The following is a 144,179-nucleotide window of genomic DNA, read 5'->3' as shown; positions in this document are numbered from 1 at the left end:
ACAGGTAAAGTGACACATTTTCCCTACAGAATCACTGTGCAGTAATGCACACATACCTAATTTATAAGTGTACACATTGAGAAAAAGTTCAGTATTAAATGATAGAATTATAGCGGGTCTAGAATAAAAGCATTCTAACCTGGCCTTTGACCCTTCATCTTTGACCCATGACCCCAAAAGGTCCCAAGAGACTCACTGTCAGGCAATGCATACATATATGTACTACGTTTTTACGAAGATCTCATACCTTGAGCCATTTCCAAGATATGGAGAAAAATTGAAATTTTAGCATATCTTCACTTGATCTTTGACCTTTGACCCATGATCTCATGGCCTAAAATTTTCCCTAGAGAATCTTTATCTGCTAATACATGTATACACTTAGTTTTAAAAAAACACCTGTCAGGCTGTACATGCATATGTACTATGTTTCATGATGATTTGTGAGATATGAAGAAAAACAATATATATTATAGCATTTTCACTTGACCTTTGACTTTTGACCTCATAGCCCCAAACTTTCCCTAAGTAGAGAATCTATATCTGGTCATACACATACACACTAAGTGTCAAGAAAAAGGCATTGCATAGACATGGGGGATATAGTGAAATTTTATGAATTTTACCTTGACCTTTGACTCTGAGCATGTGCAACCAAACATTGCTAGGCACAACTTCTACCACTCATACACACATATGCCAGGTTTCATTTGGATACCTCAAATGGTTCATAAGTTACTCTGACCACAAATTTGATTATGGACAGATGGACAGACAGACTGACAAACAACCCGAAAACATTATGCCTCCTGTGACACTTCGTAGCGGAGGCATAAAAACTATATTTCACAAAAATATTATGCTATTACGAGTATGTGAAGACAGTCCTCTCATCTTAAAGTATAGCTTAATGTGTGACAACCATCTATAGTCTTACATGTGTGCATTTCACCTTGTACGTAGCAACCTATGGGCATCCGTTTGTTCTTGTTGTTGCTGTTGTTGTTGGTGGTGGCGTTGCTGCTGCTGCTGCTGCTGCTGCTGCTGTTGTTGTTGTTGTTGTTTCTACTTTTTGAGATTTCCGGTATCTCCTCATAACAGGTTTACCTGTATACATGCCGACTGTTTAAAATATTTTTCAATATTTTAGGTCTACTTTGAAACTGAGGCAGACACTAAATCTTAGCTTGATGCAACAAGGAAGCTTTGGTGTGAATTCATGTGATCAAACTTATGTAAAATAACTCTTGAACATAACACAATAATGTGCAAAAAGAAAAAAAAAACAACAATCATTAATTCACTCTGCAAATGAAAATGTAGGATGTGCAGCTACTTTTTCACTTGCAGAATGTACAGTATAAGTCAAGGTTGTAATATTACCTGCATGGACTTCACTGAAGGAGACACTGCATTGATGCACTGTACAACCACTTTAAAATGGTTACAAAAAATTCCACTGTGGAATACATTCCTTGGGATTTTGATCACAAAGCCCCATCATTAGAATATCCCTTACCAAAGGTTTCATGAGTTTTCAACTAAGTGCATATCATGTGTGCTGGCTCTCGATCATGTCAGAAATTTTCTTTTAGAGAATGGTAAAATCTCCTCCAGCATTAGTCACAAATGATGGAAATGTATGAGGGAAAACAACATGGCCATATGCTTGAGAATGGGGAGGCAGGGAAGGGTGCATGGGTGTAGTGGCAGACGGCGAGGAAGATGATGGTACCTGAGGTTGAGAATGAGTATGCATAGAGTTGTGCATGTGATCCCGCGTTTGACTCTGGTGCAGGCTGGGGTGGGGAATCAGCATGGACTGGCTTGGCTGTGAAGGCAGTGTAGATGGGGCAGGAGGAGCAGGAGGAGGAGGTGGAGCTGGAGGGAGGAGTTCTGCTGGCTGAGGAGCAGCTGTGGCAGTGGGGCGGTTCTTGGCAGCAGGTATTGCAGAACCTGTCAGATGCTTTTGTCTATGGTTCTTCAAGGAGTTGATATTTGAAAACTGTTTATCACACTGCTCACAGGAGTATGGCTTTTCCCCTGTGTGTGTCCGCTTGTGCAGCTGGAAGCTCTTGAACCAGACAAACCCTTTGCCACACTCCTGACATGAATATGGGCGCACCTCAAGGTGAAACTTTTCGTGTTGCTTCAGGTTCTTATAGCTCTTAAAACCTTTTCCACACTTGTCACATAGATATCCCCGCTTGTCTGAGTGTGTTCGCTTGTGGTCACGTAGCACGCTGGGATTAGAAAATGTCTTGCCACAGATGTTGCATGCAAAGGGACGCTCACCTGTGTGGGGTGCCTCTCCTGTGGTTTTGCAGACTGCGAAGATAGGAAAATGACTTACCACATATTTCGCATACATGTGGTTTGGAAGCAGCATGGATGACCATATGAGCTTGAAGATTGCCCATCTGTGCAAAAGGTCTGCCACATTCCTTGCACAAGAAGGGTTTCTCACCAGTGTGTGTGCGTCTGTGAGTCTTCATATTCCCTAGTTGCTTGAAGGCTTTCTTGCAAATATCACAGGAAAATGGCTTCTCATCAGTGTGAACTGTCCTTTTGTGTGTGAGTAAGTTTTGCGCTGACTGAAATTTTTTGTTACATATGTCACAGATGTTTGTCTGCTGACCTGAATGGGCCCCCTCATGTCTCTTGAGGTTGCCTTTTGACTTAAATTCCTTCTGGCAAGTTGGGCAGTGGAAGGTCTCTTTTTTTCTTGTGAGTAACCTTGTGCTTTCTGAACTCTTTGCCATCAGCAAAAAAATTCAGAGCACTCTAAGCACTGAAATACTTTCGGTGGCTTTAGCACTTTCTTTCTGACTGGGGCTCTATTAGCTGGTGGCTTTACAAACTTGATTGCTGACAGCCTTGTTTGTCTGATAGGGGGAGAAACTTTTGCAGGTTTATTCACTGCTTGCTTGTTTGACTTTGCTCTTGTGTTTTTTAAGATCCTATCTTCGGGGCATATTTGCTTAGAAGTTGAGGGAATCCTTGCCTGTGTCTTGCTAGTTCTTGTAGCTTGGCTTCTCCTGGTCAGAGTCTTCACTATTGCTTCAACTCTCACTTTTTGTTCTTTTGGCTTTTTTCTCAAGGACTTTTGTCCCACTGTGGACTCAACACACCCTGCTTTGCCTTTGACAACATTTAACTTTGTCGTTTCACTTGAGGCACGGTCACACATGTGGTCATCTAGCTCAGCTTGCCGTGAAAATCCAACCCCACACATTTGGCAAACAAATGTCCTCTGATTTGGCAATAAGTGAGTCTGCTTATGGGCCCGCAGCACTACAAGGCTGTCACATTCCTGTCCACAGCGATTGCATAAGAACATTGCTGATGTTATGTTCTGACAGTCATCACACAATGACAGCACTATCCTGTTAGCTTCTGTGGAATAACGAATGGCTGCTTAAAGTTTTTTCCACAACCTGCACACTTTACAGTCGACCACTCCCCTTCACTGTGGTTTAAATCCAATTGAAGAGCAGAAGCAAGCACTCTTAGATGTTCCACAAGATATGCTGCTATCCTCTGGACACTATGCTCTCTGACTGGTCTATCTGCCTAGCTGGAATACTTGCACATTCCAATAACTGACCCTGTTTCCAACCCACGAGAATTCTCCTTGGCACTAGACGAACTTTCAGATCCACCCAAGCTATTTTGGTGATTGCCATATGGCCCAGAGTGCCCTTCCTGCCTCTGGGACATGACCCGTTCTATCTCTCCCTCTTTGATCATCAGATAAGGTACTCTCAATAGTTCTCGCAGTGAATTCACAAGAGTTTGGGCAAGGTCTTGTGTTGCCCTCATTGTCTCGTAAAGCTTTCCCCTGGCTCCATCTTTTTTGCAGTCTAGCATTCCTCACAAGCAACTTCCATGACACTCCACTCTACAAATGAAATAAAGAGAAATCATACTCATCATACAACTAACCAAGGAGAATATACACTCTAAAATCATATTGGTGTGTGTGTGTGTGTGTGTGTGTGTGTGTATGTATGTGTGTGAGTACAAATGTAGGGTAAGCTGTCTAAACTTCAACTGCCTGCCAAAATCTGACCTGCTATAAACTACTGTATTGCACTGTCTCCCGGCTCATGAACAAACGTATGTAGGGCAATTACCCCGGACCTTCTCCTGACCCTAACCTTAATCCTAATCCTGAACCTAATACTAACCCTAACCCAAACTCTATACCCTAAACCTAATATTTACTCACTAACCAGTATTTAGCCGGGGGGGTAATTGCCCTGATATGGAATAATCATTACAATTTGTAGCTGAATTTGGCATTTAATTTGAATCAAGTAACCCCTAATTCACCGTACCAAGAAATTTACAGGTGGGTCTACTTTACAATCTCTCTGAAAGAACCACCTTCTTTCCTCTTGTTCCTATGAATACTGCAATTTCGCACTGCATTAGCAGGTGACATAAAGCTCCATAGCCACAGCCTAATTCCAACATAAATTTCCCTGTGAATTAAAATTAACTGTACAATTTGCACTCTATGTAGGTAGCAGAGGTGCATCTGCACTCTATTGAAACATTTGGCAAAACGGCTGTTGCTGCTATGAGTGAGCCATATGTATCTAACACCCTTGCCCTGAGATGCCCTCATGCCAAAATTCGATCACAGCTAGATTTGTATTCCATCTAAGCCACTACATGGCAACTTGTAGAGATCTGTTTTTTCTGTGATGGTTGAGGAGCCCTTTTATAATCTACTGCAGGAGATTCTACGGTTTGGGGGTAAATATTTACAGCTTTTTCCTCATCTTTTAAAGTTACATGCACATATGCAAATGCAACCTTGGCAAAAGACCATAAAGCAATATGATGTATGTGAATATAATCAGACTCACATAGACTAATTTTGTGGGGTCAGAAATTTAATCTGCCTACTCTAGCCTGCAGTACAGGAGACTCAGAGGTAACATGATTCAAGTCTTCAAAATTACAAATGGCTTTACTGATATCAACTGTTCCAAGCTTTGCAAGACAAAAGATGAGAGAGTTTATTTTCATGGTCACAATCTCAGACTCAAGATTCAGAACTTAACAAAATGAGAAGCAAAATACATCCAATTACATGATTGAACATCATAAAAATAATTTCACCCACAGAGAAGTATCTCAATGGAATGCTACCAATGCCAGCAGTGGAAGCAACTGCAGTACAATTAACAGTTTCAAGTCAGTTGATGCATTCCTAGGCTAGGGTCTGAAATCTAATCTTTTAAATTACATCAATCAGATTAACATAAATTTACTATCGTCTCTGTACTGCAGACTGCACATAGAACTTCTACTGATACTGCTAGTTAGACACTATGAACTTAAATTAAGAACTAATGCCATCATGGTTAGATCTAGACTAGACAGTAGTTTTCTCAAACAATGATTACTTAGCAGTAAATTTTACTGCATTAAAGGAAGCCAAATGTAGGTATTCAATCAAGTTGACATAGAAAGTCTAGTGGAAGGTATTAAACTTACTTACGATAAATCACATTAATGGGACTGTTACTGAGTGTCGAGTGTTAGTGTTACAATCTGGCTAACTATACACAGCACAGCCCAGTCACTGAGTAGCGAGACAGGCACAGCGTACTAACACCGTCTGGTCGGGCTACAATCTGGCATATTTTTACACGACCGGGGTGTCTACAGGAATACAAAAAAAAAAATGAAAAAGGATTAGGTCTAGACATAGTTAGACTCCAGAGAGACACTTTGTATTAAACTTACTTACGATAAATCATATTAATGGGACTGTTACTGTTATTAGTGTTACGTGGTAACTGTTAGTGTTATAATCTGGCATACACGACCGTGGTGTCACTATTTGTCTCTAATCCTGATGGATTTAATCTAAGTAGGGGCTCTTTATCGAAACATACACTTCTTTGGAATTTACTCACGTTCTATCTCCACAGAAACAAGAAATGTGATGAGGTCACAGGCGGATTTGCAGAATGAATTTCTGCATTGTCTACCCTGTCGGGCGCTAGTTATCATGATTACTCTATTGTGCTAATGTTGTTTATTATTATCAGAGAAGATGTGCTATCATGCCTGCTGCCATCTACGATTGGTTGTGCCCAAAGGGCTCATACGGGTAAATATTTCCCCATAGAGACGCGTGTTAAAACTCAAAATTCAAAAAAATTCTGTAAAATAACTGGGAGAAATGAGGTGTTTCATCTTCACTAACCTAAAAAAGTTAGATATACCCTTTCATCCATCAAATTTCCAAGACGGGTTCTTCAGCTCAAACTCTGTCCAAGCAAAGGGTTCGCAAAGCCAGACTACGAGTTCTTTTTACTTAAAAAATCACTTATTTTCTGTGCATGCACCCAATCAAAATAGTCCCTTCAAATTCTATAAGAAAAGCTCTCATTTTCCAACCAAAATAAGTTTGTAGAGGAATTCATACTCAATGTCTGCAGCTATTCAGTTTTTTTGCCAAACTGCGTTTCTGATTTTTAATTATTTTTTCCTTCATTTATTTTAGTATCTTTGGTATACGATCTTAATGCGGTCCAGGATATTCCATTATATTTACACGTGTGAACCCTCAAGCTCCATGGTAAGACCAAGAGGTTCAAGAGAATGGAATCACAATTGTTTTATTTCCTTTGAACCCATATTCGATGCCGCCACTCGAAATTATAGGCCTACTTGAAGCATTGCCGGCGACATGTTTTCAAAAGTGTGTGTGTGTGTGGGGGGGGGGGGGGGGCAAGGGGGGCAGAGGGCCCACTTCCGCAACTTGTGGTGCCACTTCCGGGTTTCTTCAGCAGACAAGCAAAAAAAAAAAAAAAAAAAAAAAAAAAAAAGTCTTCAGAGCAAAACAAACCTTACCGCGCTCACACTTCAAGGTTTCATTCTATCGTATCATATTTTTGGTGCCACTTCCGGGTTAAAAGAAAAAAAATGAGGGGGCCCAAAGTGGAGACGCCCGTGTATTCCTAATGTCTGGTGCCAAACAAAAAAAAAGGGGGGGGGGGAGACCCTGTGAAGCATTGTGCCAAGCTGGATCTGCCGCGCAGACAGGAAGTTAAGAAAGACAATTGACCCAACATTGTCTTGTTGCATGATAACCAGCCACTTTCAAAGGAAGATATGTCTTTGTGATGTTACTTTTCGCCATCCCTGCTTATAAAATATAGGATATAATGTTAAAGGCATGGGGATGAGCGAAAAGAAATTGGACGAGAATTTATGAAAAAAAGAAAGAAATGTATTCGACTGGGCATGCTCGGGCACTAGCCTGATGTATCTATTAACAAAGAATTATACTTGCATGAAGATTATTCCATACCAGTTTTATTTGACGGAATCATTTAAGTAATGATGAAAGCGGCTTTCCATGGAGGCAGGAGGGTACAGATAAACACTTTCACATGATACAGTTCTGATTTGTAGGCTCCTATTATACTTTTCCATATATTTCTGGACGGGATTGACTTTTGTTTTATTATGCTTTATCATTAAGTGAGATTTAATTTCATTTAATAAATGAACAAGCAAAATACAGTCAAACCTGTCTATAGTGGCCATCTAAGGGAGACGGAAAAAAGTGACCGTCGTATAAACTCTTCAGCATGCTTTTTCTCTCGGAGGGATTTGATTTTAGTGATCGTATACGGCAGGTGGTCGCTATAGACAGGTGATCGCTATGACAGGTTTGACTGTATAGCCAACATACTATGTTAACGTTCAAAATGAATCCTCGGATTGCTCAGGGTACAACATCGATCATCAAAGGCTCAAATGTACCTATGGAATTTGTACATCAATAGAAAACTGACAACTGTTTGAGCAACAAGACAGTTGAAACTCCATCTCTTAAACCTCCTTGGTAAAACCGGGGATCTCTATACTGTATTCAAATTGATCTCTATAGATCTAAACTGTCAGAAAGCTTAGATCAGTGTTGAAAGCTGTTATTTTCGTGAGGGCTTAGTTTTTGCGAATTTTGCGAATCCCACGGTTCTCTTTCCGTATAGTAATGAACAAAGATATTCTAAAAAATCACCAATAATATACTAAAAAGTAGCCATACAACGATCCGAATTCTCTGCTTACTTACAGACTCAGACATTGAAACCCTCCTTTGGAATTTCAAGGGCAGTAAGTGTCAGAAACAATCTGTATAGGTCTACTATTATTGAGTGCTTCTCATAAAGAATTTCAAAGAAAAAAATAAATTGGACTGGTCAGGGCTAGCACAACGGCAAACATCGTAGTGTATATCATAGAGATATAACCGTACTGTCTTAGTATCTCTTATGGTATGGATTGATTCCATTAATTCGAAATCATGTGTACAGGAGCTCGAGGAGGATAAATATTGCCAGGCGTGCTTGCCCCGTCTGTTTGTTTGTTTGTTTATTACCTCCTCTCTAAAAAAAAAAATCGAGTGAAAATTTTCACTCTAAAAAGAGTGAATACAAAAAAGAGTGAATTTCGAGTGAAATTGGAGTGAATCTTGAGTGAAAATGCTCATTTTGACTCATTTTGGAGTGACGTCAGGGATCACTCCAAAATCTTCGAGTGATCCCTGACGTCACTCCAAAAGGAGTGAAAATGAGCATTTTCATTCAAAATTCACTCAAAATTCACTCCAATTTCACTCGAAATTCACTCTTTTTTGTGTTCACTCTTTTTAGAGTGAAAATTTTCACTCGATTTTTTTTTAGAGAGATCCGCCAAGGGAGGAGGTTATATATGTTTTCGTTACCGTTGGTTTGTTGGTTTGTTGGTTTGAATGTTGTCCGTGCGCAAAATAACTCAAAAAGCAGTCAACGGATTTTGGATGAAACTTACAGGAAAGGTTGAGAATGACACAAATAACAAACGATCGAATTTTGGTGGTGATTCGAGAATTTTTTGGGAATAATTATGAAGGATTTTTGATATTTTGACAGGTAGGGTCAATGAATTTGGGAGTTCAAGCTGCGCATTTTTGAGGTTTTCAAACGCGCACAAAAGTGCGTGCTTTAGTTTCTGCTTTTTTAATATTTTTGTATTTAGGAACAACTTTCAACTACAACAATAGCTTCAAAAAGCTATAAATAAACTAGTAACTCAAGCACAAGGAGCTATGTACTCTATGAAGAGCAAAATTGCATCTCTTTGTCTACTTGTCGATATTCAACTTGAGCTATTTAATCAATTGATATTGCCAATACTGTTATGGGTGTGAGGTTTGGGGTTTTGAAAACGTAATTCAAATTGAAACGTTTTATTTGAAGTTCTGTAAAGAATATTGCTTGGTCTGAACAAGAGAACTCCCAATTGTATGACTTACGGTGAACTTGGGCGCTACAAACTAGAAAAAACTGTAACTAGTCGAATGCTAATGCATAGTATCGTCTCGTAAATGGGAAATCACCTAAATTATCAAGCATCATTTATAGCTTTGAATTTTCTCCTTTTTGAAAGGGAAAAATCAGATGGGTTGGATTCTCAAAGTGAAGAATATTCTCGATAGCTTAGGCCTTTCTGACGTGTGGAAGAGTCAAGCAAGTAACCTGTCTTTATCTACATTCAAAAGAATAGTAGATACAACAATTAAAGATATGAGTCAGCAGGAGTGACACAGTGATGTTGAGCTAAACAATCAATGCACTGTTTATAGAATTTTAAAGCAGCGATTATGCTTTGAAAAGTACCTGATTCGTCTTAATGAAAATAATAGGAAATCTCTAACACGCTTTCGTTGCCTCAATCATAAGCTTCCAATAGTGTCTGGGCTTTACAAAGACATTCCAAGAATTGAACGTCCATGTGTACTCATTGTTCTAAAAACGATCTTGGTGATGAATTCCATTATTTGTTTGTATGTCCCTTCTTTAAGACGGAACGTAAAACATTTCTCGAGAAGTACTATAGGAAATATCCTAACACATTTAAATATGATCAATTGTTCAATTCCACTAAGAAAAAGACTTTGTCAAATATTTCGAGGTTTTGTAAAGTAATAATGTCCTTTTTTCGTTAGTTGATGATGATGATGATGATGAAACAGCATTTGTATGGCGCCATTTATCTGTTAGAAACATTCAAAGGCGCCCAGCTCCCCAAAAGTGTCACACATCATTCACAAAGTTGCCGGAAAAGATGAGTCTTCAGTGTAGACTTGAATGTATTGAGGCTGCAGCAATTCCGAAGCTGAACTGGTAGCGAGTTCCACAGACGTGGTGCAACAGAAGAGAAGGCTCTATCCCCATACATCTTTAGGCGAGTATTGGGAACATGGAGTGTCAGTCCAGTACAGCGTATAGCCCTGGTCGTCGCTGACGTACACTGATAAGCTCAGACATGTAGCTACTGTACTTTATTATTTCGTTTGATTTAGTTTATTTTATATGTATCCTTTGTGTGATTATTTGCATCAGGCAGTGCCTGCATTGTTTGTAATTAAACTTTTTTATGTGATAGATTTACATTTGTATAATTATTAACATACTTTTATGCAAATTGTATTTGATAATTATGTTGATATCTTGTATACATTAATTGTATTATACATGTATGTTAAATCTTATTTGAAATTTTTCTATTTCGTGTATTTTCAATTGACAATGTACTCCCATATCCCATGAGGGTCGTTGAGTAAATAAATCAAACCTCAAACTTCAAAACAAACTTCAAAACTTCAAACTTCAAACTTCAAACTGCTAGGGCGAGGCGCGCCGCGCAGCTAAGGGTTTATAACGTAACAAAAGGCTTCTATATTGGGAAATCGGGCGATTTTTCAGCATGTATACCTATGGGTGTGAAAATCACTGATCTCGATATGGAAGAGCCCAAAGAGCTTTTCCCCAGTGGTGGAGAGCACTGGTGGAGAGGAGAAAAATCTCTTTGGGAAGAGCAAGATCATCGGTGGAAAGTAGCTGCTTGGCGGAGGTCTGCGCTCTCAGAGTGCTTTTCTAATTTTTTCTTTAATTGGGATAGTTTTTAAATCTTTCCGAGCAATCCTGAAATGGGGTTCCGAAAAGAGTTTTTAATACAGTATAGTTAGTTTTGTCCCCCCCCCCCCAATACTCCCGAATGTATATAGGCCTCCTTTAATATACTGTGTGTTTTTCTGCGAACCATGACAGAGTTATTCATATTTTCGCAGGAAATTTCGCCATGTGCGATGCGACATTTCAATAAAAATTTACCAATCAAGAAAATTTCTTATAATGCCTGCACCTTTGATACAATCAAGTACTGAGTATCTTTTTATATAACCCCTGCATGCAATTATCGTAATTATTCTGTCATCAATAACGAAAATATACCGGTAGTAAAACTTTGGGCTTTTATGTAGACAGTGCAAATGAAATAGAAGTTGAGCTCACATGCTGCATCACAGAGTTGCCAATTTGTTGGCATCTATCAATGATCACAATCTTACGGAAATCATTACGTTTTCATCCCAGTCCATCAGAATTTGCTCGTCCTGACGAGACTTTCACTATTCCAGCTCCTAGTCTAATTTTCTGCTTCTAATCCCCAAAAACACACAAAAACAACAACGAACAAACAAACAAACAAACAAACAAACGTGGCGAACAATAGTTTCATGGTGGACTTCAGTATAGGTTTAAAGGTCACAGAGCGTCTTTTTCTGTATAGCCACAAACAGTGCAACAACACTTCACTAATCCCAGTTTCAATTACTTTCATTTTTGTAACGTTATAGTTAACTCAAGTTGTTCTATAAAAACCAAGTTGTTTTTTGATATGTTTCACATAATGTCATAGGGCCTATTGCTAATTATAATGTAGCGTTACATCAACGTCAACTTAGTATCTATGTGACTCTACAATGAAATTATGTCTTGAACATCCATAGGCCTATATAGGCCTACTGAACACAAATGTGCGCTAAAACTACAAGTATCTAACACAAATTACATTATGTCTAGTGCGTTGATAGTTTCACCTGCAAATATAATTTTACATGATAAGTGGAAATCTGAAATAGTTTTCCAATACATTTTCATATATCACAATCAATTGATTATTGACTGTTTTCTATCAACTGTGTTAGCGATAGTTTCCGTAAAAAAACCCAGCACCACCACAACTATTGGGGGGGGGGGGGGGGCATAGGCACTCAAAGTACTGGTTGAGGTGAGGATTCAGGTTTATAAAATTTTTTGGTGAGATAAAGAGAAACCTCTTATGAAATATCAAAAAGCATGTAATTTCAAGAAGGATTCAACAACGTTTATTTGATGAAAATTGACCTTGAAATGGCTGAGATATCCAATAAAGCGATCCTCATAAAATTGACAGGCCACGACTTTAATTAGGATTTTCCCCCTTGTTTTTAGATATCTCAGTCATTTCAAAACCGATTTTCATCAAATGAACTTTTGATTCCCCTTGGAATATTATGCGCTTCAACATTGCATAGAGTGGTTTCTAAATATCTCGCAAAATATTACAAGCTGAATCCTGCACATCAACCATTACTGCAGGGGGGTGTTTCATCAATTTAGTCAGCGCTGACAAGTTGTGAGTCTCTGACAATTTCAGCAAAATATGTGGATTTGATTGGCTGAGAAGCTCATGGTCACTGATTGTTACCATGGTGATTGTCAGAGACTGACAACTGACAACTTTCATGAAACGGTCCGGCCCCTGTGATAGGGCCCTACAGACTTTCCGCCATCCGACTCCGTGATGATGACGTAATTGCTATTTCTGTACTATTTTAAAACTGACATTAGACACTAAAAATTATTGTAGAGGTAGATGGTAGAGGAACGAAACTCTCACATTCATTCCAACATATCGTGTTTTTATTGACACACAGAAAACACACACACACACACACACATACACACGACAAGTTCATTTATTTGTCTCTCTTCAAGACATATTAACAGAGAATACACATGCATCATTCTTGCAAAAGAAATCAATACACTAGTACAGAAATACACCACATCTATAAAGAAAACACGGGATGAATTGACATGCAGTTAGAGTGACAAGTGGAGATATTGATGTGTGATTTACAGTAGATTTTAATCCTGAGATATAAAACGGATCACTTTATTGTTTATTCCTAAGAATAAATACTGGAGGGCCCCTATTAGTACTTAAAGGCGTTTTGAGAGCTGCCTGCCCAAGTATTGTGCAATATAATGGTCGGCAATTTCAGGCGAGCATATTTTCTGCCTAGTCTCAATATATCTATACATTTTGCGTGCGCTTGCGTGAACCTCGTCCAAATTCCGTGCGGTGCGTGGCCGCCGCCCTCTGTATTCTTATTCTTTTTTCTCTTTTTTTTTGTTTTTTTTTTGCATGTTTTATTCACAAAATCAAAGATAACAATCATAGTACAAGCAACAAAAACATTCTTATTCTAGTACCGGTATGTAGTAAAAGAGTCTGGCCAGTCGATACTAGTATACCACTAGCAAGCGTACAGTATACTAGTACGTCATTCAATATGGTGCCTGCCCGAATCTAACTGCGTGTGGATTGCAAACGCTGTTATTTCGCATCGTTACCTCCATGTTTCCGATTCGATTCATTCGGAGACGCTGGGTACTGGCTGTGATATTTCTGCTTTCGTTTACCTATTTTATGAATAAGACGTTAAATCAGGTAAGACAAAAGTTTGTGAATGGTGAATCAGTGGAACGTCTAACGTTTACGACTCTTGACAGAGTCTTGTATAAGTTGTAACTTCTTTTGGTAGAACCTCTAACGTTAGCTGTACTCTGTGCTGCGTGTATGTATGATGGGGGGTTGTGTTTACGGACCCGGACACTTAAGTTCACGCGTGAAAACTTACCTATTTTACATAGAATATGCACCCTTCCTTACCTCAAAGACTTGATATAGACTCCTCATATACTAGACAACATACTCTGTGAGAATTAACCTGCTAAATCGTTGGATTTTCCCCTTCAAAGTGACTCCGCCCATACCAAATGCATACAGAGTCGAATGTATCAAAGAGTTGTGCACGCGTTGATTTTGTTCATAAAAATATATAGAATCATACATGATAATGATATAGAATCTATGGGGAGCGAGTGGCACGCAGAGCTACCAAGTCTCACGCATTCTGAGTGAGACTCAAGCATTTAGGGGCCATCTCACGATCTCACGCATGGCATCCATTTTTCTCACGCATTGGGAAAAGTCTGCTAACTTGGGCCTAGGCCCTACACTATAATCCTATTAATAATGAGCATAGCCCAAAGGATTAAAGTGATAGTTGCAATTGAAGGTTTACTTCCCTTTTCTCTTTCAAAATAGGTAAGAATAGTCACTTATGTATGCACCTGATCGCACCATAAGAGCTAAAAATTGAAAAAGGTCCCTACCGTGGGAGGGGTAAAAAACTCCTCCCACCCTCGCTCGCGTGCACATTCGCGGGCCGAGATGCCGAGTCATGAAAATCTCACTCATAAAATTTTTTTTGAACTTGGCATCGCTGGGCACGGTGTTTACATACAACTTACAAGAACACATCTAATTCACTTCAGTGTTTTCTTTTGCCTTATTTTCACCGTACGATCGACGCTATCGAACATTCGATCGAACTGGCCTAATGACGTGTGTATAAATAACTCGTTGTCTACTAACAACTTGTGTGAGACTTTCACTTCTGTACCGGCAGCGAGAACGACACGCATCGCAGCCAGCCTAGTGGGAGGTACTATAAGTGCCATTAAATGGCATTATCGTGATATAGTCTCCACCTAGATCCCCACCACAGTGCACGTGCACCCATGCGTTTACAGAGCTACCAAGTCTCACGCATTCTGCGTGAGACTCAAGCATTTAGGGGCCATCTCATGATCTCACGCATGGCACCCATTTTTCTCACGCATCAGGCGAAGTCTGCAACTTGGGCCTATAATAATGAGCATAGCGCAAAAGATTAAAGTGATAGTTGCAAATGAAGGTATATTTCCCTTTTGTCTTAAAGTCACTTAAGTATGCACCTGATCGCACCATTAAGAGCTAAAAATTGAAAAAGCTCCCTACCGTGGGACTCGGGCCACAGGGGGGAAAACCCCTCCCACACCCTCGCTCGCGCGCATATTTGCATGCCGAGATGCCTAGTCATGAAAATCTCACTCATAAATTTTGTTTGAACTTGGCATCCGTGCGTTTAGGGTTAGGCCAGGGTATAGCTAGGGTTAGGTAGGGTTTTATTTAGTACGGACACGCAGCGGTGGGGACTATATCACGGTTATGCCAATTAAATTACATACGTTAGCAAGAAAAAAAAATTTTTAGGTGAGAAAATGAAAGAATTATCATATTTTATGAAATTATGAGACAGCTACTTGCATTTTTGCGTCGCATCTTGTACTGTCCATGAGAATTCCATTCCCAGGGTTGGTTTTATTCCTGGGTGCGTCATTTTCATTACAGACGCACTTACAATACGCGTCCGGTCCCACAATGCTTGGTCATGCTGGTACTGACTGACTGTTTTATTGATGTTGCTGCAGTACAAGCTTATTATACATGTAGTGTGCGAATGTGAACGGCTGTCATGAGACACGGAGTTCAACATGCTTTTGCCTAACCTTTGCTTTATCCTGCTTCGAACAGCACGATCAGAGACAGAATGCAGTACTCGATACTCGTGTAAATTTAATCATAAGGGGGGATTGCCCCCCCCCCCCCCCCCGCCCTTAGAAAAAGGGAAAATAAGCAGGCTGTCTCTGTTTATTTAATTTCTTGGCACTCTATCGCCATCGCATCGGCATCAGGAAGCCACCAGGCCCTTAACTTTAAACCGCACATTACTTGAATATGAGACCATTCTGAAGCAAATAATTTTCACACAACAATAGATAATGTACTCTTAAATGAATCCCACAAGGATTGGAACAATCATCGTCCAGCATTCCCACTGATTTCCAGTGATCAGTTACTAGCCATCCCCTTTAAACTACGGTATGTATATCATTAATGTTTTAATTAACTTGATTTTCCTGCTCACAACAAGAACATGTCACTTTCGTGTTCTTTTGTTTTGTAATGTTTATATTTCTGATATTTTTTATTGTTTTCTACTTTTCATGTACAGTGTATGTTATTCCCAAACTTTGTTCAGTTTTTATCTGAACTGAAAAGCCCCCCCTTCATCTGCAGTGGGAAAAACATACTAGTAAGGTGGATAATTAGGTGATATGCTATCGGCGTATCACATATTGTGTTTGTACTGAATCTTCCTTTTTTTATTATTCTTCTTTCTTTCTGACGAATTTTGTTGACAAAATATCTCAACAATGACATGACCAGTTAACATGAAATTTTCAGTCAACATACAGTATCTCATATCAATATCTCTGCACATGAAATGATCATAACTTCATAACAAAATGTCATTTCTTTATCATTTACGATAGACATAAAGTTCAAGTCACGACTGATCATCCTAAACTATGCTAATTACCCAGGTCATCACGACACCATGCGCGTATGCACGCGTCAAAAGTTTAAAATGCTCAAAACGACTTCCCAATGGGAATTCTTGAAGTTTCAGACAATTTTAAGCGTTTCAAAAAATTCCGCGCGTGCGGGTCCGTCCGTGCGTTTTGAGCGTGTAAGCAATATGAAAATACTCTTTCCGACTGTCTTGGGTTTCTGATACATCCAGTGACAATATCCATTGATTTTCGATCGATTTTGACCAATAATAAAGCAATGCACTTGCATCAGAGTTAATATTCCCGCGCTTCTATGTGCAAATATAGTGAAAAAACATGCCTTTGTTTATTTCGCCATACATCTTTAAGATGTCCAGCAACCCTATGTTTTCATCGCATGTAACGAAAGCATACGACTTGTAAATAACATTCCAAGTATCAATATTTCGATGAAAACTCTATGACGTCATCATATCGTCATCTGAAATCAAAAAGGTGGAATTAATTTTTTTGAAGTACTCTTTCTGTCATTCATTTGCGTGTATCTCGGTCATTTTTGCTCAATGTTATCCCAAATTCGGATATGTTGTACTTTGAACAACTGTCTTTCAAGTCAAAGTCTTTGTTTTGCAATTTGACGACGTCATCATAGTGAAAATTGTGATTAAAGGCAAGATATCAAAATCAGCCGAGTTTACGTGTTATGTCAATGGGACGCATTTTTTCCCCAGTTGATCCAACCAACCCCTTGCTAGAAATGGTATAGCGCCATTAGTCGTCACATGGCCGCATTGCCGTCTAGCAATACAATACATGTTCATGCAGGCACGTTTGTTGTGCGGGCATTGACTTTTTCCCCCGTCATTAAAAAAATTTTATCAATATACTTTTTTTTTGCCTTATCATTACCGTGGATGTTCCTTGGCTGAGTGGTTAGAGTAACTGTTTCGTACGCACGCTTTTGGGGGATCGATGCCCGCAGGACACTTTTGTTTTTAATTATTTTTCTTATAACTCTTTTTAGATAATGTTTCATATTCAATAGCAAGTGTCTTTTAAACAACAAGTAATATCCTTTTTTAGTCTTAGTTCAAGGTATTCCTAATTTTTTTTTTTGCATTGCTATACACGTGTGTATAAACTTTATTAGAATTACATGTAAATTCATTTAATAAGGGAAGACCAGCTTTATATAAAAACTGCATTGTATCACAATCTGTAGGCCTACTCCTTTTATTTCACAACGCTTCACATTTTGTGAATTAGTGCAGATATTGTAAATCTTGCTTGCAGAGTTTATGGTAAGTGAAATCTGCCTGTGAAACAAATAAAAACTGGGAACCTATTGGATTCAATATATGTAATAAAATCTGTGGTTGTGCCCTATCTTGTACACGAGTGTCCTCAAATATTTATGGTTTATTGAATTGCTGACCTCGACCTTGAAATTGTGTGCTCATAGTCTATGCTGAAATATATTGGCATCATCATTACTTCTTCCACTACCTTTTCATGGTCGCTACACCGTGTAACTCATTCATATTGCCTAATGCATTCGGTTTTATGTCTTGGCTGTACACCTGTTTCCAGTCGGTAACACTGTACATTTAGACCACAAACACGTCCATTCGAATGTAAATAAGTAAACCCCTCGCGTTTCTCTTCCCTTTTAGTCCATGGGCCAAGACCCGAAAAATGGGTTGTTGGTACCATCTGAGGTGGCACAACCTTTTTGGTGTCAGTTTGTTTGTCGGGCATAGATATGCTTATCAAGCTATGATAGCATTTCCAAATGAGTAGCTTAGTCATAATAAATGAATTTTTAACCAGTTTGGTCTCGTATTTATATCCCTATACCTCTGAATCGAAACTAAACCGCTATACAAAGAAGAGCACTGCCTTCATGTCCACAGGTGTTCTGTTGTAAACGCGGTGCGCTTAGTCTTTATTCAAGGCAGCGAAGGGAATATCCAAAGGGTTATGATGTCCACAGCTGTCACGCGGTGCGCTTAGTTCTTTATCTAGACCAATGCACCGTTATCATATCTAAAGTTCCTCATAAAAGGGATTATCCATACTGTTTTTATACTACCCTATCAACAAATACATCAGTTTTAACAAAAATCACTCTGTTCATTTACAATATCATTCATTATAATGTATCGTAGTGTACCGTTACATTGTTTTTGCATTATCTTATATTGTTGGAGGGAAATAAAGCGACATTGGCGTGGTATCAGCGTTTTCACCGTAGCATTTTCACCGGAAAATGATAAATGATTGAAAAATACGATAAAATTCACTAGGAATTGCTTTTGTTGTTGTTGTTGTTTTTAGATAAAAGGATATACACTGTATCATACGCTTTGGATATTCCCTTCGCCGTCTAGAATAAAGACTAAGCACTGTGGACATCATAACCTTTGGATATTCCCTTCGCTGCCTTGAATAAAGACTAAGCGCACCGCGTTTACAACAGAACACCTGTGAACATACCATACAGCTGCATTTTACAGCTCTATGGAACATACAGAAGACAGTGCTCTTCTTTGTATGGCGGTTAGTTTCGATTCAGAAGTATAGGGATATGACAACGAGACCAAATTGGTTAAAAATTCATTTACTATGACTAAGCTACTCATTTGGAAATGCTATCATAGCTTGATAAGCATATCTATGCCCGACAAACAAAATGACACCAAAAAGGTTTTGCCACCTCAGATGGTACCAATATCTGGCCTGGCCCATGGACTATTTCATCCCTTTTATTTAGCTCTAGAAAGTCTTTATACATTTGCTTCATTTGTCACACTCAAGGTTACAAATTGCCCTTATGCAGTTTTCCCCTTGCCACCTTTCATTTTCTCTTCCCTTATCTTTACAGTTGTTTTTGTTATCATGTAGGTGGGAACTTGTACATTTACATAACCCAACTTGAGTAGGAATGAGAACTGAATTACCGTAATTAACTCTAGGCCAGTACCGGCCGCACAGAAACGCTGTTAATGTGAGGTTTGTTAGCGCTAACAATTCACTAACAAATCAGCCACTAACAGCACGGGTAAAATGAACGCACAGAAAGCGCTGTTAGAGCGCTGTTAGACACGTGCGCTGTTACAGTGCTGTTAGTGGATTTGAGCCATAGAGTTAGGCAAAATCTATGCGATTTGTGCGTAATGATCTATTTATAGATTGATGCATCTTGTTGATGCAGCGGCAGCACAACGCAGTGCATTGTTGTCTTCATGAGTGACGTGTATTCATATCTTTAAACAGTTCTATGTTATCCATTCATTATCGCCTTCTTGAGAGCATGGCCGGTGCCACGTTTTCAAAAGTGGGTGGGGGAGGGGCCCAATTCTGGGTTTTCATGAGCTAACAAGAACAAAACAAAGCAAAACAAAACAAAAAAGACTTCAGCGCACATCGGGTGCCACTTGCGAGTTTCTTCAGTTGACAAGCCAGAAAAAAAGATAATAATGCTTAAAAAAAATATGTAGGTCTTCAGCACATCTTTCTCATTCCACTTTTGGGTTTCTTCTGCTGAAAGGCAAAAAAACAAAACTAAAAAAAAGAAAAGAAAAGAAAAGAAAGAAAAAAAGAAGGTCTTCAGGGCAAAAACAAAGGCCTTACTGTGCTCAAAGGTTTCATTCCTTTTTTTTTTCCCTAGCGTCACTTCCGGGGTGACCGGGGCCCAAAATGGTGACACCCTATGTCGGGCCATACTCCTATGTAGTCCTACGGGTGCAAAAAAAAGCCCCCTGATCTGAATTATGTAGGTACAAAAAATTCAACTTCATATAACTTCAAGTAGCTATATCACATTCTTTTCGTTATCGATCAGGAATGACCAATATCTGATGACACCCCAGCGTATCACCTAACTTGTCTTCAGTGATGAGTTTCATGTCTCGTTGTATTTTGATCTTGTTTATCTGAATGGACATTTGCTTTGTAGGTTCCAATAGCAATCTCAGACCAGTTCCAGGATGTGCCTCCAACACCCCAGCAGATAGCACTGAGAACCAGGACGAGTGCCCAGGCCAACAACCTTACAGCATGTCGGAATTCCCGGCAAGGAAAGAATTATGTTGTAGATGAAAAAGGTATGATTACAGTGCAGCAGTGAAACTTTTTAGAATTTCAAAATACTGGAATACTCTTTCGACAGAGTTGAATTCAGCATGAATACTGTGCTTCTTGTGTGTACAGTATTTACATCTTGATATATCAGATTGAAATGTTTCTTTGACCACATTATGTACTGGCATGCCATGGCTAGCACGTGGACTCTAATGACAAACTTTTTATAGACTGGCTCAAAGGAGATACAATTGTATGATCCATCTCATTAGTGTAAATACTGTAATGCCTGTATTTCAACATGTCTTTGTTATTACCATTATATCCACATCAAACTCAAAACATTTCTTTTATTAGACATTGATATCATGTGTAAAAATATCTAATGTACTGTACATCATAATAATGCGATCAACATCATGTCATGTAGTGTTGTAAGGGAAACTCCATTGCATGTTCAAGTTCACATCAATGCAAAGAATTAAATCAAACAGAACAGCATTCTCAGCAAGCTGATTATGGACAAATATTAAGCAACATGGAGTCAAAAGGGGCCTGAGCTTTCGATCGTAGCAGAATCTTTGTCAGAGGCAAAATGACAAGCAGGCAGGGAAAGCAATCACATGCATAAGGACAACAAGAACAGTCATGGGAGGGCTAGAGACACAGAACAAAGAAAACAAAAGGGAAGGGTTGGTGGTCATGGGCAAGGAACCCAACAGGTAAAGGGAGGGGGATTAGAGCAGGAGGGTGGACAGACAAAAGGCAGAGGAAGGCCAGTGATGATCCCGAGGACCATGGGGGCAACCTGTGAAGGATAAGGATGAATAGGGAGCCAACATCAAACAAGATAAGGAACAACGGAGGGATAAATTAAGGAAAAGAGTGAAATAGCAACAGCATGGGGGGGGGGGGGGGTGGGTGGTGAAGCAAACAGTGAGCCCTAAAGTGGTGTACCAGGAAGAGGCAACAAATTGAAAGCGAGAGTCGACCAACAAATGCAAGTTACCAAACAAAGTATATACTTCAATCAGATAAATAACAGATCAAAAAGATACGTTGATCTGTTTGGTAACTTGCATTTGTTGGTTGACTCTCACTTTCATTTTGTTGCCTCTTCTTGGATACACCAGGTTAGGGCTCACTGCTTGCTCCCCCCACTCATGCTGTTGCTATTTCACTCTTTTCCTTTCTTTATCCCTCTGTTCCTTATCTTGTTTGTCGCCTTTCTATTCATCCATATATACTGTAGGTAAAATAAAAGACTTTTTTAGGCAATGATTTCATCACTTCAATTTGCCATTGTGAATGGTAATAATGATAATAATAATAATAATAATAATAATAATAATAATAATAATAATAATAATAATAATAATAATAATAATAATAATGAAAATGATAATAATAATAATAATAATAATGATAATAATAACAATGACAATAATAATAATTATGATAATGATAATGATAATAGTAGTAGTAATAATAATGATAATTATTATTATTGTTATTATTATTATCATTATTATTATTATTATTGATATTCATTGTATTTTCCATGACATGCTCAAATGCACTTAACAATAGAATTATGAGCAAAACAAGTGAGTTTAAAGATGTTTTTATGAAGGTATGATGGATTGCTGGTTGTGGAGAGTTTGGGGTAGAATGTGCCTCATACTACCATTCTATGAAAATGTGACATGGTACACCTGAAGTGAAAATCACTTCTGCTGTTCTCTTAATTTCATGTTTCATTTTCCATTACGATCAATTTTGAAGATTGAGTAGAATTCACTTTTACACTCTATTTACCAGAAGGCAAACACTAAGACAAAGAGCTGGAAGAACTGTGTTAGTAGTCATATCTACAGAGTCTATTAGACTTTGTCTTTTTATCATGAGTTGAAACCAATTGCATCACTGACATTGTACACTCAGAACTGAAGAAAGGGAAAATCTTTTCATTTCAGGTTACGTGTGTTCATGGAAGGACCTCCTTCCCAATGGCTGCTGTAATTCAAAGACCCCTGCAGCTTCTATCCACAACTGTGATGGTTGCTCCAACAATGGCTGTTGTGCAGTGTATGAGCACTGTGTCTCGTGTTGTCTCCATCCAGAGAAGGTGGGCCCTAAGTGAAAGTGTTAGATATCTGTCCAGTTGTCTTGTGCTATACAATGCATTGTCCTGAGAAGGTTAGGGAAAAGTCCTCAAACAAGTTGATCTAAAAAAATCCTGATTCCAAAAGCAAAGTTGAAAATCCAGGCATGTCTGAGTCAGAAAATCTCTGTTGCATGAGCAGAGCTCTGCATCCAATTTGTTGAGAAGGTGAAAGGAGAGGCAGTGTGGATGACAGATCCTCTCTTTATTCCTCTGCCTCAAAGGGTGCAGGAAGCCTGTTTATGGGTTATCCATCTGTCTATCCCACATCTTGTTATTGCGATTTGATTGCAAAAATGTCTGTGCATTTTCTCTGGACAATGTACCTACAGTTGTACCCCCCAGATATAAGTGAGGTGTAGATATGCTATTGAAGGTTTTGGGCAAAGTCTCCCAAGGTAAATTTCTTTGAACTTTGGCTTCAAGATTGAATTCTTCAGCTTTACCTTCATCCAGGGATGTACAGCTGTTGATAAGTAAATAAAAAAGGGAAAGAAATAAGTTATTGACATGAAACGATAGTGGTGAAAGGTCAAGGTGAGTTTTCTGTTGTGCCCCCCCCCAAAAAAAAAGAAAAAAAAAAAGAAAAGAAAAAGGAGTTAGCTATTACCTCAGCTAATAATTATCAAATGGTAGTGTAATTTGATGGGAAGGACTAAAAATATATGGACAAATGTTTCATTATGGAGAGTGGTGATGGGCGCAAGGTCAATGGTTGCTGTACTTTGATTCATAGTACATTGTCTAGCCATAATTTCAGCCATTCAGATTGTCCAGTGGTAATTAGGCACTATAGTCAATCTTATTTATTTTTTTCACTTATTGTGGTTTTGCATTGGTTTTCCACAACCATCCTTACTTAATGATTTGCTATCTTTAACTTGTAACCCTTCAGATATTATTTTAGTGATATTTCATTTTATTCCTTCTCTCATTGCAGTGGTTGTGCCATGCTTGATAAAAAACAACGAACTTTTCTTTTAATTTATTCCTTAGCAAATGGTTACACAAGTTAAAGATGCCATGTCATGCATTTGGGTGATTTCAGGTTTGATGCTAGCACTGGTGCTGGTGATATCTTTCAGACAACTGCATTAAATTGAGCGCCAACACCAACAGTCAGATTAATGCAAGTAATACCGATCATGATTGAAGACCCCAACATTAGTTTCATCTTCACATCACGGCTAAAAACTAAAAACGATGATTGTGCTTGGTTCAATAAGAAAAGATGCTGCCATGAATGCTTTGTATTAGACAAGCGATGTGGAAGAAACATTAAAATGCCACAAATTTTGTAACATCTAAAAATTACGATCTTATTTTTTTTTTTTTTGGGGGGGGGGTTGTCTTCAGATACATTTTTATGGCCATGTCTAGAGTGTTAGAGTGCTTTTCAAGGGTGACTATTACATGAGCATTGACTATGCTCATCCACGTATGCAATTGATGCGAGTAGAGATGACAATGTGCACTGACGTGAAATGTGTTTCTCACACGTATTGCAATGCTAGCACCAGCATTGAACTTGAAATGACAAATTTGATAATCCCTAGGGGCTGGTATTAGCCAATAGGGGAAAAAAGCATGTACAGTGTAAATCACCAGTCAGAAAGGTCACTTCAACAGGCAACATTCAGCACCATGCCCAATGTTTGCTACCAGAACAAGGTCATAGTTTGCGGTCAACCTGCTTACACTGACTGATTTTAATCTGGATTATTGCTGGTGCTAGTGTTGAGATAGCACTGACACCAGCACAAGCATCAAACTTGAAATCACCAGCTGTACTGTGAAAATCTGTGATTGTATGTGAGCAGTTATCCACCAGTCTTCAGTTTTATTTCTGATTAATGTAAGGATGCAGACAATGTCATAATCATTCTTGGATCTCCCACTAAATTTAGTTGATCTGGTTCAATTTGCTGTTTTGAATGTGAGAGAGACAAGAGTCACATAGACAGGGCTGCACACTAACCAATTTTTTTCTACTGGTCTGACCTGTCTGTCAGACCAGTAGGTACCCATTCCCCCCCCCCCCTTTTTTTTAAATAGTCCATTCCTGAAAAAGTTTTTGTTCCAACAGTGATTTTTACTGGTCTGGACCGTTGGACCAGTAACAGTGTGCAGTGCTGACATGCTTTTAGATTGTGTGAATGTCATGAGTTCATACGCAGGAAGGAGAAGTACTCTGGTAGTCCAATGCCCTCTGCTGCTACTTTGTGCTGGATGTTGTCATTGCTATGCATCTACACTGTACTGTATCCCAAAATGTGGCCGGAGGCATGAGTATGTAGACAGTTTGTAAACACTTAAAGGGAAACTCTGGCTGATTTTCAGACTTTTACTTCGGAACAACTGTAAATTGGTTACACTGGGTACAGAGTCTTAAAATTTACTGTGACTGGGATAAGGAATAAGAATGTTTTCAAAATTTTTAACAAATTACAATGAACAAGGATGATGACAGCAGTTTCACCATAAGAATGCATGGGTGGGGGCTCAAAGAAGCAGAATGTAAGAGAAAAGCATGCTTAAGTTTTACACAGGTGGCCTTGTTAAGCGAGCGGCATTGTAATGAATTGCATTGCTACATTTCTGAAATATGTGAGCTTCCTACTCATGCATTCTTACACCAACTGTATGGTGAAACTACTACCTTGTTCAATGTCATTTGTTTTAGATTTTCAGAATATTGGTTTCTCTGCTCTAGGACCAAATTAAATTCCACAAATCTGAGCATGGAGCTGTCGATTTATGTACTACATGATGTGAAATTATGAAAATTAACTGGACTTCCCTTTAAAGCAAATGTCAAACCAAGTCATTTTCTCTTTCCATGCAACAGGAACATATTCTTCAAGATATGCTTGGCAAGGCCAGTAATACATTCCGTCTCCTGTTCCAATCTGTAGCTGACCATTTCGAGCTTTGTCTCACAAAGTGCCGTACCTCTTCTCAGGTTAGTCATTATTGGTAAATTTTCGATAATTTAACTACTTTAGACAGGTATTAGGAGGTAATTTTCCATTTTGTGCATTTCAGTGTTGTACAAATCCTTCAGAAATTAAATATAGATGTTTCTCCGTGATGTCATATTCCATCTGTTACTTCAAAAAATTATGTCATCCAATTATTGTTCATGTTTTTCAAAAGAGCAGTAGTCATGGTATCAAACGTAATATCAAGTTTGAGTCAGCTGGTTTTGTTTAAAGTTCCCTGTTTTCCAGATAATTTGTCAATGCAAAAAGATCTCATGCTGAAATTTCATAACTTTTCTTTTAATACACATCTACATTCACATCATTTTAAGAACCGATTTGCAAAAATTGGGGATATGGTTGCAGAGAAATAGCACATATTGATGACCAGTGTCACAAAAAATTGGTGGCTTCCAATAACTTTGTGTGTGTAAATTGTATGGGTTTTATAAGTAGAGTTGTCTAGAAGAATTTTTAGTTTTTAATTTTTATGCCTCCGCAACGAAGTGGCCGGAGGCATTATGTTTTCGGGTCGTCCGTCCGTCCGTACGTCCGTGCTAACGAGAGTATGCTTGTGTGGCTAGGAGAACAATAGTGCACAATAGATGGCTTTTATTCCGTCAGGCTTGTGTGGCTAAAATTTTTGCTTGTGTGTCTATTTTAACAAAAGGGAGAACAAAGGGGTAGACACACAAGTATATCACCGTGAGGTTGTCCGTCCGTCCGTACGTCCGTACGTCCCGTTTTGTTTTTGTCGATATCTCAAGAACCGTGTGGTGGTTTTACATCAAACTTGGTATGAGGGTATATCCTTGGGGGATAATAATTTGTGTGGATTTTAGGGTCACAGGGTCAAAGGTCACAGGTTATTTTGTGGAAAAAAAAAATTGAAATTTCATGTTATATCTCGCAAATGGTTCAAGGTATCTTCATGGAACTTAGTATATATGCTTGTACCGATTGTCAGTGATTATCTAGGGAAGTTGGGGGTCATGGGTCAGAGGTCAGGGGGGTCAAAGGTCAAGGTCAACTCCTCAAAATATCACTACTTTCCTTAAAATGCAATATGCCTGAAGGTTTTTTTTTTTTTAAATTGATGTATGGCATGTATTACCCAATATATATTTTTGGGGAAGTTTCTTGCCAAAAGGTCAAAGGTCAAAAGGTAAAAGGTCAAGTGAATGTGCTAAATTGCACTTTTTCCTCCATATCTCGAAAGTAACTCAAGGTATCATCATGAAACTTACATATTTATGCATGTTCAACCTAACAGTGATTCTCTTTGGAACTGTGAGGTCAAAGGTCAAAGGCCAGGTTTAGATAATGCTATTTTCCCATTTGATACTGAAATTATACTTTTTCTCAATACCTTGAAAATTACTCAATGCATAAACTTATAAAAGGGTCAAAAGTCAAGTAAAAATCATCAGTTCCCCAAATACCTGCACTCTGACATTTTAATCATTCATCCAATTGAACCTAGTTCTAGGAAAGTGAACATTCAGCACATTTGTGTCAAACCTGTCATTTTGATATTTTGCCAATTGTGTGAAACTGTCATCACACATTGTCAAGACATTGTACTATAGACCTATTAGGAGAACCATGCATTATGGCGGAGGCATATCAGTAGTCGTAGCGATATATCTAGCCCTCGGATGACACCCTTTCGGCCATCATAGATTATTCTAGAGAACAAAGCTGTTATAAACAAAATATTTGAAAACAGAGAAATACATAAAAGAATTAAAAACAAAAAATAATGTTGAGATATCTGCTCTGATGTAATGAAAATCCAGAAATTCAAAATTTCAAGGAAAATGGGCATTTTTGCACATGAATTAAAAATTTCATACCAATTTCAATACATTTGACTAAGCTATCTTTGAAATTACTTGACAAGCTACAAACATGCAAAATTTGATTGCATTTCCTCTATGAATGGGGAAAACAGGAAAATATCAAAATTTGTAAGAATGAAATGTGCATGATTAATTAGATGACTTCAGAATAACAGTAAATATCATAAATTTAACTAGGCATTCTATACAATACATCGGTCACAATCGGTCCATAAGTAGTCAAGATGTGGGGTGGTCGAAATGAGCCCCCCCTTGGGCAATGCAGTTTCAAAATAGCGCAAGATGTTTAGGAGTAAAAGTAGTTGTGGAGATTGTTTAAACTTTCCTCATGAAATTACTGTCTCTAGTACAACAGTACTTCTGTGGTAGAATAGTGAACTTTTAAGTACCAGATTTTCTTTCAGGTAAAGTGACACTGTTCATCATAATCACATGGGATGTCTGTGCACTGCTGATTTTTCCTCAGGAATACATGTATGCTCTCTTTTTATGCTGATATAGGATAATGTGTCTGTAGTTTTGCAGTTCAAATGTTCACCTGTGCAACAGAGCAAATACACTTGCATCTCTTTTCTTTTTGTTTGTCTGTCACAGAGTGTAAAGCATGAAAACACCTACCGAGACCCCATTGCCAAACACTGCTATGGAGAAAGCCAGCCAGAATTGATGCCCGATTCATGACCCTTTACCATCAACCTGGCCATTATGTAACTGGAACCGTCCCTGTGAAATTCTATGCAGCTCTATTTCATTATTTTCTGTCAATCAGAGGAGACTTTAGCACAACTCTTTCACTCCATTCCAACTTAAAAGAAAAAAGGACAAACAAAAATAATAATGGAGCTGTATGTAATTCAAACAGTATTCCGACTTCCCAAGATCCATAAGCTGGAAGAGCTGGCATCTGATTGGTTGACTGGATCAAAGTATTATCAGGTGACTTGTTAAATTCTGTTGTGTTTGCTTTGTGTTTACATTGCATTCTCTTCTTCCCATATGGTGACTGTGAGCATACTCTAACATTTAACCCAGTCTTCTAAATTCATGCCAACTTTCATTCCATGCATGCTCTCTATTTCATTTGCCCTTTCTTCGCTTCATCCACATGTTGATTGGAATGCTATACATTGTACATGTAGTTGAATTCACATTCCTGTAGCAAGCAGTGTTGGATGGATCTCTTCTTAACTTTTCTCTCTATTTAAGGAATGTGTACTGAGAAACTCAAATGTCGCACTCTTTCAGTTTGTGCAAGGAGGTTCGAGAAATGGGAGTTACAACAGTCTTAGTCCATGGGCCAAGACCCGAGAAATGGGTTATTGGTACCACCTGAGGCGGCAAAATCTTTTTGGTGTCATTTTGTTTGTCTGACATAGATATGCTTATCAAGCTATGATAGCATTTCCAAATGAGTTGCTTAGTCATAATAAATGAATTTTTAACCAATTTTCTTCTCGTTTTTATATCCCTATACTTCTGAATCGAAACTAACCGCTATACAAAGAAGAGCACTGTCTTCTGTATGTCCTCAGGTGTTCTGTTACAAACGCGGCGTGCTTAGTCTTTATTCAAGGCAACGAAGGGAATATCCAAAGGGTTATGCTGTCCACAGCTGTCACGCAGTGCGGTTAGTCTTTATCTAGAACAATGTACTGTTCTCATATCTAAAGTTCCTAATAAAAGGGATTATCTATACAGTTTTTATACTACTCTCTCAACAAATACATCAGTTTTTAACAAAAATCACTCTGTTCATTTACAATATTATTTATTATAATGTATTGTAGTGTACCGGTCCATTGTTTTTGCATTATCTTTCATTGTTGGATGGAAATAAAGCGACATTGGCGTGGTATTAGCATTTTCACCATAGCATTTTCACCGGAAAATGATAAATATGATAAATAATTGAAAAATACGGTAAAATTCATGAGGAATTGCTTTGTTGTTGTTGTTTATAGATAAGGGGATATACACTGTATTATAAGCTTTGGATATTCCCTTCGCCGTCTTGAATAAAGACTAAGCGCTGTGGACATCATAACCTTTGGATATTCCCTTCGCTGCCTTGAGTAAAGACTAAGCGCACCGCGTTTACACCAGAACACCTGTGATTCCAGTGTGAACATACAGAAGACAGTGCTCTTCTTTGTATGGTGGTTAGTTTCGATTCAGAAGTATAGGGATATAACGAGACCAAATTGGTTAAAAATTCATTTATCATGACTAAGCTACTCATTTGGAAATGCTATCATAGCTTGATGAGCATATCTTTGCCCGACAAACAAAATGTCACCAAAAAGTTTTTGCCACCTCAGGTGGTACCAATATCTGGCCTGGCCCATGGACTATCTAGGACCCCGTTTACAGTGCGGGGCTGGGCCGAGCCGCGGCCGAGCCCAACCTCAATTGCGAGGCCGAGCCCCGCAATTTTGTCCATTTACACTGCTGGGCTCGGCCGCGCTTTTCATTCGAACCTTTCAGTATTTTGTCGTAGTGGCGCTCTGCTTGTAAACAAACGCAATTTGGTATTGTCTGGTTTTCAGACCCTTTGCCAACTGAATTCCATGGTGGCAAAGTTGCCGTACGGGCAAAGGCCTTTGCCGAAGGAAAAAATCCTTTGCAGGACAAAACCACCTTAAACTATACTAGTTTTTGACGTTTATTTATTTATTTATTTATTTATTCATGTTTTCTTTAAAAGCAGGGTTGAGGGGGTTAATATCCTGAATAGCGAAAGATACAGGCAGAGGGTTTGGAAGCCAGACTAAAATTGGCTGTGCAGTTGGCCCAGTTTGCGTTTACACTTTTACACTTTCACAAAATACAGCTCAGATTTACACTTTTGCACATATTTTTGAACGGAATTTATTTTTGTTTTATATGCTTTATCATTAGGTGAAATTTCATTGCATTTGATATATAAACAAGCAGCATATACCCGATGTTATGTTAGTGTTAAAAATGAATCTTAAGATTGCTCAGAAAGATGGCGGCTTCAAGCATTAAACATCAAAGGCACGAATGCACCTGTGGAATTCTTTTGTCCATCCTTAGAAAACTGACAGCTGATTGAATAATTATAGTCAGTTGTAACTCCATCTCTCGAACCTCCTTGGTTTGTGTTAGGAATTTTAACTAACTGCAGAAGAAAAATGGGGAGTGGAAATGGACACTTCTCATTTCCCTATGCTGTTAAGTTGCATGTTTTACTATTACTTTTTATGAAATGCCTAAGTTTACAAGTTTATATTTCATTGAGCAAGATGCATAATCCACTGTGAAAGTTTCACAACTTATCCCAACTTACTCTTTCATACTGATACTATGTTCATTCTACAATTTCCTCTGTATATGTGCATTCATTGTAAAAAAAAGAAAAAATATATATATATATAAATATATATATATATAATATATATATATATATATATATTATATATATATATATATTGGTTGTCCTTGTTTTAAGCTGAAATGTTTGTTCTCTCTGTGATTATCCCTGTGTAAATCAGTGTTTATGAACAGCATAGGGCTTGTTCTGTCACCAGTGAAACTAGGAAAAAAAAAAACACTTGGCTATGTGCATGCATAATTTCTGGAAAAAAAAAATGGACATTGCCATCATTTCTGAATGATGAGGCCCAACCATCTATTGATAAATCTTGCACAGCACAAGATATGTGTGGTTAGTAGCAAGACTTTTTCCTCCAGACAATTGCCAATAAGGACAGTTTCCCCTCCAACAATGACTTTATCTTCCTGGCTCAGTTATCCTGTAGACAATTCTCACCCAGGTTTACCCCTCTGGACAAGTTGCTGATTATTACAGGCAAGGATAAACTATCTAGAATAGGTATCCAGATGTCATCTTGGTGTCCATTCTGATGGTGGTAATTATCCAGAAATTGATCGTCCAGTGACAAATTCCTGACAAAGCAGTCTAAGTCTTGCTGTGAAATAATTGGCATAAGTCTATATTTCTCTATAACAAAAGTCCACTCAAACCCAACATTCGTTCAATTTTTTTGTAATGTATATAGCAAAGAGCGTAACAAAATATTTATCTCCTTTGTAAATACAATGTGAATATTGTAAGTACACTTGTAATTTTGGTTTGTACATAAGAAATCTTCCATCCTTTTCTGCTAAGTAACCTGTTGTTTTATCCAGGTTAATTCATAATTCACCAGAGATCATGGTGGTCAGGTATTGTTTTGCCACCCAGTTTTTCTTTCATTGAAGATTATAAACACTTCAAATTTTTACAAGATAATTGTTTAGTCTTTTCTTGGTTTACAGCATTCTTTATTATGTGAGATTGATAAGTTCTTGTGATCAAGCTAGTAGAATGAAGACAGGCACAACATGATTCTACTAAAGTGTCATAAAAATGTAATGATCACAAACTGAAAGTTCAGTTTGAGATATGTATGTATGCATGCATACAATGTATGTGCGCTGAATTGAACTCTGACTATTGGTCTAGGAAAACAATAAATTAATGAAAAATGAGGATTTTTGCCACCCCCTCCCCCATAAGCCTTTATACTATACATTTTTGCATTGTGTCAAAAGCTAGATTATTATACTTATTATTGACCAGTATCATATGTAACATGGAAAAATACTAGTTCAAAGGTCTTGTGAAATTATTCTTTGATAGAACTGGCACACAAGTGCACAAATTAAATTTCACAATTTTCTATCCATGGTTAATATGCTTTGTAATATTGGTAAAGATGTATATGAAGCTGAAGAAAACTGCAGGTGAATATATTTGAACTTAATTTGACATTCAGTTGTGCCACCTGCTCCCAAACGCATCAGTTGGGTAAATTCAAATGTATGCCAAAGTGACCATGGTCACAAATACGATGTAGTTTTATGTACCAGTGATGACCGATAGGTTGCATTTATCTCGTTGCTCAGCTTTCACTCAAATAATTTGTGAAGCTGTATTCTCTCTTGGAGTGTCATCTCATATGCTCCTTTCTTTCAAGTATTTCCCTGATTTAAGTTAAAGATGGCTTAGCTATGTGTAATTGCTGTCTAGTGATTAATAAGGAAAGAAATTGTTGTTTTTTGTATTATTTACAACAAATTTGCAATTCAAAATTGTTCCTTTGTTTAACTTGTGCTGGTTGAAACTACTATGAAAATTTTACATTTTAGTGCAGATGATACGTAGGTATATAGAATACATCTTTTTGTTGGTGAATTCTAAGTGTTTTTTTTGCAGAGTAAAACGCATCGAAAATGAAACTGGGACATGAGACAATATGACACTAATGCACACAAACTCACAAAATGTGTATTTTCTGAGAACTGTCAGATGCAGTTTTAGTTTTGCTTGCATTGAGCTTGACCAAATAATCTTGTGAACAGCACAGTCTGTGCATCAAGTGGTATCATGGCGGTCCTGAGAAGTATTTTATGAATAACAAGACTTTACGTAATATATAAAGCAGAATGTCAGGTACCAGTGTACAGCTGATTTGATGTTTTGCACAGCTGACATCACACTGGTTGCTTTGAATAGAAGTTTGATTCAGGAAAATGAATGAAATGTTAGCTGTGAGGAAATTTTCATGTAAGTGAAAAAAGAAAAAGGGAAAAAATTATGTGTTTCTTAACTATGATTAAAGACTTCTTGCATTGCATTATCTAGTTTTTGATAGTTAAGTACTGGTACTCACACTTTAAATCAGAGAAATGTTGCTCTTGGTGGTATAAACAGACATTCAGGTAACCTTGTAATGGTATTATTCATGTAGAGTAAGTTATGCCCAATGCTGTGCTGTAACATTCTCTTGTGTCATAAAGACAATCACACATCATTGTTATCATTCAGATGAAGCCTACAAAGTTTTGTGTAAGCTGAACATACTTTCTTTGACAAACAGGGAAAAACAAGTGCACACTGTTTTTGCCAGAATCATGTCCAAGGTATTACATGAATCCTGAATGTATGATGATACAAGTTTGGCAGTGCTTCTGAAATTCAGGATGAAGTTAATCTCAACCTTTCACAAAAATTATTGTGCCCTTTGACTGAATGTGCTTTGTACACTAGTTGTTCTTCTCATTTTTTTATACCTTCACCCCAAGAGGTGCTGGAGGCGGCATTATTCTCTTTCTGGGCTGTGCAAGGAGATGTTAATTGTGTAGGGTGAGATATTTTGTCACCAAGGTGTTTTTTTTTATTCACTGTGATGCCAGTGCCAAGTAACTAATGTGCTACTGCAAATGTGTATGATAAAGTCTCTGTTGTTGGATGTTATTCAATAAAAACAAGTCAAAAGGCAGGAAAGAAACGAGAATTTTCACCACTATATTTGCACCTAACTGTTTTTGCATGGTATTTGGATTAACACAAAATCCTGTGCTGAGCAGTCTTCATAATTCATTTTCTTGACATGCTCCTTGTCTTTTTTCTCTTCACTCTTTTTAAGTGGTCAGTGTCATTGCATGAAATGGTGCTTTTTAGTTGTGTCACGAGTGTTCTTCAGTTCAAAAGACTCAAACTAATATTAATATATGTTATTTTCAGTGGAAGTTGCAAATCAATGATTCATGTATGATGGGGTACAATACATGATCAGATCCGTCATTGGAGCATGCATGTGCAAATAATGATTTGAACATCATGCTGTTACTTTTATGTGTTTACTTTTATGAGTACACAGAAAGTGACTTGTCACTCAGTTTTTCATATAGATCACAGTATTAAAGCTCAGTCATATTGTTTTACAGTAAATATATTATACACACTGATAATGAGAGGAAATATGAAACATGGAAGAGAGTGAGACATGCACATTCAGAACAAGTTCACGACATGTTGTTTTACATGTCATTTTATTTCAGACTTGACGCATGGATCTGACAAGGCCAAGTGAATGCCTCCTGCATGTATGAAGATGGCTCTTTTCCCTCCTTTGTAGGCAGTGCATGATGGAGTATGAACATACAGTGTGCATGCAATTGTAAGCTCACGCCTTGACAGAGTGCAAACCGACGTGAGAATTGAGTGCCAGAAATGTGACATCATTGTGGGCATGTTGTGCTGAAAAGTAATGGACAGCTGTGGGCCTGCAGTGTTTCTGATGATATGTAGGCTGTTGTGAGATTAAAAAACAACAACAAAGCTCCATTGACACACCTTCATTGTATAAACATGATAAGAACAATGTGATATGACAGAGAGCCTTCTTCAGTGTGTATGTTGGAGCCTGGATCATAGATATTACCGTGTATCTGTAGGGGTGCATGCAACATAAAAACATTGCTGAACTTTTGTCTGAGATTGTCTTTCAAAGGAGCAGCTGCATTCAGCTTCTTGTCTCTACAGAATTTGTGCGTGTGCCTCGATGGTTGGATTTTTCACACTTGGAAGGAGACAGACTATTGCATGAAGTCTCAATTTTTGTTTTTTTTTTTTGCTTGTTCTTAGACTGGTAATCTTTTCATAAGTCAATTGTCAATGAGAGAGATATTCTTAGCTTGGCATTGTGGGTTAGCTTGGGCATTCTGCACATTCAAGATAATGTGAGTTCTTCCCATGGCAGTTTGGGACCCCACAACATTACCTCTGAAAGGCAGACATTATGTCCATTGAACCAACTGAGAGAGGAAATCTGCAAGATGGAAGAACACCTGCAGAATGTCACACAAATTTGATGAGTATTCATAGCTATAATGCTGGATCATAGTGGTGATGACATCAACAAAAACAACAATCATGCCACCCAGCATTGCCCACAAAGAGTATTAGATGCTACAATACACGTAGGACTGAAGATTAACGTGTAGTGAAGGGGTATTCCCTTTCATGTGACTGTATTGACAATCATAGCAGCAATAAGAGGGAGCATCTCAATTCAAAGTGACAATGGCACTGAATGCCAGTGATGCCATGAGCCGCTATAGGCCTTTTAACCATGTGTGGCTAGACTCTGCTGTGCAGGAGACTCTCATGCCTGGGTCACCATGGCACCAGGTGTATGACAAGCTAAGCCAGGCCCTGGCCAAGAGGATCCAGCCAGAGCTGTCGGATCCACTCATGAGAGCAGCCATCTTTGGTTTCTTGGGAGTAGGGTTCCTGCAGAAATATCTCAGCAAGTGGTCATGGGCTGTTCCTGCAAAGGTAATAGGTTTGGATTGTTTCCCTAAGTTCTGGTATCATTCAGTCTAGGGGTGTAACCTTTTAGTGTACATAGAGTGGATAGTCTGAAGCCTGCTGCACACTATACGATCAGACTGGTTGTACGACCTGAAGTGTGACATCACCAGCCTGGCTAGTTTCTAGTCGTGTGACTGGGTCAGGGTCTTAGTGCCAGTCTTAGAGATTTGACATGTCAAATTTTCATGACCGGTCGTGGGCTTTCAGCCAATCACGAAACAGTATAATGTAAGCGCTCGCTGTGCAAACTGCGTATGTTTCTGTACATACTTTTCGGTATGATGTACTGAAGCCAGAATGGTCGTAAGCCTAGCTGTGTACCTGGTAGTCGGGTCGTATATTTTGCAGTGTCGAGTCATACGAATGGTCGTATGACCTGGTTTGCCTCTCTAGTCGTAAGACCGATCTGATCATGTAGTGTGCGGCAGGCTTTAGACGTGTCATATCCTATTTTCAGCTTGAAATATGGTTGATTTGGTAACATTTAAAATTCATTTCATGAGCTGTATCATTTACATCAGAAAGTTATTGTTACCACCTGAAAGTACAATGCAGTTTTGCAAGATCAAAATAAGTGATTGTGAGCACATGCATGATATGAAGCATTATCCATTATGAAGTGAAGAAATCAACAATTCCTAAAACTTTTGCAATTTAGAGTGATTAGCAATCAATGTAAAAGTGGTAGTTCACCAGATTTACCTTCATGGATCTGCCAGACGAAGCAAGACAAAAGACAAGAAACAAAGGTACGGTACCAGAACTTCAAAGAAATAAGAAGAGCGGATATGAACACAGATAAGCTCATTCAATAGAACTATTTTGGAAGAAAAAGAGTCATTTAAGATGTAACAATGAGTTTAAGTTGAGCACTTTATATCTAGGGATGTTGGTCGGGGATGGGGGGGGGGGGGGGGGGCAAACATATTTTGCCCACAATTATACACATGTAAGACAGGTACTGTTGATAGACTGCCAGAACATAAATGGCAAATTGTAAGCAAGCATTGTTTTTTAACTATCAATACTTAACAAAGCCGTCATAATTTTCCAAATATTCCATAAGAAGAGTGCACCAGATCATGTTATTTCAATCCACCATATCCCCCCCCCCCCCTTCACACATGGAACAAGGGGTTACAGATAACACAATTTTCCAGTCATTGACATGCATTTATTTACCTTAAATGCCTATTTTCCCTACATTTTGATTAACATTTTTCTAAATATTTCCTGAAAAGTGTGCACCAGATTGTTAAATTCTAATTCTGAAAATGCAAAAGCTCCCTCTTGTGCAATGGATCGGTGAATTTCAATTATGAAAATGCAAAATCTCCTTCATGTTGGAGGGGGATACCCTCTCCCACACCACTCCCAACCCTTAAAACAGATTGGTGCCCCTGACCATACAAGTGTATATGTGTACTCACTACTGGCATACATGTGTCATACATGAAATAAAGTTGATCTACAGATATGTATACACATGTATTCTAAAGAGAATGTGTAATTTCTTGTACCTGCAAATATGTATTGTGTTAAATTGTTTATTCAAACATTCAGCTCAGTCCTACAAATTTTGAAATGTGTAAAAATTTAGTGTAAACGAAGATGGGAATGTTTGATTTTGCAATTATAATGCAAATAAAAAAAAACTTTTATAGACGTGAGAAATGACATGCTTTGGATTAGCAGCTCCAAAAATAAATTGCTACCCATGCCAGTCACACTCACATACATTGAACATGAACTGAGTTCACAGGATCTTGTGGAATGTAGTGATGATGAACGTCAGCAGATCCTCCAGTCCACCCAGCTGCTTCTCAAAGAGAAGATGGACTTGGCAGCAGCAGACTGTGGATACCTGGTTCCTAAGAAGAGTGCATCGGCCACTGAGTCATCTATCACACCACCCACAGACCAGCCTCCTGTAGCCAGACCTGTACCAGGCGAGGTCTTGGATACCATGTCCAGGATGGAAGCCGTATTCAGCACAGGCATGCATAGGTATGAACCCAAAGGCTTTGCCAGAAAAAAAAGAGAATAAGAAGAGGAAAACTGCACATACTTTCACCATAATATGCAATATACAAATACCCTCAGAGTGTGCAAAGCTTTATTGAACACTTCCAGATGGCATGTGGCATTCTTCTCATACTGGTTGCCATATTTAGATCATACCACCCTTCACTGGGGGAAAAAGAAACTTTGCGCTATTCTATCTGCATTGCTTGAGTTTAACAAATGATTTGTATTTCAGTAATATGATATGCACAAATGTTAGTGCTTGTTTGCCATTAGTTTCATTGCAGTGAACATTGAGCATTTGCACAGGCAAACATCTCTTATGATTGAGATGTGAGTTTTCTTGTCTCCCTCTAAAAATGATTGTGGAGGGAAACAAAATTGAAGAAAACACACACCTCAACCTTCACCCCTCTACTTAATAATCTCTTGCTTTCATCTTTTGTGATATCAAACAGTGTTCTCCATGTAGAGTACATCATTTAATGCACGTGTACTTATGCATTCAGAGAATGCTTTGCATGTCCTCTCAGTGGTGTTGTTTCTGTAATTTGCTCAAAGAAAGGAACACATTATACAGTACCGGTAATTAGAATTCTGATGTTTCAGAACATACTGGTATAAAGTCAAGCCCTAATCTTCCTGTTAGTTGTAAGTTCAAACCATGAGACTGAATTTTCATCTGCATTGAAAACATCATAACAATATGCTGTTTCTACTGGGAATAAACTTCCATATTGTGTTTTCCTCCCTTGTGATTATGGAATTACAATAATGACGACAAAAAGATATCTGGTGCAAGAAGAAATGACAATGCCAACATCAAGTGAGGGGGAAGAACCCATACTGGCAACTCAACTCACACAACTCCAGAGGGTTAGCACCGTCAATCATCCTGCTGACACCCCAAAGGACACTCCACTGGCAGACTTCTCACGGTCTGCCTCCAAAGTGGGCACTCGGGAACACCCTGTCCCAAACTGCTGGGGTCAGACCAGTGACCTCCTGGGCAAGTCACTGTGTGCTGTGCTGCGGCGTGACCCCACCCGGCTGGAAGAGGTGTGCCGGAAGCTGTCAGGAAGACCCCTCCCTGGCAGTCTCAGGTACAAGGTGTGGAATGAGGTGATGCTGAGGAACTACAAGGAAGCTTACAAGGGACAAAAGTTAGTATATATCTCACAGTGCCTCTGTGCAGGTTTTCTTCACAGTGTCTAATTTCAGAATGATGTCAGATAATGAAGTAGTAGAAAAGTAAGGTTGTTGTCAATGTGAATCATCCAATATTTCCTTTTATATCCCTCACAAGTTGCTTCTCGTCCTCTGATTGGTCGAGAGCACTGTAAACAACAAAACATAATTCTACTATACAAATACGCGTATGACTATTCTCCCTAGGGAAAATGGTAAAAACTATACCGCGCTGGTGATTTTCGCGCCTTTTTTGCTTCGCGTCGCGACGCGAAATATTTAACGTGTAAATGAATGGGTATCGCAGCACCTTCGCTTCGCGAGAGATTTCATGTACAAATGAATGGGTATCGCGGCGCCTTCACTTCGCGAGAACCACAAGGCACGCATACACTCAGTACCTGTATCGTTAGAGAGAGAGATCAGAGAGACTCTTATAAAGCCTTCATTCTACCTAAAAAGGTGATCATGGCATTGTATTACGTTAAACAACAGAGTAGGCGATATCGTAGATCTATAATTAGACAACAACAATAAGCAAGCTAGGGCTCTTCGACGTACCGTAGGCCTAGATTTATTCTAATATCTAACGTTGGTTAGGCCTCATTTGGCCCTGGTTTTGAAGATGCATGTCGTGACTCGTTAGAGATATATGCCCATAGAAGATCGTTCAAAGGATTTGGTGCAATGTATGAGAAAGTATGATCCCCTAACTACGGTATGCTAGATTTAAGGTAGTGTCTATGCCTATATCCCATTGTAGGACTGTCTAATTTTGGGGAGTTCATGCTTCGCCGTTTGAAAGTTGGTCTCGCAGTTCACTAACTCGAGCGACCCACCAAAAGATGTTGACAAACTGCAGTAGATAGTAGGCCTGCTTAAGCCATTATTTCTAACGTTAGCGCAAGTTAGATCTAGTTAAGCCTATAAACGTTAGTTCTACCTGTTTAACAGTAGACCCTTATAGTTCCCGTAATCTCATCCTAATAATTATTTTTTAGAGTGTCTAACGAGTTAGAGTCTAATGTTAACTGTTTACGTTAGAACACGAATCACACGAATTTACAGTGGCACTCGATGCTTTAACTGCTAGAATTTTCCAGTGCCTAATCTAACCTTAGACTCGCTGTTACTGAATGCTACCCAAATTTACAATGTATACTTGCATTTTTAACAGGAAATGATAGTCCATATTCATGTACAGACAGCTAGAAAGACGACAGAAAACACAATCAAATGCAGCTCACAGTCACATCGTTGATCAGCTCGAGCACGCACATCACTACACCAACGTACTTGTTGACAGATCGGATACTAGTAGGCGTATTGCATGTATGAAGCGCGTAGTGAGTTTGCAGTTTGCGCATGTTTACCAGTACTAGTACGTTGTACAGCAATGCACCGAGTACACTTTAGCGGCTGAGCGCGCAGTTGTCTCTTCATAGTACGCATACGCGCTGCCCTCCTGCTGAACTGCTTTCCCGAGCGTGAATGACTTGTCAATCTTCTTGAATAGAGTAAAGCAAGATTCCCTAAAAAAAGGGGGTATAATTACAGAATACCAGCAGTCGAATACTCTTAAATTCATTGGGAGGGATATAAAACAAATATACCAGGCCATTTTTTCGAGGCACCGGTTGAAACTATGTGCCTTCGGTGACTTCAGTAGCACTATTTTCTTCCGGGCACCTCATGCGCATAGTTTCAACCAGAGCCTCTCAGGCCTGGTATATTTGTATAATAAACCCAGAGGGTGATTGACCCATTGTGTGTCATGCACTGTAACTCCAGATGTGAGTGTTGTGCAAAAGCACAATCAGTTTGCAACATTTTTTTTTTCTTTTTATCTCCGACCCATTCACCCAATTCCAGAGACTCCAACTCTCCTGTTTTTGACAGGAGATCTCCCGCCGAAAGCCCATTTTTGCAAAATCTCCCATTCTCCCGCTTGAGATTTAATTTCTCCTGCCCTGGCTCTGTGTCTCCCGCTTGAAATGATTTCTTACTTTAATAATATCATTGTACGTTGAAAAATAAGCCTTAGATAGCACAAGAGAGCATCTAGAACCCTAGAGCTTCCAGGGCCCTTAAGTGGGCCCTGGACCCCGGCCGCAAGGAACTTCGCGCTTTGCGCTCGTGATGTGCGCTTTGTGCACATCAAATTGGAGTCTCCCGTTTGCTAGGGGTTTCAGGCAGGAGAATCTCCCGATCAGAAGGTGCTTGGGGTTGGAGTCTCTGCAATTCTGTTTTAAGAAGAGTTGAAATTCATAATTTCTACCTATTGGAGAAACATACTTTGTAGATGTTTAGCAATTTCTATTGTTTATCAACATCTTACTTAAGCATGTATTAAAACATCTTTCCCTTTCTTTTTTTCCTTTCTTTTTCTTCTTGTATAAGCATGAAATATTACCACTGCATGTTGTCCCAATAACTTTCAGCAATGTAACCCCCAAGGATGTGATCATCAACAAATTTCAGAAGTTTGAAACATATTTGGCTGCAGAATTTTGTTGGCATTATCATACATGCATGCAGTCTGTAGAATTCTCTGGTTGCTGTAACACTGATATTCATTTATACATATATCTTCAAAACCTAGTCTCTCTCCGCTCCTCCTCTTCTGCCAGATCCCTCCGTTCATCTTCCTCTCTCCAATTACTTCATGGCCCACGTACAAAAACCCGTTATGGTGACCGAGCCTTCTCTTCCATTGCTCCCACTCTTTGGAATAAACTCCCTCTTTATATTCAGAATGCCTCATCTGTCGAATCATTTAAAATTCTTCTCAAAACTCACCTGTTTAATCAGTTGTAATTTTTTTTTTCTTTTTTTCTGGAGGCGCACACAGTTATCAATTATTGTACCATTGTATCACATGTATTTTTCTTTTCTTTTCTTTTCTTTCTTCTTCTCTTGTTACTGTTAACGCTGATTTTGTTAATGTTATTGTGTTTTCTAGTCTATTTGTATGAGTAGCAAAAGTGCGCTTAGAAATGTCAGTATGAAGCGCCATATAAATGCAATTATTATTATTACTGTCATGATGCATTGTTACTTCAAATATTTAATCATAGTTTAATCGAATGATTTGATTGTATTATAAAGAGATGAAATGACACAAACTTGATATCAACTTAACAGCTGATTAGTCGAAGGATTTAGCATTACAATTTCTGTTTGTGAAAGATCATCATATTAACATATTTTCAGATTTATTGTTGATTCTCAAGTCTAGTATTCAATAGTGTACTAATGATTAGACAATAAATGTGGACTATATCATGTGAAGAAAGATTTAGAAGTCAGATGTGAAGTGGTCCTAAATTTTTGTTTTGTCTTTTGATATGCTGGTACTCAATTTTTCATTGTGTGTCTGTGGCATGTAATGTGACAACACCGGGCACGACTGTTACAGAGCATTTTACAAGCAAACAGAGAGGATATTGATTTGACTATGATATGTACTGACAACATTCAGTTTTGATAACATATTTCATTATCAATATCTGCATGATGATGAGTGTAATCTACATCAATAGATTCCAGACAACCTGTTAGTCTAAGTTGTGCTGACATTTGTGGGTTTTTTTTTTCTCCCTCTCTCTTTTTTTCTACATAGGAGTGCTGAGATGTTCCTCAGAAAGAATTTTGCCAAGTTGGTATTGAGAGGGAAGGCAGAGTTAAGACTGATGTCTACAACTACTTCACCTATAGATGGCCTTATAGAGACAGCTGTTCAAGAGGTTTGTGCTACAATAAATGATGAATACATTACTGGCATATGAACTTTAACACCCACGTAGAGATTAGATTTGTGAGTTTTGTTTTTGTTTGGTTTTTAATGCAGCAACTTCATCATTCCTCTACACAATGACAATATGTTTCCATTCGGCAGTGCATATCAACAAAGAAAGCACTCCAGTGTGCATGCCAATCAGTGAGCAAAGCACTGTAAGAGTTTAAGGGATGTGTTCACAATTTTACCTTTAAGCAACCAGAAAACAGAAGAGAACAGCAGTAGGCCTATCAGTTTTTGTAGAATCCTGGCAAACTAAGAAATATTACAATGCTACCTCTTCTTTCTCGTGTGTGTTTGTGTGTGTGTGTGTGTGTGTGTGTGTGTGTGTGTGTGTGTGTGTGTGTGTGTGTGTGTGTTTGTGCATGCACACATTGTTATGATGCGTCCATTTTCTTGTGTCCAAGCTATTTACACTGGACCGACTTGCTCAGTCACTGAAAATAGTATGTAACACAAAGTCCACACATATACTACTCGTATGTTCTAGGGGAAATCATTAATAAGCAATGTGGGGTTATTATTCTCACATGTAAAAGCTAATGAGTGAAACCAACTTAATATACTAAACCTGTTGAGGATGGACTGATTTTGCTACAACATCCATTTCCCATAGACACCTGCCCGAGTATACTTGGGACTTGTCAGAATGCAGCAACATTAGTAGAACACATCAGTGAAAGTTTGAGAGAAATCTGACAATCTGTTTAAAAGCTATGGTTGGTTTTTTTTTTAGATTCAATCCTGCCATCACTGGATGAGAAGACTACTACAGCTTGTGATGTCACATGTGTAGAATGATATAAAGAAAATGTAAGGAAAATTCAACATATTTTCACTTTTATTGCATTAGAAAAGAGCATTTGACTTGCCTAGCTCTTTCAGAAGGCAGGGAGAATGATATTACCCTGTATATATGTCAGTTACAAGTCGAGGGAATCTGTACTTTATTCACAAGAATAAATTTTGGGGAATTCTCTGTATATTTACCTTATCTTGTTCTAAGCATGTGACATCATACTCTGTAGTAGTCTTCTCATCCAGCAGTGACTGCACAGAAGCTTTACAAATTCATAACTTTTGAGTGGATTGTCCAATTTTCCTCAAACTTTCACTAATGTGTTCTGCTGATATATTGCTGCATTCACTCAATCCACATGTACATTAAGGCTAACTTCTCCTTTGACGTGGCAGGTGAGTGCACTTATGTTGCTAAGATAACTTCATACCTTGTTCAACATTTGATTGACAGAAATACAGCAGCACACCATGCTTGTTGAAGCACAGAGATCAGACGATCGTCAGGGAAGCCAGGGAGACCCTCAATGTCCTGTATGTGTTCAACAGATCCTACCAGCCTTTCTTCATCCATTGGCTCTACCCACTACAGCTGGCTCTTCAAGACAGGAACCCTGCTGGGGACAAAATTGGTGAGTTCAACTTTAACTGCCCTTATAGAGGTATAGGTAGGTTTTTGCACTTTTCCATGGAATGTAGAACATGTTTTGTTTTTAGGATTGTGGATTTATGATAAATTGAGTTGGAACAGCCATCTTGAACTGCATTCTCAAGCTTTCATTGTTTGATTTTCTCTCTCAGGTCAATTAAAGTGAGATGATTTAACTTGAAATGATCTATGCATATACATCTAGGCTTAAATCAGGTTAAAAACAGCATATACATGTCATGTCTTTCACACAAGGCTCGTACCAATGACAACAATCGGAATCACTGGTGTCATTTAAGATGTATGCCCTCAGAATGATTCCCCATGAACTTAAATGTTTTGATGTGTTGAACTAGATAGATAGAACCCTGGCTATTCAGAAAAGAAGTATGTGTCAACACATCAATGTTTGTTCAATCACATAGAGAATTCGAAGCTCAAGCTTCATGACCTTCTCTCAGACAAATAAAAGAAAGTATGGTTTGATAAAATTTGAACCTTTGTGCTCATAGTGGCACATAAAACAGTTTTTATACATTAGTAACGTATAAAAGCAAGACTCTTTTATTTCATGGTGTTTGTGTAATTTCAGGCTTCTGATTTATTTTTACTTTTGAATGTAAGTTTGTTTTAGTTCTCCTGATAATCACTTCCTAGTATTGTTATGTAGGCCCTACCCATTCTCCTGTCACTATGCATGATATGATTCCATAATTCTATGTCAATCCCTCCTCTCTCTAATCCTTCCTCAGTGTTAATTATTTCTCTCCCCATCTTTTGTCCTTCTCCTTAAAGGTAGGGAATCCCATTTGCACGCCTTAAATGAAGAGCTGTATAAATACAGTGGTATGTTGAAGAGAGTATCATTTTAGAAACTCCCATAAAGTATTGAAAGTGGAAGGTAACATTTAGTACATTTTTTTGACCGTTAGATTTTTAATTGAATTGTTTTCGGGGCTCACCGTAAATTCCTGTACATTACTAGGCTACCTTTGCAGACCCATGTACTGCATGTGTGTCCATCATCATGTATATTTTGTGAAGAAAGTTCATCAACACTTACAAACATTTCTATATACATTCTTGCCACACAACAAGAGCTGATGTAATAACATATATGTTATTACATCAGCTCTTGTACTTTTAGATTTGTGTTTATAGATCACAAATACAGAAGAATGCAACAAAAAGGCTTAAGTGTGGCTGACACACAGAACTACTGAGTAGTTGAGCTTTGTGCATTATTCAAATTTTAGATAACTGTTGACTTCCAAATTTCTAAGCAATGGCCTAAGCAAGTCCCCTGAGGTTCACATTTAATGTTTTGCTGCATTTTGGGAGGTCTGTAAAAGGTATCCCCTACCTTTAAGCTATTTTGGTTTCTTGTGCTCTTTCTTGCTTTCATGCTCTCCTTTTCCTGGTTCCCTACCTGCCATACTTCTTATTTTCTTATTTCTAATTCTATATACCTCAGTAAAATTTCAGAAATTTGACAGATTTATGATAACTTGTCGGAGACAGCAGTGCTGGAAATGTAGTGATTAAATTTGTAATCATAAAACATGAAATATAAACAAATTCTTAAAGTGGTGGGAAAATCTATCAAAGCAAAGGCAAGTTAAAAACTGCAACACAATGGTTGGATGAATTTGTGGAGCATGGTAACATTACAAAATAGATATTTGGTGGTATTTTCTTAGTTATATACTTGTTTCTCTTTACATGCATTTATTCAAATGACATTTTGTATGTCTGCTATTTCCACTGTACCTATCTTTCCCTACTCCCCCCCCCCCCCCCCATGCTATTCTCTTTTCTCCAATTCTAGTCTATCCTTTACTCCATTTGTTATTCCTTTTCCTCATTATTTCTACAGAGGTTGATGCATTTACTGTTGGTCTGTCACTAAATGCACATGCTTGCTCAAAAGTAAATCAGTTTTAGTATGCGTGCTAATGCATTGTCACTTTTACCAAGAAAACTAAGATTTTATGTTGCCACAGTTTGAACTGTCACTGTTCCAACAAAACAATATTACATAACTTGGTCATTCTGAAATAAAAAAAGCCCATATATGACATATGTGATTTCTGGATCATTTTATCATGCAGGCATTGTGCATAAATACACTAACCTTGGATCAAGCAGTCATGAACATAGAGAGAAACGCATCAGCATTTTGTTGGAAGTTAAATAATACTAGAGAGATATTATTTTCCCCAAGTATGTGTAACCGGGCACTCATGTGATGATGTTACTTTCCCCTATAGATGACCGTCCCTATGAACTGGCACTCCAGCTTGAACTCTTGACTACACACACATTCCCACAATGGTCTGAAGTCCTTGCCATTGCTCAAGATGTGATGAAGATTGTGAAGACAGAGGATCCAGAATACCACTCTCACCTTATCCAGTGCAGCCAGACCAACATCAAGATGGATCCTCAGGTAGTTTGCCAAGATTATCATCATGGAGATTGCAAGTAACAGATTCCAATGCCTTTGTTGTCATTAAGAGATTACAATGTAGGCCCCTATATACTGGATCTCAAGCTTCCATGCAGTCTTGGTGCATACATTAAACTTGAATCAAGCAGTCATAATTAGAGAGGTAAATGCTGAAGTTTTTTTTGTTTGTTTATTTGTTGTTTTTTTTTGTTGGAGTAGAATGTATGTTTCCTACTGTTAGTTATGTTAAAGTTGGCATTTGTTGATACTGCTAATAAAAGTGGAAGGATGTATTGTCTTATTTAATACTTTCGAATCACTGCTATCCCTAAATACCGTAACCACCTGTCAATCCTATATTCAAAAGTACAAGGTTTGCATATAGCATGTAATTTGAAATGTAAATGTCAGGTTCTTTCTCTGCTCTTTTGTCTTGTTTTATCAATGCAGGAGTTTCTAGTGCATCAAATATATGATGAAAAAAGGAAAGCGTCCTCCTTCACTACTGATGTAGCAGTGGACTCTGCTGCCATGGCAACAGGGGATATTCTGGCCAGTCCTCTGATGTTCCTCAGAAAGTGGCTTGGTGAAGTGAGAGTTAAATCTTGCAATAGGAAATCATCTGTTTTTTGTTGTTTTATGTATCTCGTAGTCAAAGTTCAGTGATATAGGATCGAGTACTACAGAATTTTGCAATTTCAATGAGAAATGAAGCTTACTACTGAGCATTGGAAATATTTAGGAAGTTGATGCTCTTCAGTGTGGAGAAGGGAATTGACCCTGTGCACAGGAAGGACTTCATTTTGTAACTTGAATACAATGATTTTCTGGAATCAAACCATAGCTCACTTGATCATTGCAGATGCTTCCATTCATAAACAAGCAGTTTTTTTTTTTTTTTGTTAATTACTTGCACATACTGAGAGTGAATTTTTTTGCTGTTGAGAGTAAATCAAGAAAAAGATTCTAATCATACCACACTAAACTGACTCAGAGCAGGCAGATATTTTTGAGTTAAATGGCATGTGGATACTGGGAGAACCATTGCCCTCTGTTTTGCTCATAATGTCTACCCACCCATCTCCTTAACCCGTTGAGGACGAGTCCCGAGTATACTCGGGCAGGTGTCTATGGGAAATGCTTATTGTAGCAAAATCAAACCGTCCTCAACGGGTTAAAAGCAATAGATCAATGAATCACACACATGTTGTCAAAATTAAAAGGATGCCCTTGTTAAACAATTCCCAGGGTTTTGTTGGTGTGTGTGACACGCTTGCTGTCCTCTACATGTGGGATCAGTGCTTCATGAATGGCTGGAGCCATGAGGTTCTGCGTGATCTCTGTCTAGCACTCCTCATGCTGCTGAGAGAGAACTTCATGCAACAGGCCCAAGACTACCACGGCATGAAACAGGTCAGTGTAACTTGCAAGAATTCTGACCCATTTGCTGAATTTTAACAGAAACTCAAGGTTTTGTTAGTTTATTACCTTTTGTCAGCCTGATGAAAGTTCTTGGTTTTTGCTGTTTACAATTTTTGAACCACCTGAGGATAGTATCACTCATGTAATTTGAGTGTTTTGTGTGTGCAACATTTGTGTGTGTGTGTGGGGGGGGGGGGATGTGTTTTGTGCTCTACATGCCTTGCTGTTTGAGAGACACAAAAAACTTAAAACTATAGATCCAATGTGTGCAGCTTGTATAGGTTGATGAGGTGATCATAAACGTGAAGGTCAGATCTGGTATTCATGTCCTTGCTGATCTTGTGTAAGTATATGCATACTGGAAGGAATGATGTGAGAAAGGACAGGGATCAGTTATGGAAGAGATGCAGATTGTAGCATTCCTTTAACCATCCACATTGCAGAATGTACAGTAGTAAATGTAGGATCGTAACAAGTGTTTTTGCATATACATAACAATTGTCGGGCCAAGCTGTTTTGTATAGCAAGATTTGTCTGTTAAGTAGACTATAATGAGCAGTGAAGCTAAACTTGATTTTGGTTTCCCCTACATTTCTAAACATGCACCAGATATTCCTGAGTGAGCCAAGCAGACTGTACACATTGGACATTCAGAAGGCTTTCCAGCTGCTGCAAAATGAGGGAGCTGTCACCCGCGTGCCAGCCATAAACCGTCGTCCTCTGAAAGAGAAGTAAGCACTGAGTGAAATTCTTTACTCTATGGGGGAAAATCTACCAGTTTTTCTCACTCAAGTATTTAGTGGTAATAGCCCAGTCTATATACTGTGCTTGTCATTGAATCAAACAGTGTGCTGTGGAAAGTCTAGTTCTAGATTAGCCATATTCTAATTGATTGCAGTAAGTAACGTTTATTTCTGTGTGTCTCCTGAGTTGACTTATGCTATTAGATTCAACTTAAGTTTTCTTTCTTTCTTTCTTTCTTTCTTTCTTTTTTTTTTTTTTTTTTTTTTTTGGGGGGGGGGGGGCATTTTGCAAATGAATTGTAATGCTACACCCAGGGAAGACAGTAGCTCAATAATGTGATACATTCATCTGGATGAATGGCATGTTGCAGTTTTGTCAGTTTTGTACCCTCAAAGTACTTGGCCATGTTGATCATCACAGAGGAAGAAAAAGTACCCATGATGTTTTACCCCTCTTTGATCCTGTGGAAATGACTTAGAACATTTCCAGGCATGTAAAATAGCATAGAATGGGCATTAATTGCAATGCGGTTCCTTCATTGTGCTGAAGATGTTGTTATGAAGGAGATTATATCACAAAAGAACATTGATTAATCAGATATTGGATTGTTTTCACCTTAGCACAATAATTATCTGTTTCCATGCCTGCTGGGAGTTGTGGATCAAATGCTGCCACAGGTATTATGGAGAAGTATTTATTGTTATGTTTATTGTATTGCTTACTACATACGGAATACATGTTCTACAGACAACTGGCCTGGCTGGCACTTCTCATAGTGTCATAAATGATGCTATTTTCCTGTTAGTCATTGTCTTTTCTCTTGGTATGTATTCATTGTTTAAACTTGCTGTATGTAATCTTTTTCTGTTGGTCTCCTTTTATTCATTTGCCTAGTACTGATATTCAGACCTCTAATCCAGACCTTTTTAAGGTCTCTTCCATGCCAGCTCCAAAATCATATAAGCCACGGAAGATGTCCCCTATTAAGGACCCCAAACTTGCAGCCCAGAATACAGACATACCCCCTCTACCACCAAGATCCCTGTCCCCATCCAAGAGTCCGACTCCTGACCTAGCAGTTGGTGGTTCTCTTCCCCAGTCCCACACCCACCCATCCTCTAATCCTGCTGCACTGTCCCCCAATCTTAGCTTGCACTCCAGCCTTCAAAGTGGGTCACTGCAGGGTCTCTAAAATGCTCTCTTGTATTCAACACAACTATGGGAGGAATTGCTCTATCCTATTTTCGGTGTCCATGCACTTGCACATTATTGTAATATATGTCCCTTCTGCTTAGTATTTGCATTTGTAATATTCTGTTTGCTTGTTTGTTTGTGGGCATTTTTTTTTCCATGGCCAATCCTGTCAATATTTATTAGAACCATGAGTTAGACTGCTTCATGTGTTCCTAGATATTCTTTGAATGTCAATGAATACATGAATATGTTTTGTAGAATTTGGACCCTTCCTCTTCATAGAAAAAAGGGGACAAAAAGGAGTTTATTAATATTTAGCCTTTGAAGTTGCTCTGCCTCAGAATTTGTATTCCTTTAGTTGAACATTTCTGAGTTGTTCTATCTCAGACACAGTCAAGCTGTGAATTTCTAGCAAAAGTGTTATCGCATTTGTCATGTCCTTGTGGTGTATATGTGTGATATTGTTGTTGTTGTTTTCAAGGAGGGGGTTGGTTTCATCATGGTTTCAGCATGTTGTCATGCTGTAATTACCGAACAGCAATTCATTGCATCGTAATCATCGGGGTGTGTGGTGGAATAGGCAAAAATGTTGTGGTCTTGCACTCTTTCCGGCCCTTAACCTTTGGAAATGCAAATCACATTAATCATGACTTAACTCATACTTTCAAACTCTATCATAAGATTTTTCATTTATCTGTTCAGCAGTGTATACTGTATATACACAGACACATTCATTTTGGGTTTGGTCACTAATAGAAGTGGTATGTCAATCTTATAGATTAATCCCTTGTTCCAGTGATTCCTATTTTGATCAGCACTGTCACCTAACAACTTCATGATACGTGATTGACACATGTGATTTCCCAAATTTGTGGTACAGCACCGGTACCTAAATTGATGTTTGTTTGAACGTGGGTATTATGATACAGGTATTAGAAAATCATCATGTGTTAAAAGCAATTGATTTCTTTTATGTAGGACCAATATGTTAAACTTGCATTTTACGTATTTTTCACTAAAGAGCTACACATGAACACCCTAGGGGTATGCTCATTTCTACTATTTTCAATACTCCACACTTTTAGATCCAGCATGAATTCCTCACAATTAGCAATGGTCAGAGAAAACAAATGAAATTACTTGCAGCAGCAGTCAGTAGTATATTTTTCATACCACAAAAAGATAGTTGCTTTGAATGAAGCAAAAGCAATCAAGATTAATAAGAAGGGGACTGCAATGGAACAAGTATTTATAAAATCATGTCCACTGATCCTACTGAGCCTCATATGATCAGCAAGTATGGCATCATGATCTAATGGTGATAGAACACTAGGCCCTACCATAGGTGACAGCCATCATCCATTCACTATCACTCTATGACTAAAGGAAACCTTCTTTTCTTGTTGTTTCCATTTTCAAAGCCTGATTTTCATACAGGTGACAAATTGTGATTATCAAAAATCTGGGCATAATCATGACCACTTGTGTGTTAGCTGTACTTTGCCTTAATACCCCACTGTGGATCTCAACTAAAGGCTCTACATTGCATCTATTGTGCGATTGTGGCTTGACATGGTGCCTTATATCTTTATCTAATGAATATCTTTGGTAGTAGGCCCTATGGTACATTCTGGAAAAATGCTGGTGCAAGGTTTGCTAACACTGTTCCAGTTCTGGAAAGATGTGGAATGCTATACAAATGGACATTTTTGCATAATTATTATTTCGTGCTTATTCTGGTAAAGTTTAGTTTTAATTTTATCGACTGCTAATACCTTGCACATGTTGACAAAATGTAGTGAACAAGATATTTACATTATTATCATTTGTGTGTGTGTGTGTGTGTGTGTGTGTGTGTGTGTGTGTGTGTGTGTGTGTGTGTGTGTGTGTATGTGTGTGTGTGTTTGCACACGTTCCATGGATTGCAAAATGTTTGAAAATTTCCAGACCGCAAAATATGTGTTTATGATTTGTGCATGTCCTGTAGCTTATAAGTTGTGTGAAACTATTTGTAGCACATATGTTACTGAGTTTGTTTGATTTTTTCTCTTTCTCAAATCCTAGCTCTTTTCTCTTCATTTTAATCAATAATTAGTTTGGCAATTTATTTTGCAAATATGGCATTCTCTTGTATAAATAATCATGATTAATGTATATTTCTAATGACTTTCACTGTCTTCTCCTTAACAAACAAAACTGAAAAATCTGCCAGAATGCATCTTTTTGCACTATTCTGATTGTCTTTTTGTTGTCATTGGTCTTGCATTCATGTTCATGATATCAACAACACACTGATTGTATGGCAAATAAAGGGAGTTTTAGAGTAACTGTGTCAATATTTTGCATGCTAATATTACAGCTCTCATGCAGAGGTGTGCTGTATCATTATTGTCAAGCCTGCACATTATATGTTTTTAGTCAAATGCTCTTTTGTGCACATGTAGGTATGAAATGCCAGAGCTGATACTTCTGTTGTTGAATCAAAGTTGCATTTGTGGTGGAGATGTTCTTAATTTTGAAGCTTGTAAACAAATTTTCTGTTGTAACATCCATATTATCGGCATCTATGTATATAAAATGCAATCAGACTAATTAAGACACTCAGCCTTAGTGCACTCCTGTAACCAAAAAGTATCATGCACTCTTTTGTGGTCACCAGTGAAATTTTTGTTTACCTTCGAATCTGCACCCTATCTTTCTGCACACATGATTGTCCCCACCCATTCATTCCCAACCCACCCCACCCACTCACTCCCTCATTCCCTCCCCACCCAACCCCCCCCCCCACACACACACAAACAAACAAACAGGAGGACCCCTCATCCCATCCACACAGATAGTCCATTCACCCGCTCCCCTATTAGTCTAGAGTCTCCCAGTCCCTCACCAATCCACCCAGATGTCCCCCTTGACACCCTTACTGAGGTGATTCCTGATAGGCAATCAGATGAGCTGGCACCTCCGTCCATCCCCAAACCAAGCCCACTGCCACCAGCAGCCCCTGAAGATCAGGAAGACATTGCTACCAATACGCCTGTCAAAAGGTCGGTCTCATTGATGGATTGATATTACATATGTTCCATTTTATTCTTTGATGCATAGTGTGTATCACTATACTGGTATGCTTTCATCCGTAGCCTACACGATTTTCGTCCCTAAAAACAAAAGCAAGGTAATTTGTCTGCCAGTTGTCCATTGGCATTCTCAGTACCATAAGATTTCATCTTTCTTGCCCCTCGGCATGTCAGAATGAACATCATTTTCCTTTTCATGAACTCCCATATTTGACAACAAAGTTAAGTAATTTTATGATAATGATGTGATTCCATTATTTTATCAGAGATACTTTCCATCCAAGGGAAATTTGACCCAAACTGATTTTCAGGCAAAAGGTTTGGGCAATAAGATAATAGAGATGTAATCTCAATTCACCTGTTTTTCAAGTGGCCTCTGTAAAAATACGAACAATATGTCACAAGTAACAATTGCTATTTACCAGTGGTAATTTTAAGTATTGTGGAAATCTTACTATTTGTAAATCAGAACTTCTTGCAACCTATGGTACTTCTCTTTACACTCCTTTGCACATCAGCGTGGAAAGTCAAAAGCCATCATCACCAACACCCAAACCACCACCACCACCCGATCCTATTGCAAGACCAGAGACACCAGAATGGGTGCTCTTTGACATCAGTGCAACCTCTGACCTCCCTGAGGCCGTTGACCCTACAGATGGTTATGACCTGTACATAGATGGGGTCAGGTTTTTGCCAGACAATGCTAGCATAGCTAAGGTTGGTAACTCGAACATTGATATTGAAACACATGTGTAGGCCCTAATAATGGTGTCAAATGTTTTACAAAATCATAATAGCAGAGTACAGCACAGGGTCTTATCAGTGCATGTAATGATGGATATATTCATGTCAGGCCATAAAATCAAGTATGCTTGTGGGGGGGGGGGGGGGAGAATGCACCCTACAAGCACTGCTTTTTAGCATTCCTCCCCATTTCCAGCATTTCTGTATACTTATGATATTCTGTAAACATTATGTATTGTGATGTAATTTTACATTTTTGATTTCTGTAAAATATGTATATGTTTCTGTTTGAAATGAAAACAAAAAACTAAATGAATGAAATGAAGTGAATGAGTCTGCTTGTATTCACTTTGGAATACAAATATACCTGTATTACTTATATCTCTTATAAGCACTATTATGTGTCCTGATATGTTTGCAGTACTACTAGAACAAATCTCAAGTAAAATACAGAGCGATATCACCATTTCCAAAGGATGTTCGTGTCAAGAATCAGATTCAATTTCCATCCCAGGTCACTGTTGCTTTTCTGGATGGGGGCAAGGTCAACTCTGCTGTAGACTCGGTGTCCACTCAGGCAGAGTGGTCATCCCCGGCTCGCTGTCCAAAGTTCAAACACCGTGCCACAGTTGAGACAGGAAAAGTTGGCGAGCTCATTGAGTTTAGAGTCTACACTGTGGAGAGACACACCAGCCAGTTAGTTGTCTTGGGATCATGTCTGCTCAGTGTATATAACCCTAGCACCAAGAAGGTGAGGACAGCTTTCAGTGTGCTTCCTTTCCATGTGGAGGAATATCATACCAGCATCAAATATTCATCACTCTCTCACTGTGTCTTCTCTTTGTAACACTGATGTACTGTAGCAACACTGTTTCTCTCACATACCAAAAGAGGAAGAGGGGGGGGGGGGGGGGGATGTGAGGGAGCTGGGAGACTTGTTATGAGTGAGTATTTTTATTTATTATTTTATTTGTGTCAGCTCTGAAATGTGCTTGCAGGAACAGACAGTAGAGGATACTTTTGTTGGATGTGGCTTGATACAAGTGTCACTATTGTTGGTGTTCATATTGATGTGAATTAGTGGAATCAGAACACTTTGATATATTTGTATTGTATTTCACTTCACAAAAAAAACCCAAATCTATCACTGTCTGTGCAAAACTGTTGATGAAATCACATCCAGTGTTATCCATAAGAATGAATATGTACCAAGTCCATAGCAGTTTGAAATTCTCTGTATGCTTCGTACACCAGTCTGCTACCTTCCAGAAGTAGAAGACATATGACACCTTACTAATCCATGCTATGGGTGTATTATTTTAAATTGCTTTCGTGCTTAGCTTAACATCGGTGGACACCAGCTGCGCATGAGACGAGGCTACCCCATCACCAACCATCCCACTCTCCCTCAATCTCTGGACCATCTTCCTCCAGTCCCAGGCTGTTCCCTGCTAGTGAGACTGCTAGTCAGGTCTGACGTAAGTTGTGTGTGACTAGTAGCAACATCTCAATGTCTAGGCAGTGTGTGCATTCCAAACACATAAAGAAGAGAATTTCTGAGAAGTCCAAGATCAGTGCCTTTGCATACAGTCCATTAAAAATGACACAGAGAGACCACCATAGGCAGAATTCACTACAGTAATGGACCTGCACTAATCTCTGCAGATTGCCTCTTCCTTTAATACAATAACAGAACAAATATTGTGATTTATTGGGAAGGTAAAGTAAGATATTGCAGAAGTGTGCATCATATTGGGAAAATCTTCCTTTTGAATTCCCGTTGGATTGTAACCATTGGAAATTACAATCTTGTGAAGCATTCTTTGTAACTTTTGGTTAATCCTATGATTGAAATGTAAGTTGAAATGTTGATCATATTGAGATTCTCATGATGTAAAACTAACATATGTTCAATTTGATGATGAATTTCTTGTTTCAGTCTGTTACTAAATAAGAGGGAGGATTTCCCAGTTACTATCTAGGTTTACATTATTGTATTAATTGCTTTTGAAGGTTTTACATTTTGACACTTCCCTCCTTCTCCTCTATGCCAACAGGACTTTCTAGAAGCACCAGTATACACCAGTGGCTTTTACCATTCTCACCAGTGTAAGCCAAATGAATCAGAGGTCAATGTAATCAAACACTACAAAGCAAGATCTGACTGGCAGAAGACTGAGAAAGAAGCCATCTTGGAACTGGCTAGAAGAGAAGGTAAACTGGGTATTTCGACATTATCTCTTTGTCAGACATAACATGGGCATGCTGTGGCTGAGATATGTATTCAGTTTGAGGGTGAAAAAGATAAATCAATCCAAATTCAGGTTTCCTGCATATACTCTGTGTACAGAAAGTGTGTGATGTCATCAGGTTCAAAGCATTTTATGGTAGACCAACAACTGGTTTCCACAAATGTTATTGGTTTTATTATTCAGTGTATGCTATATGCAGAGAATAACATGTATGTAGCAGTGAATATTTGATTGTACCTGAATATGAGGAGGGCCCAAGTTCAGAAGAGAGAATTTCGAGAAAGAACAAACTTACAAACAAATAACATCCCAAAATTGTCATTTTTCTTTTATTGATGGTAATGTTATGTATACAAATGCACAGCAGTCATTTGAATGATTATCTATATTTTTGTATTACTTACTTTGCAAGAGGTCTCCAAAGATGAAAGCCAAATTTGGTCTTGAACCTTTCTTATATTCAGGTATTTAATTGATAGATAGGCTGATTATAAGCATTTAGTGTGTGCTCAGTCATATTGTTGTGCAATTTTTGTTTGGTTAATTACAGGCATGCATAATTACATTCTTGTACCTACAAATCTTATTTATTTCCTTCTGTTGCTCTCAAAACATAATTATACTAAGATGACAGACACGGTGCTAGTACATCCAGGCCAGCAAGGGAACAGGAAAATGATGATGTGTGGTCCAGACGATCTGATGAAGACATTGAGAGGTGGCTGACAGATAGACTAGACCTTTCAAAGCTTCCAAGGGACAGAATGCCTCCATTGCTGGACCTTGTCCGCTGTGTGGACTATGACAGTACTGCCGGGGTGGCAGTCAGAGTCCGGGCTGCCTTTGGTCTCCAAGGTAATTGCAATTCACCTTCACAATAAGCTATCTTGTAATTGGCTCGTGCACATGATTTCTGAAAATTACCTTTCTTTTTTTTTCTGTTGGTTAGGCACTTCACTCATTTTCAAAATGACATGAGTGCATGAGCTCCACCTAGCTGTTCATGGAGTTCATGTTCAAACAAAGCATGAGCTCATTTAGACCAGGCGACCATAATGGCTGGTCAATCATCACTTTTGGTTAGCATCCATTTCATTGTTTTGCATTGAATGCACCAAAAAACTTTTCTGTTGTTATTCAATGTACTAGGCGTCTAATGAACATTCTGTTACTGTCAGGTGGATTTGCTGGCAAGCACTTTTTGTATTGATTTCATGGTTTATCATTACATCACAGATGCTTGTCTTACTGAATGTAAAAACCAACATGCCTGTTATGGCAAATGACCCCCTTATGCTCGTGTGCAAAGTCAAACTACGAAATGGCTTATGAGGGAAATTCAGGAGCAACTTGTGCTACTTTTATAATGCCTTTATTCATATGAACACATAGATGGTACAGAACAATTATTATCAACAGGTGCTGTAGGTATTGCTATTCCAGATGGCACAATGATTATCAACTGGGGCTCAGCTCCTTGCACTGGACAGGTGTGTTATTTTTTCAGACTCAAAACCTTCCATTTCTGCCACATTCAGTACTTTTGTGATTTCTACATATGCCCATGAAAGTATTAGCATGGGTATGCAGTATGTCAAATGCAAATAGTGCAACCTACAGCAAGAAAGAGAACTATGATAATCAAGGGAGAAGAAATATGCATTAATTTGTGCAATTAAAATTAGTGATTTTTCATTTCATTTAATGTATGATTATTTCCCTCTAATAGTGGTACAGTCATAAAGTGAGGTCACCTAGATGGAAAGACAGACCACGGGTCAGTTTAGTTTGTGCATCTTGTTTTGTTTTGGTTATTTTTCTTAATTCTGATGTTATGTGATTATCCTATCATTATTGAACCAGTGGTTTTACAGTGTACCAAGTGATTGCAATCACACCAATTTGGTGCAACAGATTCACTAAGATCAGTCAGTATTCACAATATTCATCAGACTTTGCCATTTGTTTTGTTTTATTGCAGGTACTACACCCTCGGTATGATGAGCGCTTTGTTCTCTTTCTCCAGTTCTTTGGGATGGAATGCACTTACCAACCAGACCCCTCGGGCCACTCCAAGGGAATGGTCAAAGGTGCTGGTGGTAAGGAGGACGTAAAACTGGACAGCTCCTCTTACTTGGGTTGGAGTGTCCTACCCGTCTTTGACCAGGGCTGTGTCCTGCAGGGTACATTCATCTTTCCCATCTTCCAAGATACCAAGGACAAGGTGAACAGGCTTATTGCTTTGCAGTGCTTCATATTTTGTGTTTGTTTGTGTGTGTGTGTGTGTGTGTGTGTGTGTGTGTGTGTGTGTGTGTGTGTGTGTGTGTGTGTGTGTGTGTGTGTGTGTGTATCTGTTTGTGTCTCCTAATTCTGCTTGTTACTTTGTTTTATCATATGTATGCATGTGTGTAAATGTGTATACATTGTATGTAGGGATTAGCCAGATGTGAGTAAAAAAAGGGAAACAACAGCCTGACAAATTGCACTGTGTATGAGGGATAGTTTCTGATTAAGCCCCTAGAGTACATTGAATTGTTTTACTCTGCTGAGTTATGAGTGACATCAATGTGATTATTGAAGGGGTACAAGGTGATTGAGACTGAAATTGATATACATTACATATTCACAGGGCTGCCAACCTTGAGTGAGTGTTTGGACTGAGACACTGCGAGGGAGCAGAACGACCAAACCCAAGGATTGAATTTGATTGAACCGATCAAGCATATTGAATGTTTGGAATATTGGGGATTTTAGAGACTTTAAGTTTTAACTTTCTGTTTTTAGGGTTCAGCATGAGAATTTGTTATCAGATTGAGACAACTAGAATTGGGTGAATTGCTTGAGAGTTGGCAGCCCTGCAGTCATTCTAGCCCATGCACAACCAGCTGAGCACTCATCAGTGTTTAGCGACGTTCATTTCATTTTGTTTATCGTGGGATTTGTTTATGGCATTTATATGAGATCCATACAGTAGGTCATATGAAACATTTTAAGGGACAAATCACATTGTAATGGAGTAATTAAAAGAATAAAAGGTGGTTTTGTAGAGGAAGACACATGTTACCAATGAGATGTGTAGGCACAATGTATGTGGAAAACAAGGCTTTGATTGAGGAGCATTTTGAATGCTAGTATTTTTTTTTCTCTAAATGTATACAATTTGGATTCTTTAGGGGATTAAACAAATAAACCAAAGTCAAGGTCATGAAAACACTCCAAAAATGGAGCACTTGAAAAAAAAAGAAAAGGGCAACTTAAGAATTGATAATATGATATGCACAGGCATTAGCATTAAAAAATAGAATAGGAGCAGGGTCAACTTGAGGAGATGGGGTAGATTTATAGTGAACAGACAGGGTAAGACTGAAAGTGTAGTCACATTGATTCATGTTATCTGCAAGGTGTGATTTTTGTATATGAACAACAATAATTCTGATGCCATCATTGTTTCTCAACCAGTCTTCCTTAAAAGGCTTGAGTAATTCTACTAGCCTGGAGTCCTGGATCCAGTCCTCGCTGCAGCAAAAGTCCATCAAGGTTCATCCCAGTCACCCATCTGCCATTGCCTCTATCTGGGATGCTCACTTCTACACTGGCCAGACAATACCCCTTCCAGTAAGTAATAACAACTTCTCTCTCTCTTAGCTTGTGTGTGAAGTCATGACAACAGAAACACAACCACTCAGATGTAGCATAGTGATGACACTTACAGCTAATCTTCCCGTCACAAAATTTTCCCAAGGTTGTAGTAACTCTCTTTTCATTTGGTTTTCTTACTACATGCTCTACAATATCTACATATTCATAGATCAGCACTCAGAAATGTTTGATGTGCCAGAGGAAGATTTAGGATATGTGGTAGTTTGTTATTTTGTGTGTAATACCTTGTTATGATAATGAATAGTGACCAAAATGTTCTGAGTAAGTTTTCCATGCTGGTTTTGCTTTATGTGTGCATTATGAATATCACAGTTCGAAGTGCATATCTTATTGATGATAGATTTTTTCCATCTCTTGTTTCACAAAGTGAGAGCATGATTCACAAAGTGAGAGCATGATCATTATCTAAGCATGACACTCTTAAACATACCTCTAACAAAAGCCTTGAATATTCCAAATACCAGTATCAAGCATTATTGCACCTTGTTGTACCTAGTAATAGTCATAATTGCAGACCTGCTTATTATTGTCACATTTCCTGTGGTGATATTTTAGTTGTAACTGAGCAGACATTTCTCACACCTGTTTATTAGCTATTAGAAGCAATGTACATTTACTTCTTATTTATCATTTTCTTCTTTCTGTTGCCACTTTTCTTGTTAGGGCATGAAGACTGATTTCCTGTCTCATAAAAACTTGAAAAAAAAATCTGTGACAATGATATATCAAGTTGGGGAGCAGTTGTTTTGTTGAAGCCATCTATAGGCCCTAAGAACCAGAAAGAATGACCAATGAATAAATTAAGACAGAAAGGTAGGGGGCATGATATTGTACCAAAATCACCAACTTGTGAAATGTCTTCACATGGTAAATTTTAACATTTGCAAATGCAGAAGTTGGTGTCACAACAGAAGAAATGGTTGAATTGATCTTGAGTGTATTTGCCGATCACACACACAAAGGAAGGCTTTCTCTAGTGCTCTCTTGTGGTTATATGAGTACTGGTACACATATTTCTGATTTCAATAGTCGTGGGCACCGTTTCATGAAAATTGTCAGTTTCTGACAATCACCATAGTAACAGTCAGACACCAGCGAGCTTCTCAGCCAATCAAACCAAGGATTCTACTGAAGTTGTCAGAGACTGACAACTTGTCAAGGCTGACAACTTTCATGTAACGGTGCCCTGATCTCTTACCCAAAATATATGCACAGTGCACAGAGATTCATAGAATTCACCAACTCAGTTGTTACTAATGTCCAATAACATGAGCATCTCCAAGTAACGGCCATATTCTCTTTTCACTGACATATTTCAGAGGAGGGATCATTTGTTGAACATTGCTGGCGATTACAAGAAGTTCTCAAGCACTGCTCAGAAGAAGGCTGGACGGCTACTGAATGAAATCATACTCCAAAGCCTTCCTTCTGTGGTCCAGAGTGAGGGAACCCAGGGTCAAAAGTACCAAGCTGAGAAACAGAACTTTGAGGATAAAATACAGGACGCTGTCACAGATCTTATGGTAAGGAAAGAATGACAGACAACAATGGCAGAACATGAAAGTAGAAAGATGCTGGGAAATTTAACATCCTTTCCCAATTATTGTGCAACAATGTATCAAGATATTCTCATATCAAGATTATAATTTCATTCAATTTTCTTAAGAATGGTGCCAAATTGTGTGTTCTTTCTCCAAAAAGATTGGCGTAATTCTTCTTGTTGTTTATGCACGTCAACTGTTCTACTGGCATGTTGTTAGTGGGAAGAAAATATACAAGAAAAATTTGATGGTTTGATTTTTAAGATGATCATCACACAAAAATAGACTAGTGAAATTACATGATATTGGCAAATTTTGCATTCCTTAGAAAACTTTTGTTTGCTCCTCAACAATGATTGAGTTATGTTTTATCAAATTGTTTTGTAATGTGTTGGGGGAAAAAATGGCCAAAGCAGCTCTGATGTGGTCTTGAAATATAAGTTATAGTGTATTATTCTGGATTTTGAAAATTTGAAGAAAAAAAATCAATACAATGTGAATTAATTTGCATATAACACTTCATATCCTATCACAAACACATCTGGTAAAATAGCTGATAATATGAATTCTTCTTACAGGAAAATGCACTGCTGAGCACAGGCCAAGCTCCACTCAAAGACTAGGGCTCTAAGGGTGGCAGGACCATGTTGACAACTATCTCCAGGGATACAGAGCTTTGGACCACTCTCTGTCTGTTCAGCATGCTGAAGAAGGATGAATGAAGGATACTTTTTCATGTACAGCTTTTTGAAAGTCCAAATGCTATATGTAGTACATGATTAGCTATTACCTTGTATTCAAATCAGTGCTATAATGTAAATTGAACTGATTTATTATAATTTTTTTTTTAATTTGTACATATGTACATTGGCATATTTGTTATATCCTACAATACATGGTAGTTGTTATTTCTGGACATTAAAAACCTATATGCTGTGTACATGTCCTTATGATTCTAAGGTCACCATTTTAAATGTGTCCTTTATTGCTGTATACAATTGTCTCCACCTATTTACCAGATAATGAGGTACTTCCTGCTAATTAGGTAGGATTTGAGTAAACACACCCTGTGAATCTGATGTTCACCTGTCTTCATGTGTTTATCAGTCAGGTACAGTGCTTATATCCAATCATTCAGACCCACTTTAGTGGAAGCGCTACCAGAATGGTAAAGTGTAACAAAATTCAGTGTAACAAATGTGTTATTTCATCTCTTAACTCTTTATGTGCCACGTAAACCCCTTCTGTGCTACATTATTCTGAGACAGCAATGTAAGCCTGCTTTGGGGAAAACATTCTGTTTTTCAAATCGATGTATCTTTCATAGATTTTTGTTACCCTCAGCTTTGCTTTGATATAAATTGTATGGCAAATCTATGATTGTTTTTCTTTCAAATGACCAGCAGCCCCATTATAGGAGGCATGATCCTGTTTGCACACAAAACACAGTGACAGAAACTTTGAATTTACTCGCAGATCCAGTGGCTAGGAACATGGCTTAATGGTCAATCACCTCATAAAATGCAAGCTACCTGTGACAGGAATTGAATTGCAAGAAATGCTTTCATTGTACTATTTGGCAATTTATCTATCAGTTTGCATGGGTTTGTGCGTTTTAGCAGAATATGTGACCTTGGCACGCTGTCGACCGAGTCGGACGTGCGAACGTGGCACATAAAAAGTTAATCTGAACCACAAACCACTTTATCAGGACTTGTTCTGGCTGAACCACTTCCTTTAATCCTCATCACTGCTTTAAAAAGAAATAGCTGAATCCTTCAAATTACATGGATGTAATTTCTTTTCTAGAAGGGTTATTTTTCATCCAATCTCAGATAGATTCTGTTGATTGCATAGTCTGAATATTTGCTGTTGGGCAGTAAGACATTGTGCTGGCAGTTATATGAAGCGCCCTTAGCTTCCACTCATACATGCACCTCAGTGCAAATGTGGAGTTACCTTCCCCACATGCTGTCCATATGCTCATTCAGTGTGTATTTGAGTATATGTAATGTGTGTGTGGACTCGTACTTGTGACAGACGGAAATAGAAAGAGATGATCGAAAAACGAAAATGAAAACATTAAATGTGTTGTCACTCAGTTGCATGCATTGCATGTATACATGATGTAATAAAAACATATACATTTGTATAAGTTAAAGGACAAGTTCACCTTCATAGACATGTGGGTTGAGTAAATGCAGCAATATTAGTAGAACACATCAGCGAAAGTTTGGGGAAAATCCGACAATCCGTTCACAAGTTATGAATTTTTGAAGTTTCTGCTCAGTCATGGCTGGATGAAAAGACTACTATAGCTGGTGATGTCACATGTGTACAACGATGTAAAGAAAGAATAAAGAAAATTCAACATATTTCCATTTTTCTTGCATAACAAAAGAGCACTCAACTTCTCTCTTTCAGAAGGCAGGGGGAATAATATTACCCTTAACATATGTCAGTAACAAGTCGAAGGAATGTGCACTTTATTCAAAAAGAAAAGTTTTTTGAAATTCTCTTTTTATTTTCCTTATATCGTTGTACGCATGTGACATCATACACTGTAGTAGTCTTCTCATCCAGCAGTGACTGGGCAGATACTTTAAAAATTCATAACTTTTGAATACCGGTGGTAGATTGTCCGATTTTCCTCGAACTTTCACTGATGTGTTCTACTAATATTGCTGCATTCTCTCAATCCTTATGTATATGAAGGTGGACTTGTCCTTTAAATAAGAGTGCTGCGTATGTCTCAGCATTGGCAGGATCATAGGCATTGTGACTTAATATGAACTGTGAACTCTGCAAAGGGTTATTTTATGGATCAAATGAATGAAGGTTTGTACCAGTGATGCATTTGCTCAAACAATATGAGACTGCTTAGTCATTTTTGTCTTCGTTTTGTTTCTGAATGTATTGTAGCGCGTGTGTGGGTATCATTTGGTTGAATATCTGTGCATACTTTGTCCACATACTGGGTGTCATGTGGGGTGTTTATGCAGGGGCCAATACCAACCACCGCTTAATCTAAGCTCTGCTTCAATGGGAGAAAAGCTTTAATATATTGTACATATTAGGCACTCTGAGGTTTGTAGTCTGTAGTATGTGTATAGTGAGCATCCAAGTATAATTGATACACTGTGTATTATTTCAAAAATGACTGCACTGAAATGACTGCTGCAATCTGTGAAGAATGAAAGCTATTACATGAAGTACCAAATGGAGGACACACAGAGTCCAGAATAATATATTGTGATATAGGAATTAGCAAGTTACATGATATGTGTGCTTTATGAACCACTTGTTTAGCAGTTGGTCATGCTTTGTGCTAAGACTTGCTAAAGTAAGGTTGCAAATTTAGGCAAAACTTGATATTCTAACTTCTTTATGGTCATGCAGGAAATGGAAATGATTTTCTTTTTTCAATTGTTACAATTACAGGTTCAATAACCTACCAGTATATCTTTTAGCTGTTTGGGAGTAACACAATTCATATCATATTACAGCAGTTATTATTGTAGAAGTAGTGTTGTACATTGACTTGTATGAAAGGAAAATCTGGGCTGTGGAAATTTCTTAGTAACATTCAAAAAATGTTAATATTTATCAGTTTGTATAATATCAGATTTCCCCAGTACAAGTAATAAGCTGAATAAATGTCATATTATTCAAAGCTTACATCAAATCCCACATAGTCATTTCTGTGAGAGAAACCTTTACTTTACCAATGTAGAGACTACATTTCAGTACGTTTGTATATGGATGTGTGTGTGTGTGTGTGTGTGTGTGTGTGTGTGTGTGTGTGTGTGTGTGTGTGGCCGAGAGATGGCGAAACAACATACAAGTGTTCAGGTATGACAAAAATTTAGGGAAATTGACTTGGTCACATACATATTTCAGTTTTAGTGTAATCTAACACAAAATTGCGAAATCAGAACACATCCGATTACCGAGATATGATGCCCCCTTCCAGTGGGAAATGTTAGAATTTTGTTGGCAAAACAATGTAAGTGGCGATACACGCTTGCCCCTTCTAAACACTCATCAGTCAAGAACTTAGCAAAACAACATAATAAATCTACATGTAATATTTTGTTTTGCCATATAAATGTTTGCACAGTATTATGGTGCGCGATCATTTGCTGCATGCAGAACCACGCATTCAATGACGTGGGACATGTATGCGCACTATTCATCAAGACTTGCATTGTTTTGCCGTAACAATAGCTTGGGTTCATGTGGTAAAACAACGTAATATGTTTTGATTTATACAAGTCATTCCATAAATAGGAGTCTTGAATCAATTTGCATTCAATACATTTTTTTTTTAATGCTGTTGGTCCTTTTAAGATAAGATATGAAGTATTAAACAAAAACAAAACAGCTGTATGTTTGCAAAACTTTAAACTCGAGAGCTTGCATGTAGATGTGTTGTTTTGCCATCTCACAGCTGGTGTGTGTGTGTGTGTGTGTGTGTGTGTGTGTGTGAGTGACTGCCAGCAAGATATAATGTGAAAACGATTGCACAAGATGAAAAATATACAAGAGTACATGTATTCTAATAATCACTCTTGACAATTTTTTTCCCAAAACACTTTGTACACATTCCAAATGTACATTTTATTTCCTACAAACTGAAGTTTTAAAAGCCTTGTGCCACTGTATCACAGAAACCTGCAAACTAACAAGTGTGATATCATATGAAACATAACAGAAGACAATCAAACCAAGACAACACTAATTACATGATTGGAATGGGCTGAGCAAAAATGGCAAGACCTAAGCCAATACATACACAGGGAGATTTACTTGCATTGTCCCACAAACAGGTAATTACTTTACATTACTATTCAAAGATTTAGAAAAATGTAAATGAACAAAGATCTTTACTATGGAGAAAACTGGTTATTGCAGTTGTACAACCAAGTTTGTTTGTTTGCTTTTTCTGTCTCAATGTATCGGTAGGTTTGGAAAATCCTATTTCTTGTATCTCAAGTCCACATTTGACAAGGCTCAAAGAAATACAATGTACCAGAATATCACTTCATCTATCTGTGTACTATATACTTAGTATCATACACTTGTACAGCTGTACTATAATACTGTTGTTAAATTCGTGCCTCAGTGTCTTCCTGTGCAAAAGAGAGAGCTGAAGTATCTGAACACCATCACCTCACTGCATCCTTACAGACCAGAGTTTTTTCTACTCAAAATGTTGACTACATGGACACTGCAGTTAATAGAAACTAAACATAAATCAAAGACCTGGTAGTATGGGGAAACATAAAGCTAGGAATGGCGCCCGTCGGCAACGTGTCAGCAAATATGTGCATTGAAGCATAAATATGCTTATCGGTATTCTTGAATCTTAAATATCCGAGCCGGGCCAGCCTTCCCATTACATGGTATCCCCACTGTACTGGGTCTTCATAAAGCAGGGCCTGCTCAGGGGGAAGTCAGTGTTTCTATGTCATAAACTGACAAGAAGCACACCATTTCACATGGATGGTGCACCCTCCAGCTTGTAAAATGTACCTACATGAAGACAACTGGAGCAGCACACAAAGACTTCTCGTTCAAAGACACCACACATTGTTCGGCCTGTTGTTAACGATCAGTTAATTTTTTTCATGTGGAGTAAGCATATAAAATACTCTGCACATGGACAAATGTGACAAAATGTTTCACATTCCACCTGATCATGTTTACTAAATCACTAACATTGTGCTGACAAACCATATTTTGGGTTTTATATCTGAAAGCATATTTATTACTGCACATACAAGAGGAGCTGTAAGAATTCTGCAATGTACAGAGAGATAATTTTCCTCACATAAAGAAAACAAGAATTTTCAGTGGCACCTGAATGACAAACTCCATAATATGTAAAACAGTGTTTTAACTTTTGCAATGTTCTTAAGTCATACAACTAATAGTATGATTAGACATATATCTGGTGGTACCGTATCAGATTTTTTTTTCATTATTTTTTCCTACAAAATTTGTACCAAAAAAATTATTCTTCAAAGTGCATGTTTTCTTGAATTTTTTTTGCAAGTATTCACAATGTGTATAGACTATATACAGTGGAATAGAAAAAGTGAATACATTTCAGTATATACAGCTCATTGTTAACAAGGAAGTGGCCTTTCCTTGCTGTACACAGACTAAACTAAAACAGAAATATCAAGCTTTCAATAGCAAAAAGCAGGAAAAAGAGACAGGATGTGAGGGAAGAATGGAGAGAGAGATACTGCAGAATGTGCAAGAAAGGAAGCAAACAGGTATGTTAAAAGGTAGTGACAGAAATGACTGAGAAGCAAGCATTTTACATCAATTAAGTTTTCATATGATTTCAAGATGAAGAGATCAAATAAAAAGTCAATGAATCTCACATGTATGTGTGTCTACTATATATACATGTAACTTTCTTTTTTGTTGTTGTTGTTGAGGAGTAACAAAATCCAGGGGGAAAAATCATGATCCACGACATGGACTTAAAGCGGGACATCATGTCACAAATTACGATACCTACATACAAATATTCAAGGTGACATGCTCTAAAATCATAAAGTACATGGTGTGAAAGAAGACATGCACATCTCATTGACATGTCCCTTTTTATGTTAATGCAAGTGTCAGATGTAAGGATAAAAGGCATTATAATAATTGGTACCTGAACTGTTATCAGAATTCTTCTCTTTTTAGCAACATTTTTGTTGTACATGATGGGCACTTTGCTGTCAAAAAAAAAGAAAAAAAGAGTAATGAAACAAATTTAGGTGAATTCTCTAGACACTGGTATTTTGGGGCGAGTCCTTGGTCACTGGTGGGAATAGCATTAGACTGCTAAGAGCAGTGTTCTACCATGCAAAGACCATGAACAGTAACATGGTACATCTTCATCTGAACCAAAGACGCTTAACTAATAAGACAGGAAAGTGCGCGCTAATCCTGTACAAAACAAATGGACAGCGCGCGGTCCTCAAGCGTATTATGCGCATCAACTGAGACGCGCTGCCTTGACGCTTGATAAAAAGCAGCACTTGCAGCGGCTTCAGGGACAGCGCATCTCAGGTGATGTGTGTCTTTGCCTGAGACGCGCTGTCTTTGAAGATGTTGTTGTTGTTTATCAAGCGTTTTGATTGTGAGATCATGTTGTTGCCAAATTTTTACCTCCACGAAATAATCCTTATTACTCTAAAATCTCGTTCTTCAAAATAATCCCCTTCATCGGAAAAAAGCTACGGCTATAATTTTTAAATCTTTTTAAGATAATAAAAATACCACTACCTTTGGAAATAAATGATTTTCTAGGTGTACTGAGTTTGTACTTAGCTCTCTTTTGTATCGTCATGTAGGGTAGCCATTTTGTGTCCATTTTTATCACGCGCCTTCGTATCTTGTTATCTATTATCTTTGATCTGAACGCTCACTATACAGCTGTATTTATCACAATTTTAAAAAAGACACACACACAATCTGTGGTTTGTTTTTTTTGTTCTGGTCTAAACTAAATCTGTGATGATTTACGCAAGACATGATATTGGTACACAAACCACTGACTGTTTAAATGACCATTTAAATAGCCATTTAAATGGCCATTCAAGACCATTTGCATGGTCTTGCATGCCTTCCTTTTCTTTGAATTACTGGGTAGGACAAAGAATCAAAGCATGCAGTCTGTTCTGCGGCTTGATTTACAAAGAAAATCACCATTTGGTAGTGCTTCTGATTTTACCATAATTTTGTTTTTCATGTTCAAATGTTTTACAATTCAATTACAAGGCATTGTGCGTCAAAGAATAAACACTTGTACTGTATAAGCTGTTATTTTCGCGAGGGTTTAATTTTTGTGAATCACAGATGGATCACGTATTTAACAACACGAGAATATGTCTAAGGCGCTTGGGTAATAGTGCATTAATGTTAGCGTTGGTGTCAATTCGTGAAAACAATACCTCGCGAAAATGTCTATGATCTCCTCATTCGCGAAAATATCTGTAGCGAAAATAACAGCTTATACAGTATGTCAACGTTGAATGACTGCCATTTAAACTTTTGACACCAGGTTGAATACAGCATGTGCAGAGCAGTATACAGTGTACTATGATAAATGTTGTCACAAGCAAGTATACAAAGTCATCCACCATGCCTAAATTGCAAACACAATTCAAATACACTTCTGCATCTTTAAAGACACTTTGAATCCAGTGCAGTACTCACTGCTTTGGTGATAAAAAGGAAAATTATTTGTAACCCAGAACAAGAATCATCAGAACATACAACAGGGACATATCGATGACACACCACCTGGATTGCTTAATGCTATAGTCTTCCTTTCATAGATAAACAAGAGAAGTATGCCAACCAGGACTTTCAGCAGCATGAATTAAATCAGCAAGTCACAAATAATGTACAGAACACACGTATACTCATTGCAAATTCCAGTCACCCTACAGCCAACTACTTTTCCACTGGTTCCTATGGATACTACTAAACACTTTGTTTTCGCCACTTACAATAATTCCATGCAGTATACGGCAAATGCATACACAAGCATGCATGGAATTATTTTCTCATGCATTGCAAATTGCCGAGTGGTAATATACATGTCTTTTATTTTCCTGCCCAGTTACTACATTTCTGGCATTTCCAGCACTTTTTCTTTGTTATAGACAAACAAATATTTGGGAGTTTTGTGTGTATATTGCCTGTAAACTGAACTCATACAAAGACATGCCAATACTAAGAAAATGTAGTTGGATCTGCAGCTAACAAGCAGAATCAAACTGGACTGATAATAAACAAGGAAAAGTAGAAATTACGCGGTGCGTAACATATGTCCCCGCCGGAAGTAGCATTTTGTAACAAAATGTGCAATATAGGTAAAAAATCAAGGTCAAAGGTCAAAGAAGTCAAAGGTCAAAATTCTGTGTAGAAGTTTTGAAGCCCTCACCTAGTGCCATCACATAAAGCAAATGGAATCGAAATTGGGTTAGAAATGGCGAAGGAGTAGCATTTTGTAGCCAATGTACAATATAGGTCAAAAATCAAGGTCAAAGGTCAAAGAAGACAAAGGTCAAAATTCTGTGTAGAAGTTTTGAAGCCCTCACCTAGTGCTATCACATAAAGCAAACGGAATCGAAATCGGGTTAGAAATGGCGAAGGAGTAGCATTCTGTAGCAAAATGCACAATATAGGTCAAAAATCAAGGTCAAAGGTCAAAGAAGTCAAAGGTCAAAATTCTGTGTAGAAGTTTTGAAGCCCTCAACTAGTGCCATCATATAAAGCAAACGGAATCGAAATCGGGTTAAAAATGGCGAAGGAGTAGCATTTCGTAGCAAAATGTACAATATAGGTCAAAAATCAAGGTCAAAGGTCAAAGAAGTCAAAGGTCAAAATTCTGTGTAGAAGTTTTGAAGCCCTCACCTAGTGCCATCACATAAAGCAAACGGAATCGAAATCGGGTTAGAAATGGCGAAGGAGTAGCATTTTGTAGCAAAATGTACAATATAGGTCAAAAAATCAAGGTCAAAGGTCAAAGAAGTCAAAGGTCAAAATTCTGTGTAGAAGTTTTGAAGCCCTCACCTAGTGCCATCACATAAAGCAAACGGAATCGAAATCGGGTTAGAAATGGCGAAGGAGTAGCATTTTGTAGCAAAATGTACAATATAGGTCAAAGGTCAAGGTCAAAGGTCACGACTGAAATTCTGTGTAGAAGTTTCAAAGCTCCCATGTAGTGCTATCATATAAAGCAAACAGAATCAAAATTGGCTCATAAATGACAGAGAAGTAGCAAATTGAAGATTTTGATCACACACGGACGCACACACGGACACACGGACACACGGACGGACGGACGGACAGACGGACGGACACACGGACACACACACGTACGGAGCCCGTTTCATAGTCCCCTGCTCGAACTCGTTCGGCGGGGACAATAACAGTGTGAAGTAATTTTGACTGATAAAATAATATGAATACAAAGAAAAATGTCTCACACATAATTTCTGTTTCCTCTGTGTGGCAGTTTAGTTATTTCAAAGAGATAATAAGACAGGTTTTGGGGTGTGTTTCTTTAAAGCAGCAGGCAAGGACTTTCAAGGACTTTCATTGTTTTTTGCCATATGACAGACATACTAATAACTCCTAAATATATATCACAACTACTTTCATCTCAAAAATTGCTAATGACCACAAGAGGATAATATCTGAGCAATCTTTTGCTGGGTTGACACTCTGTAATTTATGTAACAGAGTGATATATCAATGGCCCTGCATGCATCCAATTACGGCTTGCTCACATGACGAAAGTGTAATACGTGTGTGTGGCAAATGCTTTACTATTCTTAATACCGATCGCGAGGATCTCATGTTTTAGCAGTAGGCCTACATGTAGTAAGCATAAAAAATGCACAAACAGACAAAAGTTGTGCATACAATTATTATAACAATTTTGTAAATGCTATTAATTATTTCCTGGCTTTCTCTCCAAAGAATTAGCCATGCTGTGGACATTTCATGGCATGTGTTTTTAAAGCAAAAAGAGACCAACAAAAATCTTTCTTAGCCCAATGGTCCCATTTACAGGGTCTGGTGGCTGACTTGAAAAAAAAAAGAGATATCCTCCACGACTCGATAAATTTCCAGCATCTTGCCTACAATCACACTGTAAAATGATATCACAACTATAGACCATGTTTGTTTGTTTGTTTTGCATTTCCAGACACATGATTGCCCTTGACACTACTGTTGATTAGAATATGCCAGTCTTCAAGTATGTACAAATAGAAAACAATTTCTTAATTTATATAAGTTCATTAATGACATTCTCCTAAGAATTTCAAATTAGTCTGGATTCTTTACCTTGCTTTCTTATCTTCTTATTTGGTAAAAACTGCCTTCAGTGTGTCGGTAATATATCAAAGGAAGAACGTACAGCTCTTCTCCACATGTCTTCAAGTAGGCAATAATCTGCATGGAAGTAATTCCACTGTGGCTTCATCTAAACACGGTAATTGGATCTTGTGAAACGTGGGTCAGGTCAGATACTCCAAAATTGAAAGAAAACAAAAAACTTACATGTAATGACACACTTAGGATAAAAACAAAGATATTTCAGAGTTCTAGATATATATGAGGCTCAGATCATGGGATATTTGTCCCTTAAAGTGGACATTAACTCAAAAACAACATGACAGAGATACACAATGGGCAGGAAAGGGAATGAGACCATGAGGGGAAAGGAGAAAATGGGGCAAGAAACACTGAGAATAAATGTGCCACAGTAGGATAGATTTAAACACATTAGAAAGGGCATCAAATTCAAAGCATAGAAGAAAACTGAAAATCTACAAAAATATAAACCTAATTTCTCTGTGTTGGAGAAGATACAGCATATTCAGCCAAACCCTTTTTTATGCATTATGATCCTTTGGTGATCTGAACTGGCATATCTGAAACAGCAACATATGATTGAAATGCATATTCATTACCGCAGTAGGAATTCCTCTACGTCTATAATAACAAATTACACCCACAAACCTGTTGATGGGTTACCCATATGGGTTTTTCAATTTACAGATGTAGGTTAACTCAATGAATGTCATAAGAAACAAAAGAAAGCAGAATTGGATATTCTGTGTCCTTTGGCTGCATCGCTGAATGGACTCTTTTGCTGACGGTCTAACTCATAAAGTTAAGGCCAACAGATGAAGGACTAATACAGTAGTTTTCAGGAGGGCACACAACTTGGCACAGATTGGACATGTTTTTGGCAGATACTGCAATGTAACACGTGAGCACTGCAAACTGGGCTGGAACAGTCTTGGATGACACAACTGCTGGTGTTATTTGTAGAGACCTAAGCTCCTTGAGAATGATGCACCATCATGACGCGTCGCTGCCTGTGACAGAGAATTTGATACATATTGGATGACAACTGATACAAACACTAACAACATGCACAATTGTACATATAAACCTCAGAAAAGAGCCTGCCCCAATTGTCTTTAAAATTCCCATTGTTCATCTTTTTGCTGGTGAAAGTTTGACTTCATACAAGTCAACTTCAACACTTGGTAACATGACCAGCATGTTTCCTGCAATTTTGAACCAATCACTTGTAACCGTAACACAACAGTGCATTAGTGTAATCAAATTTACCATTTGCTTGAGACACAGAACCTTTCATTTTGTGATATTTTGAAGATTTTGAAGTATTGAAGACAGAAATGATGTAACAGTAAAGGAATGCACTAAGTTTTAATCTTGACTCACTCCTGGTTTTAGCTGAAATTCAACATATTATTTCCACACCAAAAACAATCTTCACAGGGCTGGCTGCTAAGGTATTACTTTTCAAGCCCATCATATCAGCGTGACTGCAGGCTTACTCTGTTGATTTCTCGGTGTCTGTCCCTGCTGACGATTTCTTCAATGATCTCTCCACTTCCTCTCACCAACCTAAAAGACAATAAAGGATATCACATTGGAGTAACAGCTAAATATGGGTTGTGAGCACCCAAAATATGCACACTTGCAATCTTCCTGGTTCATTATTCTATTTTAGTGTTAATTGTCAGGTTCAGAAAACATTTCATATTGTCCAGCTCCCTTTCAATCATTGTCATCTTGTCCCCAAGCTCCTTCTAGTGTGCCAGCTCTGTGTGTCAGAATTACATGCACTCCACAAAGTACCACTAACTACGTGCAAATACAGAATTCTTTGCACTGTACTTATAACTGCTTCCCATGGTTACATTCCTGGAAACACACAATGCAGCCGTATATTATCATTACTGTACTCATAATATTTGATCAATGCAATTTTAGTTCAATATAGTCCCACTTGTAAAGAAAAAAAAAATCAAGAAGTTAAATACAATACCAATTCGCAACAAAAGTCTAACGTTACAAGTGACAAATATCACTCCAATACAAAACAAGGTATGAACAAATTCAGATCACAATCAAATGAACACATTTCCCCAAAAGAGGATATTTCCTTCAAATCCTTCTTTTTTTCTTCTTCTTCAACTTTTTTTTTTTTTTTTTTTGATTAGCGAATACACTAAAGGTCAAATGAGGTCATTTCATAATGTAAAATGAGAATTACATGTGCTTCCACATCCAGCTATGCTAGCACTCCCCCAAGTGATGCAAATATCAAATGCATGAAAAGAAGTCTGTAATTATACAGAATATAACTTTGGTTTCTTTCCAGATTCCGCTTGCTTATATATTTTTTTATGGTTAGCTCTCCAAAGTATTTTTCAGCTTTGCATTATTGTAAGAGAGGCGTACCTTTCAACTGAAAGCTAACTGCTGGAAATTACCATCACAGGAAATTCACTATGTTGCCCCCAGTGACAATATCAGTACACTAATAGCAAACCCCAAAGTGACTAGCCACGAGTCCATTTCTTACCTACAGATGCCTGAAGGTAATGTACAAAGTCTTCAATACTATGAGGGAGCATTTTGTGTAATCACCTCAAATTAGCTAAATATCTCAGAATTACATCATCACCTCACCAGCAAATTCCATAAAAGCTAAACTACAGCATATATTTAGTTTTATTCTTATTGCTTTTCGAGTGCCTTGTAAGAGTTCTACTTGTATCAGCATACAGTACCTACTATTCTTTCAGAACATACTAATTCTTTAGAAAGAGTATATGCAGAGCTAGATAAATCCCTTGTAGAAGTCAACTGTGCTTACAGCGACTTAGCATTTCAATCCTGACTGCCTTTTGAATCAATATCTACTAATGGACAAAAATTTGTGAAAATTGATTTTTTTTTTTTCCTTGAGCCATTTGGATACGACAGTGTCAGGCTGGCTGTATAATCAGAGTTGTCATGTAGCGGATACTCAAGTGGGGCTCTATTCCAGATAAAGAAAGAGTAACCCTACCAAGACAAGTGTGAAGAAAGCATCCACTGAACTATTTTTGCCTACTTGTATTTTCTATCAAACATATATCAATAGAGTCATGCTCAACAACAAAACGCATGTGAAAAAAAGAAATGTGATTCACCGTAGATGAGGACCAAGTTATTCTGGAAATAAGATATCAGGTAAAATATAATTTCAGGTTGATTTGGAACAAAATGTTCACATATAAATTGCTATTTGGACATCAAATACAAACTCTGTCAATGAACTGTGAACTACCAAAACTTCTCTTCAAGAAACCTTCATTTTTCAGAGTTAGAACACATATTCTACATATTATCTACAGTAATTCAATGTATCAAATTAATCACAAATTTCTCTGTCCTTGTCACAAGCACATAGGCACTTGCCTGTTGCGCCCAGTGTCAGGGTCATACACTCGTCTGATTTTGCTCTGCTCCTTCTCATACTGCTCCTTAGTCATTGGAGTCATGTTGCGACGAGACACACCCTCACCCTTGGCTGCCTTACCTGCTATGAAGTAGAACATTGTATGGAGGGCATTTGTAAAGACATAGTCACATAGCATTGATTTGTCATTGCTGCATTCCGATAAATGACACTTTGGTGCAAAGTAATGTTTAGTATGTGCTAACCAGACTCACAATCTTGCTTAAACAGCACAAATACAAGGACAGAAGTTGGAGGTGCATTCTTAAATCTCTTTCCTATGAACAGTTTATATGTCATGTCGTTTCACTTTCAGAAGTTTGCATTTCTCCAATCAAGCAGTCAAATACCAAAGCAGACTTTAAAATCTACCAAAAAGCTGCAATATAACTTCCTGGCTTGACATTTTCTCATCACTTTAACAAAACCTTCTCAACAAGTTTTGGCACATTAGATATTGGAGGCGAGAAACATCTCATGAAGATTAAAGAAGAATCATTTTGGGTGCAATCGAGCACTCTCCTAAAGCGAAGTGAACCGTACTGTACCCGTGCCAGAGGAGTGCTCGAACACTCCTACAGTGTATCGTACCGTACTGAACCAAGTCAAAAGTGGACCACTGCCCGATGTGCTCCAAAAGGGTACTAAAGCATACCAAAAGTTTGCATGTGAAGAATGCGTGTAACATGCACATACATCATAATGCAAAGAGTTCATTCTCTTTGTTCAGGACATCTGTAAGTAGTTTAAGCGCTCCAGGTGAATGACCCTCTTGCTACAAAATGTGTGACCCCCTCTATAAATAACTCACGAGGACAGTACCGGTAAGTTTTCTCCACGGAGTGCTCAACCACTCCAAATATGACACAGTTCAGTACAGTATGCTTTGGTTCAGTTCGCTTTGGTTTGCTTCAGAGCACTCGAATGCACCCTTTGATAATAAAACAAATGATATTTCATATTCTTAAACAAACTATTATTGAGCACTCATTCAACTATCTATTCATTCTATTTGTCAGAACAGTCAAATTTGTCAAATGATGGTTACACATTATTATCAAAATATCGATAAATCAAGAGTTTATCACTACAGTGCTCTCCTGTTATAACAAACACGGTTCCAACAAAATTCCAGTTACAACAAAGTAAAAATTCAGGTCGCAACATTATCCACTCTGATAGATGTATTTTTATTGTTTATTTGTTCGGTTATAACAAAATTTTGATATTTCATAACAAAAGACAAGGCAAGTGCCGTAATGTGTCTCGCCCACAAACGTACAACACCTTTTTTTTTGTTTTTTTGTTCACAAATGGACCTATGGATCAAAAGTTAGGAGTCATAATTAAATGCACACTTCATTGGGAACTAAAAATTCATTGACCCCTGCCAGTGACCTTTGACCTTGTGGTGACCATCAACTCCCCAAGGTACATCTACCATCCAAGTTTGGTCACAAATACACTTACGGATCAAAAGTTATGGTCCATAATCGAAACGCGCCCTAAAAACTTAACATTGGGCCCTAAAAGTTCATTGACCCCTGCCTGTGACCTTTGACCTTGTGGTGACCATCAACTCCCAGAGGGACATCTACCACTCAAGTTCAGTCACAAACGGACTTATGGATCAAGTTATGACCCATGATCGAAACGTGCCCTAAAAAGTTAACATTGGGCCCTAAAAGTTCATTGACCCCGGTCTGTGACCTTTGACCTTGTGGTGACCATTAACTCCCCAAGGTACATTTACCATCCAAGTTTGGTCGCAGATAGACTTACGGATCAAAAGTTATGGTCCATAATCGAAATGCGCCCTAAAAATTTAACATTGGGCCCTAAAGGTTCATTGACCCCTGCCTGTGACCTTTGACCTTGTGCTGACCATCAACTCCCAGAGGGACATCTACCACTCAAGTTTAGTCACAAACGGACTTATGGATCAAAAGTTATGACCCATAATCGAAACGCGCCGTAAAAAGTTAACATTGGGCCCTAAAAGTTCATTGACCCCTGCCTGTGACCTTTGAACTTGTGGTGACCATCAACTCCCCAAGGTACATCTAATATCCAAGTTTGGTCACAAATATACTTACGGATCACAAGTTATGGCCCATAATCGAAACGCGCCCTAAAAACTTAACATTGGGCCCTAAACAGTTCATTGACCCCTGCCTGTGACCTTTAACCTTGAGGTGACATTCATACTTGGTAAAGGGTAAAACTTTGTATGACCACTCTTCCCTCCAAGTTTGATTCAAATTGAAGCCCAGAGTACAGAGTTATTCAAGTTTTTATAGCGTTACGGACAGACGGACGGACGGACAGACGCCGCAGGCGATCCCTCAGTCTCCCCTCACCTCCGGTGGGCTCGACAAAAACTGCCAGTCCCGAGGACTTCATTATAATGGGAGTTCACTGTACTCTTACCTTGAGCCATTTCCATGAGTTTCTTCTGAATCCCAGTCAAATTTGCTGGCTTTTTCTCATCTGTCTCTTCTTGATCATTGTCTCTATTCCCTCGACCTGACTTTTTCTTCTTCTTTTCTTTCTCTTTACCTTTCTTTAGTTTTTTCTTACTTTCATCTTTCTTGATCTTTTTCTTTTCCTTTTTGTGCTTCTTTTTCTTCTTTTCTTTGACCGCAGTCTTTTCAGTGCTTTTGTCCTCCTGTTTTTTCTTTGGCTTCTTTCGCGGAGTTGAATCTAAAGAAATGTCACTTTCTGAAGCTCCTGACTCAGAAGACCATGAGGATTTCCTCTTCTTAGCTTTCTTTAGCTGATTTTCCTTGGAAGATTCAACTTTTTTGCCCTTCACTTTAGAATTTGATTTGTCCTTTTGCTTATGAGATGATTCAGCATCATTGTGTTTGCTGGATTTATGTTTCTCTCTGTTGTCAGAATCACTCTCACTGGCAGATTTCTGCTTGTGCTTTGAGAGTTCTTTTGGCCTCGTTGCATTTGCCCCTTCACTTCTACTCCTTCCACTGGAAGATTTAATAGTCTTCTCAAAGTCAGTCCTGGACACATTCGAATTATGAGTTTTTGAGTTTGATTCATTATGCACAGGCTCATCAGAATACTTTTTGTGCTTTTCAAGGTTATGATTGTTCCTAGAATTAGAATGTCTGCTCGAGGTATCCCTACTACGTCTACGCTCATTTGTGGATTTTGAAGAAGAGTGCTTGTCACGTGAGTCAGAATTTTTTCCACTCTCCACGTGCCTCTGAGATGATTCGTTGGACCTACGTGAATCTGAATAAGGCTGTGTATTGTCCCTTTTCCTTTTTTCACTTGATGTGTATGATGACGAGTGTTCTCTGCTTTCTTGCCGTTTCTTTTCAGAGGAACTTTGGTGAGATCTAGGCTCTCTTTCAACTGAATGTTTGTGTGACATATCTCTGCTACTCAGATTTGAAGTATTCGATCTGTGCCTATCAACACTGCTTCGCGATCCACTTCGATGACGATCTTTGCTCCCCCGGCTCTCATCCTTTCTGCTTTTTGTTTGCCGGTGCCATTCATCATTGCTTGACACGGAGGTTGACCTTCTTCGTGTGGATTCTTTCCTCCTATCATCTCTTTGTAAGTCTCTAGAAGGCCTCTTATTAGTAATCTGCTCACTCGGTGCTTTTTGACGGACAGAGGATGAAGCATACGCCTTTGGCAGCTTGGCACGAGAAGACTCCACTGAAGAATCGCTGTCTTCTGAGGATGGCATCACATACTGCTTGCCCTTTGCAAGACGTGATATTTCCTTTTCCTTCAATTCAGTCACTGTATCACTGTCATTCTCAAAAGCTGCATATGCTCTGGGAATTTTTTCCTCTGGTGAAGAAGATCTTTGTGAGGACGAGGAGTCTCTGGACGAATCCTCATCTCCCTCACTTTCACCATCTGTCATCTCATCATTTGAGGCACATGCATAAGCTTTTGGGAGGCCTGGTTTATTATCATCATTAGATGCAAAATCACTATCAGACTCACTAGAGCTGGAGTAAGTCTTTCTTTTAAAGACAGAGGGGCTCAGCGGTTTCTCTTTCTGCAGTTTGGGCTCTTTCTTTACACTGCTAGAGTTCTGGAGGGAATTATTTTGTGACTTTGGCTGGGATTTCTGCTCTTTCTCTTTATCACGCGAACGAGATCTGGAATAGTCCTCCTCAGAGGAAGCCTTCCTATGTCTCTTCTTCTCCTTGTCCCTTGGCTCCAAATATTTCTCTTCCTGTTTTCTTCCACCTTCCTTCTCCTTCTTCCTGTCTCTGTCACTCCTGCTTGATGAGCGATGCTCTCCTGAAGAATGGTGTTGTCGTTCACCACCATCCTTCTCTCTTGACGTCTTCCTCCTCACATATGAAGCTCCAGAGTCTCTGTGGTCTCTGTCTCTTTCCTTCTCCCTGCGGCTGTCCTTGTGGCTGTCCCTCTCTCTGCGGCTGTCCTTGTGGCTCTCCCTCTCCCTGCGGCTGTCCTTCCAGCCCTCCCGCTCTCTCTCTGCTTTCCTATGACTTGCTTTGGGGGACCTGCTCCTTGTCCTGCTTCTATGGCGCCCCATGGTCAGTGACTTGTTGAAATAGAAAAGTAGAATACAGTGTAAACAAACTGTGCTTGATTATATCAGCAATTTGACAAGTTACTTGTGATCTTTGTGTGGCTATATTGTAATGATTCTTTTTTTTTTTTGCATTAGAAAAGTGTATGGACAAACATGGATCTTAAATGTAAGAAATTATCAACTACAAAACAAGCAAATAAACAGTTATCAACTTGACTAAAATGAGACCATAAGTGAATATTTTAGCAAAAATTGGACAATACAGCAATGAAAATAAGCCAGTTTGATATTACATTCTGCCCATAAGCAGATAAAGGTCAAATGAGAAAAACGACATAATGAGACACAGAGTTGTAATGAGCAATGTCGAGACAGCACCTGAAAGATTTCTTTTATGCTGCAGTGGAAAAAAAAAATCATCATCATTCAAGGGAGCTTGTTAAAATATAAGCAAGAAGGATTATGCAGGTGGTGTCATATCTAGATTTGTTTTGTTTCCAATGTTTATAATTCAGGGTCACTTGAAACGTCACTACAAAGTAACTGCATATTGGTATATTACAGGTTGCATATTTTTGGGCACGTGATTGCATTGATGTAAAAAGCATTATTCTTTTCAACTGAGAAAGTCTTCCCCATGAGAGCTTTGTACAAGCACTTCATTTTCCTAATTCTTTCTTTAAATATAATCTACTGGTATGCAAAGCTAAAGGCTTTATACAATGTATGTTGGGAACTCAAGTCTATCAGGCACTTAATCACATTTTTGGTGATTTTGTGGTTTTTCTATTCCCAGAAGAATGTCATCACAAATCCATTACTGTAAAAGTGGATATTTTCGCGCTCGGCGCAGTAAGAAGAATTTTGCATGTTTTTAATTCCGCAGTATCAAGACATCAACTACAGGAACATATGGCAAGCAAAAATATTCGCGTGCTTTTATTTTTGCACTAGTTTCTGATTGTGTGAAATGCACAAAAATTTCAACACCGCGAAAATTTCCACTTTTACAGTATAAGAATTTTCTGAGAGGAGTGATCAGTTTTTACTATTGGTACCAAGTCTTGGATCAAAGAAATACTAGGAGATTTCAAGTACATTGTAGGCCCTACAGTTCCAAGAAAACAGATGACGAGGTTGCAGAATTAAATCACGATCACGATCATGACTGTAACCCACAGATTTTGTTGAGAGATATCACTGCACTGTTGAATGTATGACAGGAGAAGATGGTTTTAGAATACATTTCTTAACTTACATCCTTTCTTAACAAGTTTATTACATCCTTAGGTGCAACACCTTTACTATAACCTTGTATAATTAAGAACATCAACAACAAAAAAATCCTACCTAGAGTTAAAGACTAGCACTAAAGAGTACCAGTACCAATCTCACAGATGCTTTGAACATGTACAAGTATGATGTGGTACAGCTGTACCTGCACCTCGCCAGGGGCCCTAAAACTGCCACCATGCATAAAAGACTACATCATACATGCTCACTAAACAAAAATGTATACATGTGTGGACTGTGTGCAGTATGTATGCTTGGAACTTTCCAGGGTTACAACAACCAGAGGGGAAGACAGGCCAGTTTTTCTTGAATGGTATCTTAACTTCATAGACTAGAACTGTAAGAAATACATGTTATAGTCTAGATTATATTCAATAGGTGTGGTCACGATGAGGTTCCCTGCATTTAGGTCTTTCACATACTTTGTCTATTGGGTCACGGGGTGGTGAGGTACGGGCCCTTTTTTGAGTGCACAACCAAAACAAATGACATTGATTGCATTTCATAATGATAACTACAAAATTTCGCATTGATCTCTGAACTTGCAATTCCATTAGAAAACTTGAGCATTTTTTCTTGACATGAGTAGGGTCTTAACTAAAATATAATCATAAAATTTCAGTGATACGTATATATACTGACTACTGCACTGATAACATTGGCCCAAATTCACGAAGGTGGTACAAATGAAACCATGGTTTAAACCATGGACAAAAACCATGGAGCGCCAAGTGTCGCACGGAATATTTCGCTACGAATTGGTCATTTCGTCGACAAAATGACCGTTTCGTTAAAGAAATTATCATTTTGTGGACGAAATGTTCATTTAGTTACAAAATGTTGTCATTTCGTTACAAAATAATCACTTCATCGATGAAATGACTGATTTCGTAGCGAAATATTACATGCGACACTTGGCGCTCCATGGTTTTTGTCCATGGTTTAAACCATGGTTCTATTTGTACTACCTTCGTGAACTTGGGCCATTGTGTACAAAATATTAACCCCTTGAGGATGTGCTGATTTTGCTATAACACACATTTCCCATAGACACCTGCCCGAGTATACTTGGGACTCGTCCTCAGCGGGTTTAAAAAAAGAAAAAAACTTTCAATTCGGTGCAAGTGTACTTTCACACCTCTTCGTCAACTGATCTCCAAACATGCACAAACTCAAACCCTCTTGGCACATTGCGTGCATGCGCTTCTACGCTCTTTGGTAAAGACTAGAACATTGTCTAACCGTTGGCGTTAAGTGTCTAGATTCTAAGTGTGAAGTGTTACGCGTGCCAGATCAGAAGTCAGAACTGGGGCCTGTTTCACAAAGAAGGCATGTCAATCTTAAAATTTAAGATTGGCTAAAAATTATGGTATGCTGTGTGTCTTCAAATCCATGTCATGAACTCAACTTTCTGATCAGAATGAAGATTTTGGAGACTTTTTTTTTCATGTAACGTGAGGTTAATTTAGGTAACGTTAATTTAGCCAATGATAATACAACATTTAGTAACAACTAATAATACCCCTCCCCTGATACCATGACTGAGCTGAATTGCAGAACTGGCTGGGTAGGTCAAAGTCCGTCTGTGGCTTTTCCTTGGTTCAAAGCCAAAGAAAAGTCAGGACAGCAAAGCAGGGAAAGACCTTTCTGTCGCTAATTCAAGGTACATCTACTTCATCAGTCTACCAATAGGCCTATCATGATTGAGCCAGGTTTACTGTACGGTGAAATCCATGTAGAATGTAACGTAAAAAGCTACCTCGCAGAGCTCAGAGCAGAGCAAAAAAGTTTCGTACCCTAGCCTTGCCTAACGCAACGCTAGACTAAACGTTAGACTGTCTCTAACGTTACAGAAGAGTGTACGCACTAGTCTAGAGTCTAGTGTATGTAGCACAACTGGGATACCGTTACACGGGAAAACGATAGATATTAAATACCTACGTTGTACTTAAGTGTACTGAAAGTGAGTAAGTGCACTCACCAATAACGGCAAAAAGCACAGTTTACATCCAAAACAGAGTCATTTTTCTTTGGCAGAAATTCAGGTACAGTACAGTCGTATCTCCGCCGTCAGCCGCTCGTTTCTCTCGCTTGGCCAGAAGATGTAGAAATGCATGCACAGTAGGCCTACGAATTGTACGCTGTATACAGTCTGTTGCGGTGATGAGCCAGTCGTGCAAAAGTGTGTGGATGGATCGGCTGGTTGTCAACACTAGAGGGCAGTACACAGTAAACCTCGTGAAATTCCTGTCAATACAAGTTGTATGGTGATCGCGGTTATACTCCGCTCCGCCTGACTCCGCCGGCGCGCCGCCGACACCGCCGCCCGCCAACGCCCGTCAGCTGCTGCCAGCTAGGCCCAACAAGCTGCAACGCAACGTTTGGTAGGTAAATGAAAGGGTTGCATTCACTTTCGATGACATGTGCCAAGAAATTTATGCAACTAGGTAGTTTGGCAGTTTCTGGTCTAGATTCTAGATCTAGTTTGGGAATGTGTGACAATGCGAAACATTTTATAATGGCATAAAATAAGCCATAACGTCCATCGCAAGGATTTATATACTTGTAACAGTGGTATGACACGAGGAGCCATTTACGTTGTCCCGTACGTAGTGTTCTGTGTTGTAGACTTTCTGAAGGATATCGTTACGTGAATTTAACTACAGTTGAACCTCTATTATCCGGCCTCCCTTTATCCGGATCTCTCTATTATCCGGACGCAATCTCGCCGTGATTTTTTTATCTTTTTTTAAGAATTACGGGAGGAAAGGGGGATTCCTACTCCTTGAGAACTCCTACACAAACACACATGAATTACATATACTTGATACATTTCTTAATAATTATTTAGGTAAATCATCCCAAGAATTTATAAAAGAAAATGATTTCATTCTTGCAAACACGAACCTCTATTTTTTGGTCTGTTACTGAGTGTAACAATGAAAAGGTTGCAGTAGACACATTACTACATGTGGTACTACAATGGGCTACATCAGTACATGTGTATGTATATGTACATGTATAAAGCATTGAGTCTCCCGTATCCGGCCAAATCCCTTATCCGGATGAGCCCCGGTCCCGACTTGTCCGGATACGAGAGGTTCAACTGTATATAAAGTTACCCCTACCTAGAATAAATATACAGCACAAGTACAAGGACTTACAGTACCCTATTCCAAGAATTCACCGATCTCTGGCTGAAAGAGTTTAAACTATTACAACCTACAACTCTCACAAGTCCAACACCTCCCCTTTAACTAGATCTAGTAGATCTCTTCTAGAGCTAGACTCTCTAGCCCCGGAGACCGCGCCGCTATGACAGTCCGGGAAGCGTGTTTTTTTTAGACGGCGCAGATTGGGGACCCTATCCCTATCCCTATAAACCTAACCCTAATCCTAACCCTAATCCTAACCCTAACCATCAAACCCTAACCCTAACCCTAACCCTAACCCCAACCCTAACCCTAACCCTAACCAAAAACCCTAACCCAACGTTTTTCCCATAGGTTTAACACGCGCCATGCCCCAATCTGTGCCGTCTTTAAAAAAAACGCGTCCGGGAAACCCGCTCATGAGGACCGCTCCCGCGTACGAGGACTGTCCCGCCTCATGAGACCGCCCCCATGCCTCATGAGGCCCGGGGGGAATGCCTCATGAGGCCCCCCATTCATTTCTTAAAACACACGTGTTTTAATGGGCGCTCTGCATCGGTTGATTAAAACTCGATTTTTGAAAAAAAAAAACAGGATTTTTTCTTCTTTCATCATGGATAGTGGACATGTGTGTGTAACAAAAAATCACCATGCAAAGTTGCGACAATTTATACGTCAGATGTGAGATGAATGCAATGTAGAAGTGAATAGGGGGCCTCGTGAGGCGTTCCCCCCCCCCCCCCCGGGCCTCATGAGGCGTGGGGGCGGTCCTCATGAGGCGTGGGGGCGGTCCTCATGAGGCGGGGCAGTCCTCGTACGCGGGAGCGGTCCTCATGAGCGGGTTTCCCGGACTGATGATGCAGCCGCGCTGCACGTTGGGGCTGGTCGCAGTTAGACTCTCTAGTTATGGTACTTATATCAATTATAAACTTTAACGTTAGTAGTTTCAACTTCTTCCAGTCGACAGTCCATACCATATGATATGATCTGCACATCACATCTGCACACAAACACACACAAATACACACACACGCATACAAATGCTACTTTTGGATCAGGATGTGCACTTACACTACAGTGCAGGACCTTGTGGTATACGGCACCGGGTGAGAGAGGGCGCGTGGTACTTTAGTCTAATCGAAGATGGCTTTTCTCAATCTTTGCTTTGAAAACTTCAGGTGATATGCTATTGATGACTTCGGTGGGGAGCTAGTACCAAGCTAACTGCGACCAGCCCCTACGCGCAGTATAACTGTGTACAAGGAACGTCCCGGGGTTAGTTCCGAGCCAGAGTTGTTTTCACAAAAAAGGAATTTTTCAGTTGCTCTGTTTTAGAATCTACAATGTCTTACTGAGTAACACTTTGTATGATTTGTAACGTATTTCTCTACAGTGTTGTCTATGTTACAATCTTCAAATTTCTTTGCTGTGATATTTCGCTTTGGTCTTACCTTTGAAAGAAAATTTTCAACAGGTAGGGCTGGTATGGGACCAAACCCTTGACCGCTTTGAAGAAAGATGTTAATCTCGGGACCTGGCATCTAGAGGCAAGAGTTGGCAGATTTAGTTTTTCCTTCATTTGGGTGATACAGCCTGGATTGCGACAGGTGTAGTCACTGCATATTATAAACCTTGCTGCTCTCCATTGTGTTCTTTCTAGGCATTCGATGTCTTTCTGTAGATACGGGTCCCATACACAAGCACCGTACTCTAGGATTGACCGTACCAATGCAATGTATGCTGTTCTCTTGCAGTTTTCAGGGCAGAAGTTGATATTCCTGTGTAGCAGTGCGAGTACCGTGTTTGCCTTCTTCACTGATCTATTGATGTAGTAGGACCATTTGAGGTCATCTGCTTACTACACTAGTGAGTCCAAGGTATGGATGTTGTGATGTGTACTTGAGGATGTGCCCATTTATATGATAAAAATATGAGGATTTGGCATCAATGCTCATCACTTGGCGTTTGTCAGCATTGAACCTCATTCCCCAGTCAGATGCCCATTTTTCCCGTTGAGATAAATCTTCTTGCAACTTGAGATGATCCTCCTGAGATTTAACTTGTCGATACAGTAAGCAATCATCGGCGAAAAGACGTACTTGACTTCTAATCGATTCTGATTGATTTATCTGATGGGGCTTGCTGGGAGCTTCCAAATTTAACACATAATTCTGAAATTCATTAGGCCTTATGATCCATGTTTTGGATGGGGGGGGGGCAAAAGTTGAAAAATGTAGTTGACCACGCCACCAAAGTACATTTGACAGTTTTATATTGTTTGTTTTGGTACTTTTTTTGGGGGGTTTTGTTTTGTTTTTTGTTTTTTGGATTAGAAACAAATACAACACAATTTCATAGGTGATTCAGCAAATTACACGGGGCATTTGTCCCCTCCGTGTAGATCCCAGGACTGACATAAATTTGCATAAATTAACATAATTCAGAATTCTGTGTAGACGTTTGATAGCTCCTACAATGCCCTATGAGATAAAACAAATAGAATAAAAATCCACTGTAGAATGTCTTGAGAAGTAGCATTTTCATGTTTTGGGAGAAATTTTCATAAGGCCTAATGAATTTTGTCTTGGATGGGTGCATTCATCGAACATACTCCGCCCAACGCACCTTTTTGAGACAAATGCAGAGACTCCAACTCTCCCGTTTTTGACGGGAGATCTCCCGCCGAAAGCCCAATTTTGCAAAATCTCCCGTTCTCCCGTTTGAGATTTGATTTCTCCCGCCCTGGCTCTGTGTCTCCCGATGGACAGGATTTCTTACTTATTGCTATCGTATGTTGAAAAATAAGCCGTAGATAGCACCAGAGAACATCTAGAACCCTAGGAACTTCGCGCTTCGCACACATCAACTTGGAGTCTCCCGTTTGCTAGGGGTTTCGGGCGGGAGATCCTCCAGATCAGGGGGCTTGTCTCGAACGGGTGCGTTGAGCGCTCCACTCCACACTGCACCCTTTCGAGATAAGCCTGGTGGTAGTGCCATTATGTAGGAGTAGTTCATGTAGTGGTTTAGACACTAACACAAAAACCCATCGATGGTACATCACAACACAAGTGCAGTGAAGGAAACAATGATTTTGATCTTGTGATGACCTTGTCAGTTCTATCTCTGTGTCTTTAAATTCTCAGGGAGAATTCATACTAATCATAGCCATTCACCCGGTTCAAGACAATCAATGTGCAAGTCCAGAGCAGCACTTCAACCATGGTTCGCCTAAAAAACAGGTCAGTCCATCAGTACATTAAATTTAACCAAATATTGATTTACAGTCATGATGTAGATCTAGAACTACTTTTTTTTTTCAAAAAATGCACAAATTCTTTTCTTCCACTCAAAAAGCTTATGAACCTGATGCCATCAAATCATAATTTTACTTTACAGAAAATCTGACTAAACAAGATATCAATATCTGACTGAGAAAATTGGAGAGGGGGGTGGAGGGGGGGGGGGGGATGGTTGGCTAGTTTGAGATGTATGTGGTAAGGTATATATGCAGTTTCATTGGCCTTGAAGGATGATTCCAAAAAGTCTGGTCTAACTGACATTGCTTTAAAAGCTTCACTCTAGTCCAAAGGTGTATCTGAAGGGGTTCATAGAATCAGGCTTGCTAGATATTGAAAGGTTTATGATATTTGGCAAGCATTATTTCTGTTAGAAGCACAACCCTCACTTTAATTTTGGTTAAGCTAGACAAGACTTTTGACAGGAAGTAGATTTTATCTTTGTAATGAATCAGAATGATCTTACCTGTTTACTTGGTATCCCTGTTCAGTAACCGGGTTGTGGACAAAATTTGAATTGTGAATAACTGAAGCCTACTGAAGTCAACACTTTGGGTCTTTCAGAATGATAAATTTCACAAAATATTTTCTATTGTTTTGCAGCCCATCACATCTGTCTCATTCTCGTATTTATACTGTTGAGCATGAATCTCTATGTCGTTGAATTACTCTCTTTAATGGCAAAAAATACCTCTGTATGCATTTCTTTTTACTCATGTACCTGTGTAATCATGATTAACAGGTATGTTCTGTGTGCACTGATACATGATGACAGCAAGCCCATTCCCAAGTCAGGCATTACAACCTTCGCTGCTCAGCGGGCAATCCAAGATGCTGTTCATCAAATTCATGGGGATTATGGTCATGGAGCAATCACAGCAGGTTTTACTGGTAGGAAATTTGGTATTCTGTTTGGTTATGTGCATTACAATATTGTACAGTCAAGTCTCAAACAATTTTGTGTGATCAGTATGTACAAGGGGAAATACGGACAAGTTTTCCTATGCTTGGTGATCAGTACCTCAGTGGAATGATCTACCAAGCTCTGTAATTAATTCTAACTCAGTCAAGAAATTCCAAGATCTTCTTGGCCATTTCACAATGGCCTCTGAAGAGGACCGTGTTCCTCTCCAAACAAAGCAAAGTCAAGGTCATCATTGTAATAGGCAGCATAGCCCTTTGAAGACTAAGAAAGAACAAGTATTAAGTGTTTGTACATCAAGACATTTCACATATACTGTAAAACATGATATATTCGCGGCACGAAATTTTCGAGAATTGGAGCAGACAGCCTTTTTCGTGGCATGGAATTTTCGCGAAGAGCCACTGGTGTTCAATGCATATAGTGTAAACAAGTACTTTCGCATGCATTTTAATTTCGCGAATCTTGGCGTTCGCGAAATTCGCGAAATTAAAGTGCACACGAAAATTCCTCGTTTTACAGTATCTGTGCTGGTGTGCTGGGGGAGGGCTGTAAATGATGATTTGAAATGACTTGAGATGCATGTTTCAGAGATCTGGGACCTGTGTTTAAATGAAAATGTTTAGTTGCAAGGTTTGATATTTGTAGTTGCCACAGTGCAACAATAATAGAACATCCTCTGATCTTACTTACAATCCCATTGTAATTGGCTCCCTTTCAACCATTACCATGGTGCCTACATACATGTTATATCATATATTTACTGTTGTCTAGTAAAATACATAGGGCTTCAGACCGACACAGTGCTGATCAAGATTCGTCACCGTGCAGTAAAATACCTGACCTCTGCTCTTCCGTTTGTCAAGGCCATCGGCAACTCACCTTGCTTCCTCCAGACATTGCACACTGCAGGTAAAAGCAGTCAGTATTATTTGCCTTTTTGTACTGGCATCACATCGATAAAATGTGGCTTATTTTAACTTTTTAAAACTATTTTCTTCTGGTAGATATTCTTATAACTTCGTAAAAGACATTGCCTTAGTGAAAGTGGCTAATTCTGAAAACGACTTTCGCGATATCAATCTAAGCTTTTATGGAATATAAGATCATGCCTCTTCTTCAGATGAAGCACAGAGACAGAGAGAGAAAGGCACACAGAGATTTTGTATCACAAATAAACAAATTAAACTGTGTCATGTATTTGCATTCAAGTGTGTGGATGTAGAAAGGATATGAGAATCATATCTCATGAATATATTTCAGTGTGAGAAATGTGATCCAGAAAAAAAAAGAATGATAAGCTGGTACACAACACCAACATCATTGCCTCCCACCAGAAAGTTGTTATGTTTTTGATTTTTGTAATTTTTGTTTGCTATTTTTATGCCTCCGCCATGAAGTGTTGCTGGAGGCATTATGTTTTTGCGTTGTCCATCCGTCCTTCCATCTGTGCGTAGTAAATTTTTTTGACAGCGTATTAAAACTTAAAAACCCTGTGATGTATCCTAATGAAACTTGGCATATGTATGTTTGAGTGGATGAAGTTGTGCCAATCAACTTTTGGGTGCACATACTCAAGGTTAAAGGTCAAGGTCAAAATCTTAAAATGTCACTATTTCCCCATATCTATGCAATGCCTGTAGGTTTTTTGTTTTTTGTTTAAACTTAGTGTATACATGTATAACCAGATAAAAGTTCTCTCGGGAAAGTTTTAGCCATGGGGTCAAAGGTCAAATTGAAATGCTAACTTTCATTTTTTTTTTCTCCATACCTTGGAAATGGCTCAAGGTGTTTTCATGAAATTTTGTACATATGCATGTACTGCGCATCAATGACTCTCTTGGGAATGTTTGGGTCATGGGATGAAAGGTCATGGGTCAAAGGTTGGTTTGAAGTCCTAAAATTCTGTTATTTAATGCTGAAATTACACTTTTTCTTCCTACCTTGGAGATTACTAATTGCATAAACTTAATCAAACTAGGTATATACTTGCATTACTGCACATTGATTCTGTAGAGGGAGATTTTGGCCATGGAGTCAAAGGTCAAGGGAAAATGCTCACATTTCCAAATTCTTGCTCTCTTAAAGGGGAAGTCCAGGCTATTTTCATCATTTGACATCATGTGGTACATGAATCGACAGCTCCATGTTTTTGTGGAATTTATTGTGCTCCTTGAGCAGAGAAACCAACACCCTGAAAAACTATAAAAAAAATCGACTAATTAAACGAGATTTAAATGAAATTTAAGATTGAAGTTTATTAGGTGTTCCGCGGAGTTTCTGGGCCGGAAACCGCTACTGGCGGTAGTCTCTGTCCGACGGGTGCTGCCGGTTTGAATCGCAGTCTGGCCTGTGCTGGCTGGACTGGAATCGTCCAGGCACGGGGTAGCAATGGTCGGGACGGGAAGCTTGCCTGGCTCTCAGACCGAGGCGGTGGGTATCGGGCAGCTCCCTACAGCGTTGAGGTAAATTGTCTCCGAAGAGAAGCGATAAAGAGCTGAACTGAGTAGAATCAGTTATGATATAAAGGCACTAAGCGGCTTGAACGCTGCACTGAGCTCAGACCTAATCATTTCTCGTCTTTTGAAATTGAGCTCCGAGTTGGCAGCTCTGAGGATAGCTACTCCGTCCGGTAGCATTTTGGTGATCAACTGCCGGTCTTCCCTGGCGTCAGTGGCTTTGAGCAGTGCATCTAGAGCCCTTGTGATTGGAATGGCAGCATGGAGTAAAAGCTTCTGAATTTTCTGCAGTCTATTATCAACAGCTTTAGTCGTGGACCTCAATGTTGCCCAAATTTGAGGGTAATCTCTGGTGTGATTAAGGCTGTCACAGTTTCCCGATCTGGGATAAGCCTCCATCTTTTCTTTCAATGAGTTTTCGTTGAGTTTGCTGTGAATATGTCTGTTCACTATGTCGGCTAGTTTCTCGCCAATTGGCTCGCCAACTGCCTCTTCGTTGCACTTTAGAAGGTCGGCAAACTCCCCCAGCAGCATTGGTTCACCCTCTGGGTTTGCGTCCAGATCATCGCCGGCGCAGCTCGGGGCACGATGGCTACCAGTTGTAGGCATCAGAGAGAAAACCGTAGACTGCAAAGTAGCTACTGCGTCTGCCAGTGCGAAGACGGCTGGAATCTTGGTTGAGCATGGCTGGGTCTGCTCGGTCCTCTCTGGTGGGGCGCACGGTTGCGCATTTGGGGGCCATTGTATGTCCCCCTGGGCACATGACAGTACATTCGGGGGTTACTGTGATTCCTCCCGGGCACCAGCTGGTGCATTCGGGAGCAGCTGCAATATTATGATGCATGGAGCTACAGAGGTCTTCTTGGCCTTCGAGGGAGTTGAGCTAGATGTAGAAGTCCCTGCCTTCCTCTTCACCGGCGGCTCGCTGGCAGCAAATGTTCCCCCGTCTTGGTCTTGAACTCGTAGTAAAGCCTCCAACTCCTTCTCTAGGTCAGAAGATATCTTGTTGGGTTCTGTTCGGCACACAGCTGTACACTGATTATTGCCTGCTTCAGCCGGCCCTTTGTACACAGGGAGGGGCTTCTCTCATTTGCATATCAACAGAACCTTTTTGTTCTTCAAATATGTGGGTTCCAGGTGGTCCACACCTGTGCATCCATACCTGATTCCGATTCATTAAGCTGTATACGAAGTAGAATTACACTTAACAAGAATGATGACATTACAATACCACTTGATTAATAAGGTTACCTCTGAAGAATCTGTGCATGCTTTCTTTTTTATGCCTCCGCCACGAAGTGGTGCCGGAGGCATTATGTTTTCGGGTTGTCCGTCCGTCCGTCCATACGTCCGTCCGCATTCCTTTACGCGATAGCTTGAGTAATATTGCCTGGAATTTTACCAAACTTGGTCCAAATATAAAGTATGATGGGGCAATTACTTAATTAGATTTTGGGTGAATTCGACAAAAGGTCAAAGGTCAAGGTCAAATCATGAAATTGTATCTGTTTAAGCGATAACTCAAGACTGGATCACGCAAATTTCACCAAACTTTGTCTGAGGATAACATATGATGGGACAATTACTTGATTGATTTTTGAGTGAAATCGGACAGAGGTCAAAGGTCAAAGATCAAGGTCAAATCCTAAAATTTATTTGTTTATGTGATAACTCAAAACTGGATGGAGCAGCTTTCCCCAAACTTGGTCCAAGGATGATGTATGATGGGGCAATTAGTTGAGTAAATTTAAGTGACATTGGCAAGAGGTCAAAGGTCAAAAGGTCAAATGCTAAAGATGTTGCTATTTTCCCCATATCCATGCCATGCCCAAAGGTATTTTCTTGAAACTTTGTGTAGACATGTACTACTGCATAAAGATTCTCCAGAGAGAGTTTCTTGTCATAAGGTCAAAGGTCAAAATGTCAAAGGTTAGGTGAAAATGCTCTTCTTTGTTGAAATGTTTGAATATGTATATGCATGTAAATCTGCATCTTAAATCTTTTCATTTTTGAAGCACCATGAGCACTGAAAAGTGGACCTGTAGCCACTATTATCATTATCATTATTATTATTAATATTTCACTATTTCCCTCATATACTAGTATACATATAATGCAATGCTTGCATTATTATTTTTAAAATTCAATATACAATATGTACATGTATTACCTAATGGAGATTCTCTTGGAAATTTCCTGCCAGAAGGTCAAAGGTCAAAGGTTAAGGGTCAAAGCAAGGTTTTAATGCAAAAAAAAAATCTATTTTGCACTGTTAAATTACACTCTTTCTTCATACCTTTAAAATTACTCATTGCATAAACTTATAAAAGGGTCAGTCAGAAGTTAAGTAAAAATCCTCAATTCCCCATATACATGTACCTGCACTCTTTAATAGACAATTATAGCAAATGTAGTTCGAGGAAAGTGAACATTCACGATATTTCTGACAAACCTGTCATTTCAATATTTTGCCAGTTATGTGAAACTGTCATCACACATTTTGAAGACATTGTCCTATACACCTTTTGGGAGAATCATGCATTATGGCGGAGGCATCAGTCGCCATAGCGACATTTCTAGTTTGTTCTTCTTCCATGAGCCCCCACTCAAACACTCAAAATATGGTGAAGCTGCTATGTTATCCATATTCATTGTGATTTGTTATAAATCTTGAAAACATTCTTATTCCTTGTCCAAATCACTATAAATTCTGAAAGTCTGTACCCAATTTAACCAAAGTGTAGTTGTTCAAATGTATAAGTCTGAAAGTCACCCGATGTTCTCCTTTAAGCAATTTTGCCATTCATCCAAATGAAACCTGGTTTAAGGAAAGTAAATACTCAACATTTTTGTGACAAACATGTCATTTCAGTTTTTTTGCCAACTACTCTAAAAGTGGATATTTTTGCAAGAGTAATTTTGTAAAAGTACTGGCTGGGTGAGATGAATTTTGCGTGTTTTCAATTCCACAGAATCGGGATATTAATTACTGAAACATATGGCGTGCAAAAATATTCGCGATTTTATTTTTGTGCTAGCTTCTGGTTGCACAAAATCCACGAAAATTTCCACTTCACAAAAATTTTCACTTTTACAGCTTGTGAAACTGGCGTCTAACATTGTGAAGACATACTCCAGACATATTTAGAGAACCTTTAGATATGGCGGAAGCATATCAGTTGCCATAGCTATATTTGTATTTGGTTGCAGTGAAGTAAGTCTCCTTTGTGTTCTGTGAATTTGATTTCAGATCATTTTTGTGGTACATGAAAAGAATCTAAGATCAATGAAGAAAGTGATTGTCCTGATTACCAAGGAAGTTCCTGTAACAATTGTACATATTGTACATCAAGTACATCTTGTGCAATCTAAAGCCTATTTTCAAATACTTCAATTAAGTTGGTCAATCTGTTATATGCTAGATAGCCCATTAGGCCAGGAACCTTGTTCTCTACATTGCTTTGCAAATAAAGTTAGTTGTGGAAGTACAATACATGAATGAAAAAGCCAAACATGTTATGTTAAGAAAAGTATGGAAGTGATGTCTTTTGTCAAATGTGTAAATTGTGTTTGCCAGGCACCATCCGAGCTTGCCAAAAGTTTTTGGTGAGGTACAATAGGAGACAGCTGGCTATTCTCTTCAAGGAAAGCAAGACCAAAGGTTTGTACTGGCTGAAGGGGGAGCTTTGAATAATTTTTGTGGCTACCTTTATTGATGGCATAAGAAGTATATCTTTAACAGACTTATACAGAATGTGTGCCTCTCAAGCTTATAGCTTTATTTGCACAAAACAAAAACTAAGAAATATGTACATTATGTCACACTCACATAACCTTCATAGTTCTGTTGAGGTGCGAGTGAATTTTATTTCAAGTAAATATTAACATGCAGTTGGTCCACTCAGGGAGGTGTTAAAGGAGTGGCAACTCTTAGTAATCCATGCATGTTTGAGTTCTAAAAACATTAAATGGGATGTCTACACTTTGAAGCTGTGCATAGTGCTGATTTATCTTCAGACTTAATTTGGAGACAACAAAAAAATTCACATTTCATTAAATGACAAGTTGTATTTCAGCATAAGATTTTAAATGAAGTACTAAAATATGTTTGGAACAGTCTAGGAAAAGACTGTATGGTATACACACGTATTTCTGTTCTCTTTGTAATGCGGTACTGGTACTTAAAATGAAAATTAGGTCCTCTTAAAAACTTTTTCCATGATACACACACTTTTACATGTTAGTTTTTATCTGACATATTTGATTTTCCCCCTCTTTTATTTTCTTTTCTTTGTGTTTTCTGCAAATGTCCTCCTCCTCAGAGGAGAAAAATGCAGTGTTGGATGCAATCCAGAGCTGTGCTGCCAAGGAGAAGGTAGGACAAACATCCTGGGAGGATTCAGACCGGGGGGAGGAGGAGAGTGACAGCCAAGATGAGGACACCTGAGTACCATCACTTGTCGAGGAAAGCTGTGTGACTGACTGGAGCCATGTGGACTAGAGCTTGATACAGATTCAGCATCAAAAGCAAACTCTGATTGAGATGTGAGTTGCTCAGTCATGACCAAGATGAACCATCGTCATAGGATCTGGGCCCCATTTCATAAAGATGTCAGGATAGCAACTCTTGCTGGAATGACAACTTCCAATAGCAACGGCCAATCAGGAAGCTGGACTCCTGTTGTTACCTTGATAATTGCCATTCCAGCAAGAGTTGCTATCATATCAACTTTTTATGAAATGGGCCCTGGAGTTCGATGTGAAAGAGGCTGATAAAAACACAGGACATTGTGCTCAGCTATGACTAGTCCTTTAAGTCTGTCTAGTATGGAGAATAGTGAAGCAATTGCTGTTACGTTCGAAGTATGTATTACCGAAATAAGACAGCTAATAGCGTCCTGTTGAGGACGAGTCTCAAGTATACTCGGGCAAGTGTCTATGGGAAATGCGTGTTGTAGCAAAATTAGTCTGTCCTCAGTGGGTTAAAACAAGTAATTAGCCAAACAGTATGAAATACACATAAAAATGAACAATACTTGGAAGCAAAAGGAGAATCAAAAGAGCTATGTATGTGTAAGGCTCCTCTCTAGTGATCATTTAGACCAAATATCTTCTCAGATAACTTAAGCTGCAACCATGTGTGTTGTGATTTCTGTACCACTGGAGCCTGTTGGTAGGCTAGAATCAAATATACTTGGTATATACTTCAAACACAATTAGAGCCCTACTAACCTCTTGTTTGCTCGTATGAGTTATTGTGAAATTTAGTGGAATCTGTCAATTCAGTGAAATTAGTCAATCAGTTGCAATAAAATCATTTTGACACAAGAATGATTAATTTGAATTTATTGTAAGTTCTAGATCAGAATGTGTCAGCATATACAGCTTCAAACTGCTGTTACAACTTTACTACTGCAAAAGCTGTTATTTTTGCGTGTAGTTGAGGAGGTAAATTTTGTTCTGCGAGTATAAACATCCGGAAGCAATTTGTGTGTGTGTGTGTGTTTTTTTTTTGTTTTTGTGGTTTGTTTGTTTGTTTGTTTGTTTGTTTTTTGTTGGGTTTTTTTTTTTTTTTTTTTGGGGGGGGGGGGTAACATTCCTCTTGTTTCCAGTGACAAGCTTTCCATGAATTCCTACCATCGATACAGAAGTGAAATCTTGGTCAGAGAATCATGTACACTGATGTGTGCCTTATTTTGTTGCTCTGAATGCACCTTATTTGAATGCTTGAAACATGTAATAGGAAGTTTAGCATTCCCCCGTTTGTTCAAGCAAGTGAGAAAATACCTGGTAACTAGTTTTACTGATAAAGTCCTAAAAATAACTTGTGTCAAAAACATAACATGTCCAGCTGCTGTTGGCTGAACAAAATTATTGTATATAAAAACCCTTTGCCTAGTTTCTCAACTGGCTGGGAGTGAGAAACTGATTTAAAGCAAAGCAACCAAAGGGCGTGGGGGGTGGAGTGGGTGGAGCAGACTCTCTCCCCCCCCCCCCCCCTTCAGCTTTTTCATTCTGGAATTCGAAATTGTGCAATTTGGTGCACACTTAAACAGTTATACTTCCATAATTCTCATCTATTCATCATATAAGATGGTCTCGCAAGACATACTTTTGAGCCTTTGACCCAAATTTTGGTCAAGTGCGAATGATAGAGTCTGTAATGTTTGGCTGACATGATGACTTTGTAGATGAGGGAATTGTTAGAGACTTCTTTGGATTATTTATTTAGACATGAAAATAGCTTTAAGATATGGCCATGTAGTCTCGGTATCCTCTAGCTGACAAAAATAAGGAAAAAGTCTACCTTACTCAGTTCAGCAGATAAGCAGGCTTCTCATCCAATGTTTATTATTGATCTGTGGGGGGAAGAACATTCCTCTTGTTTCCAGTGACAAGCTTTCCATGAATTCCTACCATCCATACGAGAGTGAAATCTTAGCCAGAGAATCAGTAAATTCACTGATGTTACTGCATGCTTCAGGCTTGAAACTTTTACACTGCACCTCTCGGCATATCAAATTTGGTTGAAATGGGTAAAGGGTGTAGGAGTGGCAAATGAAAATATGGCACGGGGCACAATAAGCCCCCCCTCCCCCATGGGCTTTATAGGGTTAAAGAAAATACCTGGTAACCAGTTTTTCTGGTAAAATTCTCCAAAATATCTTGTGTCAAAGATTTGTAAAACTTCTCTAAAATAATAATGATAATGATAATAATAATAATAATAATAATAATAATAATAATAATGATAATAATGATAATGATAATAATGATGATGATGATGAGATGATGATGATGATGATGATGATGATAATGATAATGATAATGATGATAATAATGATAATAATAGTAATAATAAAATCTCAGAATAATGAAGTCTTTTATCAGTGTTATGGGTTTACCTGTATTTGTACTCCACCCGACATCTCACATGATGTTTTCTGTCCATCATACTTTCCACTCTGGACTTACAGTAAACCCAGATTATAGCTTTACTTTACACAGTGCCAAATTGAAAATAGTGTAGCGAATTTTGGCCTTACGGGGTTGATTGTAGGCTTGTTTTCACAAAAATATATTGTGATCTTGCACATTACCATCACACCCTCACTCTGCACTCCGCACATCACTAACCATAAACACCCATCACAAACATCGCACAGCAGACAATCAGCGACAGTGCTTACATCTACAAAGTTGACATCAAAGACTGAGTCATGGAGAATAACATACCGTTACTGTGTGTTTATTAAGCAGAGCCTGTGCAGTCGTCCTCCGAGAAGGCGGTATTACAAGCAAAGATACAAGCAATGTGTGCGATAGCAAGCCAAGCCACCAGAAAGTTTGGAAAACATATCTCCCAAACAGCTCTATCTACACCCCAGGGCAGAGCCCTTCTCCCTACAGCTCTCTGGCTATCTACTTTCACTATCTACTACTCTAACTCTAACTCTCCAACTATCTATCTACTATTCCCTCTCCGAGCAGGGTCCTTTTATACCTCTTGCACTTAGACCTTTGTACCCGTTGCGTGTGTCCCTTGACATCGTCTATACCCCGTACACGCTTTCGTGTGCACACACACTGCACACCCTGGGTTGGTCCATTATCTTGAGAAGGGGTGTCTCTATACCAATTTTGTCACAATAGAGCCACCTTGTCCAATGAATTGCCACTTTTGCATGTGATATACATTATCAATGGGGAATGAGAGAGGGAAAAATGCTCTTTGACTCAACAAGTGAATGCAGAGTTTTTGGAAAATGATGACTGATCCGTATGTAGATCTATCTATATGATGTGTGTGGATGTGTGTCAGTGAATGCATGCTGTATATTCGCACACACCACAGTATTGAAACCAAACTAGGATGAAAACAAGGCAAAATTTCCATGGCACAGTGGTTGTATTCTTATCCTCTGATAGGGATGAAATCTAGACGCCAAGTATTAGACAGATAGAAGATGGGGCATTCCAACAGAGGATATGAAATTATATTGAATTCTTGTATTCAAGAACAAGGAAATGCAGCCACTGTTGGCTGAAAAATAAAAAAATCCCTTGGCTTTGCAGTGTAGAGCAGTTGCAGCTTTACAAACTTATCCAGGATAATATTTGGGGTTATGTGTATCCATTGTATACATTTACAGTACCGGTACATGTACTTGCACATATCACATTCATGTTACGTGTTTGTGATATACCTCTGCGGGGCACCTCTCCATTTGGTCTGCACACGAAAAAGTCCCCAATTTTCATACAGGGGAAACTTGATAACGAGAATGTTGGGACCGAGTCGTTTTCCTCGTTATAACCGATATCTCATTATATCAGTAGGCATGAAAAAAGCATAACATGAAGCCATTAATTAGCACATGTGGAACTTCATATCACATTTCAATTAATGCTGATATAACCTGGCAATGTGTGTGAGGGAATTACTTACCTATATGTGTAAAGAAAATGTTTTTTTCACCAGTGAAATGCAATATCACGAATTTGTTTCTTCAGGTGCGAGTTTCTTCACTTTGTCTCCCTCTACAAATTAAATTTGTTAAGATCACAACTGCTGATCTGTAAATTAACAAACATGTCGGAAAAAAGGAACCTGTGGGAATCGAACCTGTTGTTAGCTCTTTCTATGCTAGATATAAGCTAAATAGAGCATGATAGAGGCACTGCCATCTTAGTACTCTACAGGCATGCATTCAAGTGCTGTGTGCTGCTTACAGTGTACATTGTATATGATGCTAGTCTATACACCAGACCTCATAACATCTCCCTTTTATGTACCTTTTGTTTATAAGTTCTTTATACATGTACTTCCCAAATACAGATTTTCTGTTTCCCTTCTTCAATATAATAAACATACATGTCTGTCCAACATTATACGTAATACATTTTTGCTTCTTCCTTTTTGTTTGTTTGTTTGTTTGTTTGTTTTTTGTTCTGTTTTGTTTCTTTAAGTCGGTCCATCAGTCTTCGAATGTGTCTCGCTGCTTCTCTGTGTCCGAGGCGAGTTGTTTCAATCTGGATGCTTGTTCACTGCTAACTCGTATAGTTCAACACCATGTCAAATATTTTACCATGGAAGCAAAAAACTAAAAAACTAAACTAAAATAACAAAAAGCACTCTTGGACCAGTAGAGCGAGGGTACTGGCCCACAGCTAAGAGTCTCGGGATTATTCTGCCCGATGTCATGACTCTTGCTGATTAACACCTAACTTGCAGCTACAAAATTTCAATCTATTAACAAAACAAAAAACAAACAAACAAACAAAATTTAAAGCCTTGAGCCAATAGAGCGAAGGTATTGGCCCACATTATTCTGCCCGATGTCATGACTCTTGCTGACTAATCACTATCCCTTTGCTGCTCTTGGGTTCCCACAAATCACTTAGTAAGCACAAAATCATTCAGCTTTGCTGGGATTTTTCTCTGCCACTGTGGTCTGCCTGCAGTAGATGATGGGAGCGGAGCTTGCTGGGCTGTTTCGCTGGGCCTTCTTTGTCCTGTTCTCTGGTCGGTCCCATGTGGTAGTTGGTCCAGCTGCTTATGTGTGACGTTAGCAGTATCACCAAGATGATTTGGCTGCTGTTGACTGCCTTCTGGCTGTTTTGGATGTTCTGCTACCTTTACGGTGGTTGAAGACTCTGGCTTGGTGTTAGCCGTTTCTCTCAGGAACCTCCGGTTGCGCCGATACTGACGTCCGTCTTTTGTTTCCACCACATATGACCGATCACAAAGGATTTGTCTGCAAATTGCAGGTCTGCATGGCTGGTGAGCCATGTCTGGTTGTAGAAGTACCCCTTGGCCTATGTGCAGCTCTGGTAGATCTTTGGCCCCTCTATCATACAGGAGTTTGGCCTTCTGCTTTCTCATTCTGATCTGTTCTGGTACATCCAGCACTACCTTTGGCATGAGTAGTACCTCTGGCGTTGGAAGCCTTGTTCGAGTATGCCTGGACATCAGTTTCTGCACTGCACTTGCTCCGTCATGGTCAGGCGTGTTTTTCCACTCAAGCATGGCAAGGTGAATATCACTTCCATCGTTGATAGCCTTTTTAGCTCCCCTGAGCCGAAGGCTCAAGTGAGCTATTGCGATCGCTCTTCGTCCGGCGTCCGGCGTGCGTCATCCGGCATGCGTAAACTTTTTACATTTTCATCTTCTCCTTGAGAACCCCATGACCAATTTTCACCAAACTTGGCAGGTAGCATCCCTAGGGGGATAGGATCTCAATTTGTTCAAATGGGCACCATGGCCCACCTGTGGGGCCCCAGGGGGGCCCAAACACCCTAAAATTGAGGAATCTTTAAAAATCTTCTCTAGAACCAGAAGTTATAGGGCTTAGTTGATACTATGAGTAAGTACATTGATGACTGTAGTTTCAAGTTTGTTCATGGGAGAATCAGGGGTGCCCCCCTTGGGACCCAGGGGAGGGGGGTGGGGAGGGGTCCTAATGGGGCCTAAATTGTACATTTTCATCTTCACTTTGAGATCGCCATGTCTGATTTTCACCAAACTTGGTAGGTAGCATCCCTAGGGGGATAGGATCTAAATTTGTTCAAATGGGCATCATGGCCTACCTGGGGGGCTCCCAGGGGGCCCAAACCCCCTGAAATTAAGGAATCTTTAAAAAATCTTTTCTAGAACCAGAAGTGATAGGGCTTAGATAATACCCGGGTACTATGAGTTCGTACATTGATGACTGTAGTTTCAAGTTTGTTCATGGGGTTGGTGGAATCAGGGAGCCAGGAGAGGGGATGGGGAGAAGTCCTACAGTTGTAATGGAGCCTGAATTGTACATGTTCATCTTCTTGAATACCTCATGATGAATTTTGACCAAACTTAGCAGATAGCATCCCTAGGGGGATAGAATCTCAATTCCTTCAAATGGGCACCATGTCCCTCTTGGGGCCCCCTCCCCCCACATTAAGGAATATTTAAAATCTTCTACTCTAGAACCAGAAATGATAAAGCATATGAAGTTAATACCATGAGTTTGTACATTAATGACATTAGTTCCAAGTTTGTTCATTGCAGATCCAGGGCTGCCTGCCCCCCCCCCCCCCCACCCTGGAGTTGGGGGGGGGGGGGGGGGGGATCCATATGCAGACCTAAGTTTCCAATGTTCTCAGGTAAGAGTGTGCAAGAATGCATGGAAGGTGAAATTGCGATACTCAGGTGAGCGCGTGACCCCGGGTCTCTTGTTTACAAGTGTTTTGGCTATCTTCACTGCCGACTCAGATTTAGCATTACTTTGACTGTACCGGGGGGAGCTGGTCACGTGGTCAAAGTCCCATTCTGCTGCAAATCTGGCATACTCCTGGGCCACAAATTGAGGTCCATTGTCTGTTATGACCCGCTCAGGTATGCCATGTCGTGCAAAGTGGTGTTTTGAGCACTCTACTATATCCTGGGCAGCGGTGCTCTCTAGCTGGTCCAACTCCCAGTAGTCAGAGTAGAAATCCACTGTCACCAGATATTGTCTGTTGTTCATATGAAACAAGTCTTGACCCACAAACTCCCATGGTCTTGCAGGGATTTCAGCAGATATCATTGTCTCTTTCTGTTGCTTTGGTTTCATGGCGTTGCAGACCGAGCGTTGCTCCACCTTATCTCTATTTTGGCTTGCCATGCCTGGCCAAAAGAGTGTGTCACGTGCCCTTCTTACACATGCATCGACTCCTAGGTGGCTGCTATGTACCTTCTCCACCATTCTGCTCCGGAGTATTTGGGGGACAATCACCTTCTGGCCTTTGAACAGGATTCCATTCTGTGCTGTGATCTCATCCCTGAAGTGCTCTCTTATACTGCCAGGTACTGCTTCCTTTGTATCAGGCCATCCTTGCTGGATCATCAACATGAGGTCCTGCAGTTGCTGATCAGCAGTTGTCCCATTTCTGATCTGGTGCTCTGTGGACTCGCTAACTTTCAGGAGGTCCATTTGGTTGACTTCTTCTATCTCCTTGTATATCTTATCAGACCCTCCTGTGTCAGGTAGGTATGCTCGACTCAGCCAATCAGCAAGGAGCACATCTTTTCCATGTTTGTACTGGACATCCAGGTGATATTTCTGGAGCCGAAGAAGCATTCGCTGTAGTCTCTTGGGAGCACCATGGATTGCCTTCATGAAGATCGGCACTAAAGGCTTGTGGTCTGTTTCTACAGTCACAGGTTTGCCTTGAATGTAGTGGTCAAACCTCTCACAGGCAAACACAATAGGCAGACATTCCTTCTCCATCTGTGCGTAGCACTGCTCTGTGCGGGATAGAGCCCTCGAAGCAAATGTCACCCGCTGGCCATTCTGCAGGAGTGTAGCTCCTAACCCCTTCTCAGATGCGTCACACTGTATGGTCGTTTCAGCAGCCTCATCAAAGTACTTTAAGACTGGAGCTTGTGTGAGCATTAGTTTGATTTCGTTCAGGACTTCTATGTGATGTTCCAGCCATTCGAAGTGTGTTCCTGCATCCGTTAACCTCCTCAGCGGTTCTGCTACTTCAGAAAGCCTTGGCAAGAACTTCGCTAGATATGTCACACTGCCTAGTAGACGCTGCACTGCTTTCTTGTCTTCAGGTGGGGCCATGTCAACTACAGCCTTGACTTTCTCTGGATCTGGTCGAAGTTCATCTGCTGTCAGTTTATGTCCCACGTATGACACGGTGGTCTGTCTCAACTTCAGCTTGGCCTTGTTTAGCTTCAAGTCGACCTTCCTGGCTCTCCGTAAGAATTGTTCCAGGTTTCGATCATGGTCAGCTACTGCCTCGTCCATGGTATTTCCACTTCCAAAGACCAAGAAGTCATCAGCTATGACTTCAACACCATGGAGCCCTTCGATGATCTCATGTTGCCTTCTTTAGAACTCCTCTAGGGCCGGTGAGATCCCAAATGGCATTCTCTTCCACCTGTAGCGTCCAAATGGCGTAGCAAAAGTGGTAAGATAGCTGCTTGCATCCTGTAGTTTCACCTGCCAGAACCCGTCTTTTGCGTCAAGTACTGTGAACACTTTTGCTTTAGAAAGATTATGCAGAATGCCATCAATCACTGGGATAGGGTAGTGCGGTCTCTTCAGAGCCTGATTCAGATCCCTTGGATGCAAACAGATGCGCATTTTTTGTGGCTTTCTGACCACCACCATACTGCTAATCCAGTCCGTTGGCTGAGTGACCTTGGCTATTATGCCTCTGTGTTCAAGGTCTGTCAGTTCGTCCTTCAGTTCCTGCTTCACATTGATTGGAACTTTGCGTGCAACATGCTTGACAGGCATGATATTGTTGTCCAGGGTCAGGCTGTAGTCTCCAGGCAAACAGCCAAGACCTTCGAAGACGTCATTGTATTCTGCAATCAGGGGGGCATTTTATGAAGGAACTTGTCGCATAAAATGTCCGACAAGTCAATTATATCCGACAAGTTTTGAGAAATCAGCCAATCAGACTAAAGAATTTCTCAAAACTTGTCGGATATAATTGACTTGTCAGATATTTTATCCGACAAGTTCCTTCATGAAATGCCCCCCTAGTCTCTTGATTGTGTCAGATGCACAGTCTCCACTTCGCCGCTGATTCGTATCATGCCCATCTGGATGGAGGATTGTCCACTAAGTAGGGGCATCTCGCTCGATGTCTCCTCAATCTTAAAGTTGATGTTGTATGAGCTCCCCTCATAGCTACATATCAGATCTGTCTCACCCTTGACTGGTATGTAATTTCCATCTTATAATTTTATCCTTGTGGCTGATGGGTGCATGCATGGTTTGTCACTTTTTTCAAGTTTGCATAGTTCTCTGTAGGACATTACATTACAGGTGGCGCCTGTATCAACTTGACACATGACTTTCTGAACATGCTTTTGAGTTTTCATCATGATAGGGACTACAATCTTACGCCCTTTCTTTTCATTTAGAGATCCAACATGCTCCAGTCTGAAATTTGACTCATCTGTATTGTCTGTGTCACTGTCCTGGTCACCGGCATGAATAGTTTCAATTCTGGCTTCGCAGACCTTTGCAAAATGGTTCATCTTCTTACATCGGCTGCATTCTTTGCCATATGCTGGGCAGTTCCTCATTCCTCTTTTATGCTTTCCTCCACAGTACAGGCATGCACTTCCTTCCAATGGGGGCTGTTGTTCTCGCTGTTGTTTCTTTTTCCAGTCATCTTTTCCCTTTCTTGGATTCTTTGACTGACGTCCTTGCTTGTTCTTAGCAAAGTTTAGTTCTTGCTGCTGCTCATGTTCACCACCAGTGATAACTTTCAACTGCTGTGTGGTTGCTTCACTGATCTTCAGGGTATCAAGGGCTTTCTGTATGTGCATTCATCTTCCCGAAACAGTCTTGCTCTCGCCCCTTGATCCCTACAGCCCATGACCAGTCTGTCTCGTATCATCTCATTTTCCAAGCATTGCTCTCCAAACTTGCAGGTAGCTGCCAGCTTACGCAGCCTGTCAACAAATTGAGTAACAGTCTCTTGTGGTTGTTTCTCTGCTGTGTGAAATATGTACGTCTCATATAGTACATTTCGTTTCATAACAAAATGCTCTTTGAGGCTACTCAGAATCTTGGTGATGTCTTTCATTTCCTCTGTGGATAATTTGAGACCAGTAAGCACTGTGCGGCAATCTTGGCCCATCACCGTCTTCAGTGTAGCAACTTGGATTTTGGCATCCTTTTTATCAAGTTCAGTGGCAATGCAATAATCATTTCATGCTTCCTCAAAATTCAGCCAATTCGTCTCTGTGTTCCCTTTGCATTGCATTTGGGGAGGAGGGGAATCTGATATGATGCCACTCCAGCAGTTGAAGCTTGTAAAGTCACTTTAATAACGAATTCAAACTAGCATTTCAGTGCGCAAACTGCCGTGAACGGCTACACCCGCCGATTTCATCACCATACAAACTGCAGTATACTACTGTAGTACAGTCACAAGATTGCATGCACAATGTTGAATTGTTCATGCCAGGAAAATCGAACTTAATCCAAATTCTCTCTGATCCCACCTTGAAAATTCCTTTTGGAGGCAGATGTTGCATTCTGCTACGGAGATCTCCACTCCAAGACACCATGGTAGCTCTTTCTATGCTAGATATAAGCTAAATAGAGCATGATAGAGGCACTGCCATCTTAGTACTCTACAGGCATGCATTCAAGTGCTGTGTACTGCTTACAGTGTATGGTAAGGGTACCACCTATCGGCAGGGTACCTTGACATCGGCACCCTGCGTATCATGGCTGTTTGCGTATAGAACGAAAAGGTACACGCGGGATTAAGTGCCATTAGCTATGAAAACAATAAAAACAAAGAAACGGAAATCAAACCCATAAACAAACTAACAAACCAAACTAATCAGTTTCAATTACACATCCACTCAGTAACAGCGCATGACTGTGAAATTCACGTGTATTACCTATGGAGGGAGGGGGTGCCGATCGTAAGGTACCCTTTTCAGCCGCGCGAAAAAAATGGATCGCATGCACTAAAATTGCGTTATTTTCCAACGGAGATTCAGAATCAACAGAACGGTCACGACATTCAAAACTGCAGTATTTATGGCATATTTGAGGTTAAAATTTGGCAACTTTGGTTTATACTTTTGGAATAAACAAGCTACAGATCCTTAGGGTGACGATAGGTGGTACCCTCAATCATACATTGCATATGATGCTAGTCTATGCACCAGACCTCATAACACTTGTCGTCTACTGCTTTCCGGGCAGCGATACTACCACCAGGCTGTCCCTGGTTGCCAGCAGTGACACGATGAACAAAGAACAAATACCCAAGCTCCCGAGATTCTGACATTGTTTAATTCAGATCAGCAGTTGCGATCTCAACAAATTTAATTTGTAGAGGGAGACAAAGTGAAGAAACTTGCACCTGAACCTTCACCCCTCTGAATAACATCTTTCTTTCATTTAATATGCCTTGTCCGCCTTGGACTACTTAACATAACAATGTCAGAATCTCGGAGCTTGGGTATTTGTTCCATGTTCATCGTGTCACTGCCAGCAACCAGGGACAACCTGGTGGTAGTGTCGCTGCCCAGAAAGCAGTAGATGACGGGTTCGAGTCCCACTGGTTCCTTTTTTTTCGACATGTTTGTTAATTTACAGATCAGCAGTTGCGATCTTCACAAATTTAATTTGTAGAGGAAGACAAAGTGAAGAAACTCGCACATGAACCTTCACCCCTCTGAATAACATCTTTCTTTCATTTAATGTGTTTCTTAATGGATGTTCGAATTTGTAAATGTTTTGTGTGCAATTGTGTCACGATCGTCTGTTGATTAGTATGTGGTTATGGCAAGCGTGTGTTGTGTGTGGAAAGCTTGAACGTGTTCTGCGTGATGCTGTGTGTGTATCTGACACATTCCGTATTTATGTATTTATGTTATGCCTGCGTGTGTGAAGATGGGGAATTCGCTAGTAGAAAGCCAATTACAGCATCAGATTGCATCACACCTACTATACGCCATGATGATGTCATGTATGGGCGGTAAGTACTCCTAGCACGCTCTCTGCATGTATACATATAATATGTGCACACACACACACACACACACACACACACACATACAACATGCGGTGCTATGTGGAGTGTTCTAGAAGAAAATACATGTGTACAAGACGCAGTTTTCGCCCCGTCGCATTGAGCTTTACAACCTCTGAACATGATTGCGCAGGCGAAGTAAAGCTTTACCCAAACAGATTTCGCTTCACCTCGCTATAACAGGTTTGATTTACTATGTTTTTCTTTGTTTGAAAATCACAAAATTTATCTGGTTATAGCAGTTATTTCTTAATAGCTGATCTCACTATAAGAGTAGCGTTTTACTTAGACTTGTGTGGAAGGAAATTTCCTCATAATAACCAATATCTCGTTATAGCAATGTTTGTTACATTAGAGTTTCTCCCGAGAAAAAAAAATTTCAAACCCGTTACTGCATGTTTTTTCCTGTCTTCCTCTGTGAATAAGTTCTGCCTGCACCCAAATATTTTGGATAAATGAAAAATGGTAAATGAAATTCTATGTTAAAAGTAAATGGGGAACTGCTCAACACATGTCACATAAAGTTACCAATTTGTCTTGCTATTATAAAAACTGTACCAGTTCATAATTTTCATTTTATGAGTGTGTGTGTGTGTGTGTGCATGTGTGTGTGTGTGTGTGTGTGTGTCTCCCCTCCCCCCCCCCAAAAAAAAAAAATCATTGCTCCACTTTCTGCTTTCAAACAAAGCAACGTCAGAATGGAATTTCCTGTTAAAGGTATTTCTGTGATAACTATGATTGCAATGCACAGTAATTGCTCTCACCTTTTACAAAATGGATTTCCATATTAAGCCTATTTTCCACGTACTTTATACCAATACAGAGAGGGTGTACATGTGAATTTTTATTTCACCATGTCCCGTGTAGGTTGTTCACAAAACTGTCAAAATATCTCTCTTCAAATGATTTACAAAGTAGTAGATGCCAATACTACTTAGGATGGATCATATTACCCGTTTGGATCAAATCAAGTAAGAAGAAATAATTTTCTACCTTCATTATTATTTGCACTTTAACCTGTTACGTGTAACATGCTTTTTTTTTTTGTACATTTTTATTTCTTGCAATTTGTGTCAGAAAAATCAACAACCCTACTGCTTTCTACTTGACAAAGAGATCTTCCCAGTTGTTTTAAAAGCAGCTGAGGTGAACATCCTGTAATAGTATTACTGTAAGGTCATGAAATAACCACAGCTGGTCTATACATGAAGTCATATATCCAGCTGTGCAGTTAATGGCACATACATTTGTAGGCCTACATCAAATGCCATAGAGAGCTCACACAACAGTCACACCAAACAAAACATACCAAGCCATTCATTTAGATACATGCTTCAAAGATACAAACATGAGCCATATTGCTTTTTTTTCCTTTTTTTTTTACACATCAGATTTATTGAGGATCTAACACATTTGATCTTGAAATGTGTCTCTACCTAAAATATATTTCATTTCCTAGGGAAAAGAAGGAGATCTTCTTTTTTTTTTGTACAAATAATCTACAATTATAGTCAAAAGGCTACATCCACCCTGACAACATGAATGCATCATGGTTTCTTTCTTAGGCTTCATCTGGGGACACAAAAATAGTTTTAGGCTACATAGTTAACATTTGATCTTGTCTGAAAACGCTGTGTAACATGCAAATATAAACAAGTTCGTCACTTCAAAACATATTTCTGTGATAAAAAGAACACTATGTCAACAACCCACAGAGAGAAAATTCTTATATATAAAAAAAAGACACTCTTGCTGATTTACAATGACATTTTTTCTTTCTTTTTTTTCTTCTTGTAGTTGCCAAACTAAGGAAAACTAACAATGATAAGAATTAATAACTGTACTCCACATCTACTGGTAAACGATTTGCACACTTACGCATGCAAATGAATGAAAAAAAAAAAAAAAAAAAAGTATAAGTAAGGCAGATGAAAGATGAAGCTGTAAGAACGCCAGTTCTTGCCATCCCTTCTAATGAACATCATCCACAACTCGAGTCTCTACTAAGTGCAATATGAGGAGCAGGTCAATGTAGTATCTCACACTGACTGGCTCTACAATCAAAGTGGGGCTAACTGAACAGGATAAACCTCTGCAAACCAAAAATTCTTTGCCATAATCAGACATGCTGAGATGGCCTTTTTCCCCTCACACAGGTTTCAAAATATGAAAAACAAAAATAATAAAGAAAAACAAAAACACCCAAACACCAAAAGTCCATATCTAGAATGTTGATTATGATGTAAATAAGCCTTTATTATATTTGGAGCAATGCTAACAGCATAAAAACGAGGATAAAGTAGAGGAAGAGACCTTGTTTTTGACACCCTAGCTGTTCAGAGCATCAGGAGACGGTTTGGACAAACCATTTCACAATATTGTACATAATAGCTCTCTTCAATCCTCAATCTGCAAATAATACATTACACCCAAATTTCAATGCCACTGAGAACCTTATGAGCTCCACAAAACCTTATTACATATATGTGCCTAACAAAAAATTCCTGTCAACAGACAAAATCAACTCCAACTGCACAGAAGAAAACTACCTAACACTGTACTCTGCATCCAGGCAACACTGGTACCTTGATTCCACACTCAAACCTATTTACAGAGTCTATGGTAAGTGCTCTAGTCACTTTTGGCCAAGGTTTTCTTTCTTCACAGCAGTTTAAATACAACAGTCAGGTCTCTGAAATACAGATGAACCCTTCTGGCTCCAATGGAATACAAAATCTGTGCAAACATTTTATTGAACATTTTCTGACTTGACATTTTTTTCTCTTTTTTTTTCTTTTTTTTTCTTTTTTTTTACATATGTCTACATATCACTAATAGTGGATTAAAGAAAACACATGAATGAAAAGCTCTCAAGATCTGACTAGATATGAGTTGTAAACAAACAAAGCGTTTCATGCAGGTTTCTCTGTTCTCAAATCTCAGCCCATGTCTAGTAAGGCAATTTCTAAATGTCAAGAGAATGAAGATCATAGTATTTAACTATCAAGTTACGCAGCTTTCGAGCTGCAAGCAGTGTATTTCAAACTATTGTTAAGAAGATAGAGAGTAAGATTGACTTCGAGGCACACAAGTGGGAATAGCAATGTAACAGGATCAAATCTTTCCACACAATCTTGTTTGTCCTATCCTGAAATACACTAACAAACACCATTATAGACTTGACCAGCTACTTGAAAACACTAATGCAGAACCGAATATTAATCAACAGTATCAAATGGCTTAAACAAGCAATTTTTTTTTCTATGACAAAAACTTCTTTGCCGTTGGAAATAGTTGGAAATAGTTGTTACATGTTTGTTTCCTGTGAGATCATTCTACAGATATCATTTTGTGGCATCCTCTATCTCCAGCACCAGTGTATGTTCCAGTTAAAAACAAAGATAACCTGATCGTTATTTGGCATATACATGTATGAGGTGGTTGGTACATTTTCTCATCCTGAATATTCACATTATTTGCTATAAAGGAGGTTCAGACATACTTATTCACCATAAACCCCGTCTAATTTTACAAGTACGGCAGCAGATCCCATAAAATGCTGCTGTCAGTATGCGAGGTAAACACTAGAAATCTCTGTTAGAATAACATCTTACAATTTACTACGTATAACACACTCACAGGAATGTCCTAAGACATTGCACTAGTCCTTTACTCCAGTTAAATGACAGAGATAACACTCCAGATTAATCTATTCAACACAAACTGGGTACATTGTTTCACTTTACGTACGTTAATCAATCAAAATATTATAATTAGAGGATTATTTTCATCTTTTCTTTTGTCTATGCTGTTCACAGCTGTAGTAGCTCCAATCATAGTTCCTTCCACCTTGTGGCAAATCATTTTTCTAATACCGCTGAAAAAGACAATAAATCAATACACCGTAATCAATATCAAAGCAAGTAACTATCTACACTACTGTAGAGTCCACAATCTTGTCCGTGAATCTAGTGTTATCTTTTGTTCTATCTTTTTTGTTTTGCTTTTCAATTCCTTAAAGTTTCAATTCCTTAAAGTTTAACCACGTTCAACCACATGGCCCATTTTACAAAATGATCGTTTTCTATTAGTTAACCAACATTGGGCCCATATTTGTCATCAATTGCTATACACAAATATAAACAAAGGAGGGGGAAGGGTGTACAATATGCTACAATAGTTGTTGCAGAACAACGGCGCAAAAAGAAAACAAACTTGAAGAATTCTTTTTTAAAACATTTTTTTTTTTCATCTGGATTTCACACACCTTCACTCTCAGAAGCATACACGCATATAATTTATATGGATGAGAGTAATCATTGCTAGTCTTGTAAGAAATAAATACATGGTGATCACCTGGGAGTACATCTGTTTCATTTACTCTTTCAGTGAATACTCTGTATGTGCTTGTATGGCAGGCATCTCATAACTGTAGATTGGGTCAAACTGACTGAACAAGAAAATGTCTGCGATACCTGCAGACCCTGTGCTGAATTTAATAGATCTAGGTCATTTTTTTTTTCTTTTTGCTCTCACAATAGAACTCATATGACACAATTTCATATACAGTTAAACCTGCCTTGAAAGCCACCTGCCATATGCGGCCACTAAAAATAATTCCCCTCAAGAGAAAAGCCATGTTAATGACCCTGTCTACACTGGCCACCTACCTATAACAGCTACTGTTTCATCTTCCTTGGGTGACTGCTATAGACAGGTTTGACTGTACAGTGTTAATTCAAGAATACATGTACCTTGGATGCAGTCCCACTAGACCAACTTGTACTTGCAAGTGACACATTGCCAGTCGCTTTTTTCTATATATCAGGTAATTTTTTTTCCTCCTTTTTTTTTTCGAATTACAAGATCATGCTGTCCTCAAATTCCAGGTTGTCTACGAGAAGTTTTCTGTTTAGGGTATTTTTGCAGGACGGTAATGATTTGATAGCACACTTTCTGCTCTAACTGCACACCTTTGTTTCATTGTTTCAACCCAGCAATTTCAACAACTACTAATTAGACAAATACAGTCATTAACTTAATTTTCTTGATCCCTTTTACTCTACCAGAAGAATCCACTGGTTTTGATTCTGTTTTGGTTTAGTTTGTGTTCTTTTCTCTGTAGGCACATGGTTGGGTAAGAAAGGTAGCTTATCAATAATCACTACAACTGTCTATTTCATAAGATTATTTGCCATTGTTGTAAGTTACAATGCTTGCAGTTGCCTTGGTGATAATTTGCATATTTGAGATTGGTTATTGGGGCCCAGCTGCTGTGCCAAAAATTGCAGTTACTGCACATTTCTACTGTAAACAGTCCTATAAACAAGACTCTGTTTGTGCATGTGGTTTTTTGTTTTTGTATTTGTTCTTGTTTTTTTGTCTTTTTTTTTTTTGGGGGGGGGGGGGGGTGTGAAGAAATACACTGCTGCATTTTGGACTGGACTTACATGTTTTCTTTACCTATTTAATAAATACCCTCCTCTTAACACTCTCTGTATATTGTTAGTGTGTGGGTTTCTATCATATCTAAATTCATACTGTTTGATAACCCATCTCTCCCTGGCCTGTCTTAGAGTTGTTGCATTATGATAATGAGTGGACAATAATACTTGAATACACCCTGAATAATGGTTTGTCTTTCGATAGCTGTAGACTTTCACATGTATAGCATAGTCATTCAGCATGTTTAGATAGCATCCCTTTATGAGCTGTCATGTGACTCTTGTCCTTGCTTACACTGCTCTCGGAAAAACACTTGCAGATAGTAGCAATCGAAACACCCAAGCATTTTACCAAGATCAAAAGCAAAAATTGAGGTCACAGCAGGGCATCTGCAGCAGAAATGATATAGTGATATGTATCGAGGCATCATTTGTAGCCTTTACATTAAATTTCTGCATTGCACACTGCACTTTAAGAATAAGAATACTAGATATCCATGTGTAGTCAAAAGAACTGTGTACAATATATTGCTCCGTCTTTTCCCATAGTGTGTGTCATCATTTCATAATTGGGAATTGGTCATTTTTCAAGATGACCAAATCTTGAATCTGCACACCTTTCATTTTTCAATATGAAAAAATCTTCAATCTGTACATCTCTAAATTTATCACCCTTCCTGTTTCTAATCTTTTGGGCCAAGAAAAAAAATATCACTACCTGGGAGAATGAAGTACGAGAAAACTCTTGATGGTAACTTTGATAATTACACTAGATATTGCTTACTGTTCTGAAAATTATCTACAAATGCATAACTTCAAAGAAGAGAAGATTTGGTTTGATACATGTCCATGCAGTGAAAACCATGTTCTAATGTTGGATTCCAATGAAATTGAAATATGCATTTATGAAATGTATTTCTTCACACAAAATTTTTCTTACTGTTTCATCATTAACAAATCTCTTATTCAGGGTTCGGAACATGGGAATATAGCCAAAAAGGGCCTGAAAGCTGTGCAAAAATATTCTACCCTGAAATGCACACACAAGCACAAACACACACACAAACAGCTACACACACACACACACACACACACACACACATACATACACACACACTCACCCATGCAAATACATGCACACGCACATACACACAAACATACACACCTACTTTATAAACCACATAATATCACTTCTATCTTGCAGCTATTACCATCCTGGTTTCTTCCCTTGTATGTGTCCATTAGTCACGGTCAACATTGTGTGTGTCTCTGTCAATCACTGTTGCACCATGGTCTCCTGGCTCATCTCCTGTTCAGTCTAGTTTCTCTTTATCCTCCTTACATCAATCTTTTCATCCCTGTGAGAAGCTGATGGGTAGCTCCAGGTGAGTAGGCTGCCCTCGTTCATTCATTTTCTCTTCTTGTATGCGTCGCTGCCTGATGCATGCCGAGGTCGTATATGAGATGGTGGATTTTGCAGATGAAGTGACCGAAATTGATAGAAGGGGTTTAATGATGAAGTAACAAGACACAGGTGGAAGAGATGGAGAGGATCCGATGAGTGGAATAGACATGAGAGAGAAAATTGAGAGGACATCGGTGAAACATAGGCAAAAAATAATAAAACAAAAATGCAGGATGTATCCAAACAGACAGAAGAGGAAAGAAACAGGAAATATTTAATGTAAGAAAAAGAATAGGAAAAAGGAATGAAAAAAAAAAAATAGCATTAAAGGATGCAGGAAGTTGGGAAGGGGAGATTTCAATTTTATCAGAAATAATTTTTAAAAAAATCAAGAATAAGCAGGGGAAAAAAGTAGAACGGCAAAGAAAACAACCAATACAAAGACACAGCAAAAACAACAACAACAAGTAAACAAGTGGAGTGAAAAAAAAATAAGAATGAGAAGGTGAAGGAGAGGATGACAATATGATTTTCAAATGTGAAAATGAATACAAATTGAGGAAGCAAAAGGGAAAAATAACAGAGACAAGTATTGGATGGAATATGAAAAAAAAAATATTTGAAAGACACATCATGAAATAGATGAACATAAGGTAAGGCATACATGGTAGATGATGGGATTTTTTTTTTTTTCACCAAGAAGTAGTAAATGAAAATAGGAGAGAGGGATGCATTAGACAAAGAGACAGATATAACATGATGACAGATAACATAGTGGAAGATATGATGTTTCAAGAGAGTAAAAGAAAAGCAGAAAATAAGAGGAAAAAAATGAAGATAAGACTGGTATCAGTTGTATTTGCAGTTTAGCTTGAGACTTGCACCAGCAAAGGCTGGAACATGTCAAGAACATGATGCATTATAACAATGTTGCTTTCTGTCAGGCATTTTTGTTTGATTTTCTCCCCTTTACTGAACATGGTGCACAGGAATCATTCATAGAAGTGATATGATGAAATGCAAAAAGTCCCTCTTTCTTTCCTGTGTCTTTCAGGCAAGCCATACTGACAACATACAATTATCACAACACACAATGAATGCCATGTTGAACTTTATTATCTATAAGCATGTTCCTTGGTTCCTTTGTAGAAAAAAAATAATAATGTTGGTAAAGTATCCATAGAATGTGTCAGCAAAATGTTGCATTTGCTACTTCTTGATGGAAAAATACAACAAAAGTGTAAGCTCTGCTAGCAGTGACCAAGATTTCTACCAAACTAATATACATGGGAGACGTGTACTCACCTAACTCTTTGCAATTACAACATATTGGGTTTTTCTTGCTTGTGTGTGTGTGTGTGTGTGTGTGTGTGTGTGTGATATAATTCAATTTAGTGAAATAATTTATAATGATACAAGACAAAAAGCAATCAATAATAGTAATAACAACTTTCAATTCAACTTTGTGAATATATCTTGAACATATCATTTGTGTATGTGTGTCTGTGTGTCTGTGTGCACACACATAATATAAAATCATATTTTATCAAAGCATTACATAAACTTTACCTCAATAGTCAATGCATAATGATGGATGAAAATCACTGGACATGCACTGACAGCTATATCTAACAGTCTACCCAAGCACAGAAATTAACTCTCATTTGGCATGAGTTAGAATGATAGATGAAAGTACATCAATAAATATCATGTGATTTTGGAGAAAAAAAAAGCTATTTGGTCATACTCACTGGACTAGAGAAAAAAACAAAGAAAAGAAAAGGTGACTGAATATCAAGAGATAATGAGGACTACGGCCATGGTAGCAGATAAATAGGCTAAGTAAAATAATGACAAAGATGGCAAAAGATCGAAGATCTGTACACATTTTAGAGCATGACCACAGCAGTTTCTACAAATTCAATTGAATACACATGTGATAGCAAAGGAAACCTTGAAAGGTAAAACAGCACACACAAATGACATGATAGGAGTTGTGTGTGTGTGTGTGTGTGTGTGTGTGTGTGTGTGTGCACGCGCGCGTATGTGTGTGTGTGTTTTTGTGTGCATATGCTATCATCCTTTCAGGGTTTTTTTTTTGTCATAATGAGTTGATTTGTATATCAAAAAAAAAAATTCCCATTTGGCTCAATTTGTTAAACTCAAAGTGACCGTAAATTTTCACTAGCATTATATGGAATCAGAAATGAAAATTATTGGAGATAAAAAAAAATGTTCATTGAAAGTTTCAGCAACACAAGAACATGTCATGAGAAGCTCTTTTCATGAATTTGTTGGCATATTTGATTTCTATTCCTCTTTCTTGCAAGGAGCATGTGGAGTAGCATGGCTTAAAAAGGAAATACTGAACTATGGGTGAACACTATATAAATTGCTAACATGGGAGTGGGCATGTGCAAAAAAAACAAAAAAAAAAAAACCCTTGTACTTTACATTTAACATTTTAGGCTGATGTTCTGCTGATCATCATTACTGATGTTGCAATGTCACAAGTTCAAAGCTGAAGAAAGCATACTTTTCACTTGCTGTCACACTTATTACAGTCCTCCTCCATTAAATTGAACTTTTTTCACTCCTGTGTTTACAACAGTTCAAAAGGCTTACTTCAATCACATTGATGTGATATAAAAGGTTGACAGTACACATACAATTTGTGTTTGAGAGCTGTTAATTATCCCACAGAGTATATTACTTCACTTTAGTATCTCATTAGTTCTCCCTTGAGCTGCTACCATGAACAACTGCAAATGAAAGTAAAATTTTGTAGAAATATAATTTCTCTTGCATGCTCAGAGTTAAGAAGAATGGCAAATGCAATGTGTTGAATGCAAATTTCACATGATGCCATTCAAAACAGCACTCAGAAATGACAAGATGCTTGGTAAAATCTATTCACACCACCAACAAAGCTAATAATAAATCACAATACACAAACACATCAACCCATGTACACATATGTGAACACCAAACACACACAACACACACACACATACACACACACACACACACACACAGACAAACCATGCGTAGTATCAACTATGTACATACAATATGCAGCATGCGGTGCAAAAGGTGTGGTGCACAATCTACAGTGCCTGAAGGTACAGCTCAACTTGGCACTGGAAATTTCAAGATAGCTACCACAGGTCTGGGTAATACATGTGAACAAAATAGAAACAACACCATGGCACATTAATATGAGCTATGAACAAATACTGCCAAGGAACCTATTCCAGGATCAGTTGAAACCATATCCCAGGACATAAGAGCAAGTCAGACTTCTAACACTTTGTCCAACTGTATTCAAGTTCATAGACTTTAATAAACATGAAATCCCTGTAGTTATCTCATCAAATTTATACACCTATATATGGTATTTCTCGGATTATCAACAAAGGTATGATTTATTATGATAATTATTTTTATCATTCTTTTCTTTTCTTTTTTTTTTTTGTAAGAGAGTGTGAACACTTGATCTCCTTAATATGGCAAATGAACGCATATTCTTCCCCACTGGAATGCCAAGCATGTAGACGTAAATATTCAGGCGTGTATTAGGTAACTGTGGAGTGTACAAGTGTAAAATTCTCCTGTCTTGCCATCTGAAATATCTGGAGATATCATAAATTCTCATGAACGTCACATAAAAACAGAAAATGACAATGGAAGGAGGGAATGGATGGGGGGAGGATGATTACAGAACAGAGGACTGACACGGGTACCCACCGAGGACAAACTGTTGTTGCAGCAAACAAGGGGGAGGGGAAAGGCTATGAATACAGTACAGGTTCTGGAGCTAACAAAAACCAAACAACAAATTGACAACACCTTTTTTTGGGGGTAGAACATACTTTCACTGATTTTTTTTTCCCATTTTATTACTCAAAACAATACAATAATAAACAGTGATTTGACAAATTCCCTACTCCATTTCATGCCTATAAAGTATCTTTTGATTTTTCCCTTCTGGCATGTGTACATTTGCAGTGTTACAGGGAACAAATTTTACACAGAAGCCTGAGATTTACTCAAGCATATAAACCTAGCTGTATCATAGGCAAATTGATAAAATTCTCTTCACCTTTACAACAAGAAAAATCAGCTATAACCATCATTTAAAAGACCAACAATGCACAGTTTTTGTTTCCGATATGATAATCCATAACTGAATTTGAATACAATTTCATTGTTATACAGTTTGGGTTAGCGAGAGTAAAACAAAGACACAAACAGCTGATTCCATTTTTCCTGTCAACGTAACTCTTTTACCTCCACTGCTGTGACTTTAGCAAACCCACCTACATGTTGCATAATAATGTATAACAAAGGAACAATGTTGCAGCATGATAACTGTTAAAAGGACAAAACCATACCAGGGCAGGGTGATGACTAATTTTAAATAAAACATCAAACTGATTGAATGACACAGAATGGAGTGTCAGTTGGATGATCTAGCTACCACCAAATGTTGTGCAACTGGTACATGAATAGAGTAAGTAAAATGAGTACATGATCTATATAAATGAATATAACATAGGACTTTTGTTTTGCCTCTAACTTTCAAGAAAGTTCGCAGGCCAAGATTTATGGAGGAAGAAATGACATTTAAGAAGAAGGAAAAAAAAAAGAAACTGTATCATGGCAACCATTGTAAAAATGTAGGATGTTCTGAGTCAGTTCATAGAAATTCCTATGTCATGTTCTAAGGTAAAGCTGAATTTATGCTATCTCTTTTCCTAGTGATTCCACATTGATGGATACTAACCATTCTTGTTGGGTTTTTGTTTGTTTTGGGATTTTTTTTCCATTTTCACACAAAACATAAGCAAAATAACATTCCATTTGACAAATAATATCCATTTTACTATTTTTTTTTCTCCTATATGTGAAGATTATTCTTCATATATTACTTTGTTTTTGTTATTTTCAGTGTTACACAGTCAATTAGCATCAACCAATATTGCATTTTCACAAATATCATTATAAATATGGTCTGCTCTAAGCATTAGCAAACTCCACAACACACAAGTTAATTTATGACAATCATGTGAAAATTAGCTTTACTGTACAATGCCCAATTTGCATCTACCACAACCTGAAAATAAAATGAGTTTGGTACTTGCACAACATAAAAAGTAGAATTAAGGTCAAGAGTGTAGAGGAGATATTCAGCACCCAGAATATTGTCAGCTTGACCCACCCACAGCTAATGCAAGAAAGAAAGCAATCTGTTGACAATTAACAAGGGGAATCCAGAAATTGCTCAGTTGCAGACCAGGATCTCAACTCTATAAACCTCTATACAGCACAAAAATGTGCCCCTCCTATATGCTTCAATCTTTTTTCAATGTTCTCTCTCTTCGTTTGTTTCTGTTTTCTATTGTTTCTTTTTCATTTTCTTTCATTTTCTTTTTTTCCCCCTTTTTTTTTTTTTTTTTTTTTTGGGGGGGGGGGGGGTAACTATACACTTTTTTTTTTCTTTTTAATGAACATCAAGTGTTTAACAAATCTAAGATCATATTCAGCATTTCAAATCCGTAAATAACGTGCAAAAGAGACAAAATTAAATATACAAAAATGATTACTTACATCTATGAACCAGACAGGTTACTGTAAAATGAGGTAACCTTCCAACTCATTACAGTAAAAGATTGACATCTGAATAGAAGTTAATTGTGTACAGTGCGCTACGTGTTATGTACAAACAGGCACTTCTAAAAATTGTGACAACTTGAATGTTTTTGAACCACTATAAAGACTTACAGAGCAAGTTTTGAACATGTCCATTCAAAGTTGACTTTAGCTGAGGTGAAGTTGGTACTTCTGACATAAAGCATGACTTCAGGAATCAGAAAACTGACTGCATCAGAGGTGTGTCAATTAAAAAATAATGTCTGATGCATAACATTAGATACTGGCTTTAGCTTATGATTCATTGGATGTAACTCTAAACAACTGAAAAGTGATATGTTTAGACAAAGCAAACAAGCAGATTGCCAAACAAAGGTATTGCCTTGTTAGTCTTCTGTTTGGAAGAAGCCCAAAGAACATTCAAATTGAGAAAGTGTGAGTAAGCTATGCTACATGGTGCAAAACAACAAATGTGATGGCAATATACCATTATAAATAAGAGAGGTAAGAAAAACATGTTAGATATCTCTTGCTGTTGTGCTTCTCCATCTCATTACCAGAAACATAAAGAGGTATTATGACACAGCTGCCATGAATTTAATGGAGCAGTTTCAAATCTATTCAACATCAATGTATTAATGCTCCAGGGATATTTGCTCGGGGCATAAACCATGTTTTGAAATAAAAATGAAAAATGTGCTTCCTGCATAGATTTCATCTTCAAATGTGGGATTTAGTCTCTCTATGAAAATACACTTAATCATGCAGAACTTCAGTATTTACACAAGATAATAGATTTTTTCATCTGTTTTTCTTTATCTAGGTATCTAGAGTCAATTCCATTCTTGATAGTAATGTCATTTGCCAGATAGACCAGCATCTACTTTATAAAAAGTATCTTCATTTTGTAAACAAGACAATCAGCAATTGTCAGAGATAATATTGCTGGGTCCAGACAACAGCAAGATCAGTCTTACTCTAGAAAACCTAAGCAGTTAAAAACATCAGGGGGAAAAGACCACACACGGATAGTACAAATACATATACAGGTGTATATATACATATATTAACACCACAAACAATTCCTATAAGACTTTTCACTTGTGTTAGTTCTCTTGGGATACAAGGAACACTCTCTTCATGAGACAAAACATATTCATATTACATTACAGTAGTCATGTGAAAGGATACTATGGACAGAAAACAGTCCCAGTCCTCCTGTGAGATCTTATGTATTTCCTCACTTTTTCCCCTTTTGGTCACAGAATCAATGCTGCCTGGATGAACACAACTCCATATTTCTTTGCGGATCAATTTCTTCATCAAACAACACTTCTATTCAGTGCTTCATATAGAGGAAATATTCACATAGCAAACTAGTCTTCAGTGGTGTATGTCCAAGCTATCTCTTACAATGCCAGGGCCAAACCCACTTGTGACCAGCTGGACCCCACAAGTTAATGCTTTTAATATCAACTGTAATACTAAAATAATGATAATAATAATAATAACGGGAAGAATGAGAGAAAAAAAAAATGAATAGACTGGGAATATGTCAATGTAATCTGCATCTTTTGAAGCAAATTGCAGCCATGCCCTCTATGAATAAGGAGCTGAAGGGCATCTGGCATAATCTATCACACATGCTGTTATTTCAGAATGCACATTGTTTAAAAAAAGCTCCCTTTCTATGCGAAAGATGCTAAGGTAATGCTGGTCACATGCAAAGTACCCTATAAAAACATTGGTGGTGCTCAAACGTATTGTTTTTAGTTTTGAACAATTTCAAGAGTGACAGAGAAAGTACTTCTGGTCATGCATGCATGCACCTTACAGAATATATTGCTCAGAAATAGCTTTGCTTTTGAGTCTATATGCCACAAGTTTATTCATTCTTGTTCTTCCTGTTTGAGCACAGATATTATTGCAAAGAATTTTGTGCCTATGTCAAATGCAACTCATAGAAAATATGTTTTCCTGGGCAGCTTTGATTCCGTGGCTTCATGTATCATAAAGAGTTTGCATGTAGGAAAACATGAACCTCTACCACCAGCTAAAGTGGGTGTTTGGAGAAAGCACTGGATACATGACATTAGCAGATGGCACAAATTGGATGTACAATGCAAAGTTTGATTGCTGACAGAAAAAAAAAAGATGGAGTCAAAAGAGTAGAGACAACTGTCTAAAGAAAATTACCAAAAAAGTACCAAAATTTAACTCATAAGACAAGATTGGGGATGAGTTAAAATTTGTTGCCAAAGAAAAGGGGGAAAAATTCTTCTCTGGAAAAAAAAAAAGAGGTGTGCTTGTTGGTGTGTTAGATGAAAAGGATCACAGCCAGATATGCCACTATACAACCAACAAGCACGAAGAGACTGTTATCTTTTTCTTGCTTACTCTCTGTGCCCATGCTCCTTGCCATGAACTTGAGTGTCTCATCTAGGAGTATCACAGGCAGAGAAATCTTGAACACAGCTATCCACTCAGCAAGGTTCAAAGGTGTAATCTGAAACACAGTCTGTTAAAACATAAACACATGGAAGAAACAGAGACTTAGACATACAATGTATTCATGTGGAGCTCAGCAAAGATAAGCATATACATACACCAGGGCACAACACTAACGCTTTTCTCTGGTGGCCCGTGTGGGCCAATAAAATCTTTGAAATTGAAATTTTGGTAGCCTGAAAAAGAAATGTGGTGGCCTAAAATAAAAGGAAATATCAAATTTCAACCAATTGGGCTACCAAAAGATAAGCTTTTTGGAAATTTGGTGTCCTAACATAAATTGTTAGTGGCCCCAGGCAAATAGGCCACTGCTAACATCGAGCCCTGCATATATACACACAGACAAAAAGGCAAACATATTGTATATAAGGATTTGTCAATTAGTAAATATCCAGTACTCGAGTAAATACAGACTAGAAATGTCGCTATGGCGACTGATGCCTCCGCCATAATGCATTATTCTCCCAATAGGCGTATAGTACAATGTCTTCACAATATGTGATCCATGACAGTTTCACATAACTGGCAAAATATTGAAATGGCAGGTTTGTCAGAAATGTCTTGAACTGAGGTTTGCTATAATTTTCTAAGAGTGTAGGTACACATATTTGGGGAATTGAGAATTTTTACTTGAATTCTGACGGACCTTTTTATAAGTTTATGCATTGAGTAATTTCATAGGTATGAAGAGAGAGTGTAATGAATGTACAAAATAGATTTTTTTTTTTTTTTTTTTTTTTTTTGGGGGGGGGGGAGCATTGAAACCTGGCCTTTGACCCTTAACCTTTGACCTTTGACCTTCTGGCTGGAAATTTCCCGGAGAATCTCCATTAGGTAATGCATGTATTAAGTTTTGAAACTAATAATGCAAACATTGCATATACTAATATATGAGGGAAATAGTAACATTTTGAGGAGTTGACCTTGACCTTTGACCCGACTATTGACCCACGACCCCTTAATTCCCTAGATAATCCCTGCCTGTCATTACATGCGTATGTACCAAGTTCCACGAGGATACATTGAACCATTTGCGAGAAAAGTGATATTGCAACTTTTTCACCTAACCTTTGACCTTTTACCTTATGACATGAAACTCTCTCTGGAGAATCTTTACACAGTAGTACATGTCCACACCAAGTTTCACAAAAATACCTTTGGGCATTGCATAGATATGGGGGAGACTGCAACATTTGTAGCATTTGACCTTGACCTTTTGACCTTTGACCTCTTGCCAATGTCACTAAAATCTACTCAACTAATTGTCCCATCATACATCATCCTTGGACCAAGTTTGGTGAAAGCTGCTTCATCCAGTTTTGAGTTATCACGTAAACAGATAAATTTTAGGATTTGACCTTGATCTTTGACCTTTGACCTCTGTCCGATTTCACTGATAAACTAATCAAGTAATTGTCCCATCATACATCATCCTCCAAAAAGTTTGGTGAAATTTGCTCCATCCAGTCTTGAGTTATCGCGTAAACGGATACAATTTCATGATTTGACCTTGACCTTTGACCTTTCGCTGATTTCACCCAAAATCTAATCAAATAATTGCCTAATCACACTTCATACTTAGACCAAGTTTGATAAAATTCCAGTAAATATTACTCAAGTTATCACGCAAACGAAATCGGACGGACGGACGTACAGATGTACGGACGTACGGACGGACAACCTGAAAAGATAATGCCTCCGGCACCACTTCGTGGCGGAGGCATAAAAATGAAACACAAACATGAAATTTATCATCACCACCGGTATGTTTTTTACAATAAGCACATGCACCCATTTGTTTAAATGACTTGCAATTAGCTGCTAAACTGACATCAATCATATACAAGTGGTGGATAAAAACATGATATTAATTTTGACTCCATCAAATTCATCATTATAAACAAATCATAGCATCACTGAATGCTTTTTACTCAACATTTGCCAAAGACACTGCACAGGATGAAACAGTAAACAGAATAATTCTTCCCTAACTTGCAATCTCCTCATTCCCCATCCATTAAAAATGTCCAAGCTGTTGCTTACCGAGAGGATGTCGACGTAGAGGATTACAAAGTGGAGGACCATGGAGAGAGCGATGGATCCAAGCAGCCACATGTTGGACCAGGGAGGCATGACCAGCAGTGACTGGTTCTCACTCAAGCTGAGAGCAGAGAATACAGGGGGCATTACAAGAAAGAATGTGATCACAAACACCATAAATATCAACCAAATCAGATTGTGTCACAAAATTTAGAAAAGGCAAATATCAATATCAAATGAGATGCTCCTAGGCACGACATGTACAATCATCAACATTTTATCATGTACATCAAGGCTGAGGCTGTATGCCCTATGCCTCCACCATCACTCACACTTCAGAGTCTACAAGTCAAAATGCACTTTTTATATGCAGTCCGTTCAGTTTATTTACCCCATGATTTAAAGTCTACGCCAGTTGCATATCATATGTGATTAGGTTTGTTTGGTTGTTGTTGTTGGTTTTTTGGTTTTTTTTTGCTTTTTGCTTTTTGGAGACGTAAAATAAGACTGAGACAACAGCAAGTAACATGCACAATTTTCTTCATTGACTGTCATAACTGTATTGCCTGGACTCCTGGGTACCTGTTGAGGGCATTGAGCATCTCAATGGTGACCAGCACAGAGAGGGCCATGGTCATGTGATGGGGGTCTTCAAACACCTCACAGTCCAGCTTCTTGAAGTACTTAGGCTCCAGAGGACACTGCATGTGGTGGGTCTGCAAAGACATGTGACATCAATGCAGCTTAAATTCTCTGAACATTATGCATGGTGGGCAAGGGAAGGGGAAATCCCATCTCCGATACTTTCTTACTGTTTCTTCTAATTTACATATACATGCTGTAAATACTATACATGTGTAGAAGCATATTTGCATGAAACGAGAATTGCATCTCTTCTCCTCTCAGGGCCTGTGATGCCTTTGATCTACAAATGCATACTTTGTTTGCATTTCTTCTGACTGTATAACAATGCTCTACCCTGAATTCCAACTTAAAAATTAAGCAATCTGTATTTATCCTCACATGTGGTTGCCCAATGCACTAAATGTGAGCTCATGCCAATACCTCTCCCATTAATAGCACTTACACAAAGTGAAGCCTTTCTAGACTATTCATTCAAAGCTACACCATAATGCCCAATGCTACCATGGACCACTATTAGTGTATAACACATGTGTACAGGATATACACAGAACTACAATGTACTGAATGATACTTGCTTCCCTTGAACATCAGACTGAAGGTTGACACATTGTAAAACAATTTTCCACTCTTTCACTATAGAAAGACTCATCAACAAATCTCAGAGCAAAACCTTACCTCACTTGGATTTTTTTTTAATGGAGACAAGCATACAATATATCATGGCAAAGATGAAGGATGGAGAGAAGTACAGCAACTTTACTGTAGGCAGACTTCTGGATCAACGTAAATGCTAGGAGTTCCTGCTTATTGTGTGGCCTATTGGGTACCACAGTGGACAGTATATACTATGATTACTGAGTGAAGGGACAGTGGTGGTATATGCACTTAGTTGATGTCTGCCATCTGCAAGTGCTTTTAAAGTTCTATTCCTACTCATCCTCAAGTAAACATGCCTATCTAACAGTAATATCCTAAAAAGTACCGAAGTGATGTTGTCATAGTATTTTGTTATACCTTGGGTTGGAACCAGGTGCAAGCATGGTTAGCAACAACAGTGTTCATAGACTGGGCTAGGTGGGGTTGTTTAGTTTCTATGATGATGAATGGCTATGACATCACTGTTTGGTACTCTTTAATCATAAAGACATAGTAAGAAGCTGTGCTGTATGAGTATCATATGTCATGTCTTGGGAAAACATCACCAGAACAAATTAGTAACTGTTTTCCTAGGTTTTGCTCAGTCTACTTACAGCTTTGTGTTTAACCCTTTCACAAGGCAAGGCAAGTTTTTGAGCTGAAATTACATACTACAAAGAGTAGCGCACTGCCCTGGACAAGACTGGACATATGCTCGAGTTCCCCCAAACCAGTCCCTCCTACTCACCAGCTGCCAGAATGAGAGATGGGGTCCATTCTCGTAGAACATAAACCACCAGGCTGATGCTCCAACAGTCGCTGCTCCAACATAGACTGTGGGGAAGAATTTTAACCATGTTGGATGAGTCTGAGGTACATTGTATAAGTAACATGTTCAAGTAACAAGGGAATCCCCCTGTGGTGAGTATGCATAAAATTAGAGAAAATTGGAGGATCACATTCATGCATCAAACCTTAATGATGTTTGCACCTTGATGGTCGTAAAAATGTGATCTAAGCATGTCACATGTGAGGCATATGGCTGGATGACAACAAAGAGAAGATATTTCTGTTGTTCATGGCACTGCATATCACATGCCAAAGAGAGAGGGAAAAAATACATTTCTCATTCAACATAGCACATAACATAACACACACAAGAAACTGTGTAGAAATTATGAAAAAGGTCACCTGAAACGGTAATCAGAGATAAAACAATTTCAATAAGTATACATGACAATATCAATCCTCACAAGTTAGAGAAAAAGTACAACTGCTCCACTGCAGTGAATAAAATACGAAACAAAAGTGTTGTTGCTAGAAGGAAAACTGGTGAGCTTACTTCCAATGGCCATGTAGCGAAAGAACAGCCAGCCACTGATAAGGGGCTCACGGGAGTTGCGAGGTGGCTTTTCCATGATATCAATGTCGGGTGGGTTGAAGCCAAGGGCAGTGGCAGGGAGGCCGTCAGTGACCAAGTTCACCCACAGCAGCTGGACAGGGATGAGAGCTTCAGGCATGCCCAGAGCAGCAGTCAAGAAAATACTGACCAAGAAGAATGAAAAATGATGAATACACAGAAAGTTGTACAGATCAAAACCACACACTAAGACAGCAAATCATGAACAAGAAATCTTTTGTACTAGTACAGCAATCTGCTAACCTCTAAACTTCTGTGTAGATACCATGGTCTATACAGAGCAAGCACAGGTAGGTTTTTCAAGTCTTGTAAGTTATGCCATGCCACCAAAAACTACTCTATTTTTCCAAAAAGGATGCCCATGGCACTGTGGCAGTCAGTGTTACCTGTCTATACATACAAAATCAGACAAAAATGATATTTCTTAACAAGGAATAAGACACTTTTTGCTATTCTGCCATGTTACCTGGATGGAAAAGTGCAGATGCCTACACAGGCAGTAGATTACTGTTGAAGAGAGAAATTAATACTAATAGCAAATCTTGTCATTCTCGCTTCAATGACTGGAAGATAATTAACATTATAGTGCAATATTGTTCCATCAAAGCATCATCAACAGAGTTTCTCACCTGACAACTTCTCCAATGTTGGATGAGATGAGGTATCTGATGAATTGCTTCATGTTGTTGTAGATGGCACGCCCTTCCTCTACCGCTGTGACAATGGTGGAGAAGTTATCATCAGCCAACACCATCTGTGCTATGCCGTCAAGGAAAGCTATCACCTTCAAACTGACTTATATTCCAGTCTTGCAATTTTGACTCTATATGTAGGATCTGTGCTACACAAGCCATAAAACCCCACCACACTGACAAACAAATGCACTTTAAAAAAAAATCAACAAAACCGTTGTAAGCACAAGTCAAAGCAGAACATAAATACAAAATGTAAAAAATACGGCACAATTTGGTAATTACATATTGGTAAGTACAATTATCTACTACTCTTGACAAAGCAAATATAGTTCTTTCAAGTATCTCCATCTCTTTCACTAACCTGATAAGTCTAAAATGAATTCAACAGTGTGACTATCAAGCATAGCCAGTGTAATTTCAGTTCAAATCATATTCTCAAAGATGTGACAGCAGTGTGTAGAAAAGGATATCAGAAGCACTCTTGGCTACAGCTGTTCCTGATCCCATGGCAATACCAATCTCAGCCTTCTTGAGGGCAGGGGCATCATTCACACCATCACCAGTCTAGGATCAAAAAGACATTTAGGATCCTGACATGTCAAAACATTCCAACTTTATGATGATAACTCAGAAGAAATGGTCATGACAACTTGTATTTATTGCTCCAGGCACTCAGAGTAAGAGAACAAAACACAGATTCATCAATGGGGAAAGTCTTCATGACAACCACGTGTGAAGCAGACAGTCCTTTTAGTCTCAGGCATATGGCTTTGAAAAAGGAGAGAACAAAGGGTAATAACTGGGGAATTAATTGTGAACATCATTGCTCCTACCAGCACATAGATTGCGGCATGCGATGGGAATAATGACAAATTTACAGAGAATGTTTATGCCTGTTGGCTAGTTTATATCTCTATCATTAAATGGGATTCTTTTCCAAAGCTCTACCCGCAACCTTGATTTTTCATGATTTCATTTCCTGAATAAAGTAAATTAAAAATGAAAAGCTCTGACAATTATCTAAATAATTTCATTGAGTTACATACTGCCTACAACAGAAAAACACATGCAATATTTCCCATCACTGATAAATGTACAGTTTACAACTGAATATTGCAAGAACAATGTCAGTAGAATCCTGACCATGGCAGAGATCTCGCCCTCGCTCTGCAGGTATTCGACAATCTTGCTCTTATGTGCAGGCTCCACACGAGAGAATAGTCTAGCACGTAGGCATGCCGCCTTCTGTTCAGCCGGACTCAGGTCATCCAACTCACGACCAGAATAGGACAGCCCTGGGGGAAATGAAGCACAGAAGACATCACCCATTACACTTCAGTATAGTTTGTATAAGTATGACTGAATAACGTGGGAGGCTTTGGATATACTTGCCTTCGAGATGATTAGTAGGATCAGTGAAGATCATCTTATCTGCAAGTGACAAATCATTACCTATGCCTTTAAACTGCATTATTCTTTAAAGGGGACAATTTTTGTAATGTCACGTCATGTAGTACATAGATAAATCAATAGTGGCATGTATAGGTTTGTGGAACCACTTACACAGTACATCTTTCTGGGGAAAGTCTTTGTCTTTTTCTGTCACAGATTTCTAATTCAGACAGCAAGGAGGACAATCTAAAATGTCTAATTGACTAAAAAGTACTCAGATTAGTAATCAGACCCTTTGCTGGTAACTCAACCACAGGAAGCACACACAGGCATTGACGACTTCAGCAACTGAGTTTTGCTAAATTGTACACAACTGCACACAACTTTGCTTAGAGCATGAACATGACATGATGTAACCTTTCAACATTGTTAGAAAGGCAAAGACTGACACTCTCTTATAGGATTTCCTTCAAAGGACAAAAATAACTGCTGTATTCTAATGCTGTCACTGCATCATGTACTTCTGTGACACACCTTCAGTAGACTCATCCTCCCCAAAGACTCCAATCTTCCTGCAGATGGCCTCAGCTGTTGCTTTGTTGTCACCAGTGATGACAATGATGCGGATTCCAGCATCACGGCACTCTTCAACAGAAGCACGGACCTCGGCACGGGGCGGGTCCAGCATGGCCACACAGCCAACAAATGTCATATTACTCTGTGAAGAAAGAGTTAACTTCACTTGATTTCACAAAGTTCAACAGCTTTCACACAACTGGACAAAAATATCAATAATAGTTTATCAAAATGCAGCAAAACAAACAAACAAACGAAGATAGCCGTAACAATTCTGCTTTCCACTTTGTCAAAATATTCTAGACAAGACTGACGTAACATGTACTGACTGCAATTTGTCTCACATTCATCTGTGGACAAATAATTCATGTGTGCAGGTACACTACTGTATAAGAGTGGACATTGGTTAAGATGTCGATTTCTCAAGCAGAGAGTTGTGAGTTTGAATGCATTTTTATCTTGAGTATCATTTTGAATAAAACATACAAAAATTATTGCAAAACTGTTTTTATTCAATATCATTCACAAACATATTAAAAGATAAAATAAACAAGGAAAAGTAGAAATTACGCGGTGCGTAATATATGTCCCCGCCGGAAGTAGCATTTTGTAGCAAATGTACAATACAGGTCAAAAATCAAGGTCAAAGGTCAAATAAGTCAAAGGTCAAAATTCTGCATAGAAGTTCTGAAGCCCTCACCTGGTGCCACCACATATATCAAACGGAATTGAAATCGGGTTAGAAATGGCGAAGGAGTAGCATTTTGTAGCAAAATATACAATGCAGGTAAAAAATCAAGGTCAAAGGTCAAATAAGTCAAAGGTCAAAATTCTGTGTAGAAGTTTTGAAGCCCTCACCTTATGCCATCACATAAAGCAAACGGAATCGAAATCGGGTTAGAAATGGCGAAGGAGTAGCATTTTGTAGCAAAATGTACAATACAGGTCAAAAATCAAGGTCAAAGGTCAAAGAAGTCAAAGGTCAAAATTCTATGTAGAAGTTTTGAAGCCCTCACCTAGTGCCATCACATAAAGCAAACGGAATCGAAATCGGGTTAGAAATGGCGAAGGAGTAGCATTTTGTAGCAAAATGTACAATACAGGTCAAAAATCAAGGTCAAAGGTCAAAGAAGTCAAAGGTCAAAATTCTGTGTAGAAGTTTTGAAGCCCTCACCTAGTGCCATCACATAAAGCAAACAGAATTGAAATCGGGTTAAAAATGGCGAAGGAGTAGCATTTTGTAGCAAAATGTACAATACAGGTCAAAAATCAAGGTCAAAGGTCAAAGAAGTCAAAGGTCAAAATTCTGTGTAGAAGTTTTGAAGCCCTCACCTAGTGCCATCATATAAAGCAAACGGAATCGAAATCGGGTTAGAAATGGCGAAGGAGTAGCATTTTGTAGCAAAATGTACAATATAGGTCAAAGGTCAAGGTCAAAGGTCACGACTGAAATTCTGTGTAGAAGTTTCAAAGCTCCCATGTAGTGCTATCATATAAAGCAAACAGAATCAAAATTGGCTCATAAATGACAGAGAAGTAGCAAATTGAAGATTTTGATCACACACGGACGCACACACGGACACACGGACGGACGGACGGACGGACGGACACACGGACACACACACGTACGGAGCCCGTTTCATAGTCCCCTGCTCGAACTCGTTCGGCGGGGACAAATATGACATAAAGCTTTAGGAGAATTATGCTTCTTACAGACAAAAAAAAATAACAATCAAATTACAGATGCATCAATCCTTGCTAAACAAAAAGGACTAAGCTCCACCTTAATTAACACATTGGGCACAGACAGTAATCCCATGCCAATCTCCTTAGTCCAAAGAACCGAATATATGGGGACTTACACAACCTTTCACACAACATTGTTCTCACAATACTTTAAATATGAAAACTGTATCATAGCCTCAATAGTGCTTGATGATGAAAACAATACTTAATGCTAAACAAGTCATTCACTCTGCAATGAAACAACAGCAATGAAATAATATCTAACGACAGTAGAATGAGTGTGGAAACCAACTTTAAGAATGGTATAACACACCATAAAAGAGTGTAATTTTCAATTGTTCATTTATTCAATTAACATTTCAGCTTTCCATAGTAAAAACCCATCACATGCCTGCTTCAGAAACGAGGAATTCACATGTTCAGCAGCCTCATCAAAAGACAACACTCTGACATGAATTTGTCATCATGAGCAGCAGAAGGGTTAACAACATCACAGCACCAAACTGGAATTTAGATAAAGACTTGATTAAGATTACAGTCATTCTTCTTTAAAGGCAAGCATTCAAATGACTGATTTCTTTGATCTTTTGTACAGCAGGGAGTCAGGTAAACCTTTTCAACTAAGGCCACAATGCTGAATGTCATTTATATTCTAAAGTTACTAACAAAAAAGATAGGAGTCACAAAATATCCCCATGTGACAATAGTGTTACTTCACATTCACATTGACATTGACTGCTTTTTATCAGGGCTTGTGGCTACAGAAATACATACAGGTAGAATACACTGGCAAACTTTTGAAATGTGTTACATTACAGGTGAAAGACAAATGTCATGACATACCTCATACTTCCAGAAGTTGGCAGCATTCTCCAGATCCATTGCTTCCTTCTTCTCAGGGTTGTCCACAGTGGCCAGACCAAGGCAACGCAAGGCATCACGACCTGCAAGTATCAAAATGATGAAGGCAGCAGTTAACTATACTGTGATGAAATCAAGCTGCATCAAGCCTACCAGTTTAGGGATAGGCATCCCTCTATTCACTCTACAACTCCCACTCTAACCATCATACAGTTTTGAGATGAATTACATGAAAGAGTAGTAGAAAACCTTCTTATTTCCAATCACAACTAGAAAGTGGCCATGCAAGTGTATCCCTGAATACAGAGGTCAAGAGCACCAGGACAAAAGAAAAAGAAAGTGAGACCAGCAGTGTATACAAGTCAGCAAGCTTAACATGACCTTTGACCCTATAAAGGATGGAGCACTGAGGGCAACAGCACCAAAAACAACAGGAGTCTAGATTTTACCATCATACACGTGAGTACAAATTTCAACGATATTTGTCACAAAATGCCATCTGTCTGGTGCACATTAGAAACACACCAAACTACAACCTCTGATTTCATGAAATAGAGACTCTCTCCCAGGCTTAGGTGATGGGTAGTATAGACTAATTCATACATAAGTTATTGGAAAGCATATGGAATACACTCTCAGAACAGCATAATATCAAGGAAGTTAAAGGGATCATACAGTTCTGGTTGAGACCTAATTTCAGGTTTCTAACATTTTTAGGTGAGATAATGAGAAATCTCATATGAAATATGAAAGAGCATGCAATTTTATGAGGAATTCAACGTTTATTTGATAAAAATTGGTTTTGAAATGGCTGAGATATCCAAGAAAGAACGATTCTAATAAAGTGTGGGACCCACACTTTGTAACGATCGCTTTGTTTTACTTTGTTTTTGGATGTTTCAGTTATTCCAAACCCGATTTTCATAAATAAACTTTGAATTCCTCTTAAAATGGTATGCTCTGTGCTATATCATAAGTTTTTTCTTGGTATCTTGCAAAAATTCAAAAGCCTATTTCTCATCTCAACCAAAACTGTACTATCCCTTTAAGACCCATAATGCCAGCCTCACTGTATTTTAGAAAAAAAAAATCAGATGTGCCCTCTCTAAGTAGCAACAAAGACACATAAACTTTGCTGTATACTGTTTTGTGTACTTATTCAAAACAGTGATGACCATTGTTTGATGTGGAAATTAATGAAACGGAAAACATACATTATGCTGAACATTGTATGCACAGGTGTGGTGCTGCATTTTCTTTTAAACTGCCACCTTTCTCAAAGGATCTTAAGACACAAGATTAATTCTTTCCCTGTGCAATCCAACAGTACAATGTACATGCAAGCAAAGCCCCCCATGGATCTCTGAATCAGATAACGTCATATTCTTGGTTCGAGTTGTCTTCCTTCAATTATCACAGCACTAAGACAACTCCAAAATCTGTTTACATTGATAGATATAGCAGCACATCATTCAAGTAACAAGGCAAGAATGCTTTATTGCAATCCTCACAACTTTCTTCACCTATGCCTGTCACAGTGCTACTATATCATTGATACCCACCTGTGCCGTAAGACATGATCCGCTCAATGATCTCAGCCTTGACTTTGGGCGTAAGAGGCACCTTTGTGCTCCCAACCCTCACATGGGTGCAGCGGTCTAGGATGCCCTCTGGAGCACCCTAGAAAAGGAAAAATACAAATATGAATCAGGCTACCTGCTCATGAACAACAATCAAGAGACAAAGAAAGTAATCTCCTGCAGCCATAAATGTTGAAGGAAAGACACAACTTTCATGAAGATGTAGATCAAAACACTGAATTAGCATTTCTACTCCGAAGGCGGATCCACATCAAATATATACTACACTACCAAATATTGTATATCTCATGGGGTTGGTTCTCTCTTATTGGGGCTGGGGGGGGGGGGGGGGGGGATTTGCTACATGAGTGCTATATGCGATTTCAACAACACAAAAAAATATTGACTCTGATCCAGAGTGAATGCAACATACATGCATACATTGTTTCACTGATTACTGTACTCCACGATTGGGAATCTAACCACTTGCAAAACTGTCAGGAAGTCCTGATTTGCAAAAATTAGACTCGCTATATAAGGCCTATACAGTATCTCCTTTTCTCTTTTGTTTTACCACAGCGACATAGTACCAAACATACTGACAACTGCATACTCTTCCACAATGCATGTCACACCTGAAGAACCTTTCAATATAATCCTGAGAAGGCATCATCAATACACTGAAAACAAGGAAAAGTAGAAATTACGCGGTGCGTAATATATGTCCCCGCCGGAAGTAGCATTTAGTAGCAAAATGTACAATATAGGTAAAAAGATGAAGGTCAATGGTCAAAGAAGTCAAAGGTCAAAATTCTATGTAGAAGTTTTGAAGCCCTCACCTAGTGCCATCACATAAAGCAAACGGAATCGAAATCAGGTTAGAAATGGCGAAGGAGTAGCATTTTGTAGCCAATGTACAATATAGGTAAAAAAATCAAGGTCAAAGGTCAAAGAAGTCAAAGGTCAAAATTCTGTGTAGAAGTTTTGAAGCCCTCACCTAGTGCCATCACTTAAAGCAAACGGAATTGAAATCGGGTTACAAATGGCAAAGGAGTAGCATTTTGTAGCAAAATGTACAATATAGGTCAAAAATCAAGGTCAAAGGTCAAAGAAGTCAAAGGTCAAAATTCTGTGTAGAAATTTTGAAGCCCTCACCTAGTGCCATCACATAAAGCAAACGGAATCAAAATCGGGTTAGAAATGGCGAAGGAGTAGCATTTTGTAGCCAATGTACAATATAGGTCAAAAATCAAGGTCAAAGGTCAAAGAAGTCAAAGGTCAAAATTCTGTGTAGAAGTTTTGAAGCCCTCACCTAGTGCCATCACTTAAAGCAAACGGAATTGAAATCGGGTTACAAATGGCAAAGGAGTAGCATTTTGTAGCAAAATGTACAATATAGGTCAAAAATCAAGGTCAAAGGTCAAAGAAGTCAAAGGTCAAAATTCTGTGTAGAAGTTTTGAAGCCCTCACCTGGTGCCATCATATAAAGCAAACGGAATCAAAATCGGGTTAGAAATGGCGAAGGAGTAGCATTTTGAAGCAAAATGTACAATATAGGTCAAAGGTCAAGGTCAAAGGTCACAATTGAAATTCTGTATAGAAGTTTCAAAGCTCCCATGTAGTGCTATCATATAAAGCAAACAGAATCAAAATCGGGTTAGAAATGGCGAAGGAGTAGCATTTTGAACATTTTGATCACACACGGACGGACACACGGACACACGGACACATGGACGGACACACACACGTACGGAGCCCGTTTCATAGTCCCCTGCTCGAACTCGTTCGGCGGGGACAAAAATATTGAAATCCAAATGAATACAAAGCTGTTACTGTGAGGATTCAAAATATGATTACGTCAAGAGTACAATCAACAGCAAATCTTCAATAATTTTCAATTGTTCATTTATTCAATTCACATTCTGCCTTTCCATAGTGATAACCCATCACACGCCTGCTTCAGAAACGAGGAATTCACATGTTCAGCAGCCTCATCAAAAGACAACACTCTGACATGAATTGGTCATCATGAGCAGCAAAAGGGTTAACAACATTAAAGCACCAAACTGGAATTTAGATAAAGACTTGATTAAGATTACAGTCATTCTTCTCTAAAGGCAAGCAATTGAATAACTGATATCTTTAACATTCAGTCAAATAAACCTTTTCTACAAAGGCCACAATGCTGAATGTAATTTATATTCTAAAGCTACCAGCAGAAATTATGGGAGTCACAAAATATTCCCATGTGACAATAGTGTTAATTAATCAATAGTGCCAGTCCATGCTATCCTTGAAAAATACTTTGTCAAAACTCAATAGAAGCACACAAATAATTGAAAAGGCAGAGACATCTAAGAACTAAACTGCATGTGTTACTATATGATAGGTTTCAGAGATGTAAAAGCGCTGATCTAACATCATATTTTCATTTGCAATAGTCCATTTACTCTTGATCAACATGAATGTGAAAACCAAAATTTCAACTTAAAAAAGTTTATAATCGTGATTATTACCTATATGAGGTATGGTAGTTTTGCGGGGCAATTGTAGGTGGTATTTTGATCGGCCGTCAAGGTCAGCGGTCAATATTAGTGGGTATCACCCTTCTTCCGGGTTTCGCCATTCACTTTACATGTACAGTATATACCAAAAGAAACTTTGCGTTAATCAACATTAACGTTTCATTAACGCAAGCGGTTTCACCTGAATCGTTAGTAACGCAAAGTAACGATCGGGAAAATTAACATTTGTAGTAACGATGAGTAACGATGAATAACGATCCCTCACGCAAATTAACGATGTTTCGTTAAAATTAACGATAGGTAACGCAAGAACTCACACGAGATTTTGGTTTTGTAACGAGACCTGGTGAAAGGACGACGTAGCCCCTGCCGAGTGTAGCGATTTAGCGGAGTCTTTTCGCGAATCGAATCACGATTTCGCGAATGGTTTATTTGCGACCGGCGTCACCAAAAACGCACGCCGGGCCACCAAAAAAAGCCGGATGTTTGCCTTCAGTTTTGAAAATGAACAGCGGTAACTAACTATCGGCTTCGTAAGCAGTCAGGCCTCGAATTAACCGACGGCCACCGACGGCCATGGCCGTCGGTGCCCCTCTCGTTGGCCGCAATGCCTTTTGTTTTTTGATCAAAGTTACGGCCAAAAAAAAAAATGTGCCCTTTTTCTTGGGGCCGTGGTGCCCTTTTAGAATGAAAGTTGTTATTTATGACGTATGATATGCCCTTTCTCAAAGTCTCTTTAATAAGCTTGAACAACTTTCCTGATCTCAAATATCATACCTTCAGTTCACTCGCGTCCCGATGTATCTGATTCAAACTCTGATATCGTTCCGAGATACGAGACGACGTGTACGTACATGTACGCCCGAACGGCTTTTACCGTCCCGACTGCCTCCGCAGCGCAGCGGCCGCGAGTATGTACTAGCTAGGCAGCGCATATTCAGATAGAGTAGAGTGAAAAAAGAGAAAAGAAAAGAGAAAAATCCCACGATGCCAAGGGTAAGGGTGCCAGACTGGGGAATGGGGAGGGGTGGTGTGTGGAGAGAGAGAGAGAGACCAATCAACAGAAGAAACCGCGCGTACTGGCGCATTCTTGGAGGTCATGTGAACTGTCTGTCACAGACTAATCATAGCAATCTACACGCGCACGCAAATTCCTTTGCCTTGTGGTTTTGCCAGCCAGCTGTCGGAATGTGCTTTGAAGTTTCATGGCAGCCTGGCCTGGCTGGCCTGAAAGGGTGTCGAGTTTCAATCAATACCTACTGTTGTTTTATTCCTGTTTTAAAAAATGTTGTTTCACCTGATAGAAACGCGGAGATCGGGAATGTGTTACAGCTGTAGGGAAGAGGTTTTTGTTGTGTGTTGCACTTTGTGTGTGTGTGTGTGTGTGTGTGTGTTTGTTTTTCTCGGTTTGTTTTTCTTCTTTCTTTTTTCATAAACACCAAACACGCCCTTTCCAATGTGGCCTTGGTGCCCCTCTGACTGACTTAAAGGACAAGTTCACCTTCACAGACATGTGGGTTGAGTGAATGCAGCAATATTAGTTGCACACATCAATGAGAGTTTGAGGAAAATCGGACAATCCGTTCAAAGGTTATGAATTTTTGAAGTATCTGCTCAGTCACGGCTGGATGAGAAGACCACTATAGCTTGTGATGTCATATGAGTACAACTATACAAAGAAAGTATAAAGAAAATTCAAGATATTCTCACTTTTCTCACATAATAGACTAACACTCGACTTCTCTCTTTCAGAAGTCAGGGGGAATAATATTACCCCTAACAGTAACATAAGTCAGTAACAAGTCGAAGAAATGTACACTTCATTCAAAAAGTCAACTTTTGTGAAATTCTCTTTTTATTTTCCTTATATCGTTGTACGCATATGACATCATACACTGTAGTAGTCTTCTCCTCCAGCAGTGATTGCACAGATATCTTAAAAATTCATAACTTTTGAACGGATTATCGGATTTTCACCAAACTTTCACTGATGTGTTCTACTAACATTGTTGCCTTCACTCAATCCACATGTATATATGAAGGTGAACTTGTCCTTTAAGTGCCCTGGCCTCTTGGAAAAAGTGCCCTTTTCTAAATGGCCTTGCCCCTCCAAAATCCTATTTCGAGGCCTGTAAAGCTGCTAGATTAAATGTCAGATGTTTGCTCTTAATTTTGGAAATGAATAACGGTAATATTCGACTCCGTATTATACAAAAATAAATGTCGGATGTTTGCTCATACTTTTGGAAATGAATAATGGTAAGATTCAGCTCCGTACGGTGCTGAAATTAATGCCAGATATTTGATTTTGCGTTCGGAAATGAATAGGGATAAAATACGGTTCCGGAAGATGCTGAAATAAATGTCGAATGTTTGCTTTGACGGTCGGATATAAATGATAATGAATTTCAACTCCGTATACGATGATAAAATAAATGCCGGAAGTTTACTTTTACGTTCGAAAGTAAATAATAATGATATTTAGCTCTGGAATATGCTAAAGTAAATGTCGAATTATCCCTTTGGCGTTCGGAAATGAATAACAATAATAATAAACTTCGTACAACGACGAGATAAATGTTGGATGTTTGCTTTTACTTTCGAAAGTGAATAGCAATAACATTCGGCTCCAGAAGATGCTGAAATAAATGTCAGATGATTGTTTTTACGTTCGGAAGTGAATAACAGTAATATTTTGCTCCATACGATGCTAAATAACTGTCGGATGTTTGCTTTTAAATTTCGAAATGAATAACAGTAACATTTAAATGCGTTTGATGGTGAAGTTAATGTTTGCTTTGACGTTCGGAAATGAATAACAATAGTATTCAACTCCGTCCGATGATAAATAAATGTCTGATGTTTACTTTTATGTTCGAAAGTAAATAGCAATAACAATCAGCTCCGGAAGATGCTAAAATAAATGTTGAATGTTTGCTTTGGCGTTCGGAAATGAATAACAATAGTATTCAACTCAGTACGATGATGAAATAATTGCTGGATCTTCGCTTTTACGTTCAAAAGTAAATGGCAATAACATTCAGCTCCGGAAGATACTAAAATATATGTCGAATGATCCCTTTGACGTTCGGAAATGAATAACAGTGATACTCAGCTCCGTACGACGATGAAATGCCGAATGCTCGCTTTTACGTTCGAAAGTAAATAGTGCTCAATAACATTCGGCTTCGGAAGATGCCAAAATAAATGTCAGATGATTGCTTGAACGTTCGGAAGTGACAAGCAGTAACATTCTGCTCCATAATTAAGATGCTAAAATAAATATCAGACATTTGCTATAAATTTAACATTTTGAAATGAATAACAATAACATTCAGTTGCGTTTGATGGTAAATGTAATGTCGGATGACGTTTGAATGTGAAAAACAGTATAACATTCGGCTCCGTACGATGCTGAAATATGTCAGATGATTCATTTCACTTTCGGAAGTGGACAGCAGTAACATTCGGCTCCTTCGATCATAAAGTAAATGTCGGGTGTTTGCTTTTGAATTTGGAGATGAATAACGGTAATATTCTGCTCCGTACGATGCTAAAATAAGTAACAGATTGTTGCTTGTACATTTGGAAATTATAAACGGTATCAATCGGCTCAGTTAGATGATAAAATAAAGAGCGGATGTTTGCTTTCACGTTCGGAAATGAATAAGGATGATATTCAGGTCCGTAAGATGATAGAATGAATGTCGGTTGCTTGGTTTTACATTCCGGAAGGTGTTAAAATACTTGTAAATGTTGAATGATTGCTTGAATTTCCACCAGAAATAAATAACGGTAATTTTTTTGGCTCTTTACGATGCTAAAACAAATGTCAGATGTTTACAATGTCTGCAAATGCTCCCACTTTCTCATTTCAAATGTAAATTTTGACCAATTTAATAGGCATCAACTTTTATAATAATCTATTTTAAAGCCTATTTGCGAAATCTTAGAACTCAGAATAACGGTATCAGATGATTAAATTTTCTCCTTATTTTAGACGTGGGTACCTGTATCACTTCAGTAATACTTGATATTTATTTTTCTATGTTTAGTAGGACCGATAGTTTTGCTTGTTTGTTTTTCTTTTCGGGCCACCAAAAAATAAAAATCAATCATTTTGGTGGCCCGATCGGGCCACCGAAATAAAAGTTAGTGTGGAGCCCTGGCCTTTTGTGGATAAAGTGTCTTGCTTAAAGGCAAATATCGGGCTTCGAGGGGATTGAAACCGCAAACCCGTACCACGGCTAATTGATTCAGATTTTACTTAAGTACATGTACTTGAAGGTCAACTTTGAAGATAGACTTTTTTTTTTTGCGATACAGCTGGGGCTTCATGCGCATTTATTTACAACAGCAGTATAATCGGAAGACGAGCAGAAAGAATGTCAGCACCAGGAGTAATCGCACCGGGCCGAAAGGGGAAAAGGAAAAGTATATCCTGAATCTATACCCCCCACATCGACAAGAAGACAAATGAAAAAAAAAAGAAAAGAAAATGAATGGACCCACATGACGCATAATTTTGGTAAATCTGCGGGATATTCGTTATTTCATTTTGCTGTGTTCAAACTATACACCAGTATAGCTTTTCGAGTGTGATCTTAATGCGTATGAATGTTCTATGGACTTTAAGTTTATAATGCGAAAGAGGGTAACTATATAACAATTAACGACATTGATAACGCCAAACAATGGGAAATTTCAGAGTGCAAGAAAAATAAGACGTCCCGGAAGTACGCCAGACATCATAATTGCTTTTTTTGTTCCTTTCTAGCTCCACAGCATCACCTAGGAAATCGATTTGACCAAGAACAAAAGCGCGTCCCTCTTTTCTTCCTGGGCAATTACCCTGGACCCTTCCCCTGTCCCTAATCCTAACCATAACCCAAACTCCTCACCCTAAACCTAACCCTAATCTTTACTCTAACCTTACCATCAACCAGTATTTAGCGGGGGAGGGGGGGGGGGGGGTAATTGCCCTCTGGGGTTAATTGCCCGGATTAGGTTGCAACACACAACAAAAACATCTTCCCTGGCCCTACACCTTCCCGATCTCCGTGTGTTGTCAGGTGAAACGACATGTTCAAATACAAGAATAAAACAACAGTAGGTATTGATTGAAACTCGACACCCATTCATGCCAGCCAGGCCAGGCTGAAATGTAACTTCAAAGCACATTCCGACAGCTGGCTGGCAAAACCACATGGCAAAGGAATTTGCGCGCGCGTGTGGATTGCTCAATAAAATTGGAGGGCCTGGGAGCGGGAAAACAAGGGTGATTACTGAGTAGTCTGTGAGTTATCAAAAGCAGACCTTTCGAACAATTGCAAACGTCATGATACTATTTTGTCTTCCTTTTGGACTGAAGAAAAAAATCACAAAGACGAGTTGAGTACACGTTATATCACAATTTTTTACATAGCCATGCAAAACGATTACTACACTCATGTTATGACAAGAAGAATCAATATTCCAAGACAAATACAAAGCAGCCTCGGGTACTGACGGTGACAAGAAACGCCACGCATTCACAATGCACGTTGGGGAGCAACAGGGAGGTGGGAAGAGACTCTTCCCGCCTCCCTGGGAGCAACATGGAGTTGGCAGGGAGGGGTGATCCTGGAGTTTGTGAGAACTTCCCGATACTCCGTGACAACAGGGAGGTGGAAGAGAGACACTCCACCTCCCTGGTGACAACACGTGACGATCTCAAAGCATGGACCCTACCACGCCCAGCAAATCTGCGTGCTACTTCTCAAAAATTTGAAGGAACTTTGTCTCTGATCTGTTGAGTTGTTTTTGCTGAATATCAGGAGCTTTTCATGCCTGACGTTCAAATGGATGGTTGCCAAAAATTTCATAATCTATAAATCTCTCAGTAATTTATTTTAGGCTATTGATGCTGCCGTAAAAACAGTAGAAATTTCATAGGAACTAGTCAGGATAAAGACAAAAAAATCTCCGCACAAAACAAATACAAGTATCTTTTATTGTCATTGGTAGTCAAATTTGTGTTATACAGATACATTGTATGATTAAAGCAATAGGTATAGTATTAACTATTGTATTACACGTAGTAACACTTTCATGGTAAGTTTGACGTTTTAAAAATCGCAGGAGAGTTTTTTTTTTTTTTTTTTAAAGGAGTGCAACCATTTCTAAACGTGAAGGCATGATAAATGAAAGGAGAAAAAAAAAGAATAAACGTTTGTAATCCTGGGTCTTCGACTTGAGCTATCTTTAATTAAACATTCCTTCTCTGCTCATCTCCAAGACCCCAGACTGTTCATGACCTCCGAGAATGCGCCAGTACGCGCGGTTTCTTCTGTTGATTGGTATCTGGGTCATTCCATGAAGTTGGGTACACAAAGTGTGACATGAGGCTCAAAATTTCAAAACTAATGCAGAGCTTAGTTATTGTCATCTCAAGAAACATAGATACATGGAGTATATCAAACAAACTATTAGAAGTTTGAATCTTGCAGCGTAGCCACTACACATCATCACACATTCAAGATAACGCCCACTTGTTTCACATGTAACAGGGACACCAACCTTCCAATTTGATCTGAAGAAAATCTGCTTTTTCTCTTAGTTTGCCACAAGATATTTATAAATCAAGAAATATTTGGAAAGTATGTTGTGACTCTTTCCACACCAGCAACAGCAAAAAATACCAATCGAAAGTTAAAAATTTTAAAAATCCTACAACATTTTCTTATTAGAAAGGTCTGCAGACAGTTTTAGGGGTCAATTTTGAAATTCAATCTTAATGTAAATATATCTTTGAAATGCTGCACAACTAATACTGGAAACAGGGTGAAGTATAAGAGGACATGCTAATGCCTAAATAGGATCAGAAAGTGAAAAGGTTAACAAATACAAAAAGACTCTATTTTCCCAAAACCTTGTTTGAGGTTTCACATGTAACGATTACACAAAGATTCCGGTGTCCTGTTACATGTGAAACACTGAAACATAGTCCTTTTTGTTAATATTCTTTGAAATGAAGCATGAATAATTCAGGAAATATGGTGAGCCATAGGGGGACATGCTAATGTTTATAAGATCAGAAAATAAATATGCAAAATGACATACAAAAATGACTACTTTGCCCAAAACTTCATTTACGGTTTCACATGTAACAATTACACAGATTTTCTGGTGTCCTGTTACATGTGAAACACTAAAATAGTGTCCTATTTGTTAATATTCTTTTAAATGTAGCA

The 144,179-nt window shown here is 38.7% G+C and overlaps 5 protein-coding genes and 1 pseudogene across 8 annotated transcripts; 3 read left to right on the top strand and 3 right to left on the bottom strand.

The window, feature by feature from the left end:
- Positions 1-1,438: 1,438 nt before the first annotated feature.
- LOC139716657 (uncharacterized) lies at positions 1,439-3,822 on the bottom strand (annotated as a pseudogene).
- A 9,608-nt stretch (positions 3,823-13,430) lies between these two features.
- LOC139716666 (SREBP regulating gene protein-like) lies at positions 13,431-28,937 on the top strand. Its single transcript, XM_071628196.1, has 5 exons — positions 13,431-13,638; positions 20,392-20,539; positions 22,493-22,644; positions 25,529-25,642; positions 28,118-28,937. The coding sequence occupies exons 1-5, from the start codon at positions 13,546-13,548 to the stop codon at positions 28,202-28,204; spliced, it is 594 nt and encodes a 197-aa protein (XP_071484297.1). The 5' UTR covers positions 13,431-13,545; the 3' UTR covers positions 28,205-28,937.
- Positions 28,318-62,007, top strand: LOC139716656 (uncharacterized). The gene is made up of 22 exons (XM_071628184.1): positions 28,318-28,459; positions 34,394-35,672; positions 37,471-37,715; positions 38,522-38,896; positions 42,544-42,667; positions 43,973-44,150; positions 46,438-46,616; positions 47,067-47,207; positions 47,865-48,029; positions 48,648-48,769; positions 52,787-53,020; positions 53,569-53,770; positions 54,312-54,548; positions 55,138-55,275; positions 55,855-56,011; positions 56,677-56,904; positions 57,442-57,539; positions 57,779-57,826; positions 58,031-58,273; positions 59,509-59,664; positions 61,029-61,232; positions 61,829-62,007. The coding sequence occupies exons 2-22, from the start codon at positions 35,418-35,420 to the stop codon at positions 61,871-61,873; spliced, it is 3,774 nt and encodes a 1,257-aa protein (XP_071484285.1). The 5' UTR covers positions 28,318-28,459; positions 34,394-35,417; the 3' UTR covers positions 61,874-62,007.
- Positions 62,008-71,230: 9,223 nt separating this feature from the next.
- Positions 71,231-83,553, bottom strand: LOC139716664 (uncharacterized). The gene is made up of 5 exons (XM_071628192.1): positions 83,427-83,553; positions 78,037-80,161; positions 75,567-75,690; positions 73,652-73,721; positions 71,231-73,162 (listed from the first exon to the last, which is right to left on the bottom strand). The coding sequence occupies exons 2-5, from the start codon at positions 80,150-80,152 to the stop codon at positions 73,106-73,108; spliced, it is 2,367 nt and encodes a 788-aa protein (XP_071484293.1). The 5' UTR covers positions 80,153-80,161; positions 83,427-83,553; the 3' UTR covers positions 71,231-73,105.
- A 174-nt stretch (positions 83,554-83,727) lies between these two features.
- On the top strand, positions 83,728-96,772 carry LOC139716665 (ribonuclease P/MRP protein subunit POP5-like). Of its 3 annotated transcripts, XM_071628193.1 has the most exons (7): positions 83,728-83,829; positions 86,352-86,474; positions 87,741-87,836; positions 88,636-88,784; positions 89,590-89,727; positions 94,852-94,935; positions 95,597-96,772. In XM_071628193.1, exons 3-7 carry the CDS (start codon positions 87,817-87,819, stop codon positions 95,719-95,721), a joined length of 516 nt encoding a protein of 171 aa, XP_071484294.1. In that variant the 5' UTR covers positions 83,728-83,829; positions 86,352-86,474; positions 87,741-87,816; the 3' UTR covers positions 95,722-96,772. The 3 variants fall into 3 exon arrangements, with proteins under 3 accessions (XP_071484294.1, XP_071484296.1, XP_071484295.1); XM_071628195.1 differs by lacking the exon at positions 86,352-86,474 and having other exon boundaries at positions 83,798-83,829; XM_071628194.1 differs by lacking the exon at positions 83,728-83,829 and having other exon boundaries at positions 86,011-86,474.
- A 16,455-nt stretch (positions 96,773-113,227) lies between these two features.
- LOC139716663 (calcium-transporting ATPase sarcoplasmic/endoplasmic reticulum type-like) lies at positions 113,228-134,614 on the bottom strand. Of its 2 annotated transcripts, XM_071628191.1 has the most exons (12): positions 134,405-134,573; positions 132,825-132,925; positions 130,194-130,377; positions 129,411-129,562; positions 128,738-128,831; positions 128,202-128,328; positions 127,495-127,697; positions 126,901-126,986; positions 125,454-125,587; positions 124,875-124,992; positions 122,721-122,841; positions 113,228-114,703 (listed from the first exon to the last, which is right to left on the bottom strand). In XM_071628191.1, the coding sequence occupies exons 1-12, from the start codon at positions 134,418-134,420 to the stop codon at positions 114,675-114,677; spliced, it is 1,365 nt and encodes a 454-aa protein (XP_071484292.1). In that variant the 5' UTR covers positions 134,421-134,573; the 3' UTR covers positions 113,228-114,674. The 2 variants fall into 2 exon arrangements, with proteins under 2 accessions (XP_071484292.1, XP_071484291.1); XM_071628190.1 differs by lacking the exon at positions 113,228-114,703 and having other exon boundaries at positions 120,136-122,841; positions 134,405-134,614.
- Between the last annotated feature and the right edge of the window lie 9,565 nt (positions 134,615-144,179).

This window comes from Diadema antillarum, unplaced genomic scaffold, assembly GCF_040938485.1.
Source record: "Diadema antillarum isolate AM-2024a unplaced genomic scaffold, OU_Dant_1.0 scf00000068, whole genome shotgun sequence".
NCBI lineage: Eukaryota > Metazoa > Echinodermata > Echinoidea > Diadematoida > Diadematidae > Diadema > Diadema antillarum.
Note: the sequence above shows the minus strand (reverse complement) of the source record. Positions and strands in the feature narration are given on the sequence as shown.

What these genes read in the sequence shown, in the direction of transcription:
- LOC139716663 (XM_071628190.1), bottom strand. An exon ending in GGAGGATGAGTCTACTGAAG is followed by an intron (nt 129,563 to 130,193) that starts GTGTGTCACAGA and finishes CATTTCCCCCAG; the next exon opens with GGCTGTCCTATTCTGGTCGT. An exon ending in ATCTCTCATTCTGGCAGCTG is followed by an intron (nt 125,588 to 126,900) that starts GTGAGTAGGAGG and finishes ATGTCTTTGCAG; the next exon opens with ACCCACCACATGCAGTGTCC.
- LOC139716666 (XM_071628196.1), top strand. Translation starts at nt 13,546, where the DNA reads ATGTTTCCGATTCGATTCATTCGGAGACGCTGGGTACTGGCTGTGATA. An exon ending in TGAATAAGACGTTAAATCAG is followed by an intron (nt 13,639 to 20,391) that starts GTAAGACAAAAG and finishes TTTGCTTTGTAG; the next exon opens with GTTCCAATAGCAATCTCAGA. An exon ending in TTATGTTGTAGATGAAAAAG is followed by an intron (nt 20,540 to 22,492) that starts GTATGATTACAG and finishes TTTTCATTTCAG; the next exon opens with GTTACGTGTGTTCATGGAAG.
- LOC139716656 (XM_071628184.1), top strand. Translation starts at nt 35,418, where the DNA reads ATGGCACTGAATGCCAGTGATGCCATGAGCCGCTATAGGCCTTTTAAC. An exon ending in GAAGCTTACAAGGGACAAAA is followed by an intron (nt 38,897 to 42,543) that starts GTTAGTATATAT and finishes TTTTCTACATAG; the next exon opens with GAGTGCTGAGATGTTCCTCA. An exon ending in ACGCTGTCACAGATCTTATG is followed by an intron (nt 61,233 to 61,828) that starts GTAAGGAAAGAA and finishes TTCTTCTTACAG; the next exon opens with GAAAATGCACTGCTGAGCAC.
- LOC139716664 (XM_071628192.1), bottom strand. Translation starts at nt 80,152, where the DNA reads ATGGGGCGCCATAGAAGCAGGACAAGGAGCAGGTCCCCCAAAGCAAGT. An exon ending in ACTCATGGAAATGGCTCAAG is followed by an intron (nt 75,691 to 78,036) that starts GTAAGAGTACAG and finishes TCTACTTCATAG; the next exon opens with CAGGTAAGGCAGCCAAGGGT. An exon ending in CCTGACACTGGGCGCAACAG is followed by an intron (nt 73,722 to 75,566) that starts GCAAGTGCCTAT and finishes ATTGTCTTTTAG; the next exon opens with GTTGGTGAGAGGAAGTGGAG.
- LOC139716665 (XM_071628193.1), top strand. Translation starts at nt 87,817, where the DNA reads ATGGTTCGCCTAAAAAACAG. An exon ending in AATCACAGCAGGTTTTACTG is followed by an intron (nt 88,785 to 89,589) that starts GTAGGAAATTTG and finishes ACTGTTGTCTAG; the next exon opens with TAAAATACATAGGGCTTCAG. An exon ending in CAAGGAAAGCAAGACCAAAG is followed by an intron (nt 94,936 to 95,596) that starts GTTTGTACTGGC and finishes CCTCCTCCTCAG; the next exon opens with AGGAGAAAAATGCAGTGTTG.